At 43.3% G+C, this 144,179-nt stretch overlaps 3 protein-coding genes and 1 long non-coding RNA gene across 5 annotated transcripts; 1 reads left to right on the plus strand and 3 right to left on the minus strand.

Annotated features, from left to right (window-relative positions):
• Positions 1 to 10,495: 10,495 nt before the first annotated feature.
• Positions 10,496 to 17,077, minus strand: TUBB4A (tubulin beta 4A class IVa). Its single transcript, XM_075859169.1, has 4 exons — positions 16,943 to 17,077; positions 14,452 to 14,560; positions 13,671 to 13,781; positions 10,496 to 12,665 (listed from the first exon to the last, which is right to left on the minus strand). Exons 1-4 carry the CDS (start codon positions 16,997 to 16,999, stop codon positions 11,608 to 11,610), a joined length of 1,335 nt encoding a protein of 444 aa, XP_075715284.1. The 5' UTR covers positions 17,000 to 17,077; the 3' UTR covers positions 10,496 to 11,607.
• Positions 17,078 to 38,754: 21,677 nt separating this feature from the next.
• LOC142748395 (myelin and lymphocyte protein-like) lies at positions 38,755 to 48,407 on the minus strand. The gene is made up of 5 exons (XM_075855499.1): positions 48,306 to 48,407; positions 44,616 to 44,789; positions 44,143 to 44,265; positions 41,762 to 41,886; positions 38,755 to 40,193 (listed from the first exon to the last, which is right to left on the minus strand). The coding sequence occupies exons 1-4, from the start codon at positions 48,324 to 48,326 to the stop codon at positions 41,806 to 41,808; spliced, it is 399 nt and encodes a 132-aa protein (XP_075711614.1). The 5' UTR covers positions 48,327 to 48,407; the 3' UTR covers positions 38,755 to 40,193; positions 41,762 to 41,805.
• A 1,359-nt stretch (positions 48,408 to 49,766) lies between these two features.
• On the plus strand, positions 49,767 to 59,056 carry LOC142748396 (uncharacterized). 2 transcript variants are annotated; one of them, XR_012882245.1, is made up of 3 exons: positions 49,767 to 49,817; positions 57,988 to 58,077; positions 58,579 to 59,056. It is a non-coding gene; the product is annotated as an uncharacterized LOC142748396 (long non-coding RNA). The 2 variants fall into 2 exon arrangements; XR_012882246.1 differs by lacking the exon at positions 49,767 to 49,817 and adding an exon at positions 51,183 to 51,263.
• Positions 59,057 to 59,920: 864 nt separating this feature from the next.
• On the minus strand, positions 59,921 to 115,073 carry LOC142750233 (A.superbus venom factor 1-like). The gene is made up of 41 exons (XM_075859170.1): positions 114,993 to 115,073; positions 113,153 to 113,339; positions 112,881 to 113,043; positions 112,572 to 112,642; positions 110,580 to 110,674; positions 109,529 to 109,611; positions 108,786 to 108,873; positions 105,677 to 105,779; positions 105,327 to 105,447; positions 103,954 to 104,069; positions 103,052 to 103,198; positions 102,234 to 102,437; positions 101,752 to 101,943; positions 98,021 to 98,182; positions 97,788 to 97,917; positions 95,649 to 95,723; positions 93,540 to 93,740; positions 92,557 to 92,668; positions 89,587 to 89,672; positions 88,730 to 88,869; positions 88,220 to 88,432; positions 86,247 to 86,313; positions 86,001 to 86,087; positions 84,565 to 84,768; positions 81,545 to 81,620; positions 80,118 to 80,277; positions 79,922 to 80,017; positions 79,680 to 79,830; positions 79,204 to 79,367; positions 78,903 to 79,061; positions 78,197 to 78,256; positions 76,609 to 76,699; positions 76,308 to 76,359; positions 75,237 to 75,324; positions 75,061 to 75,150; positions 66,030 to 66,135; positions 65,852 to 65,941; positions 64,828 to 64,914; positions 64,502 to 64,585; positions 61,811 to 61,946; positions 59,921 to 60,172 (listed from the first exon to the last, which is right to left on the minus strand). The coding sequence occupies exons 1-41, from the start codon at positions 115,052 to 115,054 to the stop codon at positions 60,031 to 60,033; spliced, it is 4,941 nt and encodes a 1,646-aa protein (XP_075715285.1). The 5' UTR covers positions 115,055 to 115,073; the 3' UTR covers positions 59,921 to 60,030.
• Positions 115,074 to 144,179: the final 29,106 nt, after the last annotated feature.

Here is a 144,179-nt window from a genome sequence, read left to right on the forward strand (position 1 = left end):
GCGTGATGTGTTAACCTTTTCATTGATACTGTTTTGGGGTGCATACGACTATCTGATCGCTCTGATATTTGTGAGGCGGGATAAACCAAAAACATCAATTTGTATTATTTTATTAAACGTGCCATTGTTAAGCCCCCAGCTGCCATAGCAACCTATTGGCACATCGCAAGACCGCAGGATCTAAGGGGTTAAATGGCCGAAATGATCTCCGATTAGGGGCAAAAGTGTAATGTCTAGACCCTATGTAAGCCCAATGTTGCTCGATGTACTATAACTATATGGTTTTAAGCACAATTACGTGAAATTCACAGTGGCGTCCTCTAGGGGGCGCCGCAGCCTCACACTTTGCGTTGAGCTTGCAGCTGTTCCTGGAATGTTGTGTCGCAGCAGCTCAGGAAAGGCCCAGCCTGTCAGCTAGTTTTGGGGTGTGATGTGCAGCAAATGTATTATTATCCTGTCAGTCTTCTACATACCACACACAGAAAAAATATATTAACCTCTAAACTACCAACCTGCAGCTCAGTGCAGCGCCGCATGCTGCGCCTAACGCTCTGGCGCAAACCAACGTCCTCATCTGATGGGACGAGCCCAAACCTTTGTAATCAAAGTGACATGTAGTTAGTTACTTTTAGTTCTTTTATTGGGGTCTCGGAACAGAACGCCGTTTTTCCTATAGCAATCAACGGGCAGATGTTCGGAGTCGTTCTGCTTCCGATTTTTCTAGGGACACTTTGGCTTTCGAGAGGGCGTGATTTACCGAGGCATGGCCTACCATGGGGCAATGTTTGTCAGGCGTAGATGACTATCTGGCGGGGTTTGCCAGAATATACATGTATATATATTTTTTCCCAATATTCCCTGTATATTGTCCTCATTATAAGGATCTTACAGTGAGCACAGTATAGAGGATTGGGATTGCCCGTAATAGTGATCTCAGACGGCATTTGCCGTTTAAGTTACAATCTTTATAAATCTTGGATAACCCCTTAAATCCAGACCCCAAAATTCAGACCCCAGACCTCATAATTCAGACCCCAAAATTAAGGCCTTAAAACCAGACCTGATAGTTCACGCCCGAGGCCACAAGATTCAGACCCCAGACCAGACTCTATAGTTCAGACTCAAGACCTCAAAATTCAGACCCCAGACGCGACCCCATAGTACAGACCAAAGACCCCAAAATTCAGACCCCATTTTAGATCCCAGACCAGACCCACCATAATTCAGACCCACCTCCCTTCGCTACTGGCTCCTCGTCAGCTCCTGGCTACTCTTTGGCTCCGCTGAACAGAGTCCTGTGTAGGTATCTATATGGCCGTAATAACCTTAAAAATTAATTTACCAGGCTATCTAACATAAAACGTGAATGGGATAAAAAATAAATTTAAAAAAATGCAGAAAATCGCTTTTTTTCTTTATTCACGTCACAAAACTAGATGACATAACTTACACAGTACATATTTGTACCGCTCCAAACTGCGCAGGAAAACAATATAATTTCTCTCGCATAAAACAAGGCCTCATACAGCCACGTCAATGAAAACATAAAAAAAGTTATGGCTGCTGAAAGGCAGAGAGGCAAAAACGAAAACATTTAAGTTAACTTACATTGCTGTTTCCTTACTTATGTTGTAATATTATCGGCGTGGTCGTAGGTCGCCTGATTGCTACATTTGCCGCTTCCTCCATTGTGTGTGGTAATACTAGATGGAAATCCGGAAGTGGTAAGACATACAGCATACCTCCCTACTTTCAAGTATCGCAAAGAGGGGCAACCGTAGAGTAGCGCATCGCGGCAACTGTTTTTCCTTTTTAGCCACGCCTCTAATCCCACCCAATCCCCTTCCAAACACACTCAGCCCACACAGTATCATGTTCCCATAGTGCCTCCCACACAGTATAATGCCCTCTGGCTGCCACCATACAGTATAATGCCCCCATAGAGGCACCATACCGTATAAAGCCAACACCGATGCCCCATACAGTATAATGCCCACACAGATGCCCCAATTCAGTATAATGTCCAAACAAATTCCCCCATACAGCATAATGCCCCATCGTTGCCCCCATACAGCATAATACCAGAAGATAGCGCCACCGTGACTACCTCTAGGAGCGGAATCCCCAGCCAGAGCATAGGCCGGGGATTCCGCTCCTAGAGGGAACTCCTGACGCCGCTGTCCATTGATGGACAGTGATGTCAAGGGCTTCTCTGGGCACATCGCTTAAAGTAGCGCTGTGCCCAGGGAGTCCTCGGTGAGCAGAAGGGAACCCCTGCCAATGCTCTGGCAGGGCATTCCGCTCCTGGAGGAGCCACTGACGTCACTGTCCAAATATGGACAGTGACGTCAAGAGTTTCCTCGGGCACATCGCTTAAAGTAGCGTTGTGCCCAGGGAGTCCTCGGCGAGCGGATAAGCTCCTGCTGCTTCTCCGCTCTGAACTAATGCTTAAGCAGGGAGCTGACGGTTCTCTGCTTCAGCAGTAAGTTCAACGGCATTATGCTGTATGGTGGCAGCGATGAGGCATTATGCTGTATGGGGGAATCTTTGTGGGCATTATACTGTATGGGCGCATTATACAGTATGGTGGCAGCTAGAGGGCATTATACTGTGTGGGGGAAGCTATATGACATGATACTGTGTGGGAGGCACTATGGGAGCATGATACTGTGTGGGCCACATCGGTTGTCCCTCTTTGTCATACTTGAAAGTTGGGAGGTATGCATATGGAGTGGCGCTGCTTCCCTTCTCTGCTTTTTTCCCCCCTTGCTTGTGGACAGAGATGGCGGGTTTCCCACCAAATCAGATATTTATTTTTTTGCAGCCCGGCAGGTTTTTATGTTATCAACTTGTTATATAGGAGTCATATAAGGCTACCTTCGCTGCTGTTGGTTGTATGCAACAGGAAATCTCCATAGGCCTCTAATAACCCAAGGGAGGCCCAAAGTGTCTTTTTTTTGGCCTCTGTCGGGCTGGTATACTTTTTTTTTTTATGTATGGAATAGCGATATTCTATACAAAGGCATTAAGTAAAAGAACATATAATGAGTGGTATACGTTTTTTAGGAAGCCACCGAATGCCTATGCAGTGTCATTCGTCTGAGGTATACATTGAGAAATCCTACCGACATAGACCTCTGGCGGACACGGCAAAACACTGAGAAAAGGGCCTAACAAATACAACCAAATTTAAGTTTTATTGCAACAAAAGATGGTAAAGTTGAGGTGGAAAGCGACTTGGTAAAGACGTTTCGGCCGAACCTCGGCCTTTGTCACGGTCGCTGTAAGACGATATCACTGGTATGGGTTGTCCGCCGGATATTCCCTGTGTGTCCCATACCAGTGATATCGTCTTACAGCGACCGTGACAAAGGCCGAGGTTCGGCCGAAACGTCTTTACCAAGTCGCTTTCCACCTCAACTTTACCATCTTTTGTTGCAATAAAACTTAAATTTGTTTGCATCTGGATCTTTTGCGTACCTCTGTGTGTGCTGGGGTTATATATTTACAATATTGTGGGATTCTCGTCCCTACCTTACTAGCACCACGCCAATTGATTGAGGAGTGCATCCCAATATCTATTTTTTAACAAATACAACCAGCAGGGGGCAGCATCCCCAGCAGTCTCTGCTTTTTTAGTGATGTTTCCATGTGGCTGTCCCTATATCTGGGGGCAGGGCCAGCCTTAGGATAGATAGCGCCCTGTGCGAAATTATCTTCGGCGCCCCACGCCCATCATAAAAAAAGTATAATGTCCCCCACAGTATAATGCCCTATATAGTGCCCCCACACAGTATAATGCCCCTTTAGTGCCCTCCATACAGTATAATAATAATAATATTTTATAATATAGTATAACCCCCTTCAAGGACACAGTATTTTGTCCTCTAAGTGTATGTTCACACGGGTTTATTTTCAGCCGTTTTCCAGGCCGTAAACGTCCCGAAAAACGGCTGAAAAATCGGAAGCAGAACACCTCCAAACATCTGCCCATTGATTTCAATGGGAAAAACTGTGTTCTGTTCAGACGGGCTGTTTTTTTCGCGGCCGTTTTTCAAAACGGCCGTGTAAAAAAACGGCCGCGAAAAAGAAGTGCATGTCACTTCTTCAGCCGTTTTTGGAGCTGGTTTTCCATAGACTATAGAAAAAAAAGCTCCAAAAACGGCCACGAAAAACGCAGTGAAATACGCGAGTGGCTTAAAAAAAAGTCTGAAAATCAGGAGCTGTTTTCCCTTGAAAACAGCTCCATACTTTCAGACGTTTTTGAGTTTGTGTGTGCACATAGCCTTATTGTGCCCACACAGTATTATGCCTCCTAAGTGTCACACACAGTATATTGCCCCTGTAGTACCCCTACACACTGGAAAAATAAAATTTCCTCAAGTCACCCCTACCAAAAATTGTTTCGAGAATGACAGATAACGGATAAAAACAAGCGCTACACTCTCAGGGCATGTTCACACAGCATTTTTTGTAAGGCAAAATAAATCTGCCTATAAAATTCCTTCAGGAATTTTGACGCAATTTTGAATTGACAGCGTTGTTTGAAATTTTATTTTTTTTGCGTTTTTATTAAGCCGTTGAAGCGAATGCAAAAGACGTTGACAAAAAAGCTCCAAATGGGCGACGCAGGTATTTTCTGCCTCCTACCAGGGGGCTGTGTGGCACTGCCTACCAGGGGGCTGTGTGGCGCTGCCTACCAGGGGGCTGTGTGGCGCTGCCTACCAGGGGGCTGTGTGGCGCTGCCTACCAGGGGGCTGTGCGGCGCTGCCTACCAGGGGGCTGTGCGGCGCTGCCTACCAGGGGGCTGTGCGGCGCTGCCTACCAGGGGGCTGTGCGGCGCTGCCTACCAGGGGGCTGTGCGGCGCTGCCTAGCAGGGGGCTGTGCGGCGCTACCTAGCAGGGGGCTGTGTGGCGCTGCCTACCAGGGGGCTGTGTGGCGCTACCTAGCAGGGGGCTGTGTGGCGCTACCTAGCAGGGGGCTGTGTGGCGCTACCTAGCAGGGGGCTGTGTGGCGCTACCTAGCAGGGGGCTGTGTGGCGCTACCTAGCAGGGGGCTGTGTGGCGCTACCTAGCAGGGGGCTGTGCGGCGCTTCCTACAAGGGGGCTGTGTGGCACTTCCTACAAGGGGGCTGTGTGACACTACCTACAGGGGGAATTTGTGAATGGCAGGCTGATGGTCATTACTGTGAGTGGGGGGCCATGATGATTTTACTGTGAGTGGGGGGCTGATGATTATTTTACGGTGAGTGGGGGGCTGATGGTCATTTTACTGTGAGTGGGGGGCCGATGATGATTTTACTGTGAAGGGGGGGGGGCTGATGGTTATTTTACTGTGAGTGGGGGGCTGATGGTTATTTTACTGTGAGTGGGGGGCTGATGGTTATTTTACTGTGAGTGGGGGGCTGATGGTCTTCAAGTGGTTTCCACCTCCGAGCTCTAATTAAAATTAATAGGAGGCAGAAAATACCTGCGGCGCCCGCTCTGAGCTTTTTTGCCTGCGTCTGTTGCATTAGCTTCAAGGGCAAAAAAAAAGGTCAAACGCTGTCAATTTAAAATCTGCTTAAAAATTCTTGCAGAAATTTTAAGGCAGATTTTTTTTGCTTTACAAAAAACACTGTGTGAACATACCGTAAGGGTATGTTCACACGAGTTCATTACGTCCGTAATTGACGGACGTATTTCCCGGACCGAAGTGCAGGGAGCCGGGCTCCTAGCATCATAGTTATGTACGACGCTAGGAGTCCCTGCCTCTCTGCAGGACAACTGTCCCGTACTGTAATCATGTTTTCAGTACGGGACAGTATTTCCACGGAGAGGCAGGGACTCCTAGCGTCGTACATAAGTATGATGCTAGGAGCCCGGCTCCCTGCACTGTGTTCGGTCCGGGACTTGCAGCCGAAATACGTCCGTCAATTACGGACGTAATGACCTCGTGTGAACATACCCTAAGAGTGTAGTCCTTGTTTTTAGCCATTTTCTGTCTTTCTCGAAACAATTTTTGGTAGGGGTGCCCTGATTTTTTTTTCCAGTTGTTCCTCGAATCCAAAAAGGTCAGAAAACTCTGATCACGCCGGCCTATGCAAGGATCCCGTCATGGAGTAGCTCAGTTTATCGTGGAAACGGGGCCTAGGTGAGTACAATTTTTTGTTTGTTTGGGGATACTGTCTACAGGGGGGAGGTGGGGGATTATGGCACTGTCTACAGGGAGGCTTCATGGCACAATCTACAGGGGGCACTATCTACAAGGGTGGGGCCATTATACTGTGTGGAGGCCACTAAGCGGACATTATACTGTGTAGGAGCACTACAGGGGGCATAATACTGTGTGGGCACAGAGGACAAAATACTGTGTCCTTGAAGGGGTTCTACTATATTATTATTATACTTAATGGAGGGCACCAAAGGGGCATTATACTGTGTGGGGGGGCATTATACATTTCTTTATGATGGGTTGGGGCACCGAAAGATAATTTTGCACGGAGCGACATCTATCCTAAGGCTGGCCCTGTCTGGGGGGCACTATGGCTATCACTAAATCTGGAGCACTGTGGCTGTCTTCATATATGTGGGTACTATGGTGGTCTATATCTGGAGGCACTGTGGCTGCCACTATATCTCTGGGCACTCTGGCTGCCACTATATCTGCGGGGGGCACGTGGTGGTCTGTCTCTATATCTGGGGACACAGTGTATTTGGGGGGGATTGTGGTTGTCTCTATATGTGGGGGCACTACAACGATCATTAATTTTTATGCTAAAAACAAGTCCTATCTAACCCGCATATTGCAATAAAATGTTCAATTTATTTTTTTACTAGAATTGTGTGTTTGCGATGTAAACATTGGGCTACTTTTCAGATCACGTTTGGCTGTTTGTTTGGCCTGTAGAGGACCTCATCCTCCCGGAGCCTACCATCAACTCTCAATGGAAGTTTTCAGATTATAAACAAATACAAGTTTTACATTCCACATGGCGTGCGAAGAGAAGTTGTGTGTTGACGTATCCAGCAGTAAAGCGGGGTGTTGAAAAACATTCACACTTAGAGCCAGCACATGGCATACGTGGACCGAACAAGACAAGGCTCATCATGTGATCCATGGGTTGTCACCAACTTCATTTCCACACTCACAATGCGAGGACACCTTTCCAGGATAAGCACGCCGATGTGAAAAACCACAGTAGTCATGGGGAGGGGTGGGGGCTTTAGGGGTCAGGCATTGTCATCTGGTCATGAATCTCATTATCAAAGACAGGACGGGCAGAATCTCTCAATATCAATCTTGACTTATGACAAAGATGGTACACACCTCGCTGCTCCAAGGCTTCACAGCAGGGCAAACGGGCTCAATTACTTAAAAAATCTGCCCCCAATATCCAGCCCTAGGGAAGCCTTAGCTTTTAATCCTTCCATGTACTTAGGCGGTCTATATTGTATTTGGTAAAGTCACTGCAGAACCTGAAGGGTTAAGTGTCATCCAGGACATCGCAGACAGTGACAACTGTGATGACAGCCGGGCCGCTCAGAGACGATGAGTCACTGCTCCCCCGAGGGGTGACGGCCGGGCGGCGGGTGAACAGGTGCATTGACCTCTGTATTAATCATTGCCTGGATTTTACTGACCGGACTGATACTAGTTTAGTTTCGGGTGCACGTTCATTTAGCGCTAGTCCTCCAGACTCTTGATGAGCTGAAGGGGACATACAATATACGTTGCACTTGTGTTCTTGCTGGAGCTGTACATCGACTGCTAAGCATATGCGTTAGGGCCTGTTCACATCAGCATTGACTTTCCCTTCCGGGGGTTCCGGCGGGTAAACTACGCAACGGATAGTCAAACTGAAACCACAGCTTCCGTTTGTCACCCTTAATATCAGTTGACTGCACTATTGATTCCGCCATTAAAACGGAAACCTGCCGGAATGGTGACAAACAGAAGCCATTCGCGATGTTTCCGTCACCATTGAGATGAACGGTGACTGAAATGGAAGCTGTGGTTTCAGTTTGACGTTCCATAGTTCACCTGACAGAACATCAATGCTGATGTGAACAGGCCCTAAGGCTTCATTCACATTCCGTCAGGGCTCTGATCTGATGTTCCATCAGAATGGAGGCCTGACTGAAACGAGGTGGCAATGGATCCAGAGCCAATGGTTTCCCAGTTGTGCAAGCGTTCTGTCGTTTTGATGGCATGACCAGCGGAGACTATTACGGTATGAATTCAGGCCAAACCTTTGCACAACTGAGACAGACGGAAACCATTGGCACCAGATCCATCACCATTGAAATAAATTGTGGTGGAAGCCTATGGTTTCCGTTTGTTTCAGTCAGGGTCACGTTCTGACAAAAAGCTCCAATGAAATGTCTGAACGGGACCCTGATGTAGGTGTGACCAAAGCCTTAATTCTGCCTCAAAATTCCATATGGAGTTTTGAGGTAGATTTTGATCTGCCTGCATACCCCTTGCCAGTGTTTTTGGCCCATGACCATTGAACACCACAGGTGAAAAAGCTTTCTCTGCCTCCCAGTGATGTCAATGGGAGGTCAGAGACGTAGAACGCCCGAAGATAGGGCATGTTACTTTTTTTCTGCTCCTCCAGAAACCACACCATACCTGTCCATTGTGTCAGACACATCTCCATTGACATGAACAGGGCTGAGCTGCAATACCAGACAAAACCCATGGCCAGGTGTGGTGCTGTTTTTTGGAAGACTTATTTGAAAAAAGTTTGCTTTCAGCCCCCAAGAAGCACTCCCCTCCCGACCATGTGTTGCAGCTCATCCCCAAGAACGAGGCAATGGGAGAGAAAATACATGTCTAATGTGAATGGGCAGCTAAAAACGGACCTCTTCCCCACAATGCAAAGGTGTGGAACAAGTACAGGATTAGCCCAGTGTTGGGAGTTGTAATAGAGAAACCTTTGCCCCCTCTGCAGCATTTATAGATCAGACATTAAGGAAAACGTGACGCCCTATGGCCTAGTTTGCATTTCCCTAAAGTGGCCAAGTCCCCACCCAATGAAGTCACACACCGGCCACACCCAAGCAGCGATCGAGTATTTCCACACCTGGACTCAAAAACAGTATGTTATCTGCAGGTGGCATCTCTAGAGGAAGTCATTTATCCTGTGCCAATGTAATACGGGATGATTCCCACCTCTTCACTCCTGACTGAGCACGCGTGGCGTCAGGCTGCCATATTGGCCTCCACAATTACCATAGGTACATCAAAACGAGGCCATGTGCAAGTACTAGGGTTCTTATTTATTAAAAACATCTAACGTAAGACTGGCCTTGTTGCCCATAGCAACGAGCTCCACTTTCAGTTCTTAAACCACTCAGGAAAAGAGAAAGCAAAGAGCTGATTGGTTGCTATGGGGAACAAGGCCAATCAGAGCTGAGCATTCATTTTTCCAGAGCATCTTAAGAAATAAGAGCTGAGCTCTGATTGGTTGCTGTGGGCAGCAAGGCCAGTCTGACATACATTACCTAAATGTCCGCTGCAATGCTCTGTATTACAAAGCCAAGCTGCTCGACATTGCTGGTGGTCTGCACTACATCTGTAACCCCACAAACAGGGCCGTGTATAAATGCAGGGTCTGAGGGTACGTGCACACGCTTACTATAGAAATAAAATGCTGTTTTTATGGGAAAACCACTCCTTATTTTCAGAGGTTTTTTTTTTTTAAGCAACTTGTGTTTCAGCTGTTTTGTGAAGCGGTTTCTGTAGACTCAATGAAAAACTGCTCCAAAAAAAAAAAAAAAAAAAAGCCTCAAGAAATTACATGCATGTCTTTACGCGCAGTTTTTTTTCCCCCCAAAACAGACGCATACAACCACCGTCGGAACAGAAAGCCACATTTCCCATTGAAATCAATGGGCAGATATCTTCAGGCGTTCTGCTTCCAATTTTTCGGCTGTTTACGGCCCAAAAATAAGCTGTGTGCACATACCCTGAGGACCTGTTCACACTTAGTTTTTTTTGCCATGATTTTTGCCACAAAGCGTGACCAAAACCAGCCAAAATTGACTTCAATGGGAGGGGGAGGTGTTTTTTTTTTTTTTTTTACAGGGAAAAAAAAACAAAAAACACATGCCTTATCTTGAGGTGCTCCGCCTCAGAAACCCCATTGAAATCAATGAGGCGGAAACAAACATGTGACGCATTTTTCCGGCAAAACCGCTTGATACTTCCATCTGTTGGAGAAAACTTAAAAGCGTGTCAAAACCAATTAAAGAAACCGGAGCTGATCTTTCCCGGCAGAAGTTTCTGCCTGCAAAAAGAGTGTGAACAGGGCCTTAAGCTGCAGGTTACACCAAAAAGCTAGTGCTGTGCTGTCAGCAACACTGGCCATTCACTTCTATTGAAGCAAAACTGGCATGGCTGAGCGGCACAGCCATCGCACATGTTCAGAGAAGACCATGGTTATTTCCCAACAGTGAAAAACCCCCCACCACCATTTTTAGCAGCAATAATTACACTTCCCACACAAGATTTGTTTTCGCACAGGCTTTTCTTTATTCAGTAGTGTGCAGACTTAATAGCATGGCCGGGATAAGTGCCGTCATCCTGTGCACCAGCTCCAATGACACGGGTGACAGATTCACAATCACATGTAGGTACTCACTTATACCAAACAGACAAAAAGAAATGCAGCAAAAGACACTTGAGGGACTGGAGGAGTAAATCTAGACACAGGACCTCCCTATGAGTGCATGGAAGGGATCCTTCATAGATTAGAGTGTGCCACTATACCATCCTCCTCACCAAGATAAATCAGACAATGAACGGCTCACCCTACCGCTGGAGAAAGGGGTTCAAGAAGTCTGCGCCATAGAAAGGGGTATGAAGGAGAAGCAAGTCCAGATTGGGGGGGGGGCGACTTGGCATGCACAGAAGTGACTATTGTTAGTGTGGCATTAACATGAGTGGGCTAGGTGATGAGCGCTGATGACCCTTGCAGTGCCATCTGACCAATGGTGGTAAGGAAAGCAGGCGGCAGAGCCTCAGAACGGGTAAAGATACTGGCTTAACCAAGAAACTGCAGGGCAAGTAGTTGGAGGGAAACAAAAAAAAAAAAAAAAGTTATTCTAGCCCCTGGCCTTCCCCTAATACTGAAACTATAGTTTCCTATTCACTGGGGGGGGGGGGGGCACTGCAGACATGGCAGCCAAGGACTCCGATGGGACTGGTGACTGTTCTAGAACAATCAAACTACTTTCTTGACCCAAACAAACTACTCCACAATCCTCCATGGTCATCAGGGGCGAGTGTCTCTCCAAGTCGTGCCGATAAATCTGTAAACTTCACATGCTAGATCACAAGACCAAGTCAGCCCAGTCTCCGAGGACAGGTGAGATACAACACATCATAAACTACTAAGAAAGTCTTAGACCCCATGGAGACACCAGTGTACTGCAAAGCCATTCACTTTAGTGCATTTTCCAACCTCAAGGTAGAGCGGTCATTGATTGAAGTAACCCGTCACCTATTTGGGGGGCATGGCAGTTTCACAGATGATTGGGGGTGGGGGGGGGGTGCAGGGACTCAGGATGGCATGATGAGAGGTGGGTAAGCCGTTCTGTGGAAAGGTGACGTGTGTGGACTTAAGCGACTTCTTCCTCACCCTCTTCTTCAAACTCTCCTTCCTCCGCCGTGGCATCCTGGTACTGTTGGTATTCTGACACTAAGTCATTCATGTTGCTCTCGGCCTCCGTGAACTCCATCTCGTCCATGCCTTCTCCGGTGTACCAGTGGAGGAAAGCCTTGCGCCGGAACATGGCGGTGAACTGCTCGGAGATGCGTTTGAAGAGCTCTTGGATGGCGGTGCTGTTGCCAATGAAGGTGGCTGCCATTTTCAGACCTCGCGGCGGGATATCGCACACCGCAGTCTTGACGTTGTTGGGGATCCATTCCACAAAGTAACTGCTGTTCTTGTTCTGGACGTTCAACATCTGCTCATCTACTTCCTTCATGGACATGCGGCCTCTGAACACCGCTGCCACGGTCAAGTAGCGTCCGTGTCTTGGGTCACAAGCGGCCATCATGTTTTTGGAGTCAAACATCTGCTGGGTGAGCTCGGGTACGGTGAGGGAACGATATTGTTGGCTTCCGCGGCTGGTCAAAGGAGCGAACCCTGGCATGAAGAAGTGAAGACGGGGGAAGGGGACCATGTTGACGGCCAGTTTGCGGAGATCAGCGTTGAGCTGACCTGGGAAGCGCAAGCAGGTGGTGACGCCGCTCATCGTTGCGCTGACCAAGTGATTAAGATCACCGTATGTAGGAGTGGTCAACTTGAGCGTGCGGAAGCAGATATCATACAGGGCCTCATTGTCTATACAGTAGGTTTCGTCTGTGTTTTCTACCAGTTGGTGCACGGAGAGCGTAGCGTTGTAAGGTTCCACCACCGTATCGGACACTTTGGGGGAGGGCACCACGCTGAAGGTGTTCATGATACGATCGGGATACTCTTCCCTGATCTTGCTGATGAGAAGGGTTCCCATTCCAGAGCCGGTCCCGCCGCCTAGAGAGTGAGTGAGCTGGAATCCTTGAAGACAGTCACAGCTCTCCGACTCCTTCCTCACCACGTCCATGACGGAGTCCACCAACTCTGCTCCCTCTGTGTAGTGACCCTTGGCCCAGTTGTTTCCAGCACCGCTCTGACCTGTAGGGGAAAAGTCAAGGTCAATATATGATGGACAAAACACAAGTCACATTTCAGGCACAAGAGACGGTCAATAGGGTTAGAAGAGAAAGTCCAGAAATCTTCCTGCGCCCCTGGCACATACATTGGTGTGATGATACCAGCCACTATTAAGTGAAGGGTCAGAGGTAAAAGTTGAGCCAGCCCGGCTGCCCTATTTTAGTCAAACATGTCCATTACAGGTAAGACGCCTGTCCTGGTTATTTACACAGGGAGGGGCAGAGGAGGAGACGCTGTCACACCTTCGTACACATCACCTATAATTCAGGCTGTGGCCATGAACACCAACCCTCTACTTATCCTCATTTATAAGGGGTCACTATAAGAGCATACCGGCTACAATCCAGGGTTCATACATAAAGTACCAGGCCAATAGATAGACTACAGCGAGTGTGTACAGGAGACCACGCTCCCAGCAGTTACCGACATGTCACCAGGGGATTGGGGGTGGAATCTCCCTTTAAGCATCCTAAAATAATCTGCTTAAAACTTAACGGGTCAAGATGACGGAGTTTTACACCTGACCTCAAGTAGACGCGAACCCCAATCTAAAAAGGGAACACATCCCAGTGACAGGTTCTCACGAGGCGCTGGGAAAGGAAGTAATGGAGTTCAAGAAGTAAAAAACAAACCTGACAATATGGCAGCCTGTCCACTGCTGAACACATGACCTATCCACCAGCATCTCATTGGTGTGGGTCAGACACCCGGACCCTGCACCATTAAGCTGCCTCTGGATTTTATGGTCCACTATGCGCTGGATCCGGAAGCAGTTGGCTCCGCACAGCTGTGCAACTCTGATCTTATTCACTTGAATAGGAGCAGAACGGCAGCTATTCAGTGCCAGCTGTTCCCGGCATGCACGCCCGGTGCTGGGAAGCAGCCAGAGAGTCGTAACGGAGTGGTTTCTGGGTGTCAGAACCCCACAAATCATGTACTGATGACCTGTTATATATGCCAACTTACCAAACACAAAGTTGTCTGGCCTGAAGATCTGCCCGAATGGTCCAGAGCGTACAGAGTCCATGGTGCCCGGCTCCAGGTCTACGAGAATGGCCCTGGGGACGTACTTCCCACCTACAAGATAAACAACGAGTTAAGCCGGCGCCTTCGTTAGCGTTTGATTATGAGACTTGCGGTTCGGTGCTTTAACATCAATTCCACACAGCAAGGCAGATTTACTAATGTGATTAAGCCGAGACGTGGTTGTAAAATGCGCCAAGTTTAGGATACAGGGTGCGCCACATGTTGCGACTGCCTGGTCTTAGTTTGGGTTGTCTAAATCCACATTAGTAAATCTGCCCCAATGTACTTCTACAATGCAGCCCTGTATATTGGGAGTCAGAAGTCCAATATTCACATTCTTTCTCCTGATAGGCTGCTGCTATGTCCCTCCTCCATGCTTTACACTGAAGTTTAGCTCATTTAGATGAGCTTGTACACCCCAGATAAGCAGGAAGTCGGTACATTAGGAGCTTTCATCATAAGTCGCTATCAGACCCCACAATCTTCTCATTAGAAAAACCATTTGCGCTCGGCCAAGCGTGCAGGTTTATGGTCAGAGTCAAGAGAAATAGCCGGCGGCTGAATGAGTCATTTCACGGTATGGCCGGCCGCACCAGTGAGGTTATTCAGGTAAGCGCCGCCCATATACCAACCGCAGGAACCAGGGGATCTGATGTAAACAGAGGTAATGTGAAGGGTCAAGCGCCCATTGCGACCTGAAGGTCAGAGTGACACGACGTACCGGAGGCCTCATTGTAATAGACGTTTATTCTCTCCAGCTGCAGGTCGCTGTCGCCATTATAGGTTCCTGTGGGGTCAATGCCGTGCTCATCGCTAATGACTTCCCAGAACTGTAGAGGAAGGAAAGGGAAGTAATCAGAGAATGCCGTACCCCAGCACCATCATACACCCCCCCTCATATATAGTCCCAACACCCCCCCCCTCATATATAGATATATATATATATAGTCCTAACACCCCCCTCATATATAGCCATAACACCCCCCCTCATATAGTCCCAACACCCCCCCATATATAGTCCCAACACCCCCCCATATATAGTCCAACACCCCCCCATATATAGTCCCAACACCCCCCCATATATAGTCCCAACACCCCCCCATATATAGTCCCAACACCCCCCCATATATAGTCCCAACACCCCCCCATATATAGTCCCAACACCCCCCCATATATAGTCCCAACACCCCCCCATATATAGTCCCAACACCCCCCCTCATATATAGTCCCAACACCCCCCCTCATATATAGTCCTAACACATGATTTTAGGTCTACGTTTAATATGTAGATATTACAATGTGGTTTCTGGCGATCACTCGGGGCAGGGTCAGATTAGATACAGCCGTCTCAGGGGAGAAGCATTAATTCAGTGGCGTAGCACGTGAATAGGAAGTGCGGCAAAAAAGGGGTGTGGCCTAAATAAGCGTTATTGAAGTTACATGTTCAATTAATGGAGATCTGGATTCGGGTCATGGTCGCCCAGCCCCAGCACCAAGACAAGCCCTCAGACAGCTATGTGACAAATACAGGATAGAAATGGTTAGGCCCGGCCGTTAAGGGGTTAATGAGTCAAGATGTACTCGCTATATAGCGCTCCAGTATTAACTAGATCAGGCGGGAGGAGTGACAGACCAATCAGAGATCCCGAGCCTGGTGATCATACAGGGGGGGGGGGGGGTGACATCACAGGATTTCCTGCAGTGTGCGGGGGTTGGGGGGGGATATTGGTCCCTATAGAGCAGGGGGAGCACAGTCAGGATGTACCTATGGGCTGCAAGGTAACCAGGCCGGGGTCTCTCCAACATGTATGGCAGGCAGATCAATGGTATAATATCCTCCGCTCTGGGGGTCTCTTGCTCGGCACGCAGCTCTCGGACATAGTTTATGGGGGTTTTACATACAACCGAGCATTTTACAGCTCCCATATACATGACAGCGGAGATCTGCACCCCTCCCCCACCCATAGGTGACGTGACAGAAACCACATCACACCAATAACATCTTTTTTTCTGTCAGTGACAAGTGCAGCCATATTGGTGGTCCTGAATATAGAGCCAAACCCAGGCGCAAATTAACCCCGTGTTATCTGCTCCATACACACCGCAGGCCTAAGAGGGCGGAGCCTGACACAACCTCATGTCCTCTCAGGAAAGAGGAACCGGCCAATCCACACCCCCAGGAGTGCCAAGGGTTAAACTGAGGAAGCCACAGAGGAGTCCCAAGATAATCCCGGGCAATAAACCCAGCGCTGCTCCCCTCCCCCACCAGCCACATACAATCCTATGCAGTGTCACAGGGAGGGCCCGGCTGTCACCGCCGCATGGAGGAAACGCAGCCCAAGAAAATGGCTGCCGGAGACCACACGCATTTGGGCAAAAAAAAACAAAAAAAAAAAAAAACTTAGTCATGCAACGTACGCAGCACCGCTGAACACTGATGTAAAGAGCAGGAATGACCGGCCTGTAAATAATCAGCTCTGACTGACGACACTACGACCGGCCGGATTGTCTCCATTATTCGCCACGATCATTGAATATTTGGGTCTTCCCCAATGTTCTGCACAGCAGGGAGATGAACCGCCATTGTCTAATGTCTCCCCACCAGGCAAGGAAAACCCCAACACACCGCACCCGGCGTAACCGCCATTTATGATATGACGGGCAGTTACGTGGCATCAGTCATCCTCCAGCTCCACGGGCACCACCGCGTCACGTCATTAACACATCAGCTCTTACTTTATGTGGATGCCGGGGCAGATATAAAGGGGCACGGCCCTCGCCAGCCATGACACTACGCAGCACCGACAAATACACGTCACTGAATGGACAATGGCAGCTTGTGATCCCCACCACACCCTGTGCCCACCCCTCCTCCACTGCACAGGAATGCCGGACTAGAGTGCAAGCTCTGCAGGACAGGATCCCCCCCATCATTACACAGCTGACAATCTACAGCCACCAGATCTGCCCCATGTCACCCCGACAGACTAGAGTGTAAGCTCTTCAGCCTAGCACATTCCTGCAGACATGGATGATTATATACCGGGGGTACACACTGCCCTCCCCCACATTGGCTATTACATGAATGACGTCACGCAGCGCGCTTTACTGTGATAAAAAAAAAAAAAACTGCAAATAAATGGACACGGCCACACCCACTTCTATAGGAAATCGTAAGCTCTTGGGACAAGCGCTGCAGATCGCCCTCTTACCTTGGCCCCGATCTGGTTGCCGCATTGTCCCGCCTGTAAGTGCACGATTTCCCTCATGTCTCCGGTGTTCCGTTAGTCCAGTGATCGCAGCTGTAAGCACCGAGTCCAGAACCTTCTGCGCTTCCTCACCGCCGTGCGCGCAGCTTTTATACCAAGTGACGTCAATGATAGAGGTAGAGGCGTGGCCAGGGCGTGGTTACAGGTGGCCATGTTAGAAGTGGGCAAAATCAAGCGTCTGCAGTCGCGACGTGGCCAGTGCGTACTTACGGGCGGCCATGTTAGAAGTGGGCAAATCAAAGTGTCTGCTAGGGCGGCAGCCATCTTAGATCTGGAGTGAAAACCCGCAGAGCGGCCATTTTGCTTCATGTCAGGATGCCCACACATGCCCGTGCTTTACAATTAACGCCACCTTGTGGTTCAGCTGGTGCAGTATATATATCCCGACCTAAAAGAACTCAGACGTCATTGCTAAACCGTGTGGTCAGACATAGGAAAGTTGTGAGCCTGGCTTATGTGCGCCACCGTGTGGCCATACTTAACAAATATAATCAGGCACAAAGATGTCAACTGGCTTCAGTGCTCTACCCTGTGGCCGTGCTTAAGTAGTGCAACAAATATTACGGGATAGAAAGTTGTAGACCTGGCGTCATCCGTGCCAGAATTATTCTGATGCGCCATTAAAAGGTGTATTCGATGGGATAAAATCCTTTAGTGACCTACGTAAAAATGCGTATTGACGGTCACTAAGGGGCTATAGCACCTAATAGATACAATATAAATCCATCATACCAACTTTAGTGCTCCACTGTGTGGCCATATTGAGTAGTGCAGTAAATAGAACCAGACAGCCTCCGCTTGGTGTTATTGCTCCACCGTGTGGTCATGTTTAAGTATTACAACAAATACCTAACGTGAGAGAAGAGATGACGCACGCTGCGTCGTGCCACCCGGCGCTGTCTGCAGATGGTGTCCCTGGAGTCCTGTTTTAAAGGAAAGGTGTCATGATTTTTTTTTCTTATTAATTTAAATGTTTTTATTCAATAAAATGTTATATTTACTTTATTTATTTTTTTGGTAAAAAAAATATTTTTTTTGATTTGAACTTTTTTACCTAACTGGGGGCTGCTATTTTTTATTTAATCTGTGTATGTGTCCGCTCACGACGCACACGCACATGGAATATGGCAGCTACAGGACATACGGCTCCCGTTCGCATGTATTCTGCTTCTGCCGTCGCATGCGCAGTACAGAGCGACCAGCATAGAAGCTGGTTTATAGGGGGAAAGCCGGTGCCATTTTGGAGACCGGCCGCATTGCAGGTAAGTGTGTGTGTTCTGTGCATGTTTGTGGCGGCGGTGCTGCGCTCCCCCCTTCGTCGCCCCCCTGCTGACCTGCTGTAACTTCTCCCTCGCCCGGCAGGTTGTCAGGAGAGGGAGAATAGTAATAATAAAACACTTTTTTTCTTCTTCAAAATATCCATCCAGATATATAGTATAGTTCTAGGCTGGTGGGGTACGTGTGTGTGGTGTCGTACGTGTGTGGTGGGGTACGTGTGTGTGTGGCGGGGTACGTGTGTTTGTGGCGGAGTACGTGTGTGGCGGGGTACGTGTGTGTGTGGCGGGGTACGTGTGTGTGTGGCGGGGTACGTGTGTGTGTGGCGGGGTACGTGTGTGTTTGGCGGGGTACGTGTGTGTGTGGCGGGGTATGTGTGTGTGTGGCGGGGTATGTGTGTGTATGGCGGGGCACATGTGTGTGTGTGTGGCGGGGTACGTGTGTGTGGCGGGGTACGTGTGTGTGTGTGGCGTGGTATGTGTGTGTGGCGGGGTACGTGTGTGTGTGGCATGGTACGTGTGTGGCGGGTACGTGTGTGTGTGGCGGGGGTACGTGTGTGGCGGGCTACATGTGTGTGTGGCGGGGTATGTGTGTGTATGGCGGGGCACGTGTGTGTGTGTGGCGGGGTACGTGTGTGTGTGGCGTGGTACGTGTGTGTGTGTGGCGGGCTACGTGTGTGTGTGGCGGGCTACGTGTGTGTGTGGCGGGGTACGTGTGTGTGTGGCGGGGTACGTGTGTGTGCGGCGGGGTATGTGGGTGTATGGCGGGGCACATGTGTGTGTGTGTGGTGGGGTACGTGTGTGTGTGGCGGGGTACGTGTGTGTGTGGCGGGGTACGTGTGTGGCAGGGTACGTGTGTGTGGCGGGGTATGTGTGTGTATGGCGGGGCACGTGTGTGTGTGTGGCGGGGTACGTGTGTGTGTGGCGTGGTATGTGTGTGTGTGTGTGGCGGGCTACGTGTGTGTGGCGGGGTACGTGTGTGTGGCGGGGTACGTGTGTGTGGCGGGGTATATGTGTGTGTGGCATGGTACGTGTGTGTGTGTGGCGGGGTATATGTGTGTGGCGGGGTACGTGTGTGTGTGGCATGGTACGTGTGTGTGTGGCGGGGTACGTGTGTGGCGGGTACGTGTGTGTGTGTGGCGGGGTACTTGTGTGGCGGGCTACGTGTGTGTGTGGCGGGGTATGTGTGTGTATGGCGGGGCACGTGTGTGTGCGTGTGGCAGGGTACGTGTGTGTGGCGGGGTACGTGTGTCAGGTCCGTATTTCACACCGAATAACCACCTCTGTAAATTGAAAGCTGAAGGCATGCCTGGAAGAAGTAAACCAGCCAAATATGTTTGGTACACAGCTTCCCTCTCTCAGCCAGGAGGAAGACTGAAACTCTTTATTCAGAACAAAGAAACACAGAAAGAGACACATGCCTCCATTCGGAGATGTGGGAGTGCCCAAGCCCCCACCGGTTTTACAGCTGTAAATTCTCAGACTCACTCTTCTTGCATTCCAGGGGGCGGTGTCTTCCATAGGTGTGTCCGACATGAACAAATAACTTGTTATATATATATCAGTATATTACACAAAGAACTGAAATGTATATACATATGTGTGAAGATAATATTTTTCAAACCATATACATGGTAATGATCCCTGACAGTCCCCCCCTAAAAATATTATTACTCTATCCCTGAGTCTTGCCTATCAACCTATCATTGAAAACTCGAACCAGGTGGGTAGGGGTTTTGGATTTCTTCACCAGCTTGAGACGAGCTACTCCTTATAAGTAACCCCCCTTTGTACCTGGACTTCCAAGGTTTCGGAGTGGTCCTAACTGTCCCTATTCTCCTCAGGATACAGGATGGTTGTCTTGATATAATCTACAAACCGCTGCTGGTTGTAATATATATATAATTAATCCGGTCTACATTTTTATTAACAGTAATAATTGTCGCACTGTCACTTACTGTCCTAATAGGACTTTTACCCCTGCAGATATAACAGGTCATGGGCAGCATCTTCCCCAAACCTAAAGACACCCAGATAACATAACCTCCGTGCTGTCATTGCTGCCATGTACTTCTTACTTATGAGTGACAACAACCAGTGACCTTCACCTCACACCTTCACATAAAACTCCTCAGATTGTAATTTGCAGCACCGTGGCATATTTACACACATTATAATTATAAACCTCAGACATTATAAACAATAGGGCCTCAACTAATAACATAATGCTATCACCAATCTCATGCTATCACCCTCAAGTTTCGGGTCCCATCAGTTCATTGCCAGTCCTGTACACCATCGTCCCCTTCTTCTACTGTCTTCTGCTCTTCACTGACTGTCACCCCTGAGGGTAACCCACACAATTGTGGAGTCAGACTACGTTGGTGTCCAGTGGGGGAGTTATTATTACCCCCTCCTAGCCACTTACTTATCAAAACACTTGATCCTGCTGACGGATTCACTCAGGTCTTTGGTCTTTACTTTGATCTTTGCTGATGTCATCAGGACTTGGTTTGGTCCTTCTCATCCGTCCGACACCGTCTCCTTTAGTTTACGTCACCAGGCTGTACATAGCACCTCATGCTGTGAGCCTGGGCTGAGATCCCACGTAGGCGGATTAGTGGAGTTGTATTGTGACTATCACAAACCCTCCGCATCTGTACTCTTCCTCTGGCAAGTTACTTGTCTGGGCGGCTGCTTAGAATTGTGACACTGCCGTCAGTTCATGATAAACGCCTTGTACTGGCTCAGGCTGTGCCTGCCGCATCTCAGTGATGGAGTTCATCGTGTTAAAAGTCTTTTAGTTCATATTTACTGGCACTTGCTGGGGACCCCCAACTCTTGTCAATTGTTAAATTAAATACTAATCTGGTGATAACATCATCCGCATACATTATAAACGTTGTTCTAAGTACATACAATAATGTCAGGCCCTCAAATGTCATCAAACACCTTTATATAAGGAAAAAAACTCTGTTACACCGGACAGGGCACCTAGAAGATGTGTGATTACTGGGTACATTTCATTTGCACTTGGTGATACTTTTTCAGCAGGATTTGTACCTTGATCTGAGCTGATTGCCTAGAACATCTCCAGCTCACAAAAATATACACAGATTCCACATGTTTATCTGACAAGTGTCTCAAACCAATTTTTTCTTACTCTAATCTGGTTTGTTCTACCTGAGAAGGCCTCTCAAGGTCGGTTCTCTTCGTGTGAGGCGGGTATGATAAGGTTGGCATCGGTCTGCCAGGACTGTTCTGTAGGCAAATCAAACTGCTCTAACAGAATTTAGCAGCAACAGCTGTAAAGCCTGGGACATGCCAATTAGATCTTACCACATCGATCCTTGCAGTCTTGGGGCATACGTGAGGTCATACACCATCAATACAAGTGCTATCAAGAATGCATTGGGCACTACCGGTTTACCTTCCTTTATCCGTCCACATTATGTTAGAATCTGGTTCTCACGCCTTCCGCTCCCAGTTGGACACTTCCTGTGGAGAACAAGCTTTTCATAGCCTAATCAGTAATTGATCTTAATCAGATAATTAACTCGAAGAAAAACATTAACAATGACAGATTTATGTTAAACGTTCACACTGGTCAGTAACTAAAACTGATACCTACAAACTGATTCTTCTTCTTTATATATATCTATACATACACATATACACTGCACAGAATTGTCTGCTCTAAAATTTCCCTTTCACAACAAAAATAAAAATAAACAAATAAAAAATTTTTTCGAATGGGAATATTCCGCTTCTGTACCTTTTATCTGACACATCCAATAGTCCAATGCTGAGGCTGGTCTAGAACTTTACATAAAACTTAACCTCAGTATTTAATATTCCCACAACCCTTCTTAAATACAGTTATTAAACAATCTAACCTTGGGACAATGTCTAGAGAACTGCTGACATCTTATCATTGTACAAACACCAGGTCAATACTTGGGATAACACTGTTCCCCTGTCACTACACACAACGCCTGCAGTGGGGAAGATACAGGCCTGGCTTCAGGCCCCCCTGAGAACAGGTCTACACACACGAGCACATTGTCATACACTTCTACCTCGGGTAGTTGTATGTTCTGCAGTCGCTGGGACGGGTAATCAGGCCGGGCTGCACTTTTCACAGGTACCTTTGCTGTTTTACCTATGTCACGCCGTGCGCACATCATGCCGGCTGCTACAAACCTAGTGGTGGCATTATTGTATACAGGGACAAGCCAATTTACTGACACCTGGCTGCACATACCCTTGTTGTCAGTTCTGTCTTCTCTCAATTGGCTTACCCGATGATCCAATAAAGTTCCTACTACCAATGGGCCCATAATTGTGGGCGATACCAAAAGCGTACCTAGAGTCAGTGTAAATGTCGGCCGTCTTACCTTCTGCCAGGTTACAAGCCTCAGCGAGCACCTCCAGCTCCGCTCCTTGGGATAAACAAGAAGGTGAGAGTGGTTTCTGGGTAATTTACCTGGTGCCTCGTATCCTGTTGTAATAGTGGGGGGGGGGGTAGGGAAACGGACAAGTGAGCCCTAATCTACCCGCCACTCTGTCCCTGCCTACTTGCAACGACCCGCCCTAGGCGACGGGGTACAACTGGGCGGCGGTCCCTGCGCTCAGTAAGTGCATGACAAACACGACAAACAAACAAGGGAATACAAGCAAGGGAAATGGGCAGTTGCTCGCGGAAACACCGTGAGCAACAGAATAGTGAACGAGCCGAGTCAAGCCAGGAGAGTGCGAGGTACAAAGCGAAAAGCAGAAGAGTAGTCGGTAAGCCGTGGTCTGTATGGAGCAGGATCAAAAATAGCAGGAGCTGTAGCTGGGCCAGGAAACCTCAAGGAAAGAAATTCACAAGCACAGATGGACAGGAAGAGCAGGCTTAAATAGACCGAGGGCGGGAGCTAGCTGAGTCTGGCCAGGTTGCGATAGGCTCTCCCACTCCTAAGCCTGCCAGCCTGAGTGGAGGAAGCTGGTGTCTGTCTCAGGGATGTACACTCAGGTGTTGACTGATTAATTCTGGGAGTTAACCCCGAAGCAGTGCCTGGCAGATCCTTTACAGTACCCCCCCTTTTATGAGGGGCCACCGGACCCTTTCTAAGTGGACCTGGCTTACTGGGGAAACGCAGGTGGAACCTCCTGACCAATACCCCAGCGTGAACATCCCGGGCGGGTACCCAAGTCCTCTCCTCGGGCCCGTATCCTCTCCAATGGACCAGGTACTGGAGGGAGCCTTGGACCATCTTGCTGTCCACGATCCTGGCCACCTCAAATTCCACCCCCTCAGGGGTGAGGACGGGAACAGGAGGTTTCCTCGAGGGGGCCAAGGACGGGGAGCAGCGTTTCAGGAGGGAGGCATGAAACACGTTGTGTATACGAAAAGACGGGGGTAACTCCAGCCGGAAAGAGACAGGACTGAGGACCTCAATGACCTTATACGGCCCAATAAACCGGGGAGCAAACTTTTTGGACGGAACCTTGAGACGCAAGTTCCTGGATGACAACCACACCAGATCCCCGACCACAAACAGGGGGTTAGCAGAACGTCTTCTATCGGCCTGAGCCTTCTGTATGCTCTGGGACGCCTCTAGGTTCTTCTGAACCTGGGCCCAGACTGTGCACAGATCCCGATGAACGACCTCCACCTCGGGATTGTTGGAACAACCAGGTGAAACGGAGGAGAACCGTGGATTAAACCCAAAATTACAGAAAAAGGGAGAGACCCCTGACGAGTTACTGACCCGGTTATTAAGGGAAAATTCGGCGAGGGGAATGAAAGAAACCCAATCAAATTGACAGTCAGAGACAAAACATCTTAAGTATTGTTCTAGAGACTGATTAGTCCTCTCCGTTTGGCCATTGGTTTCAGGATGGAAAGCAGAGGAGAAGGACAGATCAATCCCCAACTTATTACAGAAGGCTCTCCAAAACAATGAAACAAATTGTACCCCTCTGTCAGAAACAATATTGACGGGGACCCCATGGAGACGCAGGATGTGTTTGATAAACAAGGTAGCCAACGTCTTGGCGTTGGGTAGTTTCTTGAGGGGCACAAAGTGGCACATTTTACTGAAGCGGTCTACCACCACCCACACCACCGACTTGCCTTGGGATGGAGGCAAATCGGTGATAAAATCCATGGAGATATGTGTCCAAGGTCTCTGGGGAATGGGCAACGAACGCAGTAAGCCCGCTGGTCGGGACCTGGGAGTCTTGGACCTGGCACAAACCTCACAGGCGGCGACGTAGGCCTTAACGTCTTTAGGCAAACCAGGCCACCAATAATTTCTGGTAATGAGGTGTTTGGTACCCAGGATGCCTGGATGGCCAGATAGTGCGGAGTCGTGATTTTCCCTAAGTACCCTTAGCCGGAATTGCAGGGGAACAAACAGCTTGTTCTCAGGAAGGTTCCCAGGAGCTGAACCTTGATCAGCAGCAATTTCAGAGACTAAATCGGACTCGATAGAGGAAATGACTATACCTGGAGGCAAAATACAAACAGGATCTTCCTCCGAAGGAGGGCTGGCCATGAAGCTACGCGACAGTGCATCCGCCTTAATATTTTTAGACCCGGCCCTATAGGTAACCAAAAAATTGAATCTGGTAAAAAACAACGCCCATCGAGCTTGTCTCGGGTTTAGCCTCCGGGCAGATTCTAGGAAAACCAGATTCTTGTGGTCGGTAAGGACCGTTACCTGGTGCCTAGCCCCCTCCAGGAAGTGGCGCCACTCTTCAAATGCCCATTTAATGGCTAAAAGTTCGCGGTTGCCAATATCATAGTTACACTCCGTGGGCGAAAACTTCCTAGAAAAGTAAGCACAGGGGCGGAGATGGGTGAGGGAGCTGGTACCCTGGGACAAGACGGCCCCCACTCCCACCTCGGACGCGTCAACCTCCACAATAAATGGCTCCCTTTGGTTGGGCTGAACCAGCACGGGGGCCGAGATAAAGCACTTCTTGAGGGTCTCAAAAGCCTGGACGGCCTCAGGGGGCCAATGGAGGACATCAGCACCCTTGCGAGTGAGGTCCGTAAGAGGCTTAGCGACGACCGAGAAGTTAGCAATAAATCTCCTGTAATAGTTAGCGAACCCCAAAAAACACTGTAGCGCTTTCAGGGAGGCAGGTTGGACCCATTCAGCCACAGCCTGAACCTTGGCAGGGTCCATGCGGAATTCATGAGGAGTGAGGATTTGACCTAAAAATGGTATCTCCTGTACCCCAAATACACATTTTTCGATTTTGGCAAACAGTTTGTTTTCTCGAAGGACCTGGAGCACTTTCCTGACATGCTCTATGTGGGAGGACCAGTCCCTGGAAAACACCAATATGTCATCAAGGTACACTACAAGAAATATCCCCAGGTAATTTCTCAAAATTTCATTTATGAAGTTCTGGAAGACCGCAGGGGCATTGCACAACCCAAAGGGCATGACGAGGTATTCGAAATGGCCTTCGGGCGTGTTAAACGCAGTCTTCCACTCATCCCCCTCTTTGATGCGAATAAGGTTATACGCCCCCCGTAGATCCAATTTAGAGAACCATTGGGCCCCCTGAACCTGATTAAAGAGATCAGGAATCAAAGGAAGGGGATACTGGTTCCTTACCGTGACCTTATTCAGGCCACGGTAGTCAATGCATGGCCTAAGACCCCCATCCTTCTTCCCTACGAAGAAGAAGCCAGCACCTACCGGAGAAGAAGAGGGACGAATGTAACCCTTGGCCAGGGATTCCTGGATATACTCCCTCATGGCTTCACGTTCGGGACAAGAAAGGTTAAATATCCTACCCTTAGGAAGCTTAGCTCCTGGTACCAATTCGATAGCGCAATCGTATTCTCTATGAGGCGGTAATACTTCGGAGGCCTCTTTAGAGAAAACATCAGCGAAGTCCTGAACAAACTCGGGTAGCGTATTCACCTCCTTAGGGGGAGAAATAGAATTAACAGAAAAACATGACGTACAACATTCATTACCCCATTTGGTTAGCTCCCCAGTATTCCAGTCAAACGTAGGATTATGCAACTGCAACCAGGGAAGACCTAGAACCAAATCGTACGATAATCCCTGCATCAATAGTACAGAGCATTGCTCCAAATGCATGGAGCCAACAAGGAGTTCAAAAACAGGGGTATGCTGTGTAAAATAACCATTAGCAAGAGGAGTGGAGTCGATACCCACTACCGGAACAGGTTTAGGCAAATCAATCAGAGGCATAGCGAGAGACATAGCAAATTCCACAGACATGATATTAGTAGAGGACCCTGAATCCACGAAGGCACTGCCGGTAGCAGACCTACCACCAAAAGAGACCTGAAAGGGAAGCAATATCTTAGTACGTTTCATATTTACGGGAAATACCTGTGCGCCCAAGTGACCTCCCCGATGATCACTTAGACGCGGGAGCTCTCTGACAGCATTCTTACGCTTGGGACAGTTGTTTACTTGATGCTTGACATCCCCACAGTAGAAGCAGAGACCATTCTTCCTGCGGAATTCTCTACGTTGTTGAGGGGACACGGAAGCCCCGAGTTGCATAGGTATTTCTGAGTCTTTAGGGGAGAAACGAAGCAACGGGACTTCGGGAGGCATCATGGGGGAGTCGGAGGAAAAAACACATAAACGTTCACGTTGTCGTTCCCTGAGACGTCGGTCAAGTCGTACCACTAAAGCCATAACCTGGTCTAAGGAGTCAGAAGAGGGATAACTAACTAGCAGGTCTTTCAGGGCATTCGACAGACCCAACCTAAACTGGCACCTTAAGGCAGGGTCATTCCACCGAGAAGCTACGCACCACTTCCTAAAGTCAGAGCAATACTCCTCAACAGGTCTCTTACCCTGACGTAAGGTCACCAGCTGACTCTCGGCAAAGGCAGTTCTGTCAGTCTCGTCATAAATAAGTCCGAGGGCAGAAAAGAAACGATCAACGGAGGAAAGTTCAGGGGCGCCAGGAGCCAAGGAGAAGGCCCACTCTTGGGGCCCTTCCTGGAGCCGGGACATAATTATACCCACCCGCTGGCTCTCAGAACCTGAGGAGTGAGGCTTTAAGCGAAAGTAAAGCCTACAACTCTCCCGAAAGGAGAGAAAAGCCCTCCGGTCACCTGAGAACCGGTCGGGCAACTTGAGGTGGGGTTCAAGGGGTGCGGTGAGGGGAACTACCAAGGTAGCATCAGGCTGGTTGACCCTCTGAGCCAGGGCCTGGACCTGTAGGGAGAGACCCTGCATTTGCTGAGCCAGGGTTTCACGGGGTTCCATAATGGTGTCAGGGACCAGGGTAGACTAGGTATAGGGCTTGTGAATTTGTAATAGTGGGGGGGGGGTAGGGAAACGGACAAGTGAGCCCTAATCTACCCGCCACTCTGTCCCTGCCTACTTGCAACGACCCGCCCTAGGCGACGGGGTACAACTGGGCGGCGGTCCCTGCGCTCAGTAAGTGCATGACAAACACGACAAACAAACAAGGGAATACAAGCAAGGGAAATGGGCAGTTGCTCGCGGAAACACCGTGAGCAACAGAGTAGTGAACGAGCCGAGTCAAGCCAGGAGAGTGCGAGGTACAAAGCGAAAAGCAGAAGAGTAGTCGGTAAGCCGTGGTCTGTATGGAGCAGGATCAAAAATAGCAGGAGCTGTAGCTGGGCCAGGAAACCTCAAGGAAAGAAATTCACAAGCACAGATGGACAGGAAGAGCAGGCTTAAATAGACCGAGGGCGGGAGCTAGCTGAGTCTGGCCAGGTTGCGATAGGCTCTCCCACTCCTAAGCCTGCCAGCCTGAGTGGAGGAAGCTGGTGTCTGTCTCAGGGATGTACACTCAGGTGTTGACTGATTAATTCTGGGAGTTAACCCCGAAGCAGTGCCTGGTAGATCCTTTACACCTGTCTTGTACATACTGTATAATAAAATCTCTTTATTACAAATTTACATTAAAAACCCATGTCACATATAGATAGAACATTTCAAAGGGGTGGCGTCTTCATCCTCTAAAATAAAACCAAATGTTATACACTTCTCCACACTCATCTGATAATCCAGAACACTTTGAGAATCTCACTTTTATCAGGTTCTGCAAATACTTGATAAATACAAAAACAAATAAAAAATAAAAGAAATTCCTAAAAACGTTACATCAAATTAACAATGTCCAGACAATTTTTTTGTTTTGCCTTCTCCCCCATCTAAATCTGTAAAGACCCATCTGTGAGTGACGTCACCTCCTGTGTAACTTTGCTGGAGGGGGATGGTCTTTTACACAATACCTCATATTGGGTGGAGACTACAGCACAGCTTACCCAGTGCCATATTTACTGTTCTGGAAAGATCTGGAACCATCTACACAGAAAAACCTCAAAATTTAGGTTACTCTCATACACATTTAATCAGGATTACTCATTGGGGTCTCTTACACATTTTGTAGATCTCCTGAAACCAAATTAATTAATTCAAAACAAACAAAAATTGTACCTGATCAGTTCCTTCACCATTCCCCCCTTTGTGGACTCTGCGAAAGTAATGTAGCAGAGTTCAAAACTACATCTCAACATAACAAAGTCGGGCACTAGTTTAACCCCCTGTAATGTACAACAGCCTGAAACAAAAATGACTTTTTCCTGACGAAAATAAATTTTATCTTTACAATGACATAACTCATGTGTGAAATCAAAAACAAAATAATTGTAGTTAGTTATTCAATAAAACAGAAAATATTATATCTGATAACATTAATTACTGCAAACCAATAAACTGTATATAAAAATAGGGAACGGTGGGGGGCACATACATTTTCAAAACCCCGTGTCTCACAGTATTTATAGTTTAATACATTTGAATTAACATCAAAACACATGAAATCTGATCACATCATAACACATAAATATCGTAACTTTTATAAACAACAGCGCATGCGCAAAGAGAAGAAATTTATTTAGGTTTGTAGACATCACTGATATATATATATCTAAAAGCAGTGCATATTAAAATCCTTGTCTTCAGACTGCACCCAGTCAGCCCCCCCTCCTCCTCCCAAACACAGCATACCACAGGGGGGGGGGGGGGGTCACACACTCATTCCTCACAGCTTCTAGTCTCACAATCTTAACCCTTTCAATGCCGGCAAAACAACATACGTATCTGCAATCATTCATCACACCATTGTATAGGAATTATCTAAATTCAAATCATCAAACACATAATCTGTAACAGTCCAATCTGTCGGCCACCATCCCTATATAATGATGACGTGTCCCGCACACTAGAATGGAACCTAAAATAAAAAAGACACTGCAGCATGAGTTACAAATGACAAAATTAGCAAGGCGATTATTTCATACTGATTTGGTCGGGCCGGGCGTGGCCACATCAGGGGCGGGGGGGTTTCCTGCCCACAATGAGGACACACTCAACATGAGGTACGGACGCCATTACCGGTCGTTGGCTGGTCCTGTGTTTTCTAATACATACAATACCTTTCTTATTCCTAACTTCCTCTTCTACAAATCCCTCTAAAGCACTTTCCATCAACTTACTACCTTCCAACTTCCCTTTGTTCTCCAGAATACCTTTTGCCCAATCCCCCGCTTGCAGCCGCCCTCCTCTATGGATTCCACACACTTCCATCAATTTCTTCATTTTACGGATGATCCTGGAGATTTGAACATGGACCGTAAACCATCCATTCTAACAGTCTATATTATACACGTAATTTATATAACAATTTTCGGTCAACGACTCCCAGGCCTCGCCGGAAATATTACAATTCCTCAGTCTACAGCCTCCGGTCCGCCGAAATATTACAATTCCTAGTCTGCAATGTATTTATTATTACATCTCGCTAGGATATAACAATCTTTATCTAGACTCTCCGGCCTCGCTGGAAATATTAAAATCTCACAGTCTATAGCTCTCTGGTCTGTTATATAATCTTTAGCTAGACTCTCCGGCTTCGCTGAAAATATTAAAATCTCACAGTCTATAGCTCTCCGGTCTGTTATATTTTCTATCTAGTCCCTAATTACCCAGAGGATGGTTAGTCGGGCGCGACTAAGGTCTCACAGGTTTGCGACCTCACAGCGGAAAATATCGCCTCTGTCGCCTGAGATAATCCAGGAAATCAACAAAAGGGTTCTACAGATCGCCACAAGACTGTCCACTAACACAGATAAGACGAAGATTTATAAAATCAATTCGCTTACCGTGTTATTGCGGAGGTGATCAAATTCCTTATCAGTGGGCAATCTCGGGTCCTCTGTTTCACCCTGTGATTGTCGGTTATCCGGATTTCGATATTTCCTCGAGTGAGGTCCCCGTCGGGCGCCAAAAATGTCAGGTCCATATTTCACACCGAATAACCACCTCTGTAAATTGAAAGCTGAAGGCATGCCTGGAAAGAAGTAAACCAGCCAAAGATGTTTGGTACACAGCTTCCCTCAGTCAGGGTTTCCTCTGGGTACTCTGAATTTAGATTGTGAGCCCCAACGGGGACTGCAAAAAAAGAGGACCTCTGTACAGCGCTGCATAATATGTTGGCGCTATATAAGTAACTGAAATAAATAATGCTTAGCAATTTGAAGACACCTTTTCCTGGCTTTAAACTAAAAATAGGGTTCGGGTGAGTCTCCCTCCAACATTTACAGCAGCTGTGAGTCAGGTTTCTTCTGCCTGATTCTCATTGCTGTAATTCTTGGAAGTGCTCCCTCTGGTGGCCAACATAGAAAAACATGTCAATTTCTTATTTAATTTTTAATACTTTCCACTTTGTTGAAGAATAAACAAATACACCAAGAAAATATAATAAAAATAAGTAACTTGCTTGAATTTTTTAAAATGCGCGACACATTCCCTTTATGACTCTATAAAGGGGTCGACGTTGACTTACATGTTAGTCACTAGAGAGACAGTTTTCTTCTTTCTAGAGTAGCTCTATTTTGCATATTTTTTTTCCCCAGGGAGCAAGTGGGACAGCTCCTACCCTGGGTTGTTCCCTGGTACTACCAGGACCTTCTCAAGTTTGTGAGGGAACACCAGCTGGAGGGACTCAAACCCGACTTGTGGAAGCCAAAGACTATCCACAAGCTCATACGAGCATAACGGAGTCTATTCTAGGGCTCCCTGCTGCCACAGTTGAGACTGTTTGGAAGAACGTGACTTGTAGCAGGTTAACCAATGGGCACAAAGATCTGGCATGGATGGCCATTGAGGGAGGACTAACCCTGAGATCCTTCATGCACGCCCGTGGACTATGCAACACCAGGTACTGCCCCAGGTGCCCATTCGCTGAGGAAACACCTTTGCACCTCTTCTGGCAGTGCCCGTTTGCACAGGCCCCGTTGGACGCCCTGGAATATGATCTCAGAGACTCTGTTCCCAGGAACAGCCTGGCGCACATTTCGGCTCTCTATGGACTTTCCCCTGGAATCCATAGCGTTGGGGATATCCAGGAAGCTTGGCGCCTTATGAACTGTGTTAAGGACGCTTTGTGGCTTTCCAGGACTCGCTTGGTTATGAACTGGGAGAGGATGTCCATCCAGGACTGCCGCAGGCTGGTTCGCAGCCTTCTCAGAGACTATTCCATTATGGACAGTTTGGACGTCGATGAAGAAGAGGATTAAAACCCCTCTCCTTCCTCCCTCTCCCCCGAGGTGTGTCTGTCTTTCAATAAAGCTTTGGGCCTGTGATTCCCCCTACCTTCTCCCTCTTTCCCCTCCCCTCATCCCCTATCACTTGCCTGTTGTTTTGTTGATTGATATGTGATGCTTTATCAGAATGTTGATGTAGTGCTGAGTGTAATGTATAGCGTAGGATTTGTGCCTTCCTGTATGTTGTGCTTCTGTATTACTTAGAACGTGTGTGATATTTATTGTGCTGCAATCCAGTTGCACTGGTCGCAATATACTGTACGCTTGTATTTTGACGACTGATTGCTAATAAAGCTATTTTCAATAAAAAAAAATAACGCTTCTCTGCCTTTTGGCTAAGATCAAGTGTAGTACCTGCTCAAGCTGAGGTTAGTAATCATCCCTGTCGGTGGTTGATGGGCCATCATAGGGGGATGACAGAACGCCGAGGTGAGGGCAGGGAACCACACGGTCATCGCTCTGGTGTACGCACTTGGTTTAAAGGTACCATTTGTAGGTGACCAGGCGATCGCCGGATCGAGGTCAGGGGGTCGGGTAGTTTTGAAGCCCGGGTTGCTATGTGCCCCAGGGCTGGTGACCCTGGGGTGCCCTAAATCACTGGGGGTAGGATCCCACTGAGTGAAGGCACACTTGCACGCACTCTCTTTCACACTTCTGAGCACACACCTTTATTCTCCTGGCCTTCTGGCTGGGAGATGAGGACTTTTTATACCTGGCGGATGTCCAGGCTGTATCACAGCGCACATCCACCTATTTAATTTTGTGTTTTCACTGTGTGTTTGTCACAAGGATTTTGGGATGCGGTGCCCTTTTGGGACCCTCCTGAGGTCTAGCTGGAAAATGTGTGGCAATCTAGTTCCGTTTTCCCATGCAACCCGGCCTCCCTTCTTTGGAGGGGAGGTGCGACCTTGATGCAGGCTCCTAGGTCTCCTACATCAGTTTATCGGCGCTGGAATGTAGTTACTAGCAATGTGTTTTTATTTTAAAAACAATGTTTTTTAACAAAGTTATGGCGTTTAGAATATTTATGCAAATTAGGTCCTTAATGCCCAATTGGGCGGTTTTTAATTTTCAACCAAGTGGGCGAATGACAAAGAGGTGTATGACGCTGGCCAATCTGCATCATACACCTCTCTGTCTTACACCCAAGCTAGATTCACTGAGCAGCGTGATCTCGCGAGACCACGCTGTGACGTCACTTCCGCCCACAGGTCCTTCATCCCTGCGTCTGAAGACAACATCTTTCGTCTCCCTCCAGGCCGATGAGAAGTCCCAGTCGTCGGATCGGTAGTAGCAGCAGCAGCAGCAGCAGCAGCAGCAGCAGCAGCAGCCTGGAGGGAGACGAAAGATGTTGTCTTCAGACGCAGGGATGAAGGACCTGTGGGCGGAAGTGACGTCACAGCGCGGTATCGCGAGATCACGCTGCTCAGTGAATCTAGCTTGGGTGTAAGGCAGAGAGGTGTATGATGCGGATTGGCCAGCGTCATACACTTCTTTGTCATACGCCCTCTTGGTTGAAAATTAAAAAACGCCCAGTTGGGCATTAAGAACCTCATTTGCATAAATGTTCTAAACGCCATAACTTTGTTAAAAAACATCGTTTTTAAAATAAAAACACATTGCTAGTAACTATATTCCAGCGCCGATAAACTGATGTAGGAGTTAGAGCATTTTTATTCTGGTGAAAGAGCCTCTTTAAGAGAAGGGTAGCGATAGACTGCATCCTTGTGCACTTTTTGTGTGGCACCTCTGCACTTTTTATGCACTTGGGTGATAGAAAGCACAGCTCGAGCTTTCAAAAAAAAAAAAAGTTGATAACGGAAAGACGTTATATTGGCTTCAATGCTCCACCATGTGGGCATTTTAAGTAGTATCATAAACATGCACAACACATGTCATAAACAGCACCACATTTGTCCAGTGGTTGAGTCTGGTATTGCAATGCCCACAGAGGCTTTCCCAGTATATCAATAAAATCCTGCACAGGTTCTTGCCACCCAATAGCAAAGGGGACAAGACCAACCAGGGCTGTGCCCCCTTTCTCGAAGCTCCCATAGCAGCTTATTCACGTGTTTAAGGCTATAGGCAGTGAATTTTCTTCCGTCGCACCTTCCTTAGTGTCTGTGCTCGGCTTTGCTTCTCCCTATATCACCCTTCTTCAGGTTCATGACATCATCCAGTAACAGAATTGGTGGGTCCATCAGTGGTTAAGCCCCATGGGTGTGATGCCCTTCTATTCTGATCAGCATGAATATCTCTCCGGTGTGCACATGCTAATAAAGCTGCTGCTTCTGCTGGCAGGCAATGGACTGGCTGTCAGCAGAACTCCTCTCCATTCTCTACTTCCCACAGATTCCTTCTCCGATCTCCCATATTGAAATAGTTGCGGAAACTGAAATCTTCATGTACAAGGTTGATCACCAGGGGCCCAGCTATAGTGGTGCAGTGGTATCAGTCACACCTGCTGGACCCCAGGAACTGCCTGAAGGATGAAACTACTGAACACAAGGGACTAATAACATCTAAAATCAGCAGAAAAACAATATTTGACCTTTGTCTTCTTGGATTACCACACAAAGCGCCGCATGTACTAATGACACGAAAATACTTTACTAATGCCTCACATTGTCTTATGGGTACAACATCCGAATTACATTGTAGGAAATATATGTAACCGCTCCAGTGATGTCACCTTATCCTGTTGTCACCTTCTACGTGTCTTTTTTATATACTTTATGAAGATATTTTTTACTTATTGACTATTAGTACTCTACTGAATATGTAAGTAACAAACACTAGGGACTGTCTGAAGCATAAAACTACCGGACATTAGGGACTACCTGAACCATCTATCCAACCACTGGATATCAGGGACTTCCTGAATCACAGAACCACTGGATGTCACGAAATGCCTAAAGCACCTAACCACTGGATATTAGGGACTGCCTAAAGCACCTAACCACTGGATATCAGGGATTGCCTGAAGCACCTAACCGCTGGATATCAGGTACTACCTGAAGGACCTAACCACTGGATATCAGGGACTGCCTGAAGCATGGAACCACTGGATATCAGAGACTACCTGAAGGACCTAACCACTGGATATCAGGGACTGCCTGAAGGACCTAAACACTGGATATCAGGGACTGCCTGAAGCATCTATCTAACCACTGGATATCAGGGACTGCCTGAATCACCAAACCACTGGATATCAGGGACGGCCTGAAGCACCTAACCGCTGGATATCAGGGACTGCCTGATGAATGGAACCATTGGATATCAGGGACTGCCTGAAGGACATAAACACTGGATATCAGGGACTACCATAAGCACCTAACCACTGAATATCAAGGACTTCCTGAATCACCAAACCACTGGATATCAGGGACTGCCTGGATCACGAACCACTGGATATCAGGGACTGTCTGAAGCACCTAACTACTGGATATCGGGGACTGCCTGAAGCATGGAACCACTGGATATCAGGGACTGCCTGAAGGACCTAAACACTGGATTTCAGGGACTACCATAAGCACTTTACCACTCAATATCAGGGACTGGCTGAAGCATCTATCTAATCACTGGATATCAGGGACTGCCTGAATCACCGTACCACTGGATATCAGGGACTGCCTGGATCACCGAACCACTGGATATAAGGGACTGCCTGAAGCTCCTTTCCACTGGATATAAGGGACTGCCTAAAGCATAAAACCCCTGGACATACTGAGCTGCTTGAAGCATCGAACTGCTAGACAATTGGGACTGCCTGGAGAATCAAACCAATGAACACTATGACCTACCAATGGGTAGGGGGCAGTGCTGAATTTTGGGAATGTGACCTCTACTGTATACCGGAGGAAGAGGAGCTGGGATGCATGATTATACATGTGTTCTGTATGTGATGAGGTATAGGGGTATAAGTAGTGGTCTTGCTTACAGCACTAGGTTGTCGGGCACCTCTTACTGCTGTCATAATTTGGGGCACACAGCCTGGAATCCGGCTCACAAGCCAAGTGCTCAGTCCTACAAATACCACACAGGAAGGTTTTGGAGCTGCAAGGTTCCCCTTCTGTACACCACTGCCTGACCCTTGAAGTTAACACTTTCATAGCTATGCCGCACATGACAAATATTTGTCGCCCTGCCTTGGGGTTGGCTCTCTCATATGCAATAGTGGGTCATATATATTTGTCTCCTGCCAGGAACCTGCCCCTCTTACCGTCAGCCTGAAGATTGCAAAATTCTGTAGGCTTAAAACTAACTATTGATCTTGGTGTTACGGATAGCTGTCATGTGGTTTGCACAGTGTTTGTAAGGACTTTGAACTAAATTCCCACTTCCCCCAACTACAGCCTATGAGTTGCGAAACATTTTCTGTTGCAAAAAAGGTAATTTGGCCCTTTAAGAGACTGTCCGGACGCTAGGTGATGATGACTTGTAGATATGTTGTTGTTCTGCTTCTTTGTCTTGCAGGTCCTTGCAGGAGTAGGCGGACGACGATACTCTGTGCTGATCATGCGAGGCTCTCATTGGTGGAGGGAGGTGGCATGGAGCGGTGACAGAGGTGAAGGGTGTGACCTGGCAGACCATGCTGGTGGGAGGAGAGACCAGAGTAGGGCATATGTTTTGGCGCCCAAAGTGAAGGTGCGGGAGAACCACGTGGAGTACAGAGAGAGCTCTGCTGGAGATCCCATGATCCGGGCGTTGCGGTTGAGCTTATTGCGGTGGACCAGTTTAAGGCTGGAGGCTGCAGCTTCTGAGGGTGGATGCCGGAAGGTGACATAGGCCCTGTGAAAATCAGGCAGAGACTGCTGTAGTGCTGTAGGAGGCCGGAGTCACAGCAGATGGGTGGTTACAGGGATTTGATTTGCAGCAGGCACCTGGACATATGAGAGAGTGTAGTGAGCATGCTCTGTGACACGTGGAGAGGTCTCTATGCAGGAAGGGGGTGGGAGCTGAGCTTTTCTCATCACCAATTGTTACACACAAGCTGAAAAGTGATCTCTACAAAACAAGAAGTGCGAACCAGTGTGAAAACTGATAAATAATGGCCGAACAATTTCCCCTTAGTACACAAATAATACCACCACATAGTGCACAAATTACAGTACAATATCCAAATAATAGTACCCAATTGTGCCCAAATTCTGGAAACATGCAGTGTCTGAATACCACCATAAACTGCATTTATAGAATACTATTTTAGCGTTTCCTTAACCCCTAAAGGACCAGTCCATTTTTCCCTTTTGTTTTTTCCTTCCAAGAGCCATAATTTTTTTTTTTCTATCATAGCTTTTTGCAGATACTGTAGTTTTAATTGGTACCAATTTGGGGGTACCTAGAACATTTTGATTAAGTTATATGCCATTTTTTTGGCAAGCAAAAATATATTTTTAATTTTTTACCGTTTTATCGCGCAGGATAAATAACGCTATATTGTAATAGTTCTGGTCGTTAAGTGCGCGACGATACCAATGATGTTTTTTATTGTTAACGTTATTTAACAGTAAAAAAAATGGAAAAAGTTTGTTTTTTACTTTTAATATTTTGTTTGCATATTGTTAATATTATAATTATAGAATTAAATATTATATTGTTCTAAATATTATATTGTTAATTTATTATAATAAATAAGTTTGATTAAAACTTTATCAAACTTATTTTTACATTTTTTTTAGTCCTACCATGGGGACTTGAAGATGTGATCGTTGGGACAATACACTGCGATACTTATGTATTGCAATGTATTCTACTTTTAATGGTCTCCTATAAAAGGGGTTTTTCCATCTTGAACATTTATGGAATATCGACAGAATATGCTATAACTGTCCGATAGATGAGGGACCCACCTCTGGGCCCCGCACCTATTTTTTTAGAACTGGGCCCTCTGACTCCCAAGCAAGAGAAGATAGGATGGGGGTCAGGGGGCCCTGTTCTAGACACAGGTGTTGGACTCGCATCTATCAGACATTTATGGCATATCTTGTAAAGATGACTAGCGTTTAATTCACCGATAATAAGAAACAGTCTGCTGGATTAAGATGCAACACATTTATTAAGAAAAGTGTCACATATTTCAGCTGGCTTTGTGCCACAATTGTGGCGTAACGATTGCAGTTGCATACAAGGTCCTGGCGACAAGGTCCAGCACCTGGGCCTTATATGAGACGCAGTACACAATGTCCTGAGTACTGCATCACCAGGGCCGCACCGTCCATGAGGCGAGATGAGCATGTCGCCTCAGGCGACGGCCTGCTGCCTATCTGAGGGGGTGACGGCACCACTGAAACCAGCCGCCGCGACCCCCTTCTGCACTATAATTGTACCTACGTCTATAGGACACAGATACAATTCTAAGCATAAGTAATGAATGGCGGGGCACGCCGCTTGCGTCTTTGAATGGAAGGGCACGGCACCCTGCCAATCAGCGCCTTTCAATGACGCCAGCGGCACTCAGCACCTTTTATGGATGCAGGTGGCGTGATGATGTCCCCTAGAACTACGCCACTGTATATAGTAGCCTATGGCAGAGCAGGGAGATACCTTCCTTGATCTGTCATAGTGTTCAATAGTATCTGCATTCGAAGGACGCAGACACTATTAAATGTGGTGTCGCTATCGCTGTAGCAGCCATAGCGGCTGCTAGCAGAGCCTCCAGGCATGGGGGGGCTGGCGGCATGGGCCCCCTCATGCCACGGGCCCCAAAGCAGCCGCTACTGCTGCCTCAGCGGTAGTTACGCCACTGATCCAGAGTGTGGGATATACCAGCAAGTTTCAGGGTATATGCAGGTTAATATAGTAATATTCTATCTATTTAATAACACGCTATGTTTCGGTTTTAATATTTTTATTTAAATAACATGAGTACAATATTTTTCACATAATGTTGGTATACATGTAGGAATACTGCGAGTTATGTAAGGTGTAACCAGTGATGAAAATGATGGTCTTGTAATTCCTGCTTTCATCTGGAGACTGTCTGTAACGGCAGTATGTTCTGTTGGTTTAATGGCTAAGAAGGTTTTTCAAGTTTGGCAAGTGTCATGTTGACTGCTGAGCCACAGGCAGAGACCATCTTTTGAGAGGATACTTCACAAAGACTCCGGTAATTTGGATCTGTCATCAAAAGATTAAGTCCGGGTTGGCACTGTGACTCAGCCGAGCCACAGGCAGAGACATTTGTAATTCCTTGTGATGTTAGTTCATATAGACTCCAGGGATTTGGATCTATAGTCTAAAGAATGGTCAAGTCTGGTTTGGCACTGGGACTCAACCGAGCCACAGGCAGAAACATTTGTCTATCCTTGTGAAGTTATATCATGAAGACTCCAGGTCTGGATTAGCACTGTGACTCAGCCGAGCCACAGGCAGAGACCATATTTTGAACGGATACTTCACAACTTTGGATCTATCCTCCAAAGATTGGTCAATTCCTGGTTGGCACTGTGACTCAGCCGAGTCACAGGCAGTGACATTTGTCATTCCTTGTGAGGTTATTTCACAAAGACTCCGGGGATTTGATCTATAGTTCGAAGATTGATTAAATCCAGGTTGGCACTGTGACTCAGCCGAGACACAGGCAAAGACATTTGTCATTTTTTGTGAGGTTAATTCTAAGAAGATTGTAGTCCAAAGATAAGTCAAGTCCGGGTTGGCACTATGACTCAGCCGAGCCATAGGCACAGAAAAAGTTTCCTTTGAGGTGGACCTAGATTTCCTGGTACTCTTTTCTCTAAAAGTGTCCCATACAAATTCCTTGGGATGCTATTCTAAGGAAGAGATCAGAAGATGTTCCATATAAATAAGTATGTGAGGTTGGTCTTGTTTTCTTCCTTAATGCAATCTTAGGAATTGCAGTCACTCTGGGTCCAGTTACCTCAATTGTCGGTGTAGAAGCTATAATGTTTAAACCACTGGAATCAGTGACAGGGCATGGCAGCTTTGTAATTATAACTACAGCTGCCATCTGATGGTATCCTGTCACATGCATACATGTGGGCTTCATGCTGTGTGGTGTCCTTGATTCTGCTGCAGAGAAGCCATTTGTGGTTGTTTGAAAACATTATAGTTATGTCTTGAGCAAAGCAGAGCCCTGCTGCTCATTACGGTTAAAGTCTGAAGAGATCCAAAATATTGATGCATTTGTTTAGTCCATATCCGTCCTTGTGTGGAGATTAAGGCCAGGGTCCTTTGTTCTCTAGAACCAGTGCAGCCATGGACAATCTAAGATGACATTTTCTGATCTTGAGAAATGGTAATGTATAATAAAATGTCCAGGCTTCATTTTGTTGTTGAGATAAAAAAAAATATGATAATCTTGATGAGATGGGAATATATTATCAGATCAATAACATTTTATACTGTATAAAACTCTAATTCTTTACTTTATGACACTAGATGGTCAATAACATGAATAGTTACAGATTGTGAACTATCGAAGTCATCCATGGGCGTCATTTATCAAAACCATATAACATAAGTATTGGCCATATTTTCCAAAGAAACCAATCAGAACTCATATCTTAAAGGCTATGGACACTTTTGCAGACATTTATTTTTATTAAATAAAACATTCTTACAATCATTTTTAATTACAAATTGGGGACTGTTTGTCTTTTGCAGCTTGTATGTCTTACAATGCAATACAAGCTGCTCGATGCCGAATAGTGGAATAGTGCTCATTCCATCAGACGAGCTTACTGTCGGGTCAATCTACAGTCTCTCTCTGCTCTCCTGTACGATCATCTAAGCCGACATAATATTTTATTCAAGTTTATTTTCCTTGATTATAAAGATGTTAACTTAGGCTTCGTTCACATCTGCGTCAGGGCTCTTTTCATGGGTTCTGTCGGACCTTTCCATCAGGGAACCCATGAACGGAGTCCAAACTGAAACAAACGAAAACTATAGATTCCAATGGTGACGGTTATCTGCAAATGGTTTTCGTTTGTTTCAGATTGGATTCCGTTCATGGGTTCCCTGACGGAAAGGTCAGCCGGAACCCATGAACGGAGTCCTGATGCAGATCTGAACGAAGCCTTAGTTTAACGTTCAGGACAGCAGAAAGATGGGCTGGAGACTGACCCGACAGTAGGCTCATCTGACCTAATAAGCACCCAACGGCATCCAGTAGCTTGTTCTGTACTGTAAGACATACAAGCTGCAGAAGACGAAGGGTCCAACATTTTTTTAAGTAAAACCGAATGTAATTTAAAAAAAAATAAATATATATATACAATGTAAAGAAAAAAAAATATGTGCAAAAGTGACAAAACCCTTTACCCTTTTCCCTGCCAAGGACGTATCTCATTCTGGGAGGCACTTCAGTAGTCAAGGACATATCTTATACATGTTACTAAAATCTCTATCCTTGATCTAGCCTAACCTAGAGCAGGTTGAAGTGGAAGCTGCATATGTAGCTCTCACTTCAGCCCATTTTACTTAGGCGTCAGCTGACCAGTATGGCTGCTTTAAGTAGGCACTGGGCAACCGGCGATTGGCTGAAGAAGATTGATATTGCATGTGCTGGCCCTTTAAGAAATAGCCAGGAAGCGTGTGTCCTATGTACACAGCAGCAGCGAGCAGAGAGGAAGAGTAGGAACGCTGCCACGAGACGTAGAGGCACCAGGATGCTGGCGGGGAAGGTGAACAACCCAACGGCAAGGACCGCCAGCAGGAGCAGCACCCGCCGACGCCGTTACAATTTTGACAATAAAATAATGGTTTTATTCCCCTTTTTTTTTACGACAATTATTTTATGGAGACACATATTTCCATTCCATAGGCTGAGTGATGATGCAGGAATAGTAATAACAATAAATGTGTATAAAATAAAGAAATATAAACCTTTTATGATGTCATCGGCCTGTCCTGTTGTTCTGATGGACGGTCTATGGAGCTTGATCAATCTTCCTCTTCAGGGAGGAAGCTGCGTGCGCAGAGTAGATCAGGATCACCAGGAATGCGGACACCTACAAGAAACCAAAAATATATGAAAAGTTTATGAACAACGAGTAGAGGACTGGAAGGAATTGGGATCAACACTCACACAACATCTTACCCCTTAATAACCACCAATACGCTTTTTCACGGCGGTCATTAAGGAGCATTATTCTAGGCCACCGCCTTTTCACGGCTGCCTAATCAGAGTCTTGCACTGGTGTCCTGTGCAGGCTTGAGCGGGTGCTCGGTGTCTGATGACAGCCGGGCTCCTGCTCCAACGGTAACGATTAAAGTTTCTTTTGATCGCGATAGTTTAACCCCTCAGATGCCACGGTCATTAGCGACCACTGCATCTGAGTAGTTTACAGAGGGAGGGGGCTCCCTCTGTCACCCATCGGCGGCCCGCAAATGGGATTGCAGGTCGGCGATGTATTGCCATGGCAGCCGGGGGCCTGAAAAATGGAAAAAGATCTGCCCTGGCTATATGCCTATTAGGCCGTGCCAGAGACTTGGAATAATAGACTGCCTGTCAGTTTTATTCTGACAGGCAGTAATGCTTTGGTATATTAAAGGAACAGTGTCATCACAAATTTATTTTTCATATGTTAAAGATGTTTGTGCTTTATTAAAAACGTTTATATTTATTTGTGTGTTTGTGTTTTACTTTTTCTTATTTTTACACTTTTTCTTCCCTATGGGGGCTGCCATTTTTTGTTCCATTTCTGTATGTGTCGATTAACGACACATACAGACATGGAATACGGCAGCCACAGTCCCATAGGGACTGCGAACGGCTCCCGTCCCATCCACTTCTGTGTACGCCGTCTGTGTGGGAACTGCGCATGCGCCGCTCCCACACAGTCCAATTTGAAATTGGCGCCGTCCGGCGCCATTTTCCTGTGGACCGGAAGTCGCGGCCGGACAGTAAGATTACTACTTCCGGTCGCGGCTTCCGGACTTGTGCACTTGGACCAGCGGCAGCAGACGGAGCGGACGGGCCGGAGGGAGCCGCGGCGGCAGGAGCAGGTAAGAGATTTCAATGTATGTTCGTGTTTGTGTACGTTTACTACTGTATGTTAACCTTCTACACTGTGTGTTAGCTCAAAAAATGGCGACACACAGTGTAGGAGGTTAGACCGTTCAAACCCCTCGTTTATCCCGGCACTAGCCAGGATAAAGGCGGGGGGGATGCTGAGAGCTCACTAGAGCGAGGGCTTTTTACCCAATTTTGCAATGCTGCAATTTTGGGAATAGCTCCATCTAGTGACCAGCAATGGGAAATATTATAAATTAGAATCTAATTTATAATATTTCCTGACTCGTGAAAAAAATAAAAAAAATTTGAACAATGTTTAATCACCTACACACTAAATGTTTAATTAAAAAAAACAAACATGTTTTTCTGGCAACACATTCCCTTTAAGTATATTAAAGCATTGTATAAGCAATCAAAAGATCACACAGTGAAGTCGCTAGTGGAACTAAAAAAATAATGTGAAATTATTAAGAAAGGTACACAGAAAAATAAATAAAACCTTTTTCATAAAAAGTGGTTTTATTTAGTAAAAGTGTAAAAATAAATGAAAACTACCCATATATGGTATCGCCGCGACCGTAATGACCCAAACAAGAAAGTTAGCATGTTAATTAAACCGCAAGGTGAGTGAAGTAAAAAAGAAACGCAAAAAACAATGGCAAAATTGCTATTTTTTCCACATTTACCACCCAAAAAATAATAATAAAGGTTAATCAATAAGTCCCATGTACCCCAAAAACGGTAGAAATTAAGTCCAGCAAGCAACAAGCCCTCATATAGCGACATCGACGGAAAAATAAAAAAGTTACGGTTCTTGGAAAGCGGCGATGCAAAATAAAATAATTTTAGTTCAAAAGTGTTTTTATTCTGCAAAAGTAGTAAAATATATAAAAACTCTACATATGTGGTATCGCCGTAATCGTACCGACCTATAAAATAAAGGTAGCAAAATATTTACGCCACATGGTGAATGGCGTAAATTTTAAATGCATAGAACAATGGCTAAATTGCTGTTTTTTTTATTCCCCACCAGAAAAAAGTTAAAATTTTTTTTTTTATATACCCCAACATGGTGCCATTGAAAAATACAACTCATCCCGCAAAAAAACAATCCTTATGTCGACGGGAAAATAAAAAAAGTTACAGCTCTTTGAATGTGACGATGGAGAAACAAAAAAAATGTTCTTGGTCACTGAGGCCCAGAATGTATGCAGGGGGGAAGGGGTTAAATAATTATTCACACACTTACAGTTGCTGACATATTGAGAATATCGTAGTGGAAGGCGTGATATTCGATGATATGCGTCCCAATGGCATTCACCATCCCGGCACTGATGTAAAGTGCAGCAGCTAAGAAATGGTAGTAAACATCCTGAAAGAAGAGGGAAATATAAAGTCTGTATTCCGTAACATAAAGGCTCTAACACTCCACCCTGGATAAAGAAATGTGTAGAATGAGATAACCGCTACCGTATATGATCAAAGTGGGGGCCAATACTTCAATAAAAATCTATTGGAATATATTGATTGAATATTTACATTGTGATATTGTTTTTTGGGTCTGTAGGATTGGACATTGGACACCACATATATAACCATCTATAATTTACGTGTATTCACACCCAGCACCAGGTATACACAAAGCCCTGCACACATCTAGGAGGAGACGTAGGTGAGGTTTCTATATAACATGTTGTTACATAATACATTGTAGATACTTACAACATATGTCCATAGGTTCTCCTTCTTCTGGTGGTCTCCTGCAGCAAACACAATCAGGATGGTAAGTGTTCCCAGGAAACAGAGAAGGGAAACACATACAACCCACCCATGAATAAGTGTCGTTTCTTCAATGGCTGTTGCTGCAATGAGACTCGCCACCAATCCTCCAAAGATCTAGAACACAAGGAATGCAGATAACATGAGACCTTATGTAGTATTCTCAGGATATTCTCATGTAATATTCTCAGGATATTCTTATGTAATATTCTCAGGATATTCTTATGTAATATTCTCAGGATATTCTTATGTAATATTCTCAGGATATTCTTATGTAATATTCTCAGGATATTCTTATGTAATATTCTCAGGATATTCTTATGTAATATTCTCAGGATATTCTTATGTAATATTCTCAGGATATTCTTCTGTAATATTCTCAGGTTATTCTTCTGTAATATTCTCAGGATATTCTTATGTAATATTCTCAGGATATTCTTCTGTAATATTCTCAGGATATTCTTATGTAATATTCTCAGGATATTCTTATGTAATATTCTCAGGATATTCTTATGTAATATTCTCAGGTTATTCTTATGTAATATTCTCAGGTTATTCTTATGTAATATTCTCATGATATTCTTATGTAATATTCATTGGATATTCTTATGTAATATTCTCAGGATATTCTTATGTAATATTCATTGGATATTCTTATGTATTATTCTCAGGTTATTCTTATGTAATATTCTCAGGATATTCTTATGTAATATTCTCAGGATATTCTTATGTAATATTCTCAGGATATTCTTATGTAATATTCTCAGGATATTCTTATGTAATATTCTCAGGATATTCTTATGTAATATTCTCAGGATATTCTTCTGTAATATTCTCAGGTTATTCTTCTGTAATATTCTCAGGATATTCTTATGTAATATTCTCAGGATATTCTTCTGTAATATTCTCAGGATATTCTTATGTAATATTCTCAGGATATTCTTATGTAATATTCTCAGGATATTCTTATGTAATATTCTCAGGTTATTCTTATGTAATATTCTCAGGTTATTCTTATGTAATATTCTCATGATATTCTTATGTAATATTCATTGGATATTCTTATGTAATATTCTCAGGATATTCTTATGTAATATTCATTGGATATTCTTATGTATTATTCTCAGGTTATTCTTATGTAATATTCTCAGGATATTCTTATGTAATATTCTCAGGATATTCTTATGTAATATTCTCAGGATATTCTTATGTAATATTCTCAGGTTATTTTTATGTGATATTCTCAGGATATTCTTATGTAATATTCTCAGGTTATTCTTATGTAACATTCTCAGGATATTCTTATGTAATATTCTCAGGTTATTCTTATGTAATATTCTCAGGATATTCTTATGTAATATTCATTGGATATTCTTATGTAATACTCTCAGGATATTCTTATGTAATATTCTCAGGTTATTCTTATGTAATATTCTCAGGTTATTCTTATGTAATATTCTCAGGATATTCTTATGTAATATTCATTGGATATTCTTATGTATTATTCTCAGGATATTCTTATGTAATATTCTCAGGATATTCTTATGTAATATTCTCAGGATATTCTTATGTAATATTCTCAGGATATTCTTATGTAATATTCTCAGGATATTCTTATGTAATATTCTCAGGATATTCTTATGTAATATTCTCAGGATATTCTTATGTAATATTCTCAGGATATTCTTATGTAATATTCTCAGGATATTCTTATGTAATATTCTCAGGATATTCTTATGTAATATTCTCAGGATATTCTTATGTAATATTCTCAGGTTATTCTTATGTAATATTCTCAGGTTATTCTTATGTAATATTCTCATGATATTCTTATGTAATATTCATTGGATATTCTTATGTAATATTCTCAGGATATTCTTATGTAATATTCATTGGATATTCTTATGTATTATTCTCAGGTTATTCTTATGTAATATTCTCAGGATATTCTTATGTAATATTCTCAGGATATTCTTATGTAATATTCTCAGGATATTCTTATGTAATATTCTCAGGTTATTTTTATGTGATATTCTCAGGATATTCTTATGTAATATTCTCAGGTTATTCTTATGTAACATTCTCAGGATATTCTTATGTAATATTCTCAGGTTATTCTTATGTAATATTCTCAGGATATTCTTATGTAATATTCATTGGATATTCTTATGTAATACTCTCAGGATATTCTTATGTAATATTCTCAGGTTATTCTTATGTAATATTCTCAGGTTATTCTTATGTAATATTCTCAGGATATTCTTATGTAATATTCATTGGATATTCTTATGTATTATTCTCAGGATATTCTTATGTAATATTCTCAGGATATTCTTATGTAATATTCTCAGGATATTCTTAGGTAATATTCTCAGGATATTCTTATGTAATATTCTCAGGATATTCTTATGTAATATTCTCAGGATATTCTTATGTAATATTCTCATGATATTCTTATGTAGTATTCTCAGGATATTCTTATGTAATATTCTCAGGATATTCTTATGTAATATTCTCAGGATATTCTTATGTAATATTCTCAGGATATTCTTCTGTAATATTCTCAGGATATTCTTATGTAATATTCTCAGAATATTCTTATGTAATATTCTCAGGCTATTCTTATGTAATATTCTCAGGATATTCTTATGTAGTATTCTCATGATATTCTTATGTAGTATTCTCAGGACATTCTTATGTAATATTCTCAGGATATTCTTATGTAATATTCTCAGGATATTCTTATGTAATATTCTCAGGATATTCTTCTGTAATATTCTCAGGATATTCTTATGTAATATTCTCAGAATATTCTTATGTAGTATTCTCAGGATATTCTTATGTAATATTCTCAGGATATTCTTATGTAATATTCTCACGATATTCTTATGTAATATTCTCAGGTTATTCTTATGTAATATTCTCAGGATATTCTCATGTAATATTCTCAGGTTATTCTTGTGTAATATTCTCAGGATATTCTCATGTAATATTCTCAGGATATTCTTATGTAGTATTCTCAGGATATTCTTCTGTAATATTCACAGGTTATTCTTATGTAATATTCTCAGGATATTTTTTTTTTTGGAACATTGATTTTTATTCAAAACTTTTTCATAAAATACAACCTAGGATATTCTTATGTAATATTCTCAGGATATTCTTATGTAATCTCAGGTTATTCTTATGTAATATTCTCAGGTTATCCTTCTGTAATATTGCAATTTTGTGCAAAAAAATGAAATTTTGTGACTTTCTTTTTTCGCCACTCACAGCACTTTTCTAAAAAGTGGGCAGGGCTTAGTGGGAAGGACAGGGCCACCCATAGCCTGACAAATTTTACTATGATTTACTCCAGAAATTGGCGCAGATCACAGCTGGCATAGATTTGACTTTTTAGTGCACGGAAAGTCATGTGCCTCTTAATAAATTAGACCATCTTACTCCAGCACACTATAGATTAACACTGGAGTATGAAACGCCAATCCTAATAAATTCCCCCCATAGAGATAAAAGATAAAATTCTTACTTCCTGCCCCTGCCACTAGTGGGCACATAAGAGCTTACTACATACATTGACACAGGTAAGAGTACGATAGGGGGAATTGTGTATGTGGAGCACATAATACTTACAAGCTCAGGTATAAATAGCATATCCGGGAATGTGGAAAAAATCCTACTGCCCTTGGGCAGGAGAGATGTTTCATGGTTTTCCACCGCTCCCTTTTCAACGTCAGACTGTTAAAGAAAAAAAGAAGAAAAATCATTTATAGTTTTAGAATTGCCAATGAGACCATAATATTCCTAATAGGGTTAAATAAAAGGTTGTTCAATGTGTTTTAGATAATAAACTGTCCCATGTTACCATCATTCACAGCTTGGGAAACAAATGCAGCACTAATAAATCCTCTGTGTATCAGAACATCAAAGACTGTGTTGTGGATTGGATACTCAGTATTGTGTGATGATGTCACTCCTGCTGTGATGTCACTATCAGGTGGAACGGAACATTAGACAATGGGGCATGTGCCTGTACTGTCCTTTTTTTTAATAACCAGAGTATTAATAAAATAAATGCTTTCTAGCCCAAGCCAGTAAAGTATAGAATTCATTCATATAAATGTTTCCATGGTTATAGTATATTGTATAAAACTTGTACTGAATGACTAATATTTCATAGTACTGAGGATTAACACAATGGATTATCCTAACTCAGAACATTAAAGGAGTTTTCCAGGACTTCTATAGTGATGGCGTATCCGATAGGTCATCAATATAAGATCTGTGGGGGTCCGACTCCCAGCTGACTGAAGGGGTCGCGGCGATCGCTGCCGTTGCCTTCTCCTAGATTACAGGTACAGTACCGTACACTTGGTGCCTAGGATTGTAGTTCTGGTCCCATTCAAGACGAACGCCGCGGCCTCTTTAGCTAGCTGATTGGTGGGGGTGCCGGGAATCGGACCCCCACCGATCTTATATTGATGATCCATCCTTAGGATAATCCATCAATATAAAAAACCCTTTAAGGTGTACAACGGGATTAAATGAGGTTTATAATACATTCAGCTCTTTTCTATTTGCACATTGAACACAAATATTTCCCCCAAAAAGTTATCTATGAATATATTAATAATGTATCTACTGGTCATCTATATCAGGTGTTTAATGAAACTATATTATCCGGAAGTGACATCCATGAAAACATCATTTTTGCGTATCCTAACGGTACGTGGAAGTCCGCTCAGATTCTCCACACATGCTTTATGTGAACCCCGTTTATTAGTGATTTCCCTGTAAAATCTGGCATGACATCAGTCGTCATGAGATGTCTCTAAAGTTTAATATGCTGTATATCCCGTAATAACTATGTTATAAAAATGTAGATGAAAAACTATGGGTTAAATATAATTCAAGGAGGAAAAAAAATCTCTTGTTACTTACCATCATTCACAATCTGGAAGAGACCAAAGCAGTAATACAGTAATAAATATTCTATCCAGCAGAGCATGAAATGCACATCAATACTACATCACAGCGTAGATAAAGCACGACGTGTGATGATGTCATAGATACATTCTGTCACAAAGGGGGAGGGGTGAGCAGACAGACGTATACAGTTTGTTTTCATAATGGAAGGATCCAACTGTATGTATCATTTTTGGACATTATACATTATTTTGCAGAATGTGGTGTGAACCTAGCCCTAGCGTAAAACTGTCAGGATCACCGTGTTCATATGTGCAAAATCATAAAGGCGCGGTATATAATAGACTTGACTTGTCCTATTTCTGTGAGGCCATATTTTTGCATGGACATTTTTTATATACATTTTGTAGTCAGAATTTGTCAACATAGTTCATGGGCATAGATACATAATAAAGCACATACATGATATGACCGCACTGTACACAAATAATTCTGCCAAATACTGTGCACATAGGTAATGCTAAGATATATTACACAAATATTGTTACCATTGCAATATCTATCTATCCATCCATCCATCCATCCATCCATCCATCCATCCATCCATCCATCCATCCATCTATCTATCTATCTATCTATCTATCTATCTATCTATCTATCTATCTATCTATCTATCTATCTATCTATCTATCTCATATCTATCTATCTATCTATCTATCTATCTATCTATCTATCTATCTATCTATCTATCTATCTATCTATCTATCTATCTATCTATCTATCTATCTATCTATCTATCTATCTATCTATCTATCTATCTATCTATCTAGTCCACTGTCTACCAGCACCATCTTGAAAGTATGAGTGGGTTCAAGCCTTGGGAACCCGATCACAGTTCAATATCAAATAAATATCCAATGATAATCAGCACTCCAATTTTAAAGTGAAAAAATTGCATTAATAGCCCTCGTGCACCGTTTCGGCTCAGTGCAAGGAGCCTTTCTCAAGCACGTTTAACAGTGTAAAACATAGTGGTATATATGGGGACCAAACAAATAGTCCCAATCAGTAAGTGATTGATACAAAACAATAAAATTGATACAAATGCCATATATTACAATACATATGAAATTACAGATAGTGTCCACGGCAATTAAATTGCAAAGTGAACAAGTACAGTAATTCATCCGAAATATTAATAAGGTGCAAGAGTGCTGATTGTAGCAAACAACATTAATCCTGTGCACATGTGTACAATTATTTAAGAAGAGCCACATCACCATGTGTTACAGTGGATCCATGCTCCAGTGTGCTCATGTTGTTTCCGGCGTCCTCTGCATCCTAGTGCGCATGTCTGTAGTTTTACAGCTGAGGAGAATATCCTCATTGAAATAAGCGGTCTATTTTACAGAGACCGATTGCGCATGTCCGCGCATGCGCACATGTTTTGTGAGGTCGTCGGCGGCCATATTCATAAAGGTTTTGTGCTATAGTAGTACGTGCGGTACTGCACATGTCAGCGCCTGCGCACAACAGGCGAATATCGTAATTTACAAAAAATATGAATTCATATTTCCCAATTAGGTTAAAGAAGCAACAATAAGGATTTAGAATGTAATGTACATTATTTAGTCCTGAATGAAAACAGGGGTACAGATAAGTATGGTAATCGTACATGATTAATTATGAAAAAGTGAATATTTAAAGGCATTAATGATATATATAAATAAATGTATCATGAATTGATGTCCATAAGCGTCTTATTCAGGAGACATGACATGAGAAATGCCAGCATTGACTAATATATAAGATACATACACTAGCGTTCAAAAGTTTGGGGTCACCCAGACAATTTTGTGTTTTCCATGAAAACTCACACTTATATTTATCAAATGAGTTGCAAAATGACTAGAAAATATAGTCAAGACATTGACAGGGTTAGAAAGAATGATTTTTATTTGAAATAATAATTTTCTCCTTCAAACTTTGCTTTGGTCTTGGAATGCTCCATTTGCAGCAATTCCAGCATTGCAGACCTTTGGCATTCTAGCTGTTAATTTGCTGAGGTAATGGGGAGAAATTTCACCCCATGCTTCCAGAAGCCCCTCCCACAAGTTGGATTGGCTTGATGGGCACTTCTTGCGTTCCATACGGTCAAGCTTCTCCCACAACAGCTCTATGGGGTTGAGATCTGGTGACTGCGCTGGCCACTCCATTACAGATAGAATACCAGCGGCCTGCTTCTTCCCTAAATAGTTCTTGCATCATTTGGAGGTGTGCTTTGGGTCATTGTCCTGTTGTAGGATGAAATTGGCTCCAATCAAGCGCTGTCCACAGGGTATGGCATGGCGTTGCAAAATGGAGTGATAGCCTTCCTTATTCAAAATCCCTTTTACCTTGTACAAATCTCCCACTTTACCAGCACCAAAGCAACCCCAGACCATCACATGACCTCCACCATGCTTGACAGATGGCGTCAGGCACTCTTCCAGCATCTTTTCAGTTGTTCTGCGTCTCACAAATGTTCTTCTGTGTGATCCAAACACCTCAAACTTCGATTCATCTGTCCATAACACTTTTTTCCAATCTTCCTCTGTCCAATGTCTGTGTGCTTTTGCCCATATTAATCTTTTCCTTTTATTAGCCAGTCTCAGATATGGCTCTTTCTTTGCCACTCTGCCCTGAAGGCCAGCATCCCGGAGTCGCCTCTTCACTGTAGACGTTGACACTGGCGTTTTGCGGGTACTATTTAATGAAGCTGCCAGTTGAGGACCTGTGAGGCGTCTATTTCTCAAACTAGAGACTCTAATGTACTTGTCTTGTTGCTCAGTTGTGCAGCGGGGCCTCCCACTTCTCTTTCTACTCTGGTTAGAGCCTGTTTGTGCTGTCCTCTGAAGGGAGTAGTACACACCGTTGTAGGAAATCTTCAGTTTCTTGGCAATTTCTCGCATGGAATAGCCTTCATTTCTAAGAACAAGAATAGACTGTTGAGTTTCACATGAAAGCTCTCTTTTTCTAGCCATTTTGAGAGTTTAATCAAACCCACAAATGTAATGCTCCAGATTCTCAACTAGCTCAAAGGAAGGTCAGTTTTATAGCTCCTCTAAAGAGCAAAACTGTTTACAGCGGTGCTAACATAATTGCACAATTGTTTTCAAGTGCTTTCTAATCATCCATTAGCCTTCTAACACAGTTAGCAAACACAATGTACCATTAGAACACTGGAGTGATGGTTGCTGAAAATGGGCCTCTATACACCTATGTAGATATTGCATTAAAAATCAGACGTTTGCAGCTAGAATAGTCATTTACCACATTAACAATGTATAGAGTGTATTTCTGGTTAATTTAATGTTATCTTCATTGAAAAAAACGGTGCTTTTCTTTCAAAAATAAGGAAATTTCTAAGTGACCCTAAACTTTTGAACGGTAGTGTATATCGTTAAAAAAACGCATATACACCGTGTTCCAGGTGTGCCCAATCAAAAGAAAACTACCTAAGAAGGACATTCCTAAAAAACGGGGGATGGGGGGGGGGGTAGGAAGCACAAATCCTCTAGAAACAGCACTACCCCGGAGATTGAGGAATCAGAGACATTAATATTAACTAACATGGATGTCATCAACCTATCATCAACAACACTTACACAAGCACAAGTGGATCTCCTTACATTAGGCTTTAGTTTTGTGCCAACCAAAGATTTTGACATTTTCAACACCTTATTGGATATCAATAAATTTATCAGAAACCTCACAATCAAGAGACATTTTTCATTACCAACTGATATGGACACACCATTGAAACAGTCACATACACCTCACATTTGCAAAGAAGTCAACGTATATCGCGAATTTATGTTCCAAGAAAAAGTGTACTTATAAGTCTGGAAGATTTAGCTGATAAAACACAACCTAAGCTAATTAGTAGAGTGGAAGAATTCTCCACTCCTAATCCATCATTTTATCCAATTCAATCCAGAACAGAGTCTATGGATAAATTCCAGTCTGTAATTGAAAGAGAACTGCATAACATACAAGAGTCCAGTAGAAGAAGCAGAAGCAAACACAACTTGTCTATGGTCCAGAAGGAGGCAATGAAATCACTCCGAGATAATAGTGAAATTGCCATCCATATGTCAGCTAAAGGTGGCAGTGTCACAGTTATGGACACTGAAATATACGTCAAGCAAATCATGGGACTATTATCTGACACAGAAACATATTTAAAACTGGACTGCAATCCTACTCCAATGTATTGTTCGATTTTGAGAGATCTTTTAAATATTGGTTTAGGCAACGGTGTACTTACACAAAAACAACACGATTACTTATTGCCTGAACATCCAATTATCCCAATATTACATGCCCTACCGAAAACACATAAAGGTATTGTCCCACCTCCTATGCGTCCCATTGTTTCTGGCATTGGGTCTCTTACCGAGAGACTCTCAGAATGGCTAGACCTTTTGCTCCAACCCATTGTATTAAGAGTCCCTGGTCATCTGAGAGACACCAAGGATGCCCTCCAAATATTCCAAAATAAAATCTGGGAACCTAATTACGCTCAGTTGCGACGTAGTTGCACTTTACACCAGTACACCTCACATTGTGGCTGTCAAAGCCCTAGAACACCATTTATCGAAATACGGTGTATATGACGAGACCTTACAAACATTTGCTATAGAGGCCCTCAAGTTCCTTATGACTCATAATTATTTTAAATTCAATGGCCTTTACTATTTGCAACAGAGGGGAGTATCGATGGGGGCCAAGTTCTCGCCTTCACTGGCTAATCTTGTTATGGCATGGTGGGAAGAAACCACCCTGTTTTCTACCACCAATCCCTTTGCCAGCCAGGTACATTGGTATGGCAGATACATCGATGACCTCCTTTTCATATGGGAGGATGATGTATCTGCCATACCCGACTTTCTTCCATACCTCAATAACAATGATTTCAATTTGAGGTGTACATACAATTCCCATGTAGATAGTATACATTTTTGGGATTTAAAACTTACTGCTACATCAGGACAAGAAATTCATTCTGAAATTTATCAAAAGCCAATATCCGGCAACAATATTCTTCATGCCAGTTCCAATCATCCTAAACATACAATTTCATCCATACCAATAGGGGAATTTACACGAGCAAAAAGGAATTGTAGTTCAGATCAAAGCTTTGAGAGGGAACAATCCAAAATGTGCCAAAAACGGAGTAAAAGGGGATATAAAAATTGGACGTTAAATAGGGCTAAGGCAATTGTTGAGGTAAAAAAAAGAGATGATTTGCTATACAATAAAACCATCAAAAACGCCAACAAAACACCCTACAAGCAAGAAAACGATATACCAACCCTCAGTTTACAGTACAGTAATCAGTTTACTGAAATTAAAAACATGATTAATAAATATATTCCGTTACTATATGACGATGTTAAACTTGAGAATATTTTAAGGGTGCAGAATAGTGGCACGTAGGGCGCCTACAATAGGAAATGCTTTGTCTCCCTAATTATTTTCGCCTAATACAACCGGTGTAACATGGCTTCAACAATATGGCTTCTATAAATGCGGTTCCTACCCATGTAAGGTGTGCACACTTACCAAAACAACCGAAAAATGTGAAGATTCCAGTGGTCAATTTAATTTTTCTATCAAATCATACATCAACTGCAATAGTGATTTTGTAGTATATGTTATTGAGTGCACTTGCTGCAATGTAGGCTGCACTACAAGGAAGTTTAAAATTAGAATCCTCGAACATCTGGGTTACGTCAGAAATCCGGCAATCACCAACATATCAAATGCAGCGCGACACTTTATTACCTGCCATGACAGAAATATAAACTCCTTCAAAACTTATGCAATTGAAAAAATGAAAGGATCAGCCAGAGGGGGAGACCTTAGACATATCCTTCTTAGCAGAGAAGCCTTTTGGATATACAATCTAAAAACAAGATTTCCCCTAGGTCTCAACCTAAAAAAAGAACTTATGTTCCTATATTAAAGCATTCAACCTATACAATCGAATACCAATTAATGTAATCTACCGGTAGTTATACGCACTCCGGGAGGGAAAAAAAAGATAGAAAACCAAAAATCAAACGACATATATGGTATAACTTTCCAGCTCTTGCTCTTATATGCAAAAACAAATCTATCCTTTTGGATATGTAGTACATAATCATGACCAAACAAATTTGTTGCCATAACAAGTCAATCCAAAATTATTATAATGTAGGTCTTATCCTTTCTAGCTCTATCTCCTATGGCTTTGGTCTCAGTGCCGATTCTAATGCCGGCTGAGATTCCTCCGTAGAAATGCAGACGGCAGCACAGAAAATAACAAACAAAAGACCGACATAAATAAATATACTATCACAGTTTACTACATTGCAAATAATAACAATATAATAATTCACTGTATTTTAACGATATATATTGTGCTCCCACAAATATGAACATTTGAAAATTCACTGAAGTGAAAAATGAGTAAAATGTATAATTTTTATTTCATAGCTATCTAAAAACAGGGGTACAATCACCACTGTGAAAAGCCCAACCGTGTATTTAAAAACGTATTAAACACAATACTCCCAGTCCTAGTTAGTTTGCGAACCCTTTGTGACTGGGTATGTAAACAGAGATATCAAAATATGGAATCAGCGTATAACATTGGTAAAGCAGTGGTTTGGACCCTCGTTCACACAGGAGCCTGCGTTAACCGCACCAGATTCTCCCAATGTACAGATGCACAACAATGCCACTGCCCCCTACGCAAAATTCCCTCACTTCACCCGACCCTACGCGTTTCTATACTTATCATCAGGGGTCTGTCAGTCTGGCCAGGATGCCAGCGATATTTCTTCAGCAGCAGGTATTCTACTGCACAACACGGAAGCATGCACGCATAGATGTCAGCGGCATGCTTCACTCTGGGACTCTGAGTCACTATGAACTGAATACTCCGCCCCCTGGCTCCGGCAGCATACATCAAACAGCCAATCACACTGGCCCAGCACATCCATGATGCTCAACCATGTGACTCCCGGCTGTCAGCTGACATACCCGGAAGTAACAATGTAAACAACACAGAGCATGCTGACTCAATGGGAGGCTGTAGAAGTATCTGTTTGCTACACAAAGCCTCATGCTATTCAAGGATGGAGTATAACACTATTTTAGGTTGGATATATGTTGCGGATCAGCTCAGGACCGCAATTGGACTACCACGATAGGAGCACCTACCCTGAAAATACATAATATATGGATGGAAGAACGACGTAATTGTAAACCTCACATAAAACATATGACACACTCCTGGACTCAATTGCCATACCTGCTACTTATTGATTGATATATTACAAGTGACTACACTGGGACTAGGAATGCATTACCATACCCCCACCCAGAGGACCAAAAAAGCCCTATGACTTGATATGGATTGTATATTAAATAAAACAGGTATAATTTGTTTGCTCGTTTAAACCTTCAGGATGTACGCAAGCCAGTCTGTAGATCCATTGGGCCTCTTTACGCAGAATGAGGTTATCCCAATCCCCTCCCCGTTTAGGAGGACGTACCAATTCAGACCCCTGATGATAAGTATAGAAACGCGTAGGGTCGGGTGAAGTGAGGGAATTTTGCGTAGGGGGCAGTGGCATTGTTGTGCATCTGTACATTGGGAGAATCTGGTGCGGTTAACGCAGGCTCCTGTGTGAACGAGGGTCCAAACCACTGCTTTACCAATGTTATACGCTGATTCCATATTTTGATATCTCTGTTTACATACCCAGTCACAAAGGGTTCGCAAACGAACTAGGACTGGGAGTATTGTGTTTAATACGTTTTTAAATACACGGTTGGGCTTTTCACAGTGGTGATTGTACCCCTGTTTTTAGATAGCTATGAAATAAAAATTATACATTTTACTCATTTATCACTTCAGTGAATTTTCAAATAACAATATAATACATAAAAAAATCATTCTATTTATAACAAAATCTTTGCAAAGTTATAGGTCTTCGCATTTTGTGTCTCAATGTATTATTTGTTCGATATAAATTCAATACATTTGTTATATTGCACACAATCAACTTACCTTTGGACACTAAAGGGTTACTGTGCACTGAAAGTTTTTTGAACACTCCAGCTGCTTTCATCGTAGTTTATACCGCCCCACCCAGACAGCCATACCATATAAACCCGCTAACTATCAGCATCAGTGAATAATAGCCATGACTAAGAACACCGCAAGTGTTCGAAACGCGTAGGCCCCAAATATCTACCTGAAACTGCTTTGTTACCACGTCTGTTTGTTCGTTTGATTTTAATTTTCATACCCAATAAAAATAGGAACATGATTCCTTTTTAAACACAACTATAGCGCTGGATCAACCTCCCTTGTTTTCTATTGCTACCTACCGTGGACCGTCGCAGAGATCCGAGCGAAGTTGGAGTGTCAGACGTTGGACTGGTGAGCTGGAGGTTTCCTCCCCCTGTTTCTTTGTTATCCTTTCCTACTGCCTGACCTGATCTCGTGCTTGTGACGCGTGACGAACCTCTTTCATCTGCCCTGACCATTTGCTTGACCAACCATGAGTGCCTGTTTGCCACCTGCCCTGACTTTTTCTATACCTGACCCTGCATACTGTTTATTGATTTTTTACTACGCCTGTTTATATTGGCCATTATCAAGGGAGACTACTCTGGAGTAGCGAGATGGGATGCCCCAGCAGCGAAGTCCATATCCCTGTATAGGGGTAAAAGGGTGAATACCTGTGGTCCCCTCTAGATACCTCTCCCCGGTTTAGCCCCACATCAAATCCCTTAGTGACACAGTGGGTTCACACCATCCTCTCTTAGCCCCGTGACATTATCGATTTCCACGGGACTCGTGACACCCTGAAGACATTAAGTAATTGATCTGTGTTTTCCAAAATAAATATTGACTTTCCAGGCTTTCAATCTTTCTCAGAAAATGTGGAAGAGTAAGAGTCTGAATTAGATTCCCCACCATCCCCAAAACTACAATCCCCAGACTGAGGTGTGGCAGAGAGTCAGTCCGATCATCTAAGCGTTCAATGGAAATCCAAACCTCAGACCTTATTAACGTTTTAATTTCCTTGGCTAACGAAGTGGACTCTTCGGATACCACTTACTGGAAAAACACATGCGTACCGGGGCTCAATGTGCGGAAGAAGCTCTGCGTCCTACTTGGAAGACAGTGCTGAAGCCTGCGCCAGCAACATGGAGAGAGGACAAAGCTATAAAAAAGGCAGTAAATGGGGGGACGGGACCTCAGAGTGGCAACTGCTCCTCTCGGGAAACGTATGTTGTGAGCCACAACTGTCAGCCCTGGTAGCCGAAAGCTCCTTGACCCAGGACTCTAAAGAGGAGCTCAAGCCAAGTTCCATAGCAGATCTCTGACTGTCTAAGGACTGGACATCACTGTGGATGGTGAGGAGGCCCTTTTTTTAATATATGTTTCCTGCTCCTGGGAGTCAGGTTCTCTCACATTTGTGCTATCATAGCAGAGGGGGCACAGGATAGTTTAGCTTTGATACTTTTTAGCATTATTTTGAGCTTATTTTATCTAAAGATACATTGTTTTGTTATTAAGCTGTATTTTTTCCCCTAAGTGTTAGTACCGTTTTAGTTTAGTACCTGTTTTGTACAGGCGGACATTAAGTTGGCTTTTCCATATTCATGTATATAATAACCATCCACTCACTACTAACTACTGACATGCCATAGATACCACCTAGAAGAATTGAGCTTATTCCCTATTTTATAATGAACACACAGGGAAATATTTATAAATAGTGTCATAAAATGCATCAATTAAGGCCTCATGCACACGACTGTTGTGGCACTCGGGCCGTTTTTCACTACATCCGAGTGGCACCCGATAGTCATTCACTTTAGCGGGTGAATCGGGTCCATGAAAAATTATCCGAGTCTCCGATCCGAGGAAATATAGGACATGTTCTATCTTTCCTCGGATCACTGACGGACGTCTGAGGCATCTGAGACACGGTGGCATGATATATTTAGCGCTATTCCCTAAGCATATTTTGACACATTTCTCTTCCATATGCTACTTTATGACTGGCGCACTCATATGTACACTCATGTGTTACGTCCAAAATTGCTGTACGTCTTTAATACATTCGTCGCATTTTACGACTCACCTTAGCCTCGCCCCTTTTCTCTGCGCTTTTCAAAACCTGGGCGTAAAATGGTCAAGAACACATAATACTGCATCAGTCTTCTGATTTATTGAGGGTGCTGAATATTGTCCAATAAGGTGAACACAATGAATAGCAAATAAATGATTTATTGGTATATAAAATATCAAATCAAAACTGAGAACAATGGTAAAAAGGGGACAGAGGTGGAGCGGGTGGAGTTTTTTGGGTTCACGTTCTTATGAAGGACATCCATTAATCTCCAGATTATCAGAAAGTTCAGAGAAATCGTCACACTGATTCCTGTTTTCTGGATTTTGACATTCTCTATCATTTGGCCACCATTCGATCCATGTGTCTTTCCCAATAATATAGGAATAGCTAAGAAGAAAAATAGAATTTTATAATACTATGTAATCAAATTTATATCAGTCGTACACTATAAACCATACAATGTAGAAAAGGAAGACGTTTTACATTCTTCTAATATTGTATTTTGGACGAGGCTTCAGTCTGTATTAGGGTCAGTTCACACAGTGCGTAATTACTGCGCATTTTCTGCGACAGAAGGCATTGGGGAAAATCTGCAGCATAATACAGTGGAAGCAAAGTGGATAAGATAGAACAAATCTCCTCCATACGCTGCGTAAATACTGAGTGGAAAAACGCTCAGAAATTAACATGTGGTGCAGAGTTTTATTCCGCAGCATGTCAATTGTATTTGCGTAAATGCTGCTTATATGTTGCGGGATTTCCCCATTGAATTCACTGGGAGGTAAAACCCGCAACAAATAGAAGATGTTGCATTTTTGAGAGATTGCAGCGATTCTGCCGCAAAAAACGCAACTCTAGCTCTAACTCTACATAGAAGTCTGTGTTTCTTCCTCCAGGCCGGCCTCCTGGGATGACGTTTCATCCCATGTGACTGCTGCAGCCAATCACAGGCGGTAGCGGCGGTCACATGGGATGAAATGTCATCCCAGGAGGCTGTCATGGACGACATCAGAGGGCTGCCCTCTTAGGATGATGTTTCATCCCATGTGACCGCCGCTGCAGCCAATCACAGGCTGCAATGGTCTCCTGGGATCAAAACGTCATCCTAGGACTTTGGCCTACTAGAAGGCCGGCTAAATGCTGCAGTTTTCCGCAGCAGACATTCCGGGCGAAAAACTGCACCACAGTTTGGTGCGGTTTTTCGCCCAGGATTCCCTAGAGCCACCAGTACGGATACGCAGTATAACTTTATGCAGCGTATCCGCCCCGTGTGAACTCAGCATTATAGTTCAGAGCTGCAGTCACAATCCAGTAGGCATCACAGCTGAAATCTTTCCATATTCCCTGTTTGTTGAGTGTCTGGACAGAGCTGGTCATTTGCATTCTGGTAAGTGTAGCCTTTACATCAGACACAGCGACGGGCCTATAATATGGCATAATCGCTTCAGCCTGTACTATAGTCTAGAGTTGCAGTCACAGTTCTTAAGGTATCGCAGCTGAAATCTCCCCATATTGCCTGCTTGTTCAGTGTCTGCACAGAGCTGATCATTTGCATTCTAGTAAGCGTAGACTTTACACCAGGTACAGGCTGTAGTAATCGGATGTAGGGAAAATTAACTTTCCCACTGTATTATGAGAGTGAAGCTAAGGGAAAGTCTGGTGACAAGATTATACCCCAACATCCCTTGCTTCTTCAGTTCGACCAGATCCTCTGATAATTTGAATTTTGGTGTCTTTACACCAGACACTGTACAGAAATCTTATGTAGTAGAAACTAACGGTGCCCCTTTAGTATAGGAGCTCAGATAAGCTCTCATGTTTGTGCCTGGCAACAATCACATTGATTTCCCCATTGTTCCAATAACAACCAGCAGAATTTTGAGTGCAGCTCTGGAGTATAATACAGGCTGGAACTCAGGATAAGTACAAGATCAATAATGTAATGTGTTTACAAAGTCATTCAGCTTATGTAATCACATAGTAAGTGATAATTATTGTTATACTAGTAATGATTATAACACTCACCCAGATGGCTGATCCCAAAGGTCAAGTCTTACTCCCCAGATCAGGTAATCGCGCTTTTCTTTCAGATCTAAGGCTTTGCGGCACTTTATATGACTGATAAAATTCTTCTGTTTGTTTAAAACATTTTCATCCGTACCTAATAACATAACACAACATGGAAAATAACATTTTTACACAATGGGAATCACATATACAAGTAATTTGCACATAATTATTTCCCATTTTCACGCTTGGTCAATCGTTGTCTGTTTGTAGGTGTGGATCTCCAGCGATCAGCAGAATGAAGAAGCTCAAACAGACATAGTTATGCTTTTATACTTGTGGCTGTGTCTGGTACTGCAGCATAGCCCCAGCAAAGACCCATTTATTTGAATAGTGCTGAGCTGCATTACCAGTCACAACCACATGCACTGGAGCATTATGGCCCCTTTGTTCTGCGGATTGGGGGGTGTCTGAGGGATCCCCACCCATCACGCACTCATGGCTTATATATTAAGGATAGGCCATCAGTGTTATAACCTGGAAATAACTTGAGTCTATCTAAAAGTCAGTCTTGTTCAGCTTCGATTTACATACCACTAGCAATAAAACTGCAAAAATTTACCTCAATGACTAATCGACAATTTCTATAAAAAAAAACAAAACACATTTTACCCATATAAGACATTGGGTACAATATAAATCTTTACTACAACCCCTATTTTCTTATATGGGGGTAAGGAAGCGAATATTGTTATGTAGAATAATTCATCTTTATATACCATGTAAATGATACCACATATGTGATTGTATACCAATAAGATACCAACAGAAAGGATACCAACACAGAGTATTGTTCAATGTAAAGCAACGTTGCTAAGAATCTACTGTGTTAAGTCCTAGGTAGTAACCAAGGTAAACTTGGTGCATCGATCAACAATTGACACAAGATAAATCCAAGAAAATATGATCGACTCAAGCACATGAAAGTTAAAGAGAAATGTACAAAATTTTATTGAAATAAAAACATGAAACAATTAAAACTGGAACAGGGAATGAGTCACTCAATAAAAAGACATCAAATCGATCACACACCGGATATGAATATTACGTAAGTATGTAAGCAGTATACATGCCTATAGATATGCTGAAAGATATAAATGTTACGTAAGTATATAAGCCGTATACATGTTGTTGAAACAGCAAGAGAGGGTTGTGTATATACTCATGCAGAGCTGTGTCTAATGGAGCCGAAGTAAGTTGTGACAAAAAAGTAATAAAATGTCCAGCATGCAATCCAGCACACCTATGTAAAGGTATGTGACAACAATTACGTATAAGGCTGGGTTCACACGACCACATTAACGTCTGTAATGGACGGACGTATTTCGGCCGCAAGTCCCGGACCGAACTCAGTGCAGGGAGCCGGGCTCCTAGTATCATAGTTATGTATGACGCTAGGAGTCCCCGCCTCTCCGTGGAACTACTGTCCCGTACTGAAAACATGATTACAGTACGGGACAGTTGTCCTGCAGCGAGGCGGGGACTCCTAGCATCGTACATAACTATGATGCTAGGAGCCCGGCTCCCTGCACTGTGTTCGGTCCGGAACTTACGGCCGAAATACGTCCGTCCATTACGGACGTTAATGTGGTCGTGTGAACCCAGCCTAAGTGTATAGGTGCAGTAGTTGTCTGGATGAACATAGAGGGCTAGCAAAGGCCATAGCCCATAATGTGAATACTGAAAGATAAGCACTGGAGTGTTAAATGTACAATGTACATGGGCTCACAAAAAAGACAGAGAAAAGACAAGAGAAACTCAATTGCAGCTGTCTAACAGGGAGGAAATGTAAGACATACCGGTAGACATGGTAGAGGCGTGAAAGAGATGTCTGTACCCGACGAAGGCAGTTGCCGAAACGCGCGTCGGGTACAGACATCTCTTTCACGCCTCTACCATGTCTACCGGTATGTCTTACATTTCCTCCCTGTTAGAGAGCTGCAATTGAGTTTCTCTTGTCTTTTCTCTGTCTTTTTTGTGAGCCCATGTACATTGTACGTTTAACACTCCAGTGCTTATCTTTCAGTATTCACATTATGGGCTATGGCCTTTGCTAGCCCTCTATGTTCATCCAGACAACTACTGCACCTATACACTTATACGTAATTGTTGTCACATACCTTTACATAGGTGTGCTGGATTGCATGCTGGACATTTTATTACTTTTTTGTCACAACTTACTTCGGCTCCATTAGACACAGCTCTGCATGAGTATATACACAACCCTCTCTTGCTGTTTCAACAACATGTATACGGCTTATATACTTACGTAACATTTATATCTTTCAGCATATCTATAGGCATGTATACTGCTTACATACTTACGTAATATTCATATCCGGTGTGTGATGGATTTGATGTCTTTTTATTGAGTGACTCATTCCCTGTTCCAGTTTTAATTGTTTCATGTTTTTATTTCAATAAAATTTTGTACATTTCTCTATAACTTTCATGTGCTTGAGTCGATCATATTTTCTTGGATTTATCACATATGTGATTGGCATTATAGAATATCATGTACAGGTCATAGTTATTATATACACACACACACACACACACACACACACACACACACACACACACACACACACACACACACACACACACACACACACACACACAGAGACACTTGTCTTCTCCGGTATTTACCTTCCTTGATCACAACGATTATCTTCATCACGTAGTTATCATAGTTTTCATTCTTTTGTATTTCCTCCAGGTAGGCCTTGTATACTACAAACAGAAGAAATAACATGAAGTTGCTAATATGACTTTTAATAATGGATGGGTCACCTGCCCCCGTCATATTTACGCCAGCAAGGAGCCAACTGGTGACCTCAACATGGAAAACAAGGCGTTTTACTATCTAATGCTTATTACATGTCAGTAAATGTCAAAAGCAAACTTTCCGCCTGCTAAGTCCGTATAGATGGAGTTGATATTTGTGTTTTAAGATGAAAGTTTCTGCTTCTCACCAAAGTCTACTCCTGGTGCACATGCTCTTTTCAATCGATCTGCTGCATCAACTTTACCCTCCAGCTGTTGCTGCAAGAAACAATTCTCTAGAAGACAAAATCCATAAGAAATCAATTTTAGAAGGTTTAGAAGTTTATTGCTAAAAATGTGATGGTCTTCTACCTTAAAACATACCTCCCATGTGCTCCTTATGTGAAGTAACTGTATGCTGTCTTTCTTGTAAGGTCAGTAGTTTTGGCGCAAGACATCTACTGGTCTGGGTTTCCTAGACAGGAAGTAGCTATCTGCCCGCTACCATTATCAGCCATTTTACCTCTCATGAAGCTTATTTCTCTGTCATCTGGTCACCCAGAGGGTGCTCCTCCCTCCCTCTCACAGCTCTGCCTAGCATTAAATCACAGTGATAGAACCCTCCCTCCTTCTAGTGTTCTAGATTGAATCAATGCTTGTAGAGTGTGAAATATGATCTGATATATCTAACCACATGTTTGTCTATTTCAACCAGAGGCTTTACCCATATTTTTTACCTATATGGTTACCAGGCATTGTTCAAAATTCATGATAACAGTGATTGACCTCAAATACATATCCACTCCCTTATTGATGACCATCCTTGGAATAAATGACCCCCATTGAACAGATTCTTATAACTTCCCTGACTGATATTTCATGGTGGTCATTTATGGCACAACAAATTTAAACTACATATATATATATATATATATATATATATATATATATATATATATATATATATACACACACACACACGCACACACGCACACACGCACACCCACTGTCCACCTAACACTTGTACATATAATTTTAGGAATTTTAGGAATTTCACATTTTACAACAGGTAATATAAATCAAGTCTTGGAGCTTTCTGATAGTTTATAATTTTACTTTTTTAGTGGTGTATACATATCCCATGTATTGTATACATACAGTAGGTAACATAACTCCCTTAATACTTTGTTTCTACTATGTCTTATCTAACACATTAGTTATTTGGGAACTTACCTTCGGCACATCGGCACACTTCTTTTTGACAGATCGTGCCCAATAACTTGCTGTTTTTGTCCACATGGTAGAATTTAGTGCAACGGTTTTCTACAAAGGGATAGGAAGTGAAATAGAAATTTACAAACATGTGACACTCACATATAAGGTCAATAGAAAAATCCTCTATATTACCTACCGGGGGTGTAATAGTCATAAACAGTGACAGATGCCGGTTGGATGAGACCAACTTTGAAGATCTGGTGAGCATAGAATTTAATGCATTCCTCTTCTTTGTGTGAGACCTGTCCAGGTTATTAGAAGAAACGTTAATTTATCATTGAGGAACTACCGTAATAAAAATTGACAGTATATATGTTTTTATATCTTGATCTATAGTACAGATGGGATATTTTTCTGGGTGTTCAGTAAAAATGTTTATTAACCCCTTAAGGACGCAGCCTAGTTTGGGCCTTAAGGCTCAGAGCCCATTTTTCAAATTTGACATATTTCACTTTATGTGGTAATAACATCAGAATGCTTAAACCTATCCATCTATTCTGAGATTGTTTTCTTGTGAGACATTGGGCTTTATGTTAGTGGTAAAATTTGGTTGATATAATCAGTTTTTATTTGTGAAAAATTGCAAAATTGTGAGAACATTTTGAAAAAATAGAATTTTTCTGAATTTAATTGCAACTGCTTGTAAAACAGACGGTTATACCACCCAAAATAGTTACTAGTTCACATTTCCCATATGTCTAATTTAGATTGGCATCATTTTTTGAACATTATTTTATTTTTCTTTTGGTTACAAGGCTTAGAACATAAGCAGCAATTTCTCATATTTTTAAGAAAATTTCAAAAGCATTTTTTTTAAGGTACCTGTTCAGTTCTGAAGTGGCTTTGAGGGGCCTATATATTAGAAACCCCCATAAAACACCCCATTCTAAAAACTAGACCCCTCAAAGTATTCAATACAGCATTTAGAAAGTTTTTTTTTAACCCTTTAGGCGTTTCACAGGAGTTAAAGCAATGTGGAGGTGAAATTTGCAAATTTCATTTTTCTTGCTGAATTTCAATTTTATTCTATTTTTTTTCTGTAACACAGAACGTTTTACCAGAGAAACACTACTAAATATGTATTGTCCAGATTCTGCAGTTTTTAGAAATGTCCCACATGTGGCCCTACTGCGCTCGTGGACTAAAACACAAGCCCCAGAATCAAAGAAGCACCTAGTGTATTTTGGGGCCTCTTTTTTTTATTAGAATATATTTTAGGCAGCATGCCAGGTTTGAAGAGGTGTTGAGGTGCCAAAACAGCAGGAATCCCCCAAAAGTGACCCCATTTTGGAAACTGCACCCCTCAAGGAATTAATTTATGGTTGTTGTTACCATTTTGACCCCACAGTCTTTTCACAGCGCGTATTTGAATTGGGCTGTGAAATTAAAAAAATTAAATTTTTTCCAATAAGATGTAATTTTTCATCAAAATTTCTTATTTTCACAGCAAACAAAATGCCCCATTTTGTTGCCCAATTTGTCCTGAGTGCGGCAATACCCCATTTGTGGTGATAAACTGCCGTTTGGACCCATGGGAGGGCTCAGAAGGAAAGGAGCGCTATGTGTTTGTTGGAGTCCAGATTTTGCTGGATTGGTTTTCGGGTGCCATGTCGCATTGGCAGAGCCCCAGAGGTATCAAAGCAATGGAAACCCACCAGAAGTGACCCCATTTTGGAAACTACACCCCTCAAGGAATTCATTTATAGGTGTTGTGACCATTTAAATCACACAGATTTTTCACAGAATTTATCTGAATTTGGCTTTGAATTTAAAAAAATGAAATTTTTTACAATAAAATGTAGTTTTGGCTCAAAATTTCTTATTTTCACAAGAAATAAAATACCCTGTTTTGTTGCCCAATTTGTCCTGAGTGCGGCAATACCCCATTTGTGGTGATAAACTGCAGTTTTGGCTCATGGGAGGGCTCAGAAGGAAAAGGACCACTATTTAGCCTACTAGGGATTTTCTGGTGCGAAGTCATGTATGCAGAAGCCCCTGAGGTACCAGTACAGTTGAAACCCCCGAGAAGTGAACTACATCCCATAAACTGTAATGTGGGTTCTCCCGGATACGGAAATACCCTACATGTGGCTGTTAACAGCTGCCTGGGCACACAGCACGGCCCAGAGCAGAAAGATGAGGGGGATAAGCTGTGCTGAGTGTGTCAGGGTAAGTAAAACTGGGGTAGATTGAAAATCAAGGGATGTATGATACATTTTAAAACACTCTTTCATACAGAGCCTTAGTTTTTCGGGACACGTGTCACATTGATATATTGTGTCCTTCCTTATCCCCCTCTTATAGCAGACTTTGCACCTCTTTTGACTTTTTCCCTTCTTGCCAGTTTGGGGAACTTCTCCTGGAAAGTGTTGCCCTGGTACGATGCGTGTGGCCCCGCTTCCAGAAGTACTGGGTGCCTCCTCTTCTTACTCCCTAAAAATTTGTTTCTTGATAACCACCTCTTGAAATTCCAGGAAAGTTCCCCTCTGGCCTGCACATCGACATAGCACGTACACATTGTACAATGCCATCTGTATGATGTGCACGGCCAGCTTCTTATACCACACCGCATGGCGCTGTAGGGCTTCAGGACTTGATCTGACAAGTCCACCTATTGTAGTCCAGGATGCAGTCTGGTTTGGGGGTCTCTGTACTGGTACCTCGTACAGGTACATGGGTACTGGTGTGGCCATGTATTGTTGTCAATACAAGGACATCTCTCTTGTCCTTGTACTTGACACACAATATGTTGCTGCTAGATTGTGCCCTGCTCTCACCCCTTCTGAGTGTTTGCCCTGCAGAGACTTAGGGGGGCCTCTCAGATTTCTTCTAGCCGTGCCGCATGCCGCAGTACTTCTGGAAGCGAGGCAGTTGAAGAGTGGGACGCTGGTATAAAAATTATCCAGGTAGAGGTGGTAACCCTGGTCCAGCAGTGGGTGCACCAAATCCCAAACAATTTTTGCGTTAATTCCCAGTAAAGGGGGGCATTCTGGGGGCTGAATACTGCTGTCCTTCCCTTCGTATATCCTAAATCTGTAGGTATACCCTGATGCACTCTCGCACAGCTTATACATCTTCATGCCATACCTTGCCCTCTTACTCGGCAGGTACTGGCGGAATTGAAGCCTCCCTTTAAAATGTACCAAGGACTCATCAATAGAAATACAATTCTCGGGGGTGTATGTTTGGGCAAACCGGGCACTGAAACGGTCTAATAGGGGTCTCCGTTTTCCGGAATTTAGAGCAAAGTAGAGGTGAAATTTACATATTTACATTTTTTTGTCAGAAAATCCTTTTTATTCCATTTTTTTCTGTAAAACAGAAGGTTTTATCAGAGAAACGCAACTCAATACTTATTACCCAGATTCTGCAGTTTTGAAAAATATCCCACATGTGGCCCTAGTGCGGTAATGGACTGAAGCACCGGCCTCCGAAGGAAAGGAGCACCTAGAGGATTATGAGGCCTCCTTTTATTAGGTACCCTGTCCGGTTTGAAGAGGTCTTGTGGTGCCAAAACAGTGGAAATCCCCCAAAAGTGACCCTATTTTGGAAACTAGACCCCTTGAGGAATCCATTGTAGTTTTCTTGGGGTGCATGCGGCTTTTTGATCAGTTTTTGTTTTATTTTTAAGAGTCGTGATGACTAAAAAAACAGCAATTTCACTATTGTTTTTTTATTCTATTTTTTTACAGCGTTCACCGTGCGCTATAAATGACACATTCACTTTATTCTGCGGGGCGATACGAATACGGCGATACCAGATGTTTATAGTTTTTTTTTATGTTTTATGGAGTTTGCACAATAAAATACGTTTTGTAAAAAATCATTCACTTTTTGTGTTACCTTATTCTAAGCGCCAGAACTTTTTTATTTTTCCATCAAGAAAGCCGTGCGAGGACTTATTTTTTTGCGTAACGAACTGTAGTTTCGATCAGCACCATTTTTAGGTACATGCGACTTTTTCATCTCTTTTTATTCCATTTTTTGAGAAGTGAAGTGACCAAAAAATTGTGATTGTGGTACGGTTTATTATTATTTTCTTTTACGGCGTTCACCGTGCGGGATAAATAACAAAATAATTTTATAGTTCAGGCCGTTACGGACGCGGCGATACCAATTATTTATAGTTTATTTGTTTATTTATTTATTTTTATTAATAATAAAGGACTAATAAGGGAAAAAGGGGGATTTTTACTTTTGTTACTTTTAAAACTTTTACTTTCTTATTTTTACACAACTTTTTTTTAATTTGTTTTAACTTTATTACTTTGTCCCACTAGGGGACATGAGGGCAGGAGGCCCTGATCGCTATTCTAATACACTGCACTACATGCGTAGTGCAGTGTGTTAGAGCTGTCAGCTACTCACTGACAGCAAGCATAGTGGGTCCTGACTTAGTCAGGACCCACTAGGCTTCCATCGATGGCATAGCCGGACGCCATTGTTAGGCATCCGGTTGACATAGCCACCATCGCCGGCCACTATAGCTTAACTCCTAAGAAGCCGCGATCGCTATTGAACACGGCTTCCAAGGGGTTAATCAGCGGGGACACAGCGATCGGTCCCCGCTATAGGAGCTGTGGCAACTGCTGTACGAGACAGCAGCTGTCACAGCTCCTGTATGTGTCGGGAGGACGGCCGAAATGACCGTTCCTCCCGCGACGTACTATTCCGTCGCTGAGCGCGAAGAGGTTAATGATGAATGCAAAATCTGTGGGACTGAGGTTACTTGGGTTCACTAGAGGAAATTATTCTGAGGACCCCCCCCATCTACAGAAAAATCGTTAAATTGGAAATCTGCCCGACCAGTTAATATTATTAAACCAATACTTGCAAAAGGTTGTAACTATTTGTTTGGCTCAGAGGGGGCTTCAAGTATGGAGAGGCACAGTGAATGATAGGACAGAGAGATCTTTGAGCATAAAAAACATAACACACTAATACGACATATACACTTTATGGTCAAAAGTATGTGGACACCCCCCTAATCATTGAGTTCAGGTGTTTCAGCCACATCCATTGCAAACTTATGATCAAGCACACAGCCATGCAATCTCTCTAAACTAACAATAGTAGTTGTAGGGGTCCTACTGAAGAGCTCAGTGACTTTGCACGTGACACTGTTATAGGATGAAACCTTTGCCACAAATCACTTTGTGAAATTTATGATCTGCTAGATCTACCCTGGTCACTTGTAAGTGCTATTATTATCTGCTAGATCTGCTCCGGTCACCTGTCAGTGTTGTTATTATCTGCTATATCTGCCCTGGTCACCTGTAAGTGTTATTATTATCTCCTATATCTGCCCCGGTCACCTGTAAGTGTTATTATTATCTGCTATATCTGCCCCGGTCATCTGTAAGTGTTATTATTATCTGCTATATCTGCCCCGGTCACCTTTAAGTGCTATTATTATTTGCTAGATGATTTGCCCCGGTCACCTGTAAGTGTTATTATTATCTGCTAGATCTGCCCCGGTCACTGTAAGAGCTATTATTATAGGCTAGATCTTTCCCATTCATCTGTAAGTGTTATTATGTCCCACTTTTTTCTGTGGTGTAGCTTCATGTTTGGAACGAAAAGTTCCAGTTAGGGACTCGCAAGTGCGGGGATCCGTGACGAGGATTGCGAGCTTGCATTCTTTTGGCCAAAATTACTACCAATACCCAATGTATTTTCCATGGTTACTTGCATTACATTTACTACTTTTTGGACGCAGCCAGGTCTTCAATGCTGGGAGAGCATGGTGTGTTGCTGTTAGGCATAGCAAGCAGGGCAGCCCGCTCTATGTATTACATGGCGCTGCAAATTGGCTGCTACCTGGCTATATACGCTATGCCTCATGATTTATGCATTATCCCTCCATGTTTCGCACACTGCACCCACACTTCATGCATCACTCACATTCCTGACCCTTATTCACTATACTCAGTACTGCCCCCTATATTTTACATATTTTAAACATGTTATTCACCACTTGTATATTATTCACAATTCATTTCTTTTCATTTATGCACTATACTCAGTACTGCCCCCCATATTTCACACATATTATTACTACTTGCACATTATTCACAATTCATTTATTTTTTACTACACATCCCATGCACCACACGCCACTCCCCTCAAGGCTGGGAGTGGCTATTATTATTTAACACACCTGAGCACTTTCCTTCAGCAGCATTTTTGACCTGTCTGTGTCTTGCTGGGATTTTACCTGCCCAATTTGTGAGTATGGCCTTTTTTTGTGTTTTTAATCTTATTCTATGTCCCACTTTTTTCTGTGGTGTTATTATTATCAGCTAGATCTGCTCCGTTCACCTGTAAGTGTTATTATTATCTGCTAGATCTACCTCTGCCCCTGTAAGTGCTATTGGTATCGGTTAGATCTTCCTTGGTCACTTGTAAGTGCCATTATTATCTGCTAGATCTGCCCCGGTCACCTGTAAGTGCTAATATTATCTGCTAGATCTTTCCTGGTCACCTGTAAGTGTTATTAGTATCTGCTAGAGCTGCCCCGGTCACCTGTAAATGCTATTATTATATCCTAGATCTGCCCCGGTCATCTGTAAGTGCTATTATTATATGGTAGACCTGTCCTGGTCATCTGTTAGTGCTGTTATTATCTGCTAGATTTGCTCTGGTCACCTGAAAGTGCTATTAAAATCTGCAACATCTGACCCGATCACCTCTCAGTGCTATTATTATATTCTAGATCTGCCCCATTTACATGTGGCAGATCTTCCCCGTTTACATGTTGGTGATATTATTGTGAAGTTGAAGTGTCTAGGAGTAACGTTAGCTCAGCCACAAAGCGGTATACCACTTAAACTTACAGACTCAGTCTGCCGATTGCTTATGCTCGTGGTGTGTAAAAATCACCTATCCTCTGTTGTATCACTCACTATGGAGATCCTCACTGCTTCTAGGAGTGACGTCAGCACCAGAACTGTGTGTCTAAAGTTTCATAAAATGGGTTTCCATGGTCGCTGCACACAAGACTGAGATCCAGGCACAATGCGAAGTGTCTGCCGGAGTGGTGTAAAGCACGACCATCACTGGACTCTGGAGCAGCGTGTTCTCTGGAGTGATGAATGACAGCTCACTATCTGGCAGTCTGATGGAGGAATCTGGGTTTGGTGGATGCCAGTGGAACGTGTCTACGGTAACATTTTGTGGAGGAGGGGTAATGGTCTGGGGCTGTTTTTCAGGATTTGACACTTTATTTCCAGTGAGGAGTAATGTTAATGCTACAATATACAATACAATTTTGGAAAATTGTAGCTTCCAACTTTGTGGTAAGACTTTGGGGTTCGGCCCTTTCCTGCTCCGGCATGACTGCGAACCAGTGCACAAAGCGGGCTCCATGAACACATGGGGTGAGGAGTTTGGAGTGGAGGAACCTCTGAGGCCCACCAGAGCCCTGACCTTAACCCTATCCAACACCGTTACGATGAACTAGACCGGAGATTGCGAGCCAGATTTTCTCCCCAACACCAGTGTCTGACTATTCTTCTGGCTGAATGGGTGCAAATTCCCACAGACACTCACACCCCAAAATCTTACCAGAAGAGTAGAAGCTGTTATAGCCTTATGGTTTTTTTTAGAATGGGAAGTCCAATAAGCTTATATAGGTGTGATGGTCAAGAGTCCACATACTTTTGACCAAATGGTATAGCTAATTATTTAACTAGAGGCCAAAATAGCAACAAACATGTCCACCATTTAGTCTCTAATTTTCCAAAATCCATCCACAAAAAGGCAATGTCTTAAATGGTATCTATTTTGGAGATACTTAACATTATTAAATCTCATGGCATCTGGAATATATGGTGTTTCACTACTAAGGTTGTAGGCAAAGACTATGGAAGATGTTCATGAATTACAGGCAGATTTAAACAAACTAAGTGTTTGGGCATCCACTTGGCAAATGAAGTTTAATGTAGATAAATGTAAAGTTATGCATCTTGGTACCAACAACCTGCATGCATCATATGTCCTAGGGGGCGCTACACTGGCGGATTCACTTGTTGAGAAGGATCTGGGTGTACTTGTAAATCATAAACTCAATAACAGCATGCAGTGTCAATCAGCTGCTTCAAAGGCCAGCAGGATATTGTCGTGTATTAAAAGAGGCATGGACTCGCGGGACAGGGATGTAATAATGCCACTTTACAAAGCATTAGTGAGGCCTCATCTAGAATATGCAGTTCAGTTCTGGGCTCCAGTTCATAGAAAGGATGCCCTGGAGTTGGAAAAAATACAAAGAAGAGCAACGAAGCTAATAAGGGGCATGGAGAATTTAAGTTATGAGGAAAGATTGAAAGAATTAAACCTATTTAGCCTTGAAAAAAGACGACTAAGGGGGGACATGATTAACTTATATAAATATATTAATGGCACATACAAAAAATATGGTGAAATCCTGTTCCTTGTAAAACCCCCTCAAAAAACAAGGGGGCACTCCCTCCGTCTGGAGAAAAAAAGGTTCAAGCTGCAGAGGCGACAAGGCTTCTTTACAGTGAGAACTGTGAATTTATGGAATAGCCTACCGCAGGAGCTGGTCACAGCAGGGACAGTAGATGGCTTTAAAAAAGGGTTAGATAATTTCCTAGAACAAAAAAATATTAGCTCCTATGTGTAGAAATTTTTCCTTCCCTTTTCCCTTCCCTTGGTTGAACTTGATGGACATGTGTCTTTTTTCAGCCGTACTAACTATGTAACTATGTAACTATGTAACTATGTAACCTCATGTATATTTTGAAGAATGTGTATTAATGCCAGATGTCTATTACTTATCTATCTATCTATCTATCTATCTATCTATCTATCTATCTATCTATCTATCTATCTATCTATCTATCTATCTATCTATCTATCTATCTATCTATCTATCTATCTATCTATCTATCTATCTATCTATCTATCTATCTATCTATCTATCTATCCATCTATCCATCCATCTATTCATCTATCCATCCATCCACTAAACCCAATGTATGGACAAACTAGGTATTAAACCAGTTATGTGATACTCAAGCTAAAACATGACCCATGTATGACCAGATTTGAGTCCTTGGTGTTAACGGTCACAGATACTAGAAAGAAGAAAGAAATACATATTGCCCATGAGCATTGTGACATTGAGAGTAGCGGACACGTCATACCTTATCCAGGTAGATGATGAGCGAACCCTTCTCAGTGGCATCCTTATTAATCTCAAATTTGGAGATATATTTGTCAACGCCCTTCATTAGCTGTGAGTAAGAATAAGATGAGTTGTATCTCTATCATAAGGACAATATAATGAGGTTAAAGAAGTATTTCAATCCAATAATCTCACCTTATTAAGACTACTAATATCTGGGGCAAATCCAGTCATCATAGAAACATCTATGATAGACATGGTGGCATCACTGTCCTTAAGATATCTACAGAAAGATTACAATAAGAGATTATTAGCAGATGACAATAAACATCTAGGACGCGGCTTGCAGATATCTGATGCCACTATAGGTCCGGGTGCATGGGTATGCTTACTAATGCCTGTAATAATAGATAGCAGCTGTTAGATGTTACCATCAGCTTCCTAATGAGCGGGTATCAGACTATTAACAATGGACACAATAATTCAGTTACAATTAGTTTATAATTATTTTCTGTGCCATTCCTCTGTTATCCCTCCGAGAAATGTATTCATAAATTGACAACTGGGAGTTACCAGTTGGGGGTGTGTCTCTAAACAGACTTACGGTGTCCAATCAGTGCTGACAGAGTGAGACTTATAGAGACACACCCCCAACTGGTAACACCCAATTGTCGATTTATTCATACATTTCTAAAAGGAATAACAGAGGAACGGTACAATGCAGAGTTCTAAGAAAATATGTTCCAGAATTGTAATTTTATGGGGAATACAAGTATTTACTGAAATTAGAAATGTCATGAGAGGTTGTTGGTCCTCTTTTAAGGAAATTCAGATTATATTCTTCTCTTTTATACACAATTTTTTTTCTGGGTAAAGGTATTCTACAGGGTGTGTAGATTTTTGCAACTATTTTTTTGAAATAAAAAATGAAGCAAATTGCAAATAATCTTGATTAAAAATAATGTATATATGATCCTAATGTGTTGATTCCAATGCTCCTTATGTAATGAAATGTTATTATAGCTTAACTTGAGGGCATAAATTCTGCGCCCCCAACACAAAATCTGTAACAGGGCCCCAACTATCACTTGTCAATTATAGTACGGGTTTCCTCAGAAAGGGCAGCGGAACCTTTTAGGCTCCCTCAGGTCCCAGAGCCTATAAGCGACTGCAATCTCAGCGCCCCTTATAGTTACGCCCCTGCTTAAGGGTCAACTGTGCTACTGAAATTTAATAGATTAATTTATATAGGAGATATCTCCTTACCTTGCACAAACCTCAACCGATACTGTTGCGGAAGCACCGTCTGGACTCCTAACTGCAAAATATATAATAAAACAAGAAATGCAATACTTGTATTTAACATTGGGCCCCAATTCCCAATCTACACTAGGCCCCTACTGGGAACCCATTGCATAAATAGTACTACTATCCTCTATTGTGGCCCAAAACATATTGCGGCATAAAACTACTTGTCATGAAGAATGAGTCACTGAATCTACATTTCAGATGAAGATGATATGCAGTTTGGAGACAAGGGGCACTTATTTTCGGGCTGTACACTTACCATTCGGCTCTTCCTTTACTGTCACTGACAGATCAAAGTTTTTGCATTCCTTTTCTTTCTCTGTCACAAGAGCATGGTAAACCGACATAACCTGAAGAACCATTAGAGGAAAATAGAAATATTGAAAATGAGGAAAGGGCCTTCTGCTGGTCTAAATGTTTGACTCATTAATGAGCAAAAAATCCCATAGTCAAATCTGGTTTTGGGGTTTACCTTTATTTTACAAGTGTAAATGGAGCCCCTGATGTATGTTAAATATTCCATATTCCATTGTGCCCGGGAGGTAAGGTGGTTTGGAGCTAAATCACCTATCCCAACTTGTCAAGTTCCTCCTACCGTAACATATTGAGGTCTATCAGTGAAATCTGCTCTTGGGAGAGTTGTGTTATTACCACCACTGCCTATATCATTTGACCAGCTTCACTGCATCTTATTGAGGTCCCCAAATTATCCATTTTTATTTCGGTATGCGGCGACCTCTTTTCAGTGTCCTCCTCTGAATGGAACTTAAAATGGTTTTCCAGTCCTAAGAAATTGATGGCCTATCGTCAAGATAGGCCATCAATATCTGATCGGTTGGTGTCCGACTCCCGACACCCAAACCGATCAGCTGTTTTGAAGCGCTGCTTCCCCTTCCTCCCCTTTACTGCTTGCACTGTCAATCGCCGATACATTTGTAGCGGGGGTTTACAGTGTTACAGCCTTTTCCCCTTCCAAACAGATAATCGGCGAGGGTGCCGGGAGTCGGAACCCGACTGATTAGATATTGATAGCCTATCTTGAGCATAGGCCATCAAATTCTTAGGACCAGGAAACCCCTTGAAAAATATATATACATGGATTCTTATACCTCTCAATTCAGGGCGACAGAATGACAGGAGTGATCATTTTAGTTTTGTATCAATCAGTTGAGAACAGGACAGAATGGGAACAGGCAAGCGTGCTGTCCTTTACTCCGAGCCTGGCACTGTGGGCACTGCAATAAGTACAGATGTCTCCTTCCTTACTTTTCCTCTTATCTCAACATATCCTGAGATGTGTGTGGCGAGATGATCAGCGTTGAAAAGAAACATGATTTTGCGATACTGTCACGTGATGTCTATACTTTATGTGTGTGTGTATGTGTGGCCACCCAGTGGCTGCGGTGTGAATTGTAGCCTGTCAAGGGATTTGCTATCATGTCACGATATTGTATTGAATTTATTTAATGATAAATTGGAGTCCTTAACCAAATTCAAACAAAGGTAAGGGTGGACACATCTGTATGACACTGCTATATGGCTGGCATTACTATGAGGCTGGTACTATAGTCCCCACAATGAGTATTGTTAAAAAGTTTTTGTGGATATGACCAGAGGTGGTTTAGAAGATTGAGCAGAATATTCGATAATGGGACTTACATCTGAAAGCACTTGTCATGGTTACCGGTGCGTGTCAAATGCAACTACCTCGATTTCCCACTTCAAGTTTGGAGTGGAGGTGACCATTTTACAGAAAGGATAGAACCATCCTGGCTATATAAGCTATTAATATAGTTAGATTGAATAGTATAGGTTTAGTAACGGTTTACCTTCAAATACGAACTTACCGTCAATGTACCTTGTCCCTTGCCTTTGGCTTTCACAACAAACTCTTTATTTAATCTGGTCTGTAATAAAATTAAGTTATGAAATTAATATTCTGCATAGACGATAATTTTTCTAGGCCAGTTGCACACAACTGAGTGCCACTCAGGCAGTTTTTCACGCCATCCGGGTGGCACCCGATAGTTTTCACGGACCCATTCACATTAGCGGGTGAATCAGGTCAGTGAAAACGGACCCAACTCCCCGACCCATGGAAAGACAGAACAAGTCCTATGTTTCCATGGATCATGGAGAGGACTCGGGCAGCACACACGGTCGTGTGCATTAGGCCTGAAGCTCATATACGATGGTGACGCCCTCCAAAGTACATGAAATTTGTATAAACCTCTAGAGAATACATTAAATGTAGGAATTACTTATATTACATGTCCTCAATCCACCTGCAAAGGTGGGATACAAGTCATTTAGCCTAGAGGGTGTAAGGGATCTATCACACAACCACCTGAAGACCTTTGCCAACCCTATATGTGTTAGTACCACGTATTACATTTTCAACAAGACAAAGAAAGTGGAAGATAATGTTCCACAGCACCACTGTAAACACCCCATAGCGTACATCACTCTATCTTCAAAGCTTACACAAAGCATTCCTTCTATTCATGTAAGCAGGACATCATGTTGATAAATGATGAACACCCCAATGCTCACCTCGGCCGAACGCGACAGCAAAGCATTGTCTAAGTTGATGCGGTACTTCAGTGGAGCCTGTCTTTCTGGGAGACTGAGGATCACATCCAGATCTATCTCATTTACAGATGGGATGTCTATCTGGTATTGAGCTAAAGCCTGGAACATCACAATGGTAGCCTAGAGAAAATAAGGGCAGCTATGTTTGAAACAAGGTAATGTACAGTACACAAACAAAACAAATAAGAATATATATAACGTGTACAATGTAGAAGACATCTTCACCCCACCAAATAAGCCCAGAAATATTGACATCACTTACTTGCGTGGAACCATAAACTGCTCCATAATATCTTTGATCGCTTATCCAGCGCACAATTGGTCCTACTAGATCATACTGCTTCAAACGCAAGAGAGCCAGAAGAGCGTAGGATGTGGCTTCAATGGTGATGAAACGGGAATCTGGCTCATTCCAGTAAACTTTGTCTTATGAAGAAAAGAGAAGGTCAGCTATAAAAAACATTGATGATGGCAACTGTATGATTCACTTAGATTTTTCTTCTGTAGACTATGATAATGAAAAAGGTCCACCATAAAAAACTCATCCTGATAGCCTATTGTGCCAAATAAAAAAGCACAACTCAATAAATGCTCGCTCCAATTGTCCTCTCTAAAGACAATAACAATTTTAACTTAAGATCCTAAAATCTGGACTTCTTAAACATTGATCTACTGTAGGACATTATTTATGTCTCGAAAGGCCACATTGAAGACTATAGAAAGTATTCGACAAGGTACCTGTATTTGCAGAAAGTAGCTTCTCTGGATGGTCTATTGCCCCAGCCATTGCAAGAGCATAGGAGGTAATAGCTATGGTGTATGGTTTATTGAGCCCCGGAAACTGACCCAGCAGGAAGCTGGTGGCCTTCTCAATACTGATCTTAAGGTTCTGCAAAAAGATAATGAAGACATATTTAACATGAAATCGGGCATGTACCGGATTGTGATTCCATGATAGAGAATCAAGATAAAATACTCACGTTGACATGTGGACTACAGGTCTTCTCACTTTCCAGCATAGCAATGAGGACAAAGGCTGTAAGTCCAACATCTTCTGAAGTTCCTTTGATTGCTCCCTGGTTGAAAACAATGTGGAATAGAATTAGTAAGTGAATATTTTATACAGCACTATAAGCCCCCAAGTTGATTTGTAAGAAGCCGACTGCAGATACATACCACCATCTCCTGATGTATAACTGGGGCATTTTCTTTGAACAATCCATCTGGTTTCTGTCTCTCAAGTATCAGCCACTTGATTGCTCCACACAAAACATTGCTTTCAATGTCCACCAATGGTTGAGCCAATGCAAAAACTTTGGCTACGTAAGCAGTTAGCCTGGTCAGTAAGAAAAGGTAGGTAAATATTTCCAATTTAACCGGATTTTTTTTGAGCATTACACACAGTATACCTTCAAATGAGACCAGGTCGAGGACTATACAACCTGCTCATTGCGATATAGTGAGCACTCCCTGTCACTGATTTATAGATGCTTATAGATTTTGAGAAAAAAATATTTTCATTCACTTATTTAAACATTGGCATTTGTCTGAAAAATTTTTCTTCCACAGAAGATGCTTAAAAATGACAAAAATGTAATTCAGCAAAGGAAGATAATAATTTGTCCCTTGACCCCTTCCCACTGCAGCCATTTTTCACATTTTCTTTTTTGTTTTTTCCTCCCCACTTTCCAAAAACCATAAATTGTATTTTTCCGTCGATATAGCCATAAGAGGGCTTGTATTTTGCGGGAGGAGTTGTAGGTTTTTACGGCATCATTTATTGTTCTATAAAATGTACTTGTGGGGTGGAATGGGAAAAAAACAGTGATTCCTTAAATGTTTTTTTTACGGCGTTCACCGTCTGGTACAAACAACATGTTAAATGTATTGTTGCGACGTTCACCGTATGGTAAAAACAAGATGTTACATTTATTCTGCGGGTCAATATGATTACGGCGATACCAAATTGAAATATTTTTTTATGTTTTACTACTTTTACAAGGAAAAAACAAATTGTTAAAAATAAAACTTGTTTTGTGTCTCCATATTCTGAGAGCCTTAACTTTTTTAGTTTTTTTCCGTCGATTGAGCGGTGTGAGGGCTGTATTGTACACAAAGATGGCGGACCTGGGCACCTTTATTAGGCCTCAGGCTGCCATGGCAACTTTAGGCAATTCGCAATCGCCCCCTTCTTTCTAACGGCTTAGATGCTGCAGCCGATACACGCAACTTATGGATCGGGATCAGGCCGTGAGCCTGCTCCACCCTTTCCCTCCTAGCCTCCGAAATGGGTCAAAAGGGTTTTCCGACCATAGACCTTGATGGCATATCACTGTGATATACATTTCTAATGGATGGGGGATTCATCTGCCGAATGGAGCGGCCACAGCGCTAGGTAAAGTCATGAAGCCCCTTTTCTCCTATACTGTGACACTCTTGACCGGGAGCTTTCACACAGATGCTCACTGTAACACATGATTAGACATTGATGACCTATCCAAGTGATATGTGTGGCACTGACTACTAAAATTTTGAAATTGGCCCATCATTTATGATAAAGCAAATTACTATAAATACCCTACATCAACAGAGATGGCGCTCACCATGTGCTGGCTGGCCTCTCTTTGAAAGCTGCGTAAGAACTGTCTGGTTTCCGGTAGACAAGTTGCTGTACATAACCTGCAAAGATAAGTATGAAATTATTTTCCAGTACAAATATCCTTATTCATCGAGAATTCCTGTTATCACATGACCATATATCCTACATGACAAATCTATTATTTTCTGTAAATTCCAAAATTATAAATTACCCGTAATTTAATTTACAAGAGTGAAAATGGAACTGCTTCCTTTTTTTACACAGCGCATCTACTAATATTTGATAATATTATTTTTATGTCCTACTTGCCAGTTTTTGGGGCCACCACATTAAAAGCAGGAAACTAGATAAAGAACAGATTTCTAAATGTAGAAACATTCTGTAAATGGTCAAATAATAGATTAAATTAAAAGTATGACAAAAGAATATGGGAAAGACAATTTTTTTTAAAATGAAATTCAAAAACATTTTCGGGATCCCAAGGGATCCTTCTCTAACATGTTAACTTTTTGTTTTTATTTAATGTATCTCATAACCTTTAGTATTTACTTAGTAACAATTTACTTTGAGGTCAAGTGGTTATTCGAAATGCAAACTTTTTTTTTTATTAACCCCCACCCTATACAACCTCTCCTGAGCAGAAAAAAACCCCAAAAAATTTAGCACTTATTCCAATAATCACATAATTTCTTCTCCCAGGGGGTTGGGAAGATTACACAGGAATTCAGACAGCTGACCATTCCCTTAGTCTGCCGTTCGAAAATATACGGGCTTTAATAGATAAAATGCTATTAAAAGGACATGTTTGCGCCACATATCGATTGTAGGAACTGGAGTTGATGAAGGAGAACCATTTTCATCAAAGAAACATTTTTTTAGCCATATCCAAAGGCAACTGTTTCCATATTATAACCTTTTTATGGGAGACATATTGATTTATGTCTCCGGAAATATTCCGACCAAAATACTTAAAGCTATCTCTTGGGGGAATCTTTAACAAGTTGCTCTCAGGAAAAAGTACATCATTATCCAATGGCATAATTTGTGACTTCTACCAGTTAATTGTCAGCCCTGAATATTTACCGTAACTATTGAATATATCTAAAGCATCATCAATGATGTTAACAAATTGTCGATCTAGAATGAGATATTATCGGTGTACATGGAGATTTTTTTTTCATGTAAACCGTATTTGAAGCCTTTAATTCTAACATCACTCCTCACCAAAATAATTCTAAAATAATAGAAAATAACATGAGGTATTAGGGGCAACCCCTTTTGAATTAAATATATTCAGACAAGTTTTTTTTTGTTCTTACACTTGCCTTCGGGTTGGAATATAAGAATTATTAACCACTTTATAAAATTGTCCTGAAACCCAAACCGTCTGAACACCGTCCATAGGACACTGTCAAAGGGTTTAGATGCATCTAATGACAGTATGGAGCGGACCCACCCATCATTGGAGTTAAGTTTTATTTTAGTATACATTCCAGGAATATATTACCGATGGAATTGCCCGGCATAAAGCCATCTTGGTCTAGGTGTACTATAGATTTAATTACTTTTGCCAACCGGCCAGCCAAAATTTTGGCCAGAAGCGTTGGCATCAGCAGTCATCAAGGACATAGGCCTGTAAGAATCGGTATATAAGGAAATATTAAAATAATATTAGCTTCATCCCACGAAGGGGGAGACTTATTTTGTCTGAATACTTCTAACAGGGTAGGATTATAAAACGGCAACAAAGCAGTTTGATGTTTTTGTAAAAATTTTTAAAAATGCCTTCAGGTTCCGAAGTCTTGTTGTTGGGAGCTTGAACTAAATCTACTCTGATCTCCTTGAGATCAATTAGCGCTTTCAATAGATTTGACTTCTTGTGGCCTACTGGAATATTGGAAACAATATTATTTAAAAATGAATCCAACTTTGTTTCCCTTAAGACCAGTTGAAACTTATAAAGTTTTTGATAATACTCTTTAAAAGTGATCACCAAATACTTGAGATCCATAGCAGAACCGAGAAAGAAGTTTTAGTATAAAATATCTAATATCTAAAAAACCATAATAGCAAGAACAATTAATTTAACAGGGTATTTACTGTAAAACTTGAAAGACATAAAAGATAATAAGCAAAAAAAAACCCCAATGCCATAAATTACAGTCACGCTAGCTAAAAATTCAAAAAAGGTTACGTCTGCTGAAATGCAGAAAGACAAATAGGAAAAACTTAAGCTGGTTATTAAGGCCCTTCCAGGCCTGGTCATTAAAGGGGTTTCAAGACCCTAAAAATTGATGGCCTATCCTCAGTAAAGGCCATCAATAGCTGATGGGTTGGGGTCCGACTCTCGGGACCATCTGTTTTGAAGGGGCCGTACGAGCGCTGCTTCCCGTTCATTTCTCACTGTGAATCGTCGACACGGAAATAGCGGCGGTCCACAGGTATTGCAGCCTGTTCTTCCATTGACTTCAATGGGATAATGTAATAATGTGAACCGCCGATGCTGCTGTGTCAAAGATTCACAGTGTGAGCAAGTAAGGGAAATGAAGGGGAAGCAGCGCTCATACGAGCGCCGCGGCCCCTTCAAAACAGCTGATCGGCGGGGGGCCCCGATCCATCAGCTATTGATGACCTATCCTCGGGATAGGCCAACAATTTTTAGGCGCTGGAAACGCCCTTTAAGGGGTTAAATAGTCCTCCCTCATTCATACTACCACAGTCTGTATATAGTGACATAGGGGTGAGGTCAGGTGGCGATCTTCTAAATATTTTATCTTTGTACTTTAAATCATTTTTCCACATTTAATTGGAATAGATATGACGTCATCATCACCTGCCGTTAGACAAACAACTCAATTATGTTTTATAAATGGGAAAAGATCTGTAAACATTTGCCTGTATATTTCGTCTGACTAGATTTCTTTCGGATTTTGTCTATTGTATTTTCAATGAAAACAGATAAATTAAGTCCTTGAGTTGCATTGTGACTCTACTGTTAAAGGTTTTCTTCTTTTCTGTACTTACCCAGTCTGATGTTCTTGATGGCTTCCTCTCTTCGGTTCAGACCAATCCTCTCCCACTGCTCGGTGGCATCAAGGAAAAGGGTGGCAATCACACTAGGAGTCATAGTGATCATGTTTTGCTCTCCACAACCACGTGGAACAACAATTAAAGAATTGAGATTAGAGCCATCAACTGATTTTTCCACCATTTGACTGATTGGGTTTCCTGAAACATAACTTTAGGCGTGAGACATAATACCCGAAAATGATAACTGTTATAAGAGCTGAGATGTAATGACAGAAATAAATGTTATTCTATAAAAAGAAGAGATGTATGGAGCTGCCCACTAAATATTTAGAGGGGTTGGCCAATTTCTAAAATGTCTTAAACAGGCACCCTTAAGGGGGTTGTCCAGGTTGGGGGCAGATTTTCATACTGATGACCTATCAACAACATAGGTCATCAGTAATCACTACATGATTGGTGGGGTCTGAAACCCGGACCTCACACAAATCAGATGTTCTGCCTGCCTCCAGGCACCGGAAGTTGTGCATTGGTTGTTGATCGGTGCAGCGTCTGGGTGTCGGACCCCGAAAGATCATATACTGATGTTTTATCCTGTGGATATCTCATCAGTATGAAAAACCGCCCCATGCCTGGGCAACCCCTTTAACTACCCTCCATTTCTTTCCTCTGTGCTTCATTTGAAGGTCCCTGAATCTCCTGGTACAGATGTGTAAACAGTGGACGGCGACGGTGATCCTATCAATAGCTCTCAAGATAGTGGTGGTGATGTGATTTATCAACATGACCGCCTCCTCAGCTGACTACTCTTCTGCATCAGCCCTGAACAGAATCTCCTGTATTTGCGCATGCAATAAACTCATGCGGGCAGCAGGGGAGGCAGTCATGATGGTAAATCACACAACCGCTGCCATCTTGAGATCTACAGACGGGCTCACTGCCACCGTCCATTGTTTATACCTTTGAACCAGGGGGTGCCGAGGACCTTTAAATGCAGTACTGGGGCAAACAATGGGGTAGTTTAGGATACTTGTGTGTCAATACAGCCGTTTTGGGCTTTTTAGAAATTTTAGTAGAAAGTGGCCAACCTCTCCAAAGAAGGTCTTTCATGGTAGATCCTCTCAATGTCCTCTTTAAGCTACTCAACCACTTCTTAGACTGATATGAAGCTTGTTGTTTCTTTACGTTCATTGTTACCTATACTGTTTTAGGTTTTTATTTTAAGAGCAAATTTCCTATAAAGCCCTAAGGCACGAGAGTCAACTTACAGGTCACCCGGTCTACAATATATTGTGTATCATATGGGGACTCGTGGATCTCAATAAGTGCTAATAGCTGGTCTGGGTCTCCCTTATGGCTAATATACACTTTAGCATCAGGGCACGAGAATCTTGGTCATGTGCAATAAGTAACAAGGTTTTTTTTTTTTTTACCTTGAATGGTCACAATTGTTTCAATATCCGTCCTAGGTACAATGTTTTTCTCATCTAGTGCAGACACCTTCTCTTCCTGGACACCATCTGTTGGGGAGAAACAATAATTTGTCTCCATAGTTACAGACTACAAACAAACCCCTGGTAGTCTGATCCTGCAGTCATATATTACTCTACACCCCCTGCGTCCCCTTCTTGATAGCCAGATAGAAAACTAATCGTTCATAATTGAGGAAAATGGCTCACCTTTCCCTTTGACCTGTGGTTCCAGCGTCACTGACTTGATATTTTTTGTAATACGAACACCTTCTGGCTGAAAGACAATATAAAAATATAAAGACACTGTGTCCTAGTGAATGAGCGATACAATGAGATATAAAAATGGCAGGATTGACTGATTAGATACAATGGTTTTTTAAAAGGAAGCCTTCAAATATGTAGGACCTATTATTTTTATTTGTGATCCCCTCTTTAAGATTCTGTCTGTTGGTTTGAAAATGATCAAAAAGGTGGAGATATTGGAAACGGAGAGGAGGGCTAAAGGAGGTATAGGTAGAGCTTTGAGTTACGTGGCTGCCATTGATCCTAATTTAACACCAGTAGGAAAGGAGGTGATGGTAATTTTAGATTGCACTACACTAATATACACTATATGGACAAAACTATTGGGACACCCACACATTAACCTACAGAAGCTTTTATGACATCCCATTCTAAATCCATAGGCATGAATTTGGAGTTGGTTCACCCTTTGCAGCTAAAACATCTTCCACTCTTCTGGGGAGGCGTTCTAAAAAATTTTGGAGTGTGTCTGTGGAAAGTTTTGCCAATTCATCCAGAAGAACATTTGTGCGGTCAGACACTGATGTTGGAGGGGAGGGCCTGGCTCGCAATCTCCGTTCTAGTTCATCCCAAAGGTGTTGGATGGGTTTGAGGTCAGGGCAGGCAAGTTCTTCCACACCAAACTTCCCCAACTATGTCTTTATGGACCTTGTGCACAGTCATGCTGGAACAGAAATAAGCCAAACCCCAAACTGTCCCCACAAAGTTGGAAGCTACAACTGTCCAAAATGTCTTGGTGTGCTGAAACATTAAGATTTCTCCTCACTAGAACTAAGGGGCCGACCCCTGAAAAATAACCCCATATCATTATCCCTCCTTCACCAAACTTTACAGTTGGGACAATGCAGTCAGGCAGGTAACGCTCTCCTGGCATTCATCGATCAGACTGCCAGATGGAGAAGCGTTACTCCACAGAACACGTTTCCACTGCTCCAGAGTCCACACCACTCCATCCGACGCTTGGCATTGCGCTTGGTGTTGTAAGTCTGGCATGCAGCTGCTCAGTCATGAAAACCCATACAATGAAGCTCCTGGGGGTTAACGTTAATGCCAGAGGAGGTTTGGAACTTTTCAATAATTCAGTAAGTAGAGCGTTGGGGACTTTTATACACTATGCGCCTCAGCACTCGACGACCCCGCTCTGTAACTTTACGTGGCTATCCACTTTGTGGCCATGTTGCTATGGTTCCTAAACACTTCCACTTTGGAATAATACTACTCACAGTTGATTGTGAAATTTCATGAACTAACTTGTTAAAACGGTAACGTCCTATTACAGGACAATGCTGGAATTCAGTGATCTCTTTAGAATGACCCATTCTTTCTGACTGACTGAAACACCTGAATTTGTCCATATAGTGTATGTTGGTATGGTAGATTTGATTGTGATCTTAACTGAGTTTGGTACCGAACAACTCCTACCCTGACAAAAAACGAGGACTATTTTGTTTAGATGTTGGATTAATGGAAATATTTAAAGCTTCTGAACTTCAGGATGGTGAAGTTTAACCAACTTAGGCTTCATTCACATCTGCGTCGGGACTCCGTTCAGAATTCTTTACTGTAAGAGCAGTGAGACTATGGAACTGTCTGTCAGAGGAAGTTGTTATGGAGAATTTATTGGATGAGTTCAAAACATGTCTGGATGTGTTTCTTGAGTATAATAACATTACAAGTTACGGTTACTAGACTAGTGTAGATGGTTCGTTAATCTAAGGATTTATTCTGATTGCCATATTGAATTCGGGAAGTAGATCTTCCCTAAAATTAGGAAATTGGCTTTTAGGCCTTACATATTTTACATATTTTCCACTTTAGAAATACCACTTTTTATCCAAAGTGTCTAGAGTACACGCACACACTTCATGCTTACTTACCACAACCTTCAGTTTCTTTTTGACACCATCTGATACAAACTGTCCAAAAACTGCAGCCTTCACTTCAACGTCTTGATATCCCAGGCTCAAGGGGACAAGAATAAAAGGAACAGCTACAGAAGACTGAGCTTTAATATCTACTACAACCCGAAATCTAGTCTTTGCCGTAGATAGGCTGCAAAATTCTGGGTTGTGAGTAAATTCCACTCGTACCTAAAAAAGGACGTTAAAAGATAAGACAATGTGAAAAGAAATACAGGAATGCAAATACTGAAGTATTGTAATAGACTCGGCTATGAAGAATACTGTGTAAGGACCTAAAGCACAATGGACTTGCATAAAGTGATACGTTTTTGTGTACAAGTTTTTAACCAATGAAAAGTCACAAATCCTCAAGAATGCATTGGATGAAGTTCTGTGATAGTCCCTGATAATTTAATAAATAAATCTCATTCATAAAAGTTATGAATTGCTCGCATAGTTGTGGAACCCTCAGAAGTCATTCCATACCTTGATCCTGTCATTGCCATAGTTGTAAAGTATGGCTCGAATTTCCACCTGCTCATTTCTCACCACGGAATATGGGAGCTTCAGGTCAATAAAGAAGTCCTTCATTACCTGGATTTCATAAGGCTTGGAAACACAAATACCTGCGTATAAGACACAAACCCTGTTTATACCTGAATGTATACATTGGACTTTATTGACCTTTAATCTGACATAGTCTAAACCATAGTTTCCATTCATGACCTTCCAACAAATTAGCCATGGTTTCGATTCATAAAAATAATTCAGGTGAAACATTTAGCACTGTTCTACGTGATCATCAACATGACAAAAATAAGATAGGTAGATCCTGTCTTGTCTACCAGTAGCCATTGAAAATTGTGTGGATTGAAGATGCAAGCATTCGAGACAGCTAAGATCTCTTCCTCAGACATTGTGTGGTCTGACCACTGAGTAGAATGACCACTACTGGGCCTCACATGATCTATCACTTCTTCGTGTATTGGAATACCCCATATTACTCCATGAACAGTGCTAAGAGTCATATCGTAATGGTATTACTTGGGTGGACATTTTTCACAATGGAATCTACCAGGATGATCTTGGCTAGCTATAATAATTCCCATAAAAAGAACAATATTATGTATATTTTTCTGAAATATCTCAACATATTACTTCTTCTTCTTATTATTATTATTATTATTATTATTAGTAATAATTCTGTTGTGTTACTCCATATACAGTACTTTAACTTTGTGTTTTTATATGGTCATTACACACAGAAACCTCCACAAGACGTCTGACCAAAAACATCTAATCATCTTCCCAGAAGATACAGAACACTTTTTTATGCTTGCTACCTTTATTTTGTGAAAGACTCACAGCCAGGACCTCCCAAGTAGTGATAGAATCCTTCAAGAAGACGTTAAGAACTTTTGTTGAAATTCTAAAGAAATTAAAAATTCATCAGTGGTTAAGACATATAAATGACCTGAATATAATTTTTTATTTCATTTATGTCCAACTTTGTTATGCTAGTATTCTAGTTAAAGTATATGTTCAGCTTTAATGTATAAAGTCTTACCAATCACTATAAAATAAAATAATTGAAATAGTCTTTCAGTGGTAACTAGCAAGGTGAGGGCCACTTGGTGGTTATCGTAGATGTACTTCTGTAAAAGAGAGTTTCCGAGAGTAGCAACCATGGGGACTAAATTCTCCCAGGCTAAATTCTAGGCATTAATAACAGCCATAGGATTCATCAATGGTCCCGTGGCAGAATAAGAGTAGGGAGAAAAAAAGGAGTGAGTCTCAGATTCAAGCCATAGATGCCAATATAGAAAAAGAGTTGGATCAGTTCACCCGTCTTCTCCAATAAGTTAAAAGGGTTGACCAGTCATAAGAAATTGATGCCTTATCCTCAGGATAGGCCATCAGTGTCTGATCGTTGGGCTTTGACTCCCAACATCTCTGCCGATCAGCTGTTTTAAAGGCGCCTTATCTACTTTTACTGGAGATCGCTGACACACTTGTAGTTGCGACTCACAGTATTACAGCTTTCTCTCATTCAAGTGCATAGGAAAAGGCTGTAATACTTTGAACCGCCGCTACAAGTATGTCGACAATTCACAATACGAGCAGTGACAGTAATGAAGGGGAAGCAGCCCCTTCAAAACAGCTGATCCGAGGGGGTGCCGAGAGTCAGACCCTGACTGATCAGATATTGATGGCCTATCCTGAGGATAGGCCATCAATTTTTTATGACTGGACAACACCTTCAATAATGCCAGTGCATGGACAACAGGGCTGTCTTCCAGGTAATAATATATCATATGACTTTCTCCAGCACATGGAATAAAATCCTTCAAACTTTGTTTATCAAAGGCAAATAGTATGCATCTTTGATAAGTAAAGTGTGAAGGATTTTATTCCGTGTGCAGTAGAAATTAATATGATACATAAATGTCAATGTCCTGTCCCAAGGGTGTACGTACCATAGAGGCAGGCCATGCAGTTTCTATGGGGTCCTCGGAGAGAGGTCCAGACCTACTTGGTCATATCCAATAGGCTGCTAAGTGGCGAGAACCTGTGCAAGACTCTACCCTGGACTGTATTGTTAGCCAATAAGGGGGTGGGGAATTGGCCCAAGGTTCATGAAAAGGATGATGAGGGGTAAACAAACACAAGATCCTTCTGCCCTAAGTAGCAAAAACCGGCACTAAAATTGGGGGCTATTTTTGATCATTAGTATGGGGGCCCCTCTCTTATTTGTACACCACTATCTTGTCCTTACTTGTAGTCTATTGTACATATCAAGAGTGTTACAATGCTTCCTATGTAGTCTAACCAAAGTGAACAATCTAATTCCTAAAAACTTTTAGAATCATGGAGAGAAAATAATTTCCTACAGGATATGTAGCAAGGAATTGGAGTTTAATCACTTACAACCTTATTCAGTGGCGTAACTACCGCCGTAGAAGTCATAGCGGCTGCTAAAGGGCCCACGGCACGGACCATGCTGCCCGCCGGGACGTCCCCCCCATGCCCGGTGGCGTCGCTAGCAGCCGCTATGGCTACTACAGTGGTAGCGATGCCACATTCAATAATATCTGCGTTCTTAGGATGCAGATACTATTGTACACCATGACAGAGCAGGGAGGTATGTCAATGCTCTGCCATAGGCTGCAGGCCACATTCGATCTGCTGCCTATCAGGCGCAGGATCAGGATCCCTGTGCAGGCTGGCGTAATGACGTCACTGGATGACGCCGACCTATGCAAGATTCCTGTCGGCGTTGAGGAACTGCTCCGATCGTTGGGGGAACGAGGCCTAGGTGAGTTTATTTTTTTATGCTTGGGGCAATATATCGTACTATATACATGTCTACAGGGGGAGGCTGTATAGCACTGTCTACAGGTGGGGCTGTATAGCACTGTATAAAGGGAGGCGGGCTGTATAGCACTGTATACAGGGTGGCTGCATTTCACTGTCTACAGGGGGGCTGTATAGCACTGTCTATAGGGGGCTGTATAGCACTGTTTACAGGGGGTACTATCTACAAAGGGGGCTGTATAGCACTGTCTACAGGGGGGCAGGCTGTATTGCACTGTCTACAAGGGGCTGTATATCCCTGTGTACAGGGGGGGGGACTGTATAGCACTGTCTACAGGGGGGGGGGACTGTATAGCACTGTCTACAGGGGGGGCTGTATAGCCCTGTCTACAGGGGGGCTGTATAGCACTGTCTACAGGTGGGCTGTATAGCCCTGTCTACAGGGGGGGGACTGTATAGCACTGTCTACAGGGGGGGGGGACTGTATAGCACTGTCTACAGGGGGGGCTGTATAGCCCTGTCTACAGGGGGGCTGTATAGCACTGTCTACAAGGGGCTGTATAGCTCTGTCAACAGGCGGGGACTGTATAGCACTGTCTACAGGGGGACTGTATAGCACTGTCTACAGGGGGGGCTGTATAGCACTGTCTACAGGGGGCTGTATAGCCCTGTCTACAGGGGGGCTGTATAGCCCTGTCTACAGGGGGGCTGTATAGCACTGTCTACAGGGGGGCTGTATAGCACTGTCTACAGGGGAGGGCTGTATGGTACTATCTACGGGGGGGGGGTACTATCTACAAAGGGCGGCTGTGTGTGGCACCCAGGGGAGAGGGGCCCAGTCAAAGGTTTGCTATGGGGCCCAGTGTTTCCTAGTTGCGCCCATATCTTATTTAATCTGCTGACGTGCAAAAATGACTATTTAATGTCTCCTGGATCCAATAGAAGGAGAATAGAAGGAGAATGCTGCTTTCACAGTACAAATAAATTGTAAGAATTACCCATTATTATCTGGTCTTTCTGACATTTGTTCTATTTTCCAGAACCATGACTCTGGAAATTCTGTTCTCGAAACAATATCAGAATCTGGGAGATATTCTCCATCATCATCACCTGCAGAAGAAAACATGGCATGTTTATAGTTGGACATTTTTGAAGTGCTACTTGACATAGAAATCCTTATCCGTAAAGAGGTTCTCCAACTAAGCCTATGATTTATGTTTACAAAACTACAGTTAACACAGCAGTAAGAGATACAGATGGGCCTGATTGAAGTCACCTTGCTCCATCTTTGCCTATTTCTGTCTTGAACTGCAGACCTGAGTTATCTGAGACAGACTGGTAACTATGGACATGCTGTCTGACAACCTCAATGTAAAGACTGCAGTAGATAACATTTCCCTAGCAACCAGTCTAGGACTTGAATGACCTGCTCTTAGCCAGATGAGATGGGGAAGATCAGCTTGGCAGCAGTCATACTATGCCATGTCCCACCTCAGACTGTGGTATTAATCAGATTTAATAGTAGGTGGAGATATGATTGTTGATCATTGTGTCTATCTATTGGAAATTGTAGCAAGATCTTTCCATCCTAAAAAGTTCAAAAAGGAGCTAATGTAATCCTCATTAGATCTTCAAAGCTATTGTAGCATTGTCAAAGTCTTTTTCTAACCACACTATGAAGTAGGTGTCTCCAATGGGCATTCCACCCTTCCACAAATTTAGTAAAGTTTTGGTGCTCAACAAAGTTCTAGTGGGTTCTACCAAGACTACCGTAACACTTTTCCAGAACCCACGCAGAAGATGAAGCAAGAAGAAGCAACCAGGGTAACAAGCAAGACAAAGGAGAGCAAAGAAGCAAGATAACATATTGTTATAGGCTGGAAATCGAATATAATAGAACCTCTCATAGTGAATATCATTTTGTTAAGGGTCTACAATCTACTGTGCATTTCCCAGATCCCACTGTATTCCCTCTTCTCACTTCTGCCATATATATCTGTATCTTTTTGATCTCTCTCCTCTATCCTCTTCTTTTCAATGTATTTGCAGCAGTCCAAGAAAGCGTCCACGCATTCTTTGCCTTCCAAGATGTTTGATGCTCGTCTTTCACAGCTATGCCCCATTTGATTATCATTCATGCCATCAGTACAGCATATCTTCACTGAATCCTTGTACTTGGAGGCTGGAAAATAAGATTTCATTGAGAACCATGACAAATCTTAAGCCACATTCATACATCTAAGGAGATCATCCATTTTATAATCACTAATGATGGAGAAATTCCAACTAACATCTAACATCAATATAAAATACAAGATGTGAGTTGGAGTGAAGTTCTGTATTTGCTGTGAAATCGATATTCTTGATACTGGTATGAACTCTGTTCAGTTTGTGCCATGAACTGTTTGTCTATATCAATTATACTTTAAAAAACGGAAAACCTTTGCAGTATTGCAGACGGAGATATAGCGATGGACTAGCTACTGAGATATAGTGATGAACTAGCTACATAGTGATAACCAAGGAAGGAAGGTTGAAAAAAGTTTTTTAAAAAGTTGAAAATGTCAATCGAGTTCAACCTACTATCCTGGACTGTTGATCCAGAAAGAGGCAAAGCAAAGTGACCAAAAAACAGCAATTTTGGCGGTTCTAATTTTTTTTGCAGTGTTCACTGTGCGGGTTAAATAACGAGTTTGGACTTTTACAGATGCAGCGATACCAGTTATGTTTATTTTTATTTTTTAACATTACTCTAGAGAAAAAAATTGGAAAATATTTTTATTTGTAACTTTTACGTTTATTTTTTGGACATTAAAAAAACCTTTAGAACAATGAGAAGTGTATGACCCTGATTGGTCACTGATTGCTCAGCGTCATACACTTCTCTTTACAACGCCCACTTGGTAAAAAGTAAAAACACGCCCAGTTGGTCATTAAGAAACTAATTAGCATAAATCTAAAATTGCTCATAACTTGCTCAAAAATGATCGTTTTTCAAAATAAAAACCACTGCTGTTATCTACATTACAGCACCGATCAGATTATGTAGGAGATAGGGCACTTATAATATGATAAGTGGTTAATAGGGTGAAATAAAAGTGATCTTAGATTCCGCCCATTGCAGTGAGATGTTGACTGTATTAAACAGCTGACACCCGCTGAGTATGGAGCGCACTCAGCCTGTGAGCGCGCTTCATACTTCCATTCAAGACTTGTCACATACATGTATGTGACATTGTGTTAAGGAGTTAAAGAACAATGTAGAGGTTCCTGTGTATGCATTGTTTATACCTGTTTTAGTTAATGTGCCATTTATGGGTTGTCTGCCATCTTGGTTCCTTCAGCAGCTCTGATATGGTTCCCCTAATGAAGCCTACATTTCCCATGTTGGTTCTAGCTTTGCAGAGACAGAGGAGGCAGAGTCTCATCACCCTGCACTTGCTCTGTTCTGAGTCCTATCTACATGCAATAAATGATAGATCAGTGACATAGAACTCCTGTCCTCACACTGCAGAGTCTCAGTGTATCCTATGTGATGCCGCTTCAGACTGCCTCCCCTGCCTCCTGATAGTGATGAATTTCTCTTTGGCAGTTTTTACACAAGAGACAGTGAGGAGTGATAGAAATGCACTGAACTCTCTGTATACAGCACTCACAGATAGTTTCGACAGTTAGTGTGAGCCGGGGGAGTTTTATAACTAGGCAGCTAATCATTGTATGAACCTATTATATCACTGCACTCCTACTCCCTTAGATATGGCAGAAATTATCTCTTCAGCAGCACTATATACATGGAGGGACATACAGAAGCACAAGGGGGTTGGAGGTATTTGATAGGTGATGATGTAATCCTGTAATTCACAGGAAGTCAGCCACACTGGAGAGAGTGACCTCCTGTCTAAACATGAGAGCATTGTCTATTGCGGTGGTCAGACTGAGATCACATGATACAGCCCATAATGAAAGGGTTTAAAATGTATAGATGCAACTGAGTTGGGAAGAAATAAATTACACTGATAAAATATTGCTGGCAAGTTCTAAAAGGAGATCAATCAACTGGATACTCATTGCCCACTGCCCTTCATCTCACCATAAGAAGTTTTCTGTTCAATCAGTTGTGCAGAGGAACGGCGTCTGCGAGCAGCACGGACTTCACATTGTGGTTCTGATCAAAAATAAAAATATGATTAATGTTTCTTACATACATATATACTGTTCTACCCATGAAATGCTCCCTGCCTTTACTTCTATGAACTCACAATCTTAAAATGTTCATACTCAATAGATTAAGATTATCTACCATGCCACCAAACAATCGTACGTTGGATTAGCTGATACATAATTACAGCCAATGACCGTCCAAAAAAATTTGCATGTCTGATCACCTTTTTTGGCAGACATTGGTCATCGGCCATGACGTAAAATTTTAAAACGATGATCAGTCAAAATAGTTAAAATTTACCGTTTCTAATGTGGAATACCATATTTATTTTAAGGACTTCTATCATGCCTCACCTCTTTATGTTCTCTCTTTTTCAGGACTTGTCACATTTCTTCTCCCTCCTCTAGTCCTCACCACTTCATATTTCGATGCTTCTCCCCTCTTCTTCTCTAATCACCCCATCAAATTCACACCACTCTATACTTCTCTCTTGAGTTGCCTCTCCACATTTGCCTTCAGGACTTCTCCCATTCCCTCTTCTACGAACCTCCTCTTCACATTCCTTTCTATGCCTTAATTTTAATTAAACTGCCCTACACTTAACCCCTTAATGACCAGCCTATTTTGGACCTTAATGACCAGGCTATTTTTTAAGTTTTTCCATCGTCAAATTCCAAGAGCTATAACCTTCTTATTTTTGCGTCGACATAGCTGTATAAAGTCTTGTTTTTTGCGGGACAAGTTGTATTTTTTAATAGCACCATTTTTAGGTACATATTATTTATTGATTAACTTTTATTAACTTTTTTTTGGGGGGGGAATAGAAAAAAATCTGAAATTTCGCCACTCTTTTTTGCGTCCTAAATCTACGCCGTTTACCGTGTGATATAAATAACACAATAACTTTATTCAGTGGTTTGTTACGATTGCAACGATACCAAATTTGTATAGTTTTTGTATGTTTTACTACTTTTACACAGTAAAAACGCTTTTTTTTCAAAATTATTTGTTTTTGTGTCTCCATATTTGAAGAGCCGTAACGTTTTTATTTTTTCGCCGATGCGGTTGTATGAGGGCTTTTTTTTTGCGGGGCGACTAGTAGTTTTTATTGGTACCATTTTGGAGTAGATGCGACTTTTTGATCACTTTTTATTAAATTTTTTTAAAGTCAGTATTCACAGAAAACAGCAATTTTTCCATAGTTTTTTATTATTTTTTTTACGGCGTTCACCGTGCGGGTTAAATAATGTAATAGATTTATAGTCGGGGTCGTTACGGATGCGGCGATACCAAATATGTGTAACTTTTTAACTTTATTTTGTTTTTTTTAATAGTAAAGCAATTTGTAAGGGGAAAAGCTGGGTTTTTCATTTTTTTTCAAATTTTTTTTTTAATGAACTTTATTAAACTTTTTTTTCACTTTTTTACTAGTCCCATTAGGGGACTATAATATGCGATTCTGCGATCGCATTTATAATACACTGCAATACTTTTGTATTGCAGTGTATTACTGCCTGGCCGTTTAACACGGACAGGCATCTGCTAGGTCATGCCTGCGGCATGATCTAGCAGGCATTCATTACAGGCAGACCTGGGGGCCTTTATTAGACCCCCGGCTGCCATTAGAGACACAGACACTCGGCGATCGTATCGCCGGGTGTCGGTGGGGGAGAGAGGGAGCTCCCTCCCTCTCTCCAAAACCACTCAGATGCGGTGCTCGCTATTGAGCACCGCATCTGAGGGGTTAAACCTGTGAGATCGATACTAATATCGATCTCAATCGGCAGAGCAGGGACGCTCCCAGCCCTCAGCTGCCTCTAGCAGCTGAGAGCAGGGAGATTTGACAGCTCCCTGCTCTGTTTACTTATTCCGATGCCGCGACGTAAAAAGTCTATGGCATCGGAATAAGGCCCGTTAGTGACCGACGTAGAAACACGATGGGCCGGTCACTAACGGGTTAAAGCTTCCAAATGCAATCTAAAAGTTAATCTCTTCAGAGGAACGACATATCTTTATCATTATTTATTAAACTATTTTTTCTTAAGAATAGGAGAGGATCTCTTTTACCTGATCTTTGCTGGGTTGTTGATTGGAAAGTTGATTGTAAGGCCAAGCCAGCATCATAAAACACCCCCATACTATTGGCGCCACTTCCAGGTGTGCAGCCAATGTCTGATTTCTCCACAGAGTCCCACACCTAGACAGGTAAAGTAAATATAGATACGTTTGACCCTATATAAATAGATCATTTGCCACACTTTCATGATGATCACTTATGTGGTTTACAATGAACTACTTACCTTACTTTGGGAAATCTTATATTTTTTGTTCAGCACATAGACACCTTTGTCTACGGCCACCAGTCCCACATTTGCCTTGTGATCTGCTTTCAGTTTCAGAAACATGGAAGAACCAGGGCTTTGTGCTTTGTTGTCTTTTTCTGTGTTACCAGTCACCAACAGCTGTTTGAGGGTATAAGACAGGTATGTTAACAAATATTCCCTTATGGGGGCATTATAGTGTATGGGGAGCTGATATGGGGGCATTATACTGTATAGGGAGCTGATATGGGGCATTATACTGTATGGGGAGCTCAGTGGCATACCTATAGGGGTCGCAGCGGTCGCAGTTGCCACGCAACGCGCTAATACAAACTTTGTATGTGCTGTGATGCCGGCACTTCCTGGTTACGGGCATGGTTTGTTTAGACATCACAGTCACATGGTACACTCAGTGTACCATGTGAACGTGACGTCACGTGAGCGGGCGTTCCACGCACTGTGGAAGAGCCAATGCGGAAGAGCATGGAAGACTGCAGGTGAGCTGCAGAGGGGGCCCGTAATGTATGTGTGTTATATTGTACTGTCTTTTGTATTGTATTGTACTTTCTGTGTTTGCAATGGAGAGAGGAGAGGGGGGGGGGGGGGTGCTTTAAATTACAGGCCCCCCTCTCCCCTCTCCACCACAAACACAAACTGCACGACACAATACATTAAAAAACTGGGTCACACTCCCTCTAGGGGGGTCGTGTGAAGACCTCCGGGGGGTCACGAACCACTCACCAAGGTCCTGCTTCCAACTGTATTTGCGTCCTCGACGTATATCCAGTTGAATTTAATCCTGGAGCAAGAAGCTGACGGCTCCTTCCTCCAGCATTTACGATGCCGTGAGCTATTAGCAGCTCGGCGCAGACAGGCACCATTTAGTGACGTCATTGCGCCTGTCTGCGCCGAGTCACTCATAACACAGGGCAAAGGAGGAGAAGGATCTCCTCCTTCCACCCATCGTGGGAACGGGGATAGGTAAGTAACTTTATTATTTTTCTATTATGTACATATGGAGGAATTATACTGTATAAGGAGGGGGGCTGATATGAGGGGCATTATACTGTATGGGGCTGCTATGGGGCATTATACTGTGTTGGGCAGCTATGAGGGATATTATACCATATGGGGTCTGCTATGGGGGCATTATACTGTCTGGGGGGCTGATATGGTGACAGCTATGGGGGCATTACACTGTAGGGAGACAGCTATGGGGGCTTTATACTGTGTGGGGCAGCTAAAGGGGGCATTATACTGTATGGGGCTGCTATGGAGGCATTATACTTTATGGGGGCATTAGGCTGTGTGGGGGCAGCTATGAGGTGCATTATACTGTATGGGGCAGCTATGGAGGCATTATACGGTATAGGACTGCTATGGGGTCATTATACTTTATGGGGGGCATTATACTGTGTGGGACAGCTATGAGGGGCATTATACTGTATGGGGCAGCTATGAGGGGCATTATAATGTATGGGGCAGCTATGGAGGCATTATACTGTATGGGGCTGCTATGGGGGCATTATACTGTATGGGGGAATTATACTGTATGGGGTTGCTATGGGGGCATTATACTTTATGGGGAGCATTATACAGTGTGGGGGCAGCTATAAGGGGCATTATACAGTATTTTCTGCTATTGGGGCATTAAACTGTATGGGGGAATTTATGAGGGGCATTATACTGTATGAGGGAATTTATGAGGGGCATTATACTGTATGGGGTCTGCTATGGGGGGCATTATACTGTATGGGGGCATTATACTGTGTGGGGGGCAGCTATGGGGAGCATTATACCGTGTGGGGGCGGCTATGGGGGGATTTATACTGGGGGGGCTGTTGGGCAAGGCAGCTGGCCATAGGCGTGGCAGGGGTTTTGTGGTGTTGGGGAGGGGTAGGGGTAGGGGGGCCCAAGCTGAATTCTTGCACCATGGCACATGAGCCTTTAGCTACGCCCCTGGGGGAGCTGATATGGGGGGCATTATACTGTATGGGGGATAATATGGGGGCATTATACTGTATGGGGAGCTGATATGGGGGCATTATACTTTATGGGGACCTGATATGGGGCATTATACTGTATGGGGGGCTGATATGGGGGGAATTATACTGTATGGGGAGCTGATATGGGGCATTATACTGTATGGGGAGCTGATATGGGGGGCATTATACTGTATGGGGAGCTGATATGGGGGCATTATACTGTATGGGGAGCTGATATGGGGCATTATACTGTATGGGGAGCTGATATGGGGGCATTATACTGTATGGGGAGCTGATATGGGGGAATTATACTGTATGGGGGCTGATATGGGGGCATTATACTGTATGGGGAGCTGATATGGGGGGAATTATACTGTATGGGGGCTGATATGGGGGCATTATACTGTATGGGGAGCTGATATGGGGGCATTATACTGTATGGGGAGCTGATATGGGGGCATTATACTGTATGGGGGCTGATATGGGGCATTATACTGTATGGGGAGCTGATATGGGGCATTATACTGTATGGGGGGTTGATATAGGGGGCATTATACTGTATGGGGAGCTGATATGGGGGGCATTATACTGTATGGGGAGCTGATATGGGGGCATTATACTGTATGGGGAGCCGATATGGGGCATTATACTGCATGGGGAGCTGATATGGGGGCATTATACTGTATGGGGAGCTGATATGGGGGCATTATACTGTATGGGGGATGATATGGGGGCACTATACTATAGGGGGCAGCTATGTGGGGCATTATACTGTGGGCTGATATTGGAATAATTATACGGTATGGGGCAGTTTTGGGGAGCATTATACTGTGTGAGCACAGCAATGGGAGCATTATACTGTGTGGGGGCATTATACTATGGGGGCTGTTGGGCAAGGCGGCTGGGCATAGGTGCACAGGGGTCTGGTGATGGTGGTGTTGGGAGGGGTAGGGGGACACAAGCTGAATTCTTGCACCCGGGCCCATGAGCCTTTAGCTACGCCACTGGGTAGAGGCATTGGTGTAGCGGTTGGTCAGATAGATGAGCCTGGCGGCTGCATTGAGGTTAGATTAGAGAGTTTAGTGAGGGGAAGACCAATTAGTAATTGGTTACAGAAGTCGAGAGGAAAATAAATCAGAGCGACAATGAGGGTTTTGGCTGTTTCCACTGTAAAAAAAGGGTGTATTCTGGAGATGTTTTTGAGGTGCAGATAACAGGAGTGTGCAAGTGATTGAATATAATGAGTAAAGGAAAGATCTGAGTCAAACATAATCCCAAGATGGCGGGCGTGCTGCCCAGGAGTTATGGTAGTGCCACACACTGATATGGAGACATCAAGTTTGGATAGGTTAGTAGATGGTGGGAGCATAAGGAGATCAGTTTTTGAAAGATTTCTAAGGTTTCAGATAGAGGACATGACAGTGGAAAGACAATCACTGGTGTTTTGTATTAGAGCGGGGGTGATGTCATGGTTAGAGGTATATAATTGGGTATCATCAGTGTAGAGATGGTAATAGAAGCCAAATCTGCTGATGGTTTGTCCAATAGGGGCTGTGTAGAGAGAAAGGAGGAGCGGACCTAGGACTGATCCCTGAGGAACCCCAATAGCAAGGGGAAGAGGAGAAGTAGAGCTAGCAAATAGTACACTGAAAAAGCGATCAGAGAGCTAAGAAAAACTAAAAGAGAGCAGAATCCTTTTTTTAAATATTAGATAAGATGCCTCACCGTTCCCATGCATGTGTCCGTTACATCCACCCAGATAGAATCTGAGACAATCTCATTTCCCACAATGTAATATGCAATTATACGGAAGGATGGAATGAATTCTTCTGTGATGGGGAGATTCATTGTTACCAAAGACTGACCCTGAAACCGATCCTGTCTGTCCACTTTCAGTATCCTGCCTTTGTTCATGATCTACAAAAAAAAGTAAAAAAGACTTGAATCCAACTGGTTATATGATGTCTTACATTTCAGTTCTGATAAACATGTAGTCATTTTAATCATGGTCATACATTACCATCTACAAGTTCTGCCTGCGAACACGAATAGTTATGATAGAAAACTATATATTGTCAAACCCCATAAACAAATAAAACATTGTATAATCTACAGAATGCCCATTAAATAATTAATAAGATATTTCTGAGAAATTCCACCCCGACTGTACAAAGTTGAGTTGTTGTGGAATACGTAGAACTGTTTACCAGGTAGGTGAAGTGTTGTATCTGGTTCTGAACGGCCGCGTTGACATTACGAATATTTAAATTTACAGCAAGATTGTCTCCAGGTTTAACTTCTGAGGCAGTGATAACAATGTGCAGGTAATTTCCGCCTGACTGGTAAGCATTGGCTGTCATTGTTGCGGTTGCTTGTCGAGGAGATTCCAATAAAGGAAGTGCTGTTTTCACCTGTAATTATGAGAGATCAGAAGAATACAGTCAAGATTGAGTCACCCAGGGGAAACAAAATAATTATTCCTTGACAAAAAGAGCTGAAAAAAGTGTGGCCTCTTTTGAGGAACATCACAAACTGGTAGAGACACCGGACACATGCATTGCGACATTAGGCCTAGAGGCCTAGGTGACTAAGACACAAAACTATTGGACCTCTGAAGCGGAGGACTTTCATATAAAATGGCTTTAAACAAAGTGTAACATACATACAGTCAACTATACCAATGATGACAGTAGACTAGTCATCAGCATAACTCAGAAACACAGACATTTCACGTTCATGTTCACTTTGGAAAATCCCTTGTTGTTAGGAGATTCCTCGACATTAAGCTGATCAGAGGATGTTCTGCTGCTGGGACCTTCAGTGATCAGCTCCAATCTGTGAGGAAACCTGGCAGCAAGTGTTTAATCTTGCTACAATGCCGCCACAGGAGAAATGAAGTATTACACAGTGCCCAGAGGGATATCCATGTTATGCATGGAAGTTCATGCTCCTCCAGAGCGAGTTTCACTACAACTAATGTATAAACTAAGATAATACATAATAATTATTTTGCAGGGATACTCACAGTAATTTGAAGGGTATTTATATTTGAAGGAGTATTCATTGTCAGCCTGGCTGCCCCCTGAAACCCTGTTACACCCTCCACTTTTCCTGGCTCCGCCACAACTGGGATCCGAGTTGCTGGAGAACCGTCAGGATTTGTCACAAATACCTTTGGAATAATAAAAGGCATCTTAGAGACGTATATGTAGAATACAAAAACATGATAAATGATAATTGCCCTTAAGGTCTATAGTTAAATAAAGTACAAGAAAAATATGATTGCAAATTCACTTGACAACCACAGAAATCGTAGCTAACTGGCCTTATCCTATTTACAAAAACTTCTGATATGGGCGGAAGAATATTTTAATAAGAACTTATAATGGGGTGGACCACTGTTCTCAAACCTGTGGCTTTCCAGATCCTGTAAAACTAAACTCCCAGAATGACCTTAACAGCCCGCAAAAGCTGGAGATCCACGGGTTGGAGTCCACTGTAAAGCTTTATTCAGACCAACGTGTGTGAAATTGGCCATGATAAACGGACGTTTTTCAGGGCTGATTTGCACCCGTTTTCCCGGATCCCTCAAAGACTTGAGTCTATTAAGGGATCCGTGAAAACGGACAAAAATAAGACATGTCCTATTTTTTCACAGGCCCCTCCATACGGTCTGTTAAAACAAAGGCTATGTGAATAGCCCCATAGAAATACACGCATCCGTGTGACGGCCGTTAAAAAAAACGGCCGTCACACGTACGATTTACACGTTCATCTGAATAAGGCTTTATGGTGAAATCAATAGGGGAACTATAAGGGATATGTAAGATAGGGTATGCAGTTTAATGTTGTAGTGAGGCATGTACTGGTGAATCTTCACGCACATATGATTTTATCATGCTTCTTATATCAAAAAGGGTCACATACCATAAGGTCAAATGGCATTCCAGGCTTGAAATATTTGGAGGTTTTGGTAAAAAGAACTTTAAATGGTGTTTGCACAATGTGAATATCTTCCAGTTCACTTTCCACAATTTCACTGCCTAAAAAAAGACAAACAATTTTAATGCTAGAAGTTCTAAAATATCACACATATTATGCTTATACAAAGGCCAACATATTCTGCGTGTCCCTGTTCCCAATGGGGCTCACAATCGAATTCCCTAAATCAGGCACACTCGGTCCAATTTCATAAGTAGTCAATTAACATATCAGGGCATGTTCACACAGGCATATTGCATGCATATTTTAGGCCTCGTAATATGCCCCAAAAAAGTCTAGAAACAGTTCCCACAAAGCAGGCGTTTTTGAGGCAGGTTTGACAACCGCGTTTGAAGTTTTTCTTATGAGTCCATATGAAATGTTGAAAATCTGCCTCAAAATTGCCTCAAGAAGTGACATCCACTTCTTTTGTACAAGGTATATTTTTACACTGTTTCTTGAAACAGCGGCATAAAATTACGCCTCGTATGCACTACCCAGTTTTTACACTTTGAAAACAATGGGAAGCTGTTCGCAGGCGTTTTTAAGTCGTATTTCGGAGTGTTAGACCCTGTTCACGTAGCATGTATTTGACACATATTTTAGTGTGTTTTACGCGCTCAAATATGGGGTAAAAAATTATTAATTAAGCTTTCCATTGAGATCAATGGGAAAGCGCACTGTTAGTCCATACGAGACGCTTTTTACTCAAGCGTATTTAAATTACGCATAAAAAAAGTAATGCAAATTTTTTGTCATGTAAAGCGCGCAAAATGTTCCCATATCAATATCAATGGGAGTCCTAATAGTGCCATACTATGCGCAGATAACAGTGATCAGGTCCCTTCCAAGCCAAGCATCTGAAGGACAATTGTCCACAAGAGGTCGATGGATGGCCAAAAATGGTGGTGCCTCCAGGACATTTGCCTCCTTTGCCCTTCCAATAATCTGGGCCTAGCTCTTTGATACGAATGGGTGGGATGCTATTTATATTATGGAATTGTTTTTTTTTTTAAATTGGCACTTAGATCAAGATATTGTTCTTCTACAATCAATAACTCCTTAAAGAAATATTTTTTAAAAGTTATTGACTCAAGTGTGACAAATATTTTTTTTAAATAATTAAAGTGTAACAAAATACTACACTAACCCATATTGCGATATTACCAAGAACATAGACGTAGGCCTAGGTTTTAGATACACACACATTACTTAGAAAATTATCTATAGACTACATAGGTACAAAATTAGACATGAGAACTCAAGAACATCTAGGCTTCTGGCTTAAATATTTTAATGTTCCACCTGACAGTACTCACCAGAATCTGTAATGAGTGTAATTGACATATATAAGGTATATTGTAACATGTCATTAGCGTTTTTGAAGCTCTTCACAAGATCTTCTCTCGCCAATATAGCAATTCCATCTCCATCGGAAATCTAATAGACAGAAAATGGTCATCAAGAAGAAGATCAATAATAAATGGTGGTAGGGAGAAAAAAAAGAACAAAAAAATAAATAAAAAACCAATAAATAACAAAAGTCCCACACGAGGCTTAAAATAATTTTAAAGCTAAAAAAGTAAAATCTTCAAAAGATTTTTTTGTTATAAAAAAGAAGGAAATGGAAACAAGTTCTTGATAACATTTAGAAATATTATTTTCCTACCGGAATCCGTCTCAGGGTATTTGGCAGACTGGTCTTAACATCATCTTTCTTGACCCCAAATATTATAAACGCCCAGCCATTCACAGGCTTCCCATAGAGGAACCTAATATTGAAAATAAAACCAGAGGAACAAATATGAATGACCACAAGTATTCCACCCTCAACGCCATCATTTATGTTCCCATTTGGCACAGCTAAACATAAAAACATGGTTGAAAAAAGACACAGGTCCATTAAGTCCATTAAGTCTAATCTACAGGGTGGGCCATTTATATGGATACACCTAAATAAAATGGGAATGGTTGGTGATATTAACTTCCTGTTTGTGGCACATTAGTATATGGGAGGGGGGAAACTCTTCAAGCTGGGTGTTGACCATGGCGGCCATTTTGAAGTCAGCCATTTTGTATCCAACTTTAGTTTTTTCAATGGGAAGAGGGTCATGTGACACATCAAACTTATCGAGAATTTCACAAGAAAAACAATAGTGTGCTTGGTTTTAACGTTACTTTATTCTTTCATGAGTTATTTACAAGTTTCTGACCACTTATAAAATGTGTTCAAAGTGCTGCCCATTGTGTTGGATTGTCAATGCAACCCTCTTCTCCCACTCTTCACACACTGATAGCAACATCGCAGAAGAAATGCCTCCCGATCTGACCCCCTTAGACTTTTATTTTTGGGGTCATCTGAAGGCAATTGTCTATGCTGTGAAGATACAAGATGTGCAGCAACTAAAACTACGGATGCTGGAAGCCTGTGCTAGCATTTCTTCTGTGGTGTTGCTATCAGTGTGTGAAGAGTGGGAGAAGAGGGTTGCATTGACAATCCAACACAATGGGCAGCACTTTGAACACATTTTATAAGTGGTCAGAAACTTGTAAATAACTCATGAAAGAATAAAGTAACGTTAAAACCAAGCACACCATTGTTTTTCTTGTGAAATTCTCGATAAGTTTGATGTGTCACATGACCCTCTTCCCATTGAAAAAACAAAAGTTGGATACAAAATGGCTGACTTCAAAATGGCCACCATGGTCAACACCCAGCTTGAAAAGTTTCCCCCCTCCCATATACTAATGTGCCACAAACAGGAAGTTAATATCACCAACCATTCCCATTTTATTTAGGTGTATCCATATAAATGGCCCACCCTGTATAATCCTACAATGTTTATCCAGAGAAAGGCAAAACCCCCATGTGGTGCTAACAAATTGCCTCATATCGGGAGGGAGGGGGGATTATTTACAATATTCCATGTGTGGTCTGACTAGCGGTTTGTCTAGCGGCAAAACTATACTCTTGTCATGAGCATCTATGCCTCTTTCGAGACTTTCCATCATTTTGTTTGCTTTGATGGCAGCTGCCTGGCACGCCTTTCATTGGGTTTTGATATTTAATACATAATTGTAAAATGAGTTTTCTCTAGCTTATATTTATCCACATTAAACTTTGTTTGCCATTTGTAATATATTATCCTCCTCTGTGTTGATTACTTTGCAGAGCTATACTCTGTATGCCCTCTACAAAGTCATTAATAAACAATAAGATGAAGAGTGCCCATAACACAGCCCTGTGGTACCCCAACTGTGACCCACACTTTTCTTTTACTTTTTTTCCCTGAGTCAGTTATCAACTAAATTACATACATTATCTACCGGTCCCAGCATTCTCATTTTATATACTGTACCAACCTTTTTTATGGCATGGTAAGTAATTTTAAAAGGGCACATAAACCGGCACCAAACATCTCTAATGCTTATCTTTGGTGCAAATTTGTTGGATCATTGTTTCCCCGAATGGCGGACAAGTCTGGCTCCATAAACAATCTTTGTATAGATATTAAAGTAGCCATAGACTTAAAGCGACACTCCAATCTAAGGACAAAATTATAAATGTGATGGGTATATGGAGTAATATTACCAGGTGGCCTCCAGTTGCCCCCCTTCTGCCATGGATCTGCCGTTTTGGGCACAAAAACTGCATTTTGTTGTTTCAAAATGGCCACAGCGTTTCTCAGACACCTCCTCTGTTCACAGATTGGACAGAACTGCTTATGTGAGCAAGTCTGCCCAATTTGAGAAGAGTGGGACTGCCTCAGACTCAGAGTCTAAGAAGCGTTGTGGCCATTTTGGGACAGCACACAGGGGACCCTAAAACAGCAGATCCATGACAGAGAAACACAACTGGAGGGCATCAGGTAATATGACTCCATTTACACCATCATATTTAAAATGTTTTCCCTGGACCGGAAGGTTGCTTTAAGGAGAATTCTGTTCATCTGACTTTATCTGAGTGTAACGTCCATGGCCACGGCCCGCCGTTCTAACTTACCCCTCGACGGCCGTGGCCATGGACATGTGAGTTCCCTGCAGCGTCCGCCCCCTGTTAGGCGCCGGTACTCCCTTCCTGGTATTGAGATTGTCTCCGGAGGACACGCCCGCCCGCGAGTGCACGGTGCACGCATAATTGCAGGAAGTCTGCAATCAAGCCCAGAATGCTACTGGACTATAAAAAGGGCTCTGCCCTCTTGTTCTTTGCCTGAGCATTGTTCGTTACCCAAAGTTTGTCTTGCAAATGGTCTCCTAGTGTCTTCCAGTTCCCAAGTGTTCCCTGTTCCTGTATCCTGTATCCTGTATCCCGTGATGTCCTGGTCAAGAGCCGTGCTGTGCTGTAGTCATGCTGTGCTGTATTCCACACCTGTTCTGCTGCTCCACGACTGACGTCTACCTGCTGCCTGGTCCCAGCCAAGCCTGCTGTGCTACTGTCCGAGTTTCCACAGGTACCCTTTCTGGACTATAGACTCTGTACTATACCTGTTTGGCCACCTGCCATCCCGCTACATGGTACGGCCCAGTGGTTCCACACCCCGCATCGTGACACTGAGTATTATGACTCCAGAGCCACATACAGATATTTATGCCTCCTGCGTTAAGTGGGAAAGTCACATTCTCATATTATTGTTGGCTTACAGAATAATAGGCTATGAACATTGGTGGTGGGGTGAGCTTAAATTCAGATTGTCACTTGGGATATGTGCTATAATTGAATACATCATCTCTTTACTACAAAAAACTCAAATGTTCCTTTCGTACTGTCATGTACTTACTTTGCTTTGATGTCCACTACAAATTCAAGACTTTCGATATAAAAATATTTCTCCCCTGGAATCAGCTGAATCTCAAAAGTGGGAAGGACTATAGGAGAAAAAAAGTAGAAATTGTTAAAAATATTTAAAAAAAAAAACCACTGATATTACCAACATGTTGTAATGACTGGGGGTAGGGAAACAGAAGTGAGCCCTAATCTACCTGCCACTCTGTCCCTGCCTACTTGCAACGACCCGCCCTAGGCGACGGGGTTCAACTGGGCGACGATCCCTACGCTCAGTAAGTGCACGAGACAAACAGGCCAGGGTACACAAAGCAAAGGGAAATGAGGCAGTTGCCCACGGCAACACCGTGAGCAACAAGAGTGGTGAACGAGCCGAGTCAAACCAGGAGTGTACGAGGTACCAAACGCAGAGCAGGAGAGTAGTCATTAAGCCAGGGTCAGTATGGAGCAGGGTCAAATAGTTAGAAGCTGTAGCAGGGCCAGGAAACCACACGAGAAGAATCACAAGCAAAGGAGGAACAGGAAAGGCAGGTATAAATAGACAGAGGGCGGGAGCTAGCTCCGTCTGGCCAGGCTGCGATAGGCTCTCCCACTCCTAAGCCTGCCATCCTGAGTGGTGGAAGATGGAGTCAGTCTCAGAGACATAGACTCAGGTGCAGACTGATTACCTATGGGCGTATACACAGAAGTTGTGCCTGGCAGATCCTTTACACATGTCCTATAATTATATTTTCTTACCATATTCTTTCACCTCGAAGTTCGTGGTATAATTTTGTAGCGGAGAGTCTTCATATTTTGCTGATATGGTCCATACACCCAAACTGAAGGGTCAGATCAATATGTTATTATGAGCACAATATGGCACTATTCATTTGGCACTTTATAAACTATTTATATGAGCACTGTATGGTGCTATTTATATGAGCCCTGTAGATTAGTATTTATATGAGCACTGTATGGTGCTATTTATATGAGCCCTGTAGATTAGTATCTATATGAGCACTGTCTGGTGCTGTTTATATGGGCACTGTAGGTTAGTATTTATATGGGCACTGTATGGTGCTATTTATCTGAGCCCCGTAGATTAATATTTATATGGGCACTGTGTGGTGCTGTTTATATGGGCACTTTAGGTTAGTATTTATATGGACACTGTATGGTGCTATTTTTTTGAGCCCTGTTGATTAATATTTATATGGGCACTGTATGGTACTGTTTATATGGGCACTGTAGGTTCGTTTTTATATGGGCACTGTATGGCACAATGAATATAGTTTCTGTACCATTATATTTAGATATATGTGTTACATATGTAATAACACACACACATATATATATATATATATATATATATATATATATATATATATATAATACATATTTAAATGTAAAAATTAAACTGAAGAAAACGCCCAGACTACAGTACCAACCAGATGTAGGGAGTATTGCTCTCCGGGAAGAAAATAGTCAGTAAGCGCCATGACAAATGTAGGGCAGCCGGTCATCGGCGTATGAATTATACTTGGATTATCATGGCTCCCGGTTAGTAATTAAAGTGTTAATTAGGCTCGGACAATGAATTAATATGAGCCTAACAGATTTGAGAATTCCACCTAAAAACATATTAATGACATGGCCGGTTTCTCGTTGCAATGTCCACTACCCTGCCATGCTGTGCCCCTCCATTCTTGTCCACAATAAATAAAATTGTTGAGTTGTCTTCCCAATATGAACGCGGATATATCAAATCAATCAGACAAGTTATTTGAGTATAAAATGGAATATTTACCTCACAAGTTCTGGTAGTTTGTAGGATAAGGAGATGATACCGGATTCTCCTTCAGTTTTGACTGTATCTCTCTTAACAATTATGTTCTCAGGCGTCTGTACAGAGAAAAGACAATTGCAGGAATTGGCTAAATCCGTCAGAAATGTGACGTACTTTGCGCAAAAAAATAGTTTTTTTTTATAGAAAAGCTACATTTATTAACACAATGCACCTGTTTTACTCTCAATTACGTCAATCCCTTTGTTTTCTTTGTTTTGCATAGCCTCACTATTGGACACCACTATACATGTGGTACGCTACTGGCCGGAGCATATCAACAACTCCAAGTAGAGTGCAATTGTTTTTTGGTGGTCTTTTCCATATGGCGACACTTTTTGGATAGAATTCTCCATAGAATATTACCTGCTCTGAACACGAGCCGATGGGAAAGGATTCTAGTTATTGACACTCGCTCACAAGTTGACATAAGGTCAGGCTGGTTCGGTCTACTATAGAACCCTTTTGCCATTTGAGAGGTATATAGGTGCGAAATAGTGGTTTTTATCTTTGTACTGTTAGATACTGTTATTTGGGTACTTTATGGCACTATTATGTAGAAACTGTGTAACAGTATTGTATGGGCACTGGTTAGTACTGTGATTTGGTCTGTATTAGGACTTATTCTGTATTTGCCTCCGATGGGGACTATTTGACTCTCTGTTGAGTTCTCATTTTTAAGATGCAGCAAACGCATGATGTCACAGAGTGTGAAGGGAGAAACCAATGCTCGCCCCCTGTGTACCATGGAATATACCTTCATTTTATAAACACTATACTTATTTATATTGTTTTGCCTATGGAATTTTCTATCTTACACTTAAAAGCTATGTAAACCTTTGAAAGGCCAAATGTTTTTTGTTTTTTTTAATAAAAAGGTGCATCAGTGTGTTTTTTGTAACTTTGTAAATACTTTTTATTAAAAACTATTTTTACTTTTCTAAATACAGCTGTTCTGTAGTCTGTATACAGAGCAGCTGTATGTAGCGCTATTTAATGAATCCGTCAGTCCCAGGGACCCGACGGGTTCAGTGTCGGTGGGTCCCCCGTGTCTCTGACACACAGGAGCCACCTGTTATCCATCACATCTAAGTTCATAACTTACATGTGATGGATAACACGTGGATTCTGCTTTCACTGAACCCGTCAGGTCCACAGGACTGACGGATTCAGTGAATAGCGCTAGATTCAGCTGTTTTGTATAGAGAATACAGAGGAGCTGTATCTAAAAAAGCTAAAATAATTTTTAATAAAATGTATTTACAAAGTTACACAAAACACACTGATACAACTTTTTATTATTATTTTTTTTATAATTTGCCTTTCAAAGGTTTATATATCTTTTACAGGCTATGTACACCTTTGAAAATGTTATTTATTTTAATAATCAGTGTGGATGGTGCAACTTTCTAATTACTTTTTATCAAAAATAATTTTTACTTTTTGAGATACAGCTGCTTTGTATCCTGTATACAGAGCAGCTGTATCTTGTGCTGAGACCTGAATCCGTCAGGTCAGCTGGACTGACGGGTTCAGTGTCAGCCGTTCCAGCGCTATTACCAATCACATCTAAGTTCATAACTTAGATGTGATCGATAATAGGAGGATCCAGCTTTTTTTATTGAGTGGTCGCTTTTTGTGTATAGGATTTAGTCTTATTGACGCTAGTTTTGCACTCCTTATATCATTTTTTTTAGATGTGCGAGGCGCCTGCCTCTCTTCTATGGTTTACACTTAAGAGTTACGTGAATTATTAAGGGCATGGTAATATATTTTTACTTTATCCTACATACTTGTATTATTTTTGTGACCTTCCATTCCAACAAACCAAAAACCAAGATTGGACAACCACAGCTTCTGTGTGATGGCTTTACCTACTTATCTTCTGCTTGGTATTAAAATTATATTAGTGGTTAAAATTTGTAAAAAAAGTAAGATGCATCACCGTTCTCTTACCAGAAACTCAACGATGACAGCTTTATTCACAGGGGACATCTTGTAGTTCATCGAGAAGATACGGTAGAGAACTGTGAAAAGAAGACCAAGAATATAAGGTGGACGACCATTTAAGATGGTGCAAAACCGGTGTAGGAACCCTTTGCTTTTCAGCAGTGGATTTACTGTGAGTGATAAGATTGAAGTGGAGTAAATTCCTTACAGGTCCACAGTATAGGGCACATACTAAGTCTCAGCCTCTTCAATGAGCCGAACAGGGAGCAGAACAGCAAGTGCAATGCCATAACACCAAACAATCCATGCCAATACCTGTAGACCCCGGTGTGTAGATAGTCTTGTCAGCTTGAATAAAAACATATCCACTTTGATAGCCCAGAAGCACAACTTTTTCCATATTACACATGGGAGACTTTACCGTCACGTAGACATATTGTTTGGTTTTGGAGTCTTTAACTAGATCTTTAGATGGAATCTGACCAAAAAAAAAGGAAAGAAAAAAATGTTTGATTAACAACCGGATCAAGGATCGGTAGCAAACCGTGTTATGTATTGTTGCCGGTTTTGGTATGCCATGACTTTACCTTGACTGTAGCTGTGCCCAGAAATTTGTTAGCAGCATTCAGGGAGATCTTCTGCTTCACTAAACTGAAACTTTTCTTGGGAAAGTCTTGAATCTCAACTTCAGCCTCAAAAGCCATGTTGTTCCCGTCTAGGACGATGATTTCATCACTCTCCAAACGTAGTATGTTGGGTGTAATGAGAGTACATCTATCACAGAAACACAAGCCAATCAGAATAAACAATAGAGTCATATTAAGGTCTATGGAGGCCCCTGGATAAAACTTGTGGGGGCTCCCAGTCAATTATTTTCTTCTTTGGAAAGAAGGAAATGGAGGGGGATACTACTACTATAATACTGCCCCAATAATAATTCCACACGGTGCCTAAATAATAGCACCATGAAGTGCAAAGTAACATAACCATACAGGGTCCACATAATACTGCTATAGAATGACTTCATTATAGTGCCCTATACTGGATACATAGTACTGAATAGATGCCTACGTCCTAATGCCATACAGTGCCCACTCAATACAGCCATGAAATAAGCACATAACTGTGCCATACCTTCCTATGTAGTGCCAAAATAATGCTACAGAGTTCTCAAACAATTCCACAGACAGCACCATGAGTCTAGGCCATAATAGTGGAGGTTGCCCCCCTTACCCATGCTTTAATCCAGCCCTGACAAGCAATCAATTAAATACTAAAACTACCATGGGTCCTGCTTTGAGCTTTAGACATGGACATTGGTCCTTTGTCCTAAATTTCTCCGCTCCTGAAATGTCCCTCTTGTTGAACTGATCAATTGGTTTGCATTGAAAGCCCCTATACATTTCCAGCGCTGTTTTGTAGCCATATAACTTATACTCCAGTGCCCCATATAATAAATCACATACAGTCTATAGTGATATGAGGGAGTCATGCTGAACCCAGTCAGATATAATAATTGACATAATGAAGACCAAGAGACCCTGGACAACAAATAAGGCTACATTGACACGAGCATGACAGATTTTACGCGTCTAAAAAACGCGCGTATATCTGTCCGTATTCGTTGCTTTATGCATCAATGTGCTGTGCGAGTGGCATGCGTTTTTCACACACTCGCACTTTTTTTTAAATGTAACTGGTGCATAAAACATGGACAACACATGGATGTGCATCCGTGTGCTGTCCGTGATTTTCAAACACCCCTTAACTTCAAAGGGCGACTAGGTGCGTGAAAACGCTCCAATATAGGACATACAGTGAGCTTCATGCATCGGACACTCGCAGTGTCAAAACTCATGCATGTGTGAATGGCCCCATTGAAATCAATGGGGCCGTGTGCTGTACGTTGTTTCAACGCACAGCCCATGGATGAGATTCACGCTCGTGTAAATGAGCCCTAAAGCTTTCCCCTCTTTGCTATTTTAAACTGATATACTTATAATTTAAGCCTAGAGCCCACATAATTCCACTATAATGTGCCCAAATAATATGCAGTATACAAATAATACTACCTTAAATCGCCCACAGAAAACCGCCATATAGTTGCCATATAACACTGCTGTTTAGTTCCCAAAAAAGACCACCCTATGCAGCTAAATAATATTGAGTGGTTTTAGTTTTTTCTGGGATTCCCATCCCCAGAGATCTAATAGTAAAGTGGGGCCCTCACCAATTACCCAGTTTGCCACCCCCTAAAACTGGTTCTGCAAACAGAGCTCACAATCTACTGACAGCACAGACTGTAGAAGTGAAAACCGCTTGCGGATACATATTGCAAACACAAAATCCAAATGTGGCTTCTTTTATATACTTCTATCTAAACTGAATATAAAATACAATACAAAATTGAATACAAAAATTACTTACGATTGTCCATAGCAACCAGCCAGGAGGGCGAGCAGGGTGAGACACAGAACTCTGCACCCCATGGTGTATCTAGGATGCAGTGCCTTCTCTGCCAGGACCTGGGGCTTTATATCATCTCTTGGGTGGACAGAGCAAACAATCTCTCTAATCAGTAACAGGGAGGAGCTGGAGAGATTTCCAAACTCTGTAATTTCCAGTAAAATCAGCAACTATGGCAAAATACACAGAGATTGTGTGTACTTCACAGCAGGGGCCGAGCGGCAAGTGTTACTGAAGCCTGGACACATCAAACAAACAATCAGAGACAACGGTGCACAGTTATCAAGCTCATGGGCCCCATGATAAGATCTGTGCTGGGGGCCCCCAACTGTGACTGCCCCATGTATAGTACTGCTGGCCTGTATGTGGTAGAGGGGACCCCTCAGGCACCAGGAGCGACTGCAACCTCTGCATTCTCTATAGCTAATACATAAGCCTCCCTATTCCCCTATAGCGAATACATAAGCCTCCCTATTCCTCTATAGCTAATACATAAGCCTCCCTATTCCCCTATGGCTAATACATAAGCCTCCCTATTCCTCCATAGCGAATACATAAGCCTCCCTATTCCCCCATAGCTAATACATAAGCCTCCCTATTCCTCCATAGCTAATACATAAGCCTCTCTATTCCCCTATAGCTAATACATAAGCCTCCCTATTCCTCCATTGCTAATACATAAGCCACCCTCTTCCCCTATGGTTAATACATAAGCCTCCCTATTCCCAAGAAGCTAATACATAAGCCTCCCTATTCCTCCATAGCTAATACATAAGCCTTCCTATTCCCAAGAAGCTAATACATAAGCCTCCCTATTCCTCCATAGCTAATACATAAGCCACCCTCTTCCCCTATGGCTAATACATACGCCTCCCTATTCCTCCATAGCTAATACATAAGCCTCCCTATTCCCCTATAGCTAATACATAAGCCTCCCTATTCCTCCATAGCTAATACATAAGCCACCCTCTTCCCCTATGGCTAATACATAAGCCTCCCTATTCCTCCATAGCTAATACATAAGCCTTCCTATTCCCAAGAAGCTAATACATAAGCCTCCCTATTCCTCCATAGCTAATACATAAGCCACCCTCTTCCCCTATGGCTAATACATACGCCTCCCTATTCCTCCATAGCTAATACATAAGCCTCCCTATTCCCCTATAGCTAATACATAAGCCTCCCTATTCCTCCATAGCTAATACATAAGCCACCCTCTTCCCCTATGGCTAATACATAAGCCTCCCTATTCCTCCATAGCTAATACATAAGCCTTTCTATTCCCAAGAAGCTAATACATAAGCCTCCCTCTACCTCAGGGGTCAGCATCTGCACTCCAGCTGTTGTGAAACTACAACTCCCAGCAGTTCCTGACAGCCAAAGGCTCTATTATTCTAGCTTAAGGCTGTCAGGGCATGCTAGGAATTGTAGTTTCATAAAAGCTGGAATTTCAAAGGTTGCTGCCCCCTACATCTACCCTCACAGCTACCCTCTTCCACTATAGTTAATATATAAGCCATTAGCTATATTTACTTATAGCTAATACATAAACCACCATCTTCCCCTATAGCTAATATATGAGCCTCGTTCTTCCCCTATAGCAAACACATGTCACCCTCTAGCCTGTAGCTAATACATAAGCCACCCTCTTCCTTTATGGCTAATACATAAGCCTTGTTGTCCTTTTTGTGGAATACAAGGATTTCCTATAACTGACATGTCAGGACTGGTGACAGCTCCTTTTTAAATCCAGTGACTCACAGGTTGACATAATCTGAGATTCTAGTCATTCTTTTTCTCTTTTCTTCTCTATCCAGCCCAGACCTCATGACGACTTCTCCTGGCCACGACCCATTTCTGCAGAATTTGCCTCTCAGATGTCTTTGGCTCAGATGTCTGTCTCTGTTCACGCGTCATCCTCCAGCGGCGCAAGGCTTGTCAGAGACCAGGCCTCATTCAGCGGAACGACGCAGGCAGCACGATGACTTCACCCTGCTGCCTGCATCATTCGTAAAGCAACGAATTGCGAGGCAGGGAACTGGTAGTTCCCGTGCCTCGCCAGCGTTAGCCTAATCAATTGTATCTGCGTTCTAAGGACGCAGATATAATTGACTGCCGCTACTCCCTGGTTCTCCGAACCATCTGTAATTTTAACAACCAGTTCGGAAGAACCGAGGCGAAACGGTCTGTTCCCATGGGTCCCCTAGGAGCCTCTGGCTCCAGGCGGCTGCCCGAACCGTCCATATTGAAATTCGCCACTGCCCATAGCTAATACATAGGCCACCCCCATACAAATGTAGCACAGTCTATTTTGACTCAGATTGTTTTCTGCAGCGTGATATCACACAACTAAATCCATTGAAAACCATTGAAAAAGTCAAGTTAAAGTTTCTTGCTACTGTGTATTTAATGCGTTTAGTCAAGATAAAGATGGTTACATCTGTAGCTAATACATAAGCCTCCTTTTTCCCTTATAGCTAATACATAAGCCACCCTCTACCTCTGTAGCTAATACATAAGCCACCCTCTACCTCTACACCTCTACCCTCTACCTCTACACCTCTACCTCTACACCTCTGTGGCTTGAAAAAACAAGTGGGTTGTAGATCAAGTGGAGTTCCAAAAACCGGATTGACTTACTGTGTTGTGTGTGATAAAGTGGGGGGCCATTGTATGTGATATATGTATTGATTGCTTGCTTGCTACAAAGTTTGCAAAAGTGACATTATTTAAAACCATTTTTCCCTTGCAGTTTCCTTCCTGAGTAGCTGAGTAAGGGGGAGGGGTTAGCTGGTACCAGGTGGTATAAATCAGGCCTCAGTACTCTGTAGAGCCTGCTCTGTGGCTTGAAAAAACAAGTGGGTTGTAGATCAAGTGGAGTTCCAAAAACCGGATTGACTTACTGTGTAGTGTGTGATAAAGTGGGGGGCCATTGTATGTGATATATGTATTGATTGCTTGCTTGCTTGCTACAAAGTTTGCAAAAGTGACATTATTTAAAACCATTTTTCCTTTGCAGTTTCCTTCCTGAGTAGCTGACTAAGGGGGAGCGGTTAGCTGCTACCAGGTGGTATAAATCAGGCCTCAGTACTCTGTAGAGCCTGCTCTGTGGCTTGAAAAAACAAGTGGTTTGTAGATCAAGTGGAGTTCCAAAAACCGGATTGACTTACTGTGTAGTGTGTGATAAAGTGGGGGGCCATTGTATGTGATATATGTATTGATTGCTTGCTTGCTACAAAGTTTGCAAAAGTGACATTATTTAAAACCATTTTTCCCTTGCAGTTTCCTTCCTGAGTAGCTGAGTAAGGGGCAGGGGTTAGCTGGTACCAGGTGGTATAAATCAGGCCTCAGTACTCTGTAGAGCCTGCTCTGTGGCTTGAAAAAACAAGTGGGTTGTAGATCAAGTGGAGTTCCAAAAACCGGAGTTGAAAAGAGGAGTTAAGCCCCAGTAAGTGCTCTTCTACTTCTTTTTCTTTTTGATTAACACCTGTTCGCTGTTTTTTTTTGTAACTTGGATAATGGATAGCAAGATTCAAGGTTTTCTTCAGTGCACAGTTTGCCATATGTATGCACGACTGGAGCCGGAGTTCCAGGGTGAATACCTCTGTGGCAGATGTGAGCATGTTGGTCACCTGGAAGCTCGTATTAGAGATCTGGAGGAGCAGAATGCAACAAAATAGTTTTTATTGAAATGTCTTAGGCTCCATGCACACGACCATGCCGGTAATCGCGGGCCACGATTCCGGGCCCGGCCTTCTACTGACGGCCACCTGCACTTTCAGGCAGTGCTCCCATACAAAGTATGGGAGCACGGCCTGTAAAACACGAAAAAACTGACATACTCCATAATTCCCGGCACAGTTATATGGCATGGACACCCATCCGTAGTGGTACGGAAAGGTGTCCACGGCTAATAGAAGTGAATGGGTCCCTGAAACCGCGGACCGTGTTACGGTCCGCGGTTTTATGGTCGTGTGCATGGGGCGATGTTGTTTGACAGATAAAAAATCCTTTTGTGGATACTATTGGAGATGTGTGATGTTGTCCGAACACTGGTTCTAGGTTTGTAGATCATCGACTGTGGTTTATCTGATACAGGACGGCGAGACACCATTCCATTCATCAGGACTTGTGCTCAGGGCCAGCCTTAGGGGTGTGCAACCTGTGCCACTGCACAGTGCACAGTTTGCCATATGTATGCACGACTGGAGCCGGAGTTCCAGGGTGAATATCTCTGTGGCAGATGTGAGCATGTTGGTCACCTGGAAGCTCGTATTAGAGATCTGGAGGAGCAAAATGCAACACTGAGGAGGATAGACAATCTTGAGCGAAGCATGCTGCTCACGGAGCATGCAGTTAGTGGGTTAGAACTGGAGGGTGAAGACATGGGTGAGCAGGATCAGGTAAGTAGCTGGGTTAATGTAGTTAGGGGCAGTAGAAAGGGGTCAAAGAAACGGAAGGCCGATCCGGTTTCTGACATTCCAGGCAAAATTGCCAAGTTGGGTGATGATGCGAGGGTGTCAGTCTCAGAAATGGCAGCCCTAGTGGATACTAATCTCTCTAACAGCCGGGAGAACAGCCCATCTAGTAGTCGGTGGGATGGTAATGCAGGTAAGCCAAGACAATTGATAGTCGTAGGGGATTCTATAATCAGGAAGACGGATAGAATAATTTGTCGCCAAGGCCACCTCAACCGAATGGTTTGCTGTCTCCCTGGTGCCAGGGTTCGGCATGTGGTGGAACGGGTGGACAAATTGCTGGGAGGGGCTGGTGATGATCCAGCTGTCGTGGTCCGTGTCGGTACCAACGACAGAATAAATGGTAGGTGGAGGATCCTTAAGAATAATTTTAAAGAACTAGGATACAAGCTGAAGGGAAGGACCTCCAAAGTAGTATTCTCAGGAATACTGCCTGTGCCATGCGCATCACAGGAAAGACAGCGGGAGCTCAGGGAGTTAAATGCACGGTTGAAGTCTTGGTGTAGAGGAGAAGGATTTGGGTTCCTAGAGCACTGGGCTGACTTTTCATTTGGGTGCAAACTGTATTCTGCAGATGATTTGCACCTAAATGGAAGGGGGTCCGCTGTGCTGGGGGAGAGAATTCTAGCTGGGGTGGTGGAGTATTTAAACTAGGGCTGAGGAGGGAGGTCAATGTAGAAAAAAAAGGGGTAGCCAGGTTAGAGAGGGGTCAGACTATATTGGTGGGGGGAGAAACAGAATGTGGGGAGAGGACTAGACAACAAGATAAGGAGATCCTTTCGTTACAAAACATCAGTTTAAATAAAAAGGCCCGATTAATGTCAAATCACATTTCTGATAATAAAAGTGAAAAACTGACAGGCAAGTTAAAGTGTATGTTCACAAATGCCAGAAGTCTAGCAAGCAAAATGGGGGAGCTGGAGGCCTTGATACTGGAAGAAAATATAGATATAGTTGGTGTTGCTGAAACATGGCTGGACTCTTCACATGATTGGGCTGTAAATCTACAGGGTTTTACACTTTTTCGGAAAGACAGGACAAATAGGAAAGGTGGTGGTGTATGTCTGTATGTGAGAAATGATATGAAGGCGAGTGTGAAAGAGACAATAGTGGGTGAATACTGTGAGGAGGTTGAAACCTTGTGGGTGGAACTAGAAAGGGAGGTAAACACTGAAAAAATTACTTTTGGTGTAATCTATAGACCCCCCAATATAACTGAGGAGATGGAAGTTCAGCTATATAAACAGAGGGAGCGGGCTGCACAGGCGGGTACTGTAGTGATAATGGGAGATTTTAATTTCCAGGATATTAATTGGTGTCATGCAAAGGGGAGACATTTCCTCAACCTGTTGCAGGAAAATTTTATGGGCCAGTTTGTGGAAGACCCGACTAGAGGTGAAGCTCTGTTCGATCTGGTCATTTCTAATAATGCAGATCATGTTGGGAATGTCAATGTTCGTGAAAACCTCGGTAACAGTGATCATAATATAGTTACATTTTACCTATACTGTAAAAAACATACGCAGGCTGGGAGGGCAAAAACATTTAATTTTAAGAAAGCCAATTTCCCCAGGATGAGGGCTGCAATTCAGGATATGGACTGGGAAGAACTAATGTCAAATAATGGAACAAATTATAAATGGGAGATTTTCAAATCTACTTTGAGTTATTATAGTGCAAAATTTATTCCTATAGGTAACAAGTATAAATGACTAAAATTAAACCCCACATGGCTTACACCTTCTGTGAAAGGGGCAATACATGACAAAAAAGGGCATTTAAAAAATACAAATCTGAGGGTACAGCTGTAGCCTTTGTAAAATATAAAGAGCTTAATAAAATCTGTAAAAAGGTAATAAAATTAGCAAAAATACAAAATGAAAGGCAGGTGGCCAAGGATAGTAAAACAAATCCCAAAAAATTCTTCAAGTATATAAATGCTAAAAAGCCAAGGTTCTGAACATGTAGGACCCTTAGATAATGGTAATGGGGAGTTGATCACAGGGGATCAAGAGAAGGCAGAGTTACTAAATGGGTTCTTTAGCTCTGTATATACAACAGAAGAAAGAGCAGCTGATGTAGCCGGTGCCAGTGCTGTTAATATATCAGTTGATATACTGAATTGGATGAATGTAGATATGGTCCAAGCTAAATTAAATAAAATAAATGTGCACAAGGCCCCGGGACCAGATGGGTTACACCCTAGAATTCTTAAAGAGCTTAGCTCAGTTATTTCTGTCCCCCTTTTCATAATATTCAGAGAATCTCTAGTGACTGGTATAGTGCCAAGGGACTGGCGCAGCGCAAATGTGGTGCCGATTTTCAAAAAGGGCTCTAGGTCTTCCCCGGGTAATTATAGACCAGTAAGCTTAACATCCATCGTGGGGAAAATGTTTGAGGGGCTATTGAGGGACTATATACAGGATTATGTGACAATAAATAGCATTATAAGTGACAGCCAGCACGGTTTTACTAAGGACAGAAGTTGTCAAACTAACCTGATCTGTTTTTATGAAGAGGTGAGCAGAAGCCTAGACAGAGGGGCCGCTGTGGATATAGTGTTTTTGGACTTTGCAAAGGCATTTGACACTGTCCCCCATAGACGCCTAATGGGTAAATTAAGGACTATAGGTTTAGAAAATATAGTTTGTAATTGGATTGAGAATTGGCTCAAGGACCATATCCAGAGGGTTGTGGTCAATGATTCCTACTCTGAATGGTCCCCGGTTATAAGTGGTGACCCAAGGGTTCAGTGCTGGGACCACTATTATTCAACTTATTTATTAATGATATAGAGGATGGGATTAATAGCACTATTTCTATTTTTGCAGATGACACCAAGCTATGTAATATAGTTCAGTCTATGGAAGATGTTCATGAATTGCAGGCAGATTTAAACAAACTAAGTGTTTGGGCGTCCACTTGGCAGATGAAGTTTAATGTAGATAAATGTAAAGTTATGCATCTGGGTACCAACAACCTGCATGCATCATATGTCCTAGGGGGAGCTACACTGGCGGATTCACTTGTTGAGAAGGATCTGGGTGTACTTGTAAATCATAAACTCAATAACAGCATGCAGTGTCAATCAGCTGCTTCAAAGGCCAGCAGGATATTGTCGTGTATTAAGAGGCATGGACTCACAGGACAGGGATGTAATAATGCCACTTTACAAAGCATTAGTGAGGCCTCATCTAGAATATGCAGTTCAGTTCTGGGCTCCAGTTCATAGAAAGGATGCCCTGGAGTTGGAAAAAATACAAAGAAGAGCAACGAAGCTAATTAGGGGCATGGAGAATTTAAGTTATGAGGAAAGATTGAAAGAATTAAACCTATTTAGCCTTGAAAAAAGACAACTAAGGGGGGACATGATTAACTTATATAAATATATTAATGGCACATACAAAAAATATGGTGAAATCCTGTTCCTTGTAAAACCCCCTCAAAAAACAAGGGGGCACTCCCTCCGTCTGGAGAAAAAAAGGTTCAAGCTGCAGAGGCGACAAGGCTTCTTTACCGTGAGAACTGTGAATCTATGGAATAGCCTACCGCAGGAGCTGGTCACAGCAGGGACAGTAGATGGCTTTAAAAAAGGGTTAGATAATTTCCTAGAACAAAAAAATATTAGCTCCTATGTGTAGAAATTTTTCCTTCCCTTTCCCCGTCCCTTGGTTGAACTTGATGGACATGTGTCTTTTTTCAGCCGTACTAACTATGTAACTATGTAACTATGTAACCACATTCCAAATTATTATGCAAATGTTATTTTTCGCTGATTTTCCTAAATAGTCGATGCAAATGACAGTCAGTATAATCTTCAAGCCATCAACCGTTGGAGTATAATGCACATTTTATTGAACAAATCTCCTAATAATAACAGATTTTTTTTTAGAAGTAAAAAACTCAAAATGCACTGTTTCAAATTATTAAGCACAACAGAGATCAAAACATTTTAAAGGTTGTAAAGAGAACTAACATGGTAATTTGTTGCATTTGCAGCATCAGGAGGTCATATTTACAGAAATCAAAAGCTCTTTCAATCAAAAAAAAATTAGCAGGCCAAGTTACATGTTAACATAGGACCCCTTCTCTGATATCACCTTCACAATTCTTGCATCCATTGAATTTGTGAGTATTTGGACAGTTTCTGCTTGAATATCTTTGCAGGATGTCAGAATAGCCTCCCAGAGCTTCTGTTTTGATGTGAACTGGATCCCACCCTCATAGATATTGTCACGAAGCGGGTTATTGGACCCACTAGGCCGTACCACCGTAGCGGGGAGACAACTGGTCAAACAACAGGACACCCCAGAAATACAATGTCCCGCACAAGGGTACCTGAATAGTCCAGACGGTGGCCGTAGCTCTGGCACAGATGGAGATGAATGCAGCAGATAGCGCCAAACGTGGCGGATGACACAGTGCCGCAGGTTGCGCCAGACGTGGCGGATTCCTCCGGACGTGGCAGATGACACAGAATTTGATGGATTCCTCTGGACGTGGAGATGACACAAGACGTGGCGGATTCCTCTGGACGTGGCAGATGACACAGCACGTAGCGGATTCCTCTGGGCTTGGCAGATGACACAGGACGTGGCGGATGACTCCGGACGTGGCAGATGACACAGGACGTGGTGGATTCCTCTGGACATGGCAGATGACACAGGACGTGGCACGACTTGATACTAAGGCACAGCCCGGGAAACAGGAACGGGGAACAAGGCACGGGTAACAACTGGAACGGGAAACACTAAGGGACCATTTGCAAGACAGACGGGGAAAACTAACAACGCTCAGGCAAGGATTAGAAGACCTGGGGCCTTCTTATAGACCAGGAAATTGTGGCAGTTGATGATGATGATGACTTCCTATTTGTGCGCGCTGGCCCTTTAAGGCCGGGCACGAGCGTGTGCGCGCGCACCCTACGGGACACAGCAGAACGGAACGGAAGTGAGCGCTGGCGTCTCCTAGGAAGGAGATGGGGAAGAGCGCTCACGGATCCGTGGCTGCGGGCGTCGGGAGGTGAGTAAACCCGACGGCCCGCGGCCATGGATGCTACAGATATTTAGCTTGAGGATGCTCCAAAGGTTCTCAATAGGGTTGAGGTCAGGGGAACATGGGGGCCACACCATGAGTTTCTCTCCTTTTATGCCCATAGCAGCCAATGACACAGAGGTATTCTTTGCAGCATGAGATGGTGCATTGTCATGCATGAAGATAATTTTGCTACGGAAGGCACGGTTCTTCTTTTTGTACCATGGAAGAAAGTGGTCAGTCATAAACTCTACGTACTTTGCAGAGGTCATTTTCACACCGTCAGGGACCCTAAAGGGGCCTACCTGCACTCTCCCCATGATTCCAGCCCAAAACATGACTCCGCCACCTCCTTGCTGACGTCGCAGCCTTGTTGGAACATGGTGGCCATTCCCCAACCATCCAGTCTTCATGTATTTCTGAGCCCACTGCAACCGTTTCTGCTTGTGAGCATTGTTTAGGGGTGGCCGAATAATAGCTTTATGCACACTTGCAAACCTCTGGAGGATCCTACACCTTGAGGTTCGCGGTACTCCAGAGGCACCAGCGGCTTCAAATATCTGTTTGCTGCTTTGCAATGGAATTTTAGCAGCTGCTCTCCTAATCCTATTAATTTGTCTGGCAGAAACCTTCCTCATTATGCCTTTATCTGAACGAACCCGTCTGTGCTCTGAATCAGCCACAAATCTTTTCACAGTACAATTATTACGCTTAAGTTTTCTTGAAATAGCCAATGTTTTCATACCTTGTCCAAGGTATTGCACTATTTCACGCTTTTCGGCAGCAGAGAGATCCTTTTTCTTTCCCATATTGCTTGAAACCTGTGGCCTGCTTAATAATGTGGAACGTCCTTCTTAAGTAGTTTTCCTTTGATTGGGCACACCTGGCAGACTAATTATCACAGGTGTCTGAGATTGATTACAATGATCCAAAGAGCCCTAAGACACAATACCATCCATGAGTTTCATTGAAAAACTCAGAATTAAATATTTATGACACTTAAATCCAATGTGCATAATAATTTGGAACACGGTGTATAGCTAATACATAAGCCACATTTTTCCCCTTATAGATATTGCATAAGCCACTTTCTAACCCTATAGCTTATATATAAATCACCCTCTGCCCCAATAGCTAATACATAAGCCCCCCACAGCGGCATAAATAGGCAGAAATACCATTGATGAGTTTGGGAATGCTCGTTGACAACCCCTGTGGGAGGCCTTTTTGATTGTCAGTCATCTGTCATAGAAAGAGATATATCTATGATATGGATTAAAAGAATATTTAAAGAGGTGTTATAAGATTAGAAAAAGGGTCTGCTTTTTGTTTCCCCCAGAAACAGCGCCACTCGGTAACATGGTCTGAATTTGTCATTGCAGTTTAGCCCCATTCATTTACTTACTTATGGACTGAAGCCAATGTGAACAAGCTGAGCTGCAGAGTAAAGCTCGGGGGAAGGCTAGAGAGCCATTCTGGCGTTTTGGAAAGTTGGGTGACAACCATTGTGGGAGCTGTAATGGTGGCCATTTTGGTTGTCACCCAGCTGTCCTAGAAAGAGTTATAATACGGAAAATGTGAAAAACAGGGAACTGATTTTACAAGGTGAGGTACATACTGTTCTAGTTAACTTCTCCATTCTTTGGAATCTTGGTTTTCACCCAGAGAAATCACTCGTGGCAAGCCTGGTTTGTGACCCCTCTAAGCTATCAGCCCTCCTTCTCCATCATTATTACAAGACTATAATACGCTATTATGATGAGCCGCACTGTACTTGCAGATCTGTCATGGCCGTGTATGATTTGTGTAATCTGTGTGAAAGTGTTTTTCTTACATCCTGGAGGAACATTATGGACATTACTATTACCGGAATGGCTCATTTGTAAACAAGATCCATCTAGAATTTTAAAAAGATCTCCAATCTCCTCCCCCTTATTGAGGGTCACCTGGCTCAATCATGGGGCTTCTACTTGATAATCTTCTTCTCATTGGTGGTCTAGTTGATGGAAGTTTATAAGCATTCTGCCCTTGCTATAATTGAAATCAGCCCTTTATGTATTCTGGTGGGCTTGTGCTTATACACAGCAGCCAATCTGAACAAGCAGATCTGCAGAATAAAGCATAGGAGAAGAATAAAGCATATGGGGTGTACCATATTACATAAGAAGGTGCATAGCTGATGGGAAATAGGGGGTGTACTACTGGACAATGCAAGTTTGTAGCTCTTCAGTGGAGAACATTCATAACTGACCATATGTGACCATCGAGTGAGAAGCTTCATGAAGCAGCAGATTCATCTGTGGTCCCTCTATCAGTGATGCTGGAGATTACATTACAAGGCCCTGTTCACACTGAGTTTTTTGCAGACAGAAAAATCTGCCTCAAAATCTGGAATTTTGAGGCAGATTTTGACCTGCCTGCATGCCGTTTTTCGCGCCGTTTTTCACCCGCAGCCATTGAGTGCCGCGGGCAAAGGTTGCTGCATAAATAGCTTTCTCTGCCTCCCATTGATGTCATTGGGAGGTTAGAGACATAAACGCCCGAAGATAGGGCATGTCGCTTCTTTTTCCCACAATCGTTTTTTTACCGTTCGCGGGGAAAAAATGCCTGCTATTGAAATCAATGGGAGATGTTTGCGGATGTTTTTTGGCGTGTTTTCCGACGCGGTTTCCGCTTAAAAAAACTCTGTGTGAACTCCCCCTAAAAGAAGTAGAGAAATATCTTGAATGCCACTTGTCATCACTAGAGCATGATCTACATACAGTTGTATTTGGCTCCTACTGACCATGGGTTTTCCCATCTCTCAATATGATGTCTTATCTGCTAAATAGGCCATAAAATGCTAATTGATGGGGGTTTTGAACAGAGCCAACCTTGAGGCCCTATTACTCGGGCCAATTATCGTGCACACGATCGTTCATAAAACGCTCGTTGCTGATAATTGCCCTGTGTAGACAAGGTAGCGATCAGCCGAAGAACGAGCTCGTTCATCTGCTTATCGTATAGATTTAAAAAACTATAACATTATCGTGTAAACAGGGAGACTCGCTGCTGACATGATAATAATATATGGGGATGAGTGATCGGAGTAACGAACTTTCGTCCCCATACATAGCTGCTTGTGACTGGAGCAAACAAGCACCGATCAAGGAGCTGTTGCATTGGCCAAAATTAGCCGGTGTAAGAGGACATTTAGGGTCCTTTTACACCGGCCAATTTGGTTCATAAGAGACAGCTCGTTGATCGGCGCTCGTTTGCTCCTTTCATAAGGAGCTATGTATGGGGACGATTGCCTGTTACTATGATTGTCCCCATGCATTTCCATCATGCCGGCTGTACATCACCCTGTTTACACATGGTTATGTGCATCCGACAACGATAATATTTCATGCTGCATAAAGGATACGTTCAGGAGATGAACAGGCGTTTTCTTGTTCATCAGCTGATTGTTGCCCTGTTTACGCAGGGCAATGAGTAAGGGGTAAACTTACCTGTCGCCTGAGGGACAACGCAGGAACGCAGCCGGTCTTTGAGCTGGAGTCCGGCGGCCTAGCGGAGGAGGGTCCTGGTCGCCATGGAAACGGCCGCTTTGCCGACAGCCGCGAGCAGGCGCTCCAGCGGGCGGAAGAGGAGAAGTCTCGCAATGCGAGCTGGAGAGAGGAAGTGGGAGAGGCCGTGACGTGGCAGGCGAGAGAGGACCGGAAGGTGTGAGTGTGTGCGCGGGAAGGCAAGAGAGAGGCGCGGCAAGGTGGAGGAGGGAAGAAGGACGGCAGCACTGGACATAGAAGTGTGCCGACGAGTGCAGGGAAAGAGGAGAGAGCCCAGCAGAGCCGGTGTCCGGATAGGGGGATTGAGTCCAGCAGAGAAGGTTGGTTGGCAGAGGGAAGCAGGAGCCTGCCAGCACATGTGCTTCCCACTGCAGCCATTGCAGAAGAAGAGGAGAACAGCAGCACGTGTGCTTCCCACTGCAGCCGTTGCAGAAGAAGAGGAGAACAGCAGCACGTGTGCTTCCCACCGCAGTCATCCAGAAGGACAGAGGACCGGCCGGAGCACAACGGAGTGTGCCAACAGCCACAGGTACCGGTCCTAGACCGTAAAACCCCTGACCAGGAGCCCAAGTCCCGTCCTAGAGAAAGTGCCCTTGTCATAGCCAGCGACTTTTCCCAGGAGGATGTCCCTCGTTAAACACCGCCACAGTGCGCGCAGAAGACTAGTCCTTAAAGGGACAAACAACTCAGCCTGAGCTAGGCCCAAGGTCAGACTTGCTATCTCATTAACTGTGCTGGTGTCCCTGCGTTACCCAAGAGTGTATGATATCTGTAATTACCGCCTGTAAGGATGCTGTGAACTGTTATTGACGAGTATTGTTAGAAAAGGGGCAGACAGCGGGAACGGTCGTGTTGACGGGACTTATTGGACTATTAGATGGACTTGTACACCCATTAGCGTCAACCTCACCTGTTCAGTTGCATCCTAGGTGTGTCCGATATTCGGACCACCGACTGAGGAGAGAGAGGGTTTGTCACGAAAGGTAGCGGATAGCTCCTCAAGGACCCGTGACGGTGCTAGTAGGTACGGTAGTTCGCTGATTCCCACGACGCGACCCATGGGCCGAGAGTGTGACTCTTACCCTAGGGTAGGCTGCCAGTAGCGGGTAGCTCCCGCCGTGACTGACAGCGGCGTGTCTGTAGCCAAGCCTGGCAACGTGGGTTCAGGCACAACCTCTCTCCGAGGGGACTTCCAGCAGGATCGAAGTCCCCAACCTCAGGATTTCTGTCTGCTCCATTAAAGAAAAGTTTCTGTACCTGTTATCGTAGAAGAGAAGTTCTTGTGCGAGTTGTTGAAGAAGAGAAATCCTTGTACGTGTTTATAACAGTAAAGAAGTTGTACCAAGGAGTTGTGTCTCGTGAATTGCGTTACCGACAGTGGTGATCTCTCCTACTAATGATCGGGAACGAGCATTCCTTTGAACGCTCGTTTCCCCCGATCAGTGGCCCATGTAAAAGGGTCTTTAGTCTAGAGGGCGCCAGTGCAGGATAATTTCGGCCCATCTATGATGTCAACCCACCTCTGGAACCTGGACCCCACCTGACCCCCTGTAGCAGCCACACATTATTTGGGCACAATAAGCTGGTGTGGTGGGCTGTAAATGGCAATATGGGTTTAGCATTATATGCAGGGTTGGCGTTAGGGGGGCAAACTGGGAAATTGCCCAGGGCCCCCATCCTTTCAGGGCTCCCTGCCGACTATAGTAGCCATAGCGGCTGCTACGGAGCCAGCGTCATGAAAGGGGCACGCGCCATCTGGCAAAATAACATTTGGGCCACGGGCCCCCTCATGCCCGGTAGCGTAGCTAGCACCGGGGGGGGGGGGGGGCCTGTTTCTAGCGACTGCCACATTTAATTGTATCTGCATCCTCAGGATGCAGATACAATTGAATACTATAGGCTGCGGGACAAGTTTGGCCTGCAGCCTATAAGAGGCTGAGGAAAATCCCTGCGCAGGCCGGTGGGATGACTGGATTATGCCAGCCTACGCAAGGGTCCTGTCCAGGGGTTTATGGAGCAGCTCCGTCTGTTGCGGAAAAGGGGCTAGGTAAGTAAAAACATTTTTTTGGGCGGGAGGGCTGTGTGTCTAAAATGGGGGATGCACTATCTACAAGGGGGAGAGCTGTGTAGCACTATTTACAAAGGGGGGACTGTGTGGCACTAAACAGAGGGGCTGTGTGGCACTATTTACAAGGGGGCTATATGTACACTGCATTCCAAATTATTATGCAAATGTTTTTCGCTGATTTTCCTAAATAGTCGATGCAAATGACAGTCAGTATAATCTTCAAGCCATCAACCGTTGGAGTATAACGCGAATTTTATTGAACAAATCTCCTAATGATAACAGATTTTTTTTCAAAATGCTCTGTTTCAAATTATTATGCACAACAGAGATCACAACATTTTAAAGGTTGTAAAGAGAACTAAAATGGTAATTTGTTGAATTTGCAGCATCAGAAGGTCATATTTACAGAAATCAAAAGCTCTTTCAATAAAAAAAAAACTTAGGCCAAGTTACATGTTAACATAGGACCCCTTCTTTGATATCACCTTCACAATTCTTGCATCCATTGAATTTGTGAGTATTTGGACAGTTTCTGCTTAAATATCTTTGCAGAATGTCAGAATAACCTCCCAGAGCTTCTGTTTTGATGTGAACTGCTTCCCACCCTCATAGATATTTTGCTTGAGGATGCTCCAAAGGTTCTCAATAGGGTTGAGGTCAGGGGAACATGGGGGCCACACCATGAGTTTCTCTCCTTTTATGCCCATAGCAGCCAATGACACAGAAGTATTCTTTGCAGCATGAGATGGTGCATTGTCATGCATGAAGATAATTTTGCTACGGAAGGCACGGTTCTTCTTTTTGTACCACGGAAGAAAGTGGTCAGTCGTAAACTCTACGTACTTTGCAGAGGTCATTTTCACACCGTCAGGGACACTAAAGGAGCCTACCAGCTCTCTCCCCATGATTCCAGCCCAAAACATGACTCCGCCACCTCCTTGCTGACGTCGCAGCCTTGTTGGGACATGGTGGCCATTCACCAACCATTCACTACTCCATCCATCTGGACCATCCAGGGTTGCACGGCACTCATCAGTAAACAACACGGTTTGAAAATTAGTCTTCATGTATTTCTGAGCTCACTGCAACCTTTTCTGCTTGTGAGCATTGTTTAGGGGTGGCCGAATAATAGCTTTATGCACACTTGCAAACCTTTGGAGGATCCTACACCTTGAAGTTCGCGGGACTCCAGGGGCACCAGCGGCTTCAAGTACCTGTTTGCTGCTTTGCAATGGCATTTTAGCAGCTGCTCTCCTAATCCTATTAATTTGTCTGGCAGAAACCTTCCTCATTTTGCCTTTATCTGAACGAACCCGTCTGTGCTCCTAATCAGCCACAAATCTTTTCACAGTACGATGATCACGCTTAAGTTTTCTTGAAATATCCAATGTTTTCATACCTTGTCCAAGGTATTGCAATACTTCACGCTTTTCGGCAGCAGAGAGATCCTTTTTCTTTCCCATATTGCTTGAAACCTGTGGCCTGCTTAATAATGTGGAACGTCCTTCTTAAGTAGTTTTCCTTTGATTGGGCACACCTGGCAAACTAATTATCACAGGTGTCTGAGATTGATTACAATAATCCACAGAGCCCTAAGACACAATACCATCCATGAGTTTAATTGAAAAACGAATAATTAAATGTTTATGACACTTAAATCCAATGAGCATAATAATTTGGAACACGGTGTAGTTATGGTGTGGAGCTATTATTCAGTAACACTATGGGAGTATTATTCAGTCACAGTGTGGTGGTATTATTCAGTAAGTATGGGGGTATTATTCAGTCACTATTTGGCTATGGTGTGGCGGTATTATTCAGTAACAGTATGGGAGTTTTATACAGTCAATATGTGGTTATGATGTGGCGGTATTACTTAGTAACAGTGTGGTGGTATTATTCCGTAAGTATGGGGGTATTATTTAGTCACTATGTGGTTATGATGTGGAAGTATTATTCAGTAACAGTATGGGGCTATTATTCCGTCACTATGTGGTTATGATGTGGAGGTATTACTGTAACGACGGGGGTAGGGAAACGAACAAGTGAGCCCTAATCTACCCGCCACTCTGTCCCTGCCTACTTGCAACGACCCGCCCTAGGCGACGGGGTACAACTGGGCGGCGGTCCCTACACTCAGTAAGTGCACGAGACAAACATACAAGGGAATTCAAAGCAAAGGGAAAGGGGCAGTTGCCCACGGCGACACCGTGAGCAACCAGAGTGGTGAACAAGCCAAGTCAAACCAGTAGAGCACGAGGTACCAAATGCAGAGCAGGAGAGTAGTCAGTAAGCCAGGGTCAGTATGGAGCAGGATCAAATAGTTAGGAGCAGTAGCTGGGCCAGGAAACCACACGAAAAGAATCAAAAGCAAAGGAGGAACAGGAAAGGCAGGAATAAATAGACAGAGGGCGGGAGCTAGCTCCGTCTGGCCAGGCTGCGATAGGCTCTCCCACTCCTAAGCCTGCCATCCTGAGTGGTGGAAGATGGAGTCAGTCTCAGAGACGTAGATTCAGGTGCACACTGATTACCTATGGGAGTTAACCCTGAAGCTGTGCCTGGCAGATCCTTTACAGTACCCCCCCTTTTATGAGGGGCCACCGGACCCTTTCTAAGTGGACTTGGGTTACTGGGGAAACGAAGGTGGAACTTCCTGACCAATACCCCAGCGTGAACATCCCGGGCGGGTACCCAAGTCCTCTCCTCAGGCCCGTATCCTCTCCAATGGACCAGGTACTGGAGGGAGCCTTGGACCATCTTGCTGTCCACAATCTTGGCCACCTCGAATTCCACCCCCTCAGGGGTGAGAACGGGAACAGGAGGTTTCCTCGAGGGAGCCAAGGACGGGGAGCAGCGTTTAAGGAGGGAGGCATGAAACACGTAGTGTATACGAAGAGATGGGGTAACTCCAGCCGGAAGGAGACAGGATTGAGGACTTCAATGCCCTTATACGGCCCAATAAACCGGGGAGCAAACTTCTTGGACGGGACCTTAAGACGCAAGTTCCTAGACGATAACCACACCAGATCCCCGACCATAAACAAGGGGTTAGCAGAACGTTTTCTATCAGCCTGAGTTTTTTGTACGCTCTGGGACGCCTCTAGGTTCTTCTGAACCTGGGCCCAGACTGTGCACAGTTCCCGATGAACGACCTCTACCTCGGGATTGTTGGAACTACCAGGTGAAACGGAGGAGAACCGTGGATTAAACCCAAAATTACAGAAAAAGGGGGAGACCCTTGACGAGTTACTGACCCGGTTATTAAGGGAAAATTCGGCGAGGGGAATGAATGAGACCCAATCATATTGACAGTCAGAGATAAAACACCTTAAATATTGTTCTAGAGATTGATTAGTCCTCTCAGTTTGGCCATTGGTTTCAGGATGGAAGGCAGAGGAGAAGGACAGATCAATCTCCAACTTTTTACAGAAAGCTCTCCAAAACAAAGAAACAAATTGTACCCCTCTGTCTGAAACAATATTGACAGGGACCCCATGGAGTTTGACAAACAAGGTAGCTAACGTCTTGGCGTTGGGTAGTTTCTTGAGGGGCACAAAGTGGCACATCTTACTGAAGCGGTCTACTACCACCCACACCACCGACTTGCCTTGGGATGGAGGCAAATCGGTGATAAAATCCATGGAGATATGTGTCCAAGGTCTCTGGGGAATGGGCAACGAACGTAGTAAGCCCGCTGGTCGGGACCTGGGAGTCTTGGACCTAGCACAAACCTCACAAGCGGCGACGTAGGCCTTAACGTCTTTAGGCAACCCAGGCCACCAATAGTTTCTGGCAATGAGGTGTTTGGTACCCAGGATGCCTGGATGACAAGATAGTGCGGAGTCATGATTTTCCCTAAGTACCCTTAGCCGGTATTGCAGGGGAACAAACAGCTTGTTCTCAGGAAGGTTCCCGGGAGCTGAACCTTGATCAGCCGCAATTTCAGAGACTAAATCAGAATCAATAGAATAAATGATTATACCGGGAGGCAAAATACAAGCAGGATCTTCCTCCGAAGGAGGGCTGGCCATAAAGCTATGCGACAGTGCATCGGCCTTAATATTTTTAGACCCAGCCCTATAGGTAACCAAAAAGTTGAATCTGGTAAAAAATAGCGCCCATCGAGCTTGTCTCGGGTTTAGCCTCCGGGCAGATTCTAGGAAAACCAGATTCTTGTGGTCGGTAAGGACCGTTACCTGGTGCCTAGCCCCCTCCAGGAAGTGGCGCCGCTCTTCAAATGCCCATTTAATGGCTAAGAGTTTGCGGTTGCCAATATCATAGTTACTCTCAGTGGGCGAAAACGTCCTGGAGAAGTAGGCACAGGGGCGGAGATGGGTGAGGGACCTGGTACCCTGGGACAAGACAGCCCCCACTCCCAGCTCGGATGCGTCAACTTCCACGATAAATGGCTCCATTTGGTTGGGCTGAACCAGCACCGGGGCCGAGATAAAGCACTTTTTAAGGACCTCAAAAGCCTGGACAGCCTCAGGAGGCCAGTGGAGGAGATCAGCACCTTTGCGAGTGAGGTCCGTAAGCAGCTTAGCGATGACCGAGACGTTAGCAATAAATCTCCTGTAATAATTAGCCAACCCCAAGAAACACTGTAACGCCTTCAGGGAGGCAGGTTGGACCCATTCCGCCACAGCCTGAACCTTGGCGGGGTCCATGCGGAATTCATGAGGAGTGAGGATTTGACCCAAATATGGTATCTCCTGTACCCCAAACACACATTTTTTGGTTTTTGCAAACAGTTTGTTTTCCCGAAGGACCTGGAGCACCTTCCTGACATGCTCAATGTGGGAGGACCAGTCCTTGGAAAACACCAGTATGTCATCAAGGTACACTACTAGAAATATCCCCAGGTAATCTCTCAAAATCTCATTTATGAAATTCTGGAAGACCGCTGGAGAATTACACAACCCAAAGGGCATGACGAGGTATTCGAAATGACCTTCGGGCGTGTTAAACGCAGTCTTCCACTCATCCCCCTCTTTGATGCGGATAAGGTTATACGCCCCCCCGTAGATCAAACTTAGAGAACCATTGGGCCCCCTGAACCTGATTAAAGAGATCAGGAATCAAAGGAAGGGGATACTGGTTCCTTACAGTGACCTTATTCAGGTTAGGGTAGTCAATGCATGGCCTAAGACCACCATCCTTCTTCCCTACGAAGAAGAAGCCAGCACCTACCGGAGAAGTAGAGGGGCGAATGTAACCCTTGGCCAGGCATTCCTGGATATACTCTCTCATGGCTTCACTTTCGGGACAAGAAAGATTAAATATCCTACCCTTAGGAAGCTTAGATCCTGGTACCAATTCGATAGCGCAATCGTATTCTCTATGAGGAGGTAACACTTCGGAGGCCTCCTTAGAGAAAACATCAGCGAAGTCCTGAACAAACTCAGGTAGCGTGTTCACCTCCTCAGGGGGAGAAATAGAATTAACAGAAAAACATGACGTCAAACATTCATTACCCCATTTGGTAAGCTCCCCAGTATTCCAGTCAAACGTGGGATTATGCAACTGCAACCAGGGAAGGCCTAAAACCAAATCGGACGATAATCCCTGCATCAACAGTACAGAGCACTGCTCCAAATGCATGGAGCCAACAAGGAGTTCAAAAACAGGGGTATACTGTGTAAAATAACCATTAGCAAGAGGAGTGGAGTCGATACCCACTACCGGGACAGGTTTAGGCAAATCAATCAAAGGCATAGCAAGAGACATAGCAAATTCCACAGACATGATATTAGCAGAGGACCCTGAATCCACGAAGGCACTGCCGGTAGCAGACCTACCACCAAAAGAGACCTGAAAGGGAAGCAAGATCTTATTACGTTTCATATTTACGGGAAATACCTGTGCGCCCAAGTGACCTCCCCGATGATCACTTAGGCGCGGAAGTTCTCCGGCTGCATTCTTACGCTTAGGACAGTTGTTCACTTGATGCTTGTCATCCCCACAGTAGAAGCAGAGACCATTCTTCCTGCGGAACTCTCTACGTTGTTGGGGGGACACAGAGGCCCCGAGTTGCATAGGTACCTCTGAGTCTTCCGGGGAGGAATGAAGCAACGGAACCTCGGGAGGCATCATGGGGGAGTCGGAGGAGAAAACACATAAACGTTCACGTTGTCGTTCCCTGAGACGTCGGTCAAGTCATACCGCTAAAGCCATAACCTGGTCTAAGGAGTCAGAAGAAGGATAGCTAACTAGCAGGTCTTTCAGGGCGTTCGACAGACCCAACCTAAACTGGCACCTTAAGGCAGGGTCATTCCACCGAGAAGCTACGCACCACTTCCTAAAGTCAGAACAATACTCCTCAACAGGTCTCTTACCCTGACGTAAGGTCACCAGCTGACTCTCGGCAAAGGCAGTCCTGTCAGTCTCGTCATAAATGAGTCCGAGAGCAGAAAAGAAACGATCAACGGAGGAAAGTTCAGGGGCGTCAGGAGCCAAGGAGAAGGCCCACTCTTGGGGCCCTTCCTGGAGCCGGGACATAATTATACCCACCCGCTGGTTCTCAGAACCTGAGGAATGAGGCTTTAAGCGAAAGTAAAGCCTACAACTCTCCCGAAAGGAGAGAAAAGCCCTCCGGTCCCCTGAGAACCGGTCGGGCAACTTGAGGTGGGGTTCAGGAGGTGAGGTGAGGGGAACTACCAAGGTAGCATCAGGCTGGTTGACTCTCTGAGCCAGGGCCTGGACCTGTAGGGAGAGACCCTGCATTTGCTGGGCCAGGGTCTCAAGGGGGTCCATAGTGGTGTCAGGGACCAGGGTAGACTAGGTATGGGCTTGTGATTATGTAACGGTGGGGGTAGGGAAACGAACAAGTGAGCCCTAATCTACCCGCCACTCTGTCCCTGCCTACTTGCAACGACCCGCCCTAGGCGACGGGGTACAACTGGGCGGCGGTGCACGAGACAAACATACAAGGGAATACAAAGCAAAGGGAAAGGGGCAGTTGCCCACGGCGATACCGTGAGCAACCAGAGTGGTGAACGAGCCAAGTCAAACCAGGAGAGCACGAGGTACCAAACTCAGAGCAGGAGAGTAGTCAGTAAGCCAGGGTCAGTATGGAGCAGGATCAAATAGTTAGGAGCAGTAGCTGGGCCAGGAAACCATACAAAAAGAATCACAAGCAAAGGAGGAACAAGAAAGGCAGGAATAAATAGACAGAGGGCGGGAGCTAGCTCCGTCTGGCCAGGCTGCGATAGGCTCTCCCACTCCTAAGCCTGCCATCCTGAGTGGTGGAAGATGGAGTCAGTCTCAGAGACGTAGATTCAGGTGCAGACTGATTACCTATGGGAGTTAACCCTGAAGCTGTGCCTGGCAGATCCTTTACAATTACTCAATAAGTATGGGGTATTATTCATACAATATGTGGTTAGGGTGTGGAGGTATTTTTCAGTAACAGTAGGGGGTATTATTCAGTCACTATGTGGTTATGGTGTGGAGGTATTTTTCAGTAACAGTATGGGGGTATTATTCAGTAGCTATGTGGATATGGTGTGGTGGTATTATTCAGTAACAGTATGGCGGTATTATACAGTCATTATGTGGTTATGGTGTGGCGGTATTATTCAGTAACAGTATGGGAGTATTATTCAGTCACTATGTGGTTATGGTTTTGCAGTATTATTCAGTAACAGTATGAGGGTATTATTCAGTCACTATAGTGTGGTGGTATTCAGTAACAGTATAGGGCTATTATTCAGTCACTATGTGGTTATGATGTGGCTGTATTATTCAGTAACAGGATGGGGGTATTCAGTGGTGGATTAAGTAGACGATGGGCCCTGGGCTGTTACTCAAACTTGGGCCCCCCTTGCGCACCGCCGCCCTGTCGCGCCGTAACTATTTTTAACACTACCTTTTTGGGCAAGCATTAACAAATGGGTGTTACGGATTCCCCTTGTCACAGGGCTCTGTCCCTACATACTGACAGTATCACACCGTGCAGGGACACATCCTCCTGACAAGGGCAATTGTCTATCAGTCTTGTACTGCACAAAGACTTTTTGTGAAATACAAGGATTTCCTATAATAAAAATGTCAGGAGAGATATCAGATTCTCTGTAAATCTAGTGACTCACATGTGGCGACGTCTCAGATTCTAGTAGTTTTTTTCCTCTTTTCTTCTCCATCCGGTCCAGAGCTCATGACGACGTCTCCCGGCCATGACTGATTTCTGCAGAATTTGCCTCTCAGATGTCTTCGACTCCTCACTTTTCCAACATTTCCACACCTATAAATGAAAATAAAGTTATCATGGTGCCACATACTGTACCCCTAAATATAATAGCACCAAACACTGCGCGCCTGAATATAATAATACCATACACTGTAAAACACCACATACACACAGCCCCCTGTACATAGTGCCACACACAGCCTCCTGGACATAGTGCCACACACAGCCCCCTGTACATATTACACCCCCCCATAGATAGCACCACACACAGCCCCCTGTACATAGTGCCACACACAGCCCCCTGTACATAGTGCCACACACAGCCCCCTGTACATAGTGCCACACACAGCCCCTGTACATAGTGCCACACACAGTCCCCTGTACATAGTGCCATTCACAGCCCCCTGTTCAGTGCCACACACAGCCCCCCGTAGATAGCGCCACACACAGTCCCCTGTACATAGTGCCACACACAGTCCCCTGTACATAGTGCCACACACAGCCCCCTGTACATAGTGCCACACACAGCCCCCTGTACATAGTGCCACACACAGCCCCCTGTACATAGTGCCACACACAGCCCCTGTGGATATTACAACCCCCCATACATAGCGCCACACACAGCCCCCTGTAGATATCACACTTCCCCCCCATAGAGAGCATTACACACAGCCCCCTATAGATACAAATTAATATCCCCCCAAACGGAAATCTTTAGCAAAGTTAAGGTTTCCATTTGCCTTTCCGTTTAGGGGTTAACCAGATGGAACCCCTCAACGGAAGGGCAGCGTTGATGTGAACAGGGCCTTAGATACAGGGCCCTAGATACAGGGCCCATGTGCATGTGTGATACTGTTTGTTGGACCCTGTATCTAAGCCTAATGTAGGCTTAGATACAAGGTGCAGCAGACAGTATTCTTATGCAGTATAAGCTGGGGACCTGTATCTAAGCCTAACACAAGAAAGTGAAGGCAGGTCAAAATCTGCCTCAAAATTCCTGAAGGAATTTTGAGGCAGAGTTTTCTGCCTGCAAAAAACTCCCGTGTGAACATACCCTTAGGCTATGTTCACACGGAGTATTTTGCAGGAGGAATATCTGCCTCAAAATTCCGTTTGGAAGTTTGAGGCAGATTTTCCTCTCCCTGCATGCCGATTTTCGTGGCGTTTTTCGCCCGCGTCCATTGAGCGCCGCGGGCATAAAACACAGCGAAACACGCTTTCTCTGCCTCCCATTGAAGTCAATGGGAGGTCAGAGGAGGAAACGCCCGAAGATAGGGCATGTCGCTTCTTTTTCCCGCAGGGCAGTTTTACTGCTCGCGGGAAAAAGACGCCGACGCCTCCCATTGAAATCAATGGGAGGCATTTTCGGACCGTTTTTGACGAGTTTTGTGACGCGGTTTCCGCGTCAAAAAACTTGGCAAAATACTCCGTGTGAACATAGCCTTATAGTACTCTACCACACGTATACGAATAGCAAAGTCTCCCGAGGTCTGGTTGAGACAATTGACTTCAAGGGGAAGAGAGGCTGATGTGTGGAGGTGCGAGGCTACTGGCAGAAGCGACGGCCTTGGTGTAAATGTAGAAAGAGATGCACTATATTTAGGCTCTGAATACTGATTGCATGTCTATATATCTTTCACACTTTATATAGGCAGATGCAAATAAATCTCACAGAAAATAACACTGGTTTGTTTTGGAAAAGAAAATGTGTTTCTATCATGGTTTGTCTCCTGTGCGCTGCAGCCATTGTCAATATACTGTGTTGCAGAGGAACTTTTAGAGGAATGTCAAGTCGGCAGGCTCTAACCATCTAAGTGACTCCAGAGGACTCCATGAAGGGGGGAATAACCCCCCTATCCCATCCCTCATAGAGCCCTCAGTATTTATTATACAGCAGGGAGGGTTGAGCGTGTAAGTCACTGCTGAGTGTCTATAGAGGGAAATTATTGTCCCCCCATAGAGTCCTCTGCAGTGAGTTACACGCTCAACCCTCCCTGCTGTATAATAAATACTGAGGGCTCTATGGGGGATGGGATGGGGGGTGGGTTATTCCCCCCTTCATGGAGTCCTCTGGAGTCACTTAGATGTAAATGAAGATGGAGACGAACATGAACACTAACCTCCTCGTCGCTCGACCACCGTCCTTCTCGTCTGTTCCTCACTGGCGGTACGTGAAGCGTCAGAGGGGCGTGTTCTACCGCGACTAGCAGACGCACGTCTGCTAGTCCATATCCATCCCCCTCCTCATCAGCACTGCGCTGGCGGCTGAATTCTGTTGCAGTCCGCCCGCCCCTCCCTCTCAACGGCCATTAGCGGCGCTACTTCTGAACGGCCATTAGTGAGTCCTTAAGCGATTTAAAATGATGTGCGTTTCGGGCTGCGATGGGCCCCCTGGGAGCCTTGGGCCCCGGGCGGCCGCCGAAAAAAACCATATGATAATCCGCCACTGGGGGTATTATTCAGCCACTATGTGGTTATAGAGTAGCGGTATTATTCAGTAACAGTATGGGGGTATTATTCTGTAACACTATGGGGGTATTATTCAGTCACTATGTGGTTATGGTGTATTATTCAGTAACAGTATAGGGCTATTGTTCAGTCACTATGTGGGTATGGTGTGGCGGTATTATTTAGACTCTATATTGTGTTATTATGGGTAATATTTGTCTTATAATAGTGAGTTGTGTTCAGTAACAGTATACAGGTAATATTTCATATGGTATAGTGGGATGATTTAATACCCCTATATGTATAATATTATACTATATGTATATCATTTTTTGTGTGAGAGGGGGGACATATGCTTTGGGTCTTGCAATACTCTTGGACATGCTAGAAATCAGCGATGCAGTTCTCTGTACACCGCCTTCTGAATTGGCTGCATTATTGATACAGTAATTCAGCATTTTGGGTCCCACTTTTAACTTTGCTCAGGGCCACACATTGTATAAAACCGCCCCTTATTATATTGTGGTATTATGTGAGCTCTACACACCGTATTATTTGGATACTGTATGGGAGTATTATTACAATGTATGATGGTATTATTTAGGCGCTGAATATGTGTATATATCTATGCAATATAGGGAATATCATAGGCACAACTAAAGCCATAGTAGCCATAGCAGCTGCTATGGCGCCCATAGAATGAGGAGGCCCAGTCAAGTGCAAGAATATTTCTTTTTGTGCGCAAAAACAAATTAGTGATCTGTTTTTTTGTCTCATGTGGGTACTTCTTCTCTGATATTTGACCCTACTATCAATCCATCCATCCCCTACATTTTACTATCATCTAGGTGGTGGGAGTCCATATTTGTCTTGCAGTGGAGACCTATGAACCCTAGTTACGCCCCTGGGTAATATGTATCTGATAACGCAAAAATATTAGAGATTGACAAACACCACATGACAAACCCAGCCGTATACTGATACTAAACATGTGAAAACTAATGCCGACATAAGTTCTTTCAGCTATTTCCCAATAACGGCTGGATTGAGTTCTATGGAGACCCTATGTCAGTTGTCCCTTTTTTCCAAAGTTTAACCCTGCTCTGTCTACAATGCCACTAACATGGCTACAACATGGAGCTTATGTTGGAGACATCCATGCTGTCAGGTTTGGACAAAGGCCTCTCTTCCTACCTTTCCCCGGTAAAATCCCAGTAATAGGGTCAGAACTAAGCGTTCTCTCACTTTTTCCCTGGCTTTTCAAGGTTGCCGTTTACTGGAATGGACTGAAAGATATTTAGGATTTTTGTGTCAAAAAGATTCATGTGTCTATAGGTTTCCCAGAGTTGCTCAATGTTTACTCGCTGGCTAGTGAACCTAAGATAAAGATTCTGCAGATTCCACAGGAGATGTTACACAACCATCTCCCATGTTTGTGCTTTATATGGGAGGTTATAGCAGAGATTAGAAAAATAGTACCATACAAAATCTTATTGCATTCCTTCAAGGTTGGGTATTCTGGACTACAAAGATTTGTCAATCTAAACTTAAAAAGATTCTGCCACTGAAAGGATATTCTAATAAGCATCATAAGATATCCTAATGAATTTAAAGCTTACTTTCCCACTCTCCAGGAATAGAGGAGATCACTTGGACTAGAGCAGGCAAATATCCATCCAAGGCTGCTGGTGGAAGTTTGCTGCCTATGTATTTATACAGCTCCCATAGACTTCTATAGGAGTTACAGAGACAGCATAACTTGGCTGTTTTTGTAAGCCTGGCCACCTCTCTACTGAGCCCCAGTCTGGATGCAGCGCCAAGCAGCCATCACACCAGGTGTGGACAGGATCAAGGGACCCGTGTTCTTGAGATAGATGCTGGTCCCAGAACTGGGAATCGCATCTATAAGACCTTTATGGCATGTCCTGTGGATATGCCATAAATGTCTGATATTGGAATACCCCTTTAATGCTCTGACTGTGGGAAGAGAAGGACTATGCTGACATTGTGTGTTTGGAGCAATTGGGCATTTTACAAAAAAATCTGCGTTCACTCTGCAGCTTCTATTGTTTATGTAGGCAGTGTGCTTACAGCATTTATTGGGGGCACTCGGCTTGCACTATAGGTTGACACTTGTTCATAGGGGGCACTTTACTGCACTATTTATGGAAGCTACTCAGCTGGCACTGATGACACTCTGCTAGCACTATTAATGAAGGCAATTAAGTCCATATTTTGGGGGGTGGCCCCTACATGTGGGTAGGGTTTTCATAGGAAACATTCCCTGTAGTGTGATACAAATGTCCCCGAAACCGAATATGAAGAGAAGGCAAGTGTGACCTAAAGGTGTATTCTTACATTTATGGCATATTGGTAGGATATGCCATATATGTAGGATTGTGGTGGTATAGCAACTCGGACCCCACCTGCTCCTTAGGCTGTTGTTCTGTGCTAGCATGCAAGAATGAATTCAAGTAGCTAGCTTATTGGCCATCTAGCTTTCGAATGCCCCCATAGGCTTTTAGGGAGCCCCAGGAAGCATCCAGTAGCACCAAGCGGTTAGCATTTTGTAAAGGATTTGCCAGACACAGCTTCTGTGTCGACGCCCGTGGGTAATCAGTCTGCACCTGTTCCTATGTCTGTGAGACTGACTCCATCTTCCACCACTCAGGATGGCAGGCTTAGGAGTGGGAGAGCCTATCACAGCCTGGCAAGACGGAGCTAGCTCCCACCCTCTGTCTATTTATACCTGCCTTTCCTGTTCCTCCTTTTCCTGTGATTCTTCTCTGCTTGTTTCCTGGCTCTGCTGCTGCTTGAACTTCTGATCCTCTGCTTGTTATTGACCTTGGCTTACTGACCACTCTCCTGCTCAGCGTTTTGTACCTCGTGCACTCCTGGTTTGACTCGGCTCGTTCACTGCTCTCCTTGCTCACGGTGTCTCCGTGGGCAGCTGCCCCGTTTCCCTAGCTTCTGTGTACCCTTGTCTGTTTGTCTGTCTTTCACTTACTGAGCGTAGGGACCGTCGCCCAGTTGTACCCCGTCGCCTAGGACGGGTCGTTGCATGTAGGCAGGGACTGAGTGGCGGGTAGATTAGGGCTCACCCTGTCATTACACATTTATTAAGTCATTTAAATGTATCTAGATTAGAGATGAGCGAACTTATGAAAAGTTCGGTTCGGCTAGTTCGCCGAATTTCACGAAAAAGTTCGATTCGGACTGAACTAGTTCTGACCGAACCTGTAATTTCCGTGCGCCGGGCATGGTACTGTCCAGGGTGCTGAAAGAGTTAATGGGCTGCACTAACTCTTTCAGCAACCTTGACAGTACCATGCTCGGCGCGCGGAAAATATAATTTTAATGTAATAAAAATTAAAAAAAAATACG

Source organism: Rhinoderma darwinii, chromosome 3, assembly GCF_050947455.1.
Source record: "Rhinoderma darwinii isolate aRhiDar2 chromosome 3, aRhiDar2.hap1, whole genome shotgun sequence".
In the NCBI taxonomy this organism is placed as follows: domain Eukaryota; kingdom Metazoa; phylum Chordata; class Amphibia; order Anura; family Rhinodermatidae; genus Rhinoderma; species Rhinoderma darwinii.

Coding starts and splice junctions, on each gene's coding strand:
- LOC142750233 (XM_075859170.1), bottom strand. CDS start 115,054: ATGGGGTGCAGAGTTCTGTGTCTCACCCTGCTCGCCCTCCTGGCTGGT. Junction 86,314..88,219: donor AAAAGAAACTGAAGGTTGTG/GTAAGTAAGCAT, acceptor ATTGTCTTTCAG/CCAGAAGGTGTTCGTATTAC. Junction 79,062..79,203: donor CAGTTTATGGTTCCACGCAA/GTAAGTGATGTC, acceptor TATTTTCTCTAG/GCTACCATTGTGATGTTCCA.
- TUBB4A (XM_075859169.1), bottom strand. CDS start 16,999: ATGAGGGAAATCGTGCACTTACAGGCGGGACAATGCGGCAACCAGATC. Junction 13,782..14,451: donor CTATTACAATGAGGCCTCCG/GTACGTCGTGTC, acceptor TTTATCTTGTAG/GTGGGAAGTACGTCCCCAGG. Junction 12,666..13,670: donor GCCAGACAACTTTGTGTTTG/GTAAGTTGGCAT, acceptor TTTCCCCTACAG/GTCAGAGCGGTGCTGGAAAC.
- LOC142748395 (XM_075855499.1), bottom strand. CDS start 48,326: ATGCTATTTATACCTGAGCTT. Junction 44,790..48,305: donor TGCTATTTATACCTGAGCTT/GTAAGTATTATG, acceptor CTTGTGTTCTAG/ATCTTTGGAGGATTGGTGGC. Junction 44,266..44,615: donor AGAACCTATGGACATATGTT/GTAAGTATCTAC, acceptor CTCTTCTTTCAG/GATGTTTACTACCATTTCTT.